Source organism: Dasypus novemcinctus, chromosome 8, assembly GCF_030445035.2.
Source record: "Dasypus novemcinctus isolate mDasNov1 chromosome 8, mDasNov1.1.hap2, whole genome shotgun sequence".
In the NCBI taxonomy this organism is placed as follows: domain Eukaryota; kingdom Metazoa; phylum Chordata; class Mammalia; order Cingulata; family Dasypodidae; genus Dasypus; species Dasypus novemcinctus.
Genome location: NC_080680.1, coordinates 128,705,144 through 128,816,735, shown reverse-complemented (window position 1 = coordinate 128,816,735; position 111,592 = coordinate 128,705,144). Strand labels below are relative to the sequence as shown.

Here is a 111,592-nt window from a genome sequence, read left to right as displayed (position 1 = left end):
AAGATGACACAACAAAGAGAGACACAGATTCTGGGTGCTACTGACAAGAATACAAGTGGACACAGAAGAACACACAGCAAATGGACACAGAGAGCAGACAACTGGGGGGGGCGGGGAAGGGAAGAGAAATAAATTTTTAAAAAATCTTTAAAAAAAACGAATTGTAAATAAAGATGAATTAATTAACTGTCATTGCATAAAAAAGTACCCTGAAACATAGTGGGTTAATGCAACAATTATTTCCTTGCAGTTTCTGTGGGGTAGGCATTCAGGAGCAGCTGTACTGGATAGTTTCTTGACCTCATGAGGTTGAAGTTAAGGTGTCTGCCCGGGCTGCATCATCTGAAGGCTTGACTGGAACTATAGGATCCACTTCCAAGATGGCGCACCGCATGGCTGTTAGCAGGATCCACTTCAAGATGGCTCACTGCATGGGTGTTAGCGGGATCCACTTCCAAGATGGTGCACCACATGGCTGTTAGCGGGATCCACTTCCAAGATGGCGCACCACATGGCTGTTAGCGGGATCCACTTCCAAGATGGCGCACCGCATGGCTGTTAGCAGAAGGCCTCGTTTTCTTTCTCAGTGACCTCCCATAGGGCTGCTTGAGTGTGCTCACAGTATGGCAGCTAGTTTTTCCTAGAGTTAGTGATCCAAGAGAGCCAGCCACAAGGAAGCTGCCTGTCCTTTTTGATCTTGGCTCAGAAGTCACATACCACCAGTTCTTTCATATTCTGTTTGACAGAAGCAAGTCACCAAGTTCAGCACCTACTCAAAAGGAGGGGAAAGAGGCTCCACTTTCCAAGGAGAGAGTAACATATCAAGTAGACAATCCAACACACCAGACATAGTTAAATATGTAGGGAAATCTAAGTAAACGTTGAGTGTTTATAAAATAAGACCCAATTTGTGGGGGAAAACAGACTAGAACTGAAATAATTTTAATAGTGGCACACAGCAGAGAATAATGATTGGAGCTAGGGCATTCTAAAGACCTTTATTTTCACAAGGAGGGAACTATGAGGTTTGGGTTTTATTAACTATGTAGATTAAAAATAACTAGGAGAAAAATAAAAGGAAAATAACAAAAAAAGAAAAAGAACTAGTAAAGTGGAGGATTGTGGGAAGGTGGAGTAGGAAGCTCCAGGAATAGGAATTTCCACAAAAGTCACTACTGAGCCTACAGGAACTGTCTCAATCAACTCTTAGAACCAGGGGTTCAGGAGAACACTGTGCAGCATGCAGGGAGGGCAGGAGGGAGAGGCCGGGAGACTGGAGTAAATAGTGGTGAATTTCACCCTCCCTACAGCAGGGCTCCAGTCCCCACTGCTGCCCACTGGTGCCACGGTGGGATATAAGCGCCTAGTCCTTGAAATTCCTGGGTGGGGGGGGCGTCTTACAGCTGATTGATGCTTCTGATCAACTACTGAAGATCGCTGAGGGCCATTTATGACAATAGCCATTGTTGCTCAGGCAAAAGCAGCAAGAGAGTCTTAGAGAGGCAGTACCTTTTGTTTTTTACCCTTTTTCCTCTTTTCCCCTTTAGAGAAAAATATTTTGGAAAAGTAATAAATAGGACTCCAGTCCTCAATGAGGAAAAAATAAAACAAAAAACCAACAATCCCAAGAGTGGAAAAACTAGATTCCCAGAGCTATGGCAATATGATATTTAGAATGTCTAGTTCTCAACAAAAAAATTAAAAACATACAAAGAAACAGGAAAGAGTGGCCCATTACATAGAACAAAGAATTTGCCAGAAACCATCCTGGGGAAGTTCATACATTAGAACAATTAGTCAGAGATTTAAAACCAACTGTTTTAAATATGTTAACTATACTAAAGGAATCAATATACAAAGAAACAAAGGAAATTAGGAAAATATTGCCGAACAAAACACAGAGATGGAAATTATAAAAATGGAACGAAACAAATTTTGAAGCTGCAAAGTACAGAAAGTGAAATGAAAAAAATCACTAGAAGTCAACAGACATTTTGAACAGACAGAAGAAAGGATTGGAGAATTTGAAGAGAAGACAATTGAAAATATCGGTGTGAGGAGCAGAATGGGAAAACTGAAGAAAACTGAACAAAACCTGAGAGATTTGTGTGGGACACCCTTACACGTACCAATGCATGTATCGCTGGGGCCCCAGGAGGATGAGAGAGAGAATAGGGCAGAAAACCTATTTGAAGAAGAAATGATCAAAAACTTCCCAAATTGATCTAAGACAGGAATATACACATCCAGGAAGCTCAACAAACCTCAAGTCAGACAGACCCCCAAGAGAGCTACACCAAAACACATTATAGGAAAATTGTCAAAATCCAAGGACAGAGGATGTTGAAAACAGCAAGAGAGAGGCAGCTTGTCATATTCAAGGGACCCCAATAAGGTCAGAAACTGTGGAGGTCAGAAGATGGTGAGATGACACACATCAAGCCCTTAAGAAAAAAACCCAGTCAACTAAGAGTTCTATATCCAGCAAAATGATCCTTCAAAAATGAAAGAGAAATTAAGATATTTCCAAGTAATCAAAAGCTTAAAGAATTCATTACCAGAAGAACTGCCATATAAGAAATGCTAAAGGGCATCCTTCAGGTTGAAATAAAAGGTCACTAGACAGTAACTCAAAGCCATAAAAAGAAATAAAGAACATGGGAAAAGGTAACTACATACATAAATATAAATTCCTGAATTATTGTAGTTTTGGTTTGTAACTGCTTTCCCCCTCCCATATGATTTAAGAGGAAAAGTACAAAATAATAGTTAAAATCGATGTTAGTGGGGATACAATGTAAAAAGATTTAATTTGAGATAATAATAATATTAGATAAAAGCATGGAGATATATAGCTGAAGATAGCTTGTACAATACTGAGACCAGATTAGTGCATGCCAAACTAGGATGTTATTAGTTTAAGATATTCATTGTAATTACAAAAGTAACCACAAAGAAACTACCTTTAAAATTTTGAAAAAAAAAGTAAAGACCAAGAGAATCAAAATGTAAACTACAAAAAAACAACTAAATTTGTTTAAAGGCAGTAATGGAGTAAATGAGAAACATAAAACAGGGAAGCAGACTTGGCCCAGTGGTTAGGGCGTTTGTCTATCACATGGGAGGTCCGCGGTTCAAACCCTGGGCCTCTTTGACCCGTGTGGAGCTGGCCCATGCACAGTGCTGATGTGCGCAGGGAGTGCCCTGCCATGCAGGTGTGTCCCCCGCACAGGGGAGCCCCACATGCAAGGAGTGCGCTCCATAAGGAGAGCCACCCAGCGCGAAAGAAAGTGCAGCCTGCACAGGAATGGCGCTGCACACATGGAGAGCTGACACAGCAAGATGACGCAACAAAAAGAAACACAGATTCCTGTGCCACTGACAACAACAGAAGCGGACAAAGAAGATGCAGCAAGCAGCAAATAGACACAGAGAACAGACAACTGGGGTGCGGGGGGGTGGGGGGGTGGGGGGGTGGGGAGAGAGGGGAGGGAAATAAATAAATTCTTAGAAAAAGAAAAAGAGAAACATAAAACATACAAGGCAAACAAAAAAAGCTAAAAAAGCTAAATGGTAGAAGTCAATCCTTCCTTCTCAGTTATTAACTTAAATGTCAGTGGATTAAACTCAAATAAAAGATTGGCAGATTGGATGAAAAAGCATGATCTGTTTCTATGCTGTCTAGAAGTGACTCACTTTAGGCACAAAGACAAAAAGAAGTTGAAAGTAAAAGGATAGTATAGCAGTTTGGTACTGTTTATGAATTCCAGAAATAGATATTGGATTATGCTTGTAAACTGGTCTGTTCCTCTGGGTTTATTAGATTGTATTAAGTTCAGGGGTTTCACTTTTCCTTGATTGTGTTTAAGGCTTTGATTAGGCCACGTCTGTGGGACTTGGTAGGCATGGACTCACAGAGAAAACTAAATGGTAAAGGATTTAGTTGAAGTTTTGATGCTGGAGCCCCAGGAAGTAAACACACAGAGAAGCAGATATGTGAGGAAAGAGAGAAGGCTCCATTAGACACAGCAGGGGCCCTGGGAAGAGAGATGAGCTATCAGCCTGATAGTCTACAGCTGGCCTTGTGGAGTGAGCAGAGCAGCTGAGCCCAGAGAGAAATGAGCCCCAGGAGAGAGACAAGACTTTTCCAGCCTACAGCTGATATTGGAAGAAGCTGGGACCACAGAGCCTTAAGGGGAGGAGGAAGCCTGAACCTTTGCAGACATGAGCAGCCTTCTTGCCCCAACACGGCCATAGACTTTGATGAGGGAAGTAACTCATGCTTTATGGCCTGGTAACCGTAAGCTTCTACCCCACATAAATACCCTTTATAAAAGCCAACATATTTCTGGTATTTTGCATCAGCACCCCTTTGGCTGACTAATACAGATGGAAAAAGATATTCCATGCAAAATAATCAAAAGAGAGCCATCATAGCTATATTATTGTCAGACAAAAATAGAGTTTAGGCCAAAAAAGACTGCAGAGACAAAGAAGGATATTCTACAGGCATACCGCAGAGATATTGCAGGTTTGGTTCCAGACAACAATAATAAAGTGAATATCACGTAAAGTGAGTAACACAAACTCTATGGTCTCCCAGTGCATATGAAAGTTATGTTTATACTGTACGATAATCAATATATTAAGTGTGTAATAGTACTATGTCTAAAAAGTGTGCATAGCTTAAGTGAGCACATGCTATTGGAAAAATGGCACTGATAGACTAATTTGACACAGGGCTACCACAAACCTTCAATTTGTAAAATATGCAATATCGACAAAGACCAATAAAGCAAAGATCAATGAAACAGGGCATGCCTATATATTGATAAAAGATTCAATCCAGCAAGAGAATAAAATGATTATAAACATATATGCACCTCACATCAAAGTTCCAAAATTTATGAAGCAAAAATAAAATTAAAGGGAAAAAAAGGGTAGTTCTAACAAAAACAGGGGAGCTGTAGCTCAAATGGCTGCAGGCCTGCTTCCCGCGTATGAGGTCCTGGGTTCAATCCCTCGGACCGCCTAAAAAAAAATCATTTACAAAAATCATTTGAGACTTCAATATACCACTCTCAATAATCAATATAACATCAAAGCTGCAGGCCAATAAGGAAATAGAGGATTCAACCAGTACTATCAACCAATCAGACCCAACGGACACTTATAGAACATTCCACCCAACAACAGCAGAACATACATGATACTCAATTCCACATGGAACATTTTACGTATCAGTCCTCAAATCAAATCTTACTAAATCTGAAAATACTGAATGTACTGAACATACCTTCTCATGCCACAGTGGGGGGCAGGCGGTGTGGTGGGTGGGGCTGTGTGTGCTCTAGAGAAACACGCTTTCCTGGGGGTGGGAACCCACTGTGAGCAGGACTTCTGATGAGGTTATTCCAGCTAAGGAGCAGCCTACCTCAGTCAGGATGGTTCTAATCTTATTGCTCGAGTCCTTTTTAAGCAGAATGAAATTCAGACCCACGGAGAGAAAGCCACAGAAGCAGAAGCTGAAAGCCAGCGGGACCTGGAGGAGAAGGGAAAGGCCAGGGAGGCCCCGTGGGCATTGCCATGGGACACAGGGGCCAGGACCAAAGCCGGCCGGCAGCCGGCCCCAAACGCCAGTCTTCACCTCGAGGAAGACGTACGTTGGATTTTTTCCTAGCCTCAAGCCCGGAAAAGTGCTGCTACCCCAGTGCTCCAAGCACTATTTTTTAAGCCAACTCATTGCATAGTATTTGCTTAAACAGCCAAGGAAACTGGAACAGATTTTGGTACCAGGAAAGTTGGATGCTGCTATAGCAGATACCCAAAAAATGTGGAAACAGCTTTGGGATTGGGTAATGGGTAAAGGTGCTGAATAGAAAAGGCCCAGATTGCTTTGCAGAGACTGTTAGTAGAAATATGGAGGGTAAAGGTGCTTCCTCCAGTGAGGCCTGAGGAGGGAATGATGAATGCATTATTGGAAACTGGAGGAAAAGCAATCCTTGTTGTAAAGTAGCAGAGAACTTGGCAAAATTGTGTTCTGATGGATTGAAAGTGGAACTCGGATATTTAGCTGAGTGTGAAAAGTAGAGCCTGGTTTCTCCTTAAAGCTTACAGTAAAATGCAAGAGGAAAGGGATAAGCTGAGAATTGTACTCCTGAGCACAAAGAAACCAGAAATTGATGATTTGGAAACTTCGGAGCCTTCCAGATAGTGTGCTCTGAGATAGGCCAGAAGCAGCTCTGCCAGGGCCCTCCCTGAGCTCCCAGAGAGCGAGTCGCAGAGAACAGGGCTCCACACGAGGGCTTAAATGAACATGGGTCCATCGTTCATCTCAGCGGAGGCCGGGACTGGAGTGCAGTTATGCAAGAATGATTGTGAAAGGGTCTATTGTCTGACGATTTGGGCCTCTGGGAACTACATGTAAAGTCTGCATGTTTTTTTGCAAAATATGTATGAACAGATCCACTGTCAGCCCCCACTAAAAGGGTCAGAGAAGGGGTGAAGAAGGAAGAAGGACTTTGAGGGCAGAACTGGGTATGGACAGAAGAGATCTCGGGCCGAGGAAGCCGCCCACCCCTGTGCATGTGTGGAGGGGGTCAGCCTTGCACCCCATTGTTCAGGAAAGTGTTGCCACCCCAGTGCTCGGAGAGGATGGGGCCTGGTCTCCCTCCCAGTGCTCAGGAGCCTTCACCAGTGTTCAAGGAGAGCAGGCTGCCGAGCGAGCCCTTGGAAAGGGTGGGCTGCCACTCCAGCAGGCCGGGGGACCGTGGCTCCACAGACAGTGCTCATTCCTGGAAATCTAGTGGAGGGGGCGCTGCTGGGTTTCAGAATTGTTCGGGACCCAGGGCCCCTGTTTACCTTCCAGCTTTTCCCTATGGGAATGGGAATGTCTCTCCTTTGCCTGTCCCTCTGTTGTATTGTACATTGGAAGCAGATGACTTGTTTTCTAGGTTTCACAGATCCACAGGCAGACGGCAGTTATGCCCCAGACAGACCTCACCCCTAACTGTTTTGATGAGACTTTGTACTCAGATTTGTTTCTGAAGTGACTTAAGGCTTTAAATACATGATGCAATACACGTATTTTATTTCTAGAAAGAACATATCTTGGGACGCAGACTTGGCCCAGTGGTCAGGGCGTCTGTCTACCACATGGGAGGTCTGCGGTTCAAACCCCAGGCCTCCTTGACCCGTGTGGAGCTGGCCCATGCGCAGTGCTAATGTGCGCAAGGAGTGCCCTGCCACGCAGGGGTGTCCTCGCGCAGGGGAGCCCCACGTGCAAGGAGTGCGCCCCGTAAGGAGAGCCACCCAGCGCAAAAGAAAGTGCAGCCTGCCCAGGAATGGCGCTGCACACACCGAGAGCTGACGCAGCAAGATGATGCAATCAAAAGAAACAGATTCCCGTGCTGCTGACAACAACAGAAGCAGACAAAAGAACACGCAGCGAATGGACACAGAGAACAGACAACTGGGGCAGGAGGGAGGGGGAAGGGGAGAGAAATAAAAAAGATAAATAAATAAATCTTAAAAAAAAAAAAAGAAAGAAAATATCTTTTTGGGATCCGGAGGGTGAAGCGGTATGTACCCCAGAAAAACACAGTCTTAATCGTAACCCATTCTGGGGGTGTGGCCACTTTAAGTGGGAACTTACTGATGAGCCGGATCAGTATGGCTCTTAATCCTATTACTGGAGTCCTTTATAAGCAGAATGAAGCTCGGACAGAGAAAGAGCGAGGGGAAGGAAGGAGCTGAAATTCAGTAGAACCTGGAAGAGAAGGGAGAGGCCAAGAGAGGCTGCGGGTACACGGCCACGTGACGGAGGAGCCGGGACCAAGGGCCACTCGCAGCCAGCCCAGAACGCCAGGCTTGGGGAAGAAGCATCGCCGTGATGCTGCCATAAACAGGACTTTCTCTTGGCCTGGAAAGAGTGAGCTAACAGATTCCCATTGTTTATGCTGCCCTACTGCGTGGTATTTGTTTTAACATCCAAGGAAATTAAAACAGAAATTAATAAAAGAAGGAAAACTTGGAAAATTTACAAATAGTTGGACATTAAACCTCATTAAATAACCAATGGGTCGAAGAAGAAATCACAGGTGAAATTAGGAAATCTCTCAAGACAAATGAAAACAAAAACACAATGTACCAAAACCTATGGGATGCAGCAAAGGCAGTGCTCAGAGGTAAATTTACAGCTCTAAATGCCTACATTAAAAAAAAAAGATTTTGTGTGATCTATGTATCATTTAAAAATAAGTAAAAAATGTTATAAAAAAAAAAGAAGAAAGCTCACAAATCAATAACCAAACTTCACACCTAAAGAAACTAGAACAGGAAGATAAAACTAAACCCAAAGTTAGTACAATCAAGGAAATAGTAAAGATTAGAGCAGAGATAAATGAAATGGAAAACAGGAAAACAGTAGAGAAAATCAACAAAGCCAAAAGTTGGGTTTTTAAAAAGATTTTTAAAAATCAACTCACTACAGATGCAAGAAAAAGAAGGTCCTCACACTTTCTGTCTGTCTGGTTGTGGCAGCCAGGATTGAATGGGGAAATACAGGAAATTCTAAAAACATGGGGAAGGGGAAATAATCTTTGCAACCTAGGAAAAAACTTGTAAACAGCAAAAAATAAAATGAAACAAACCCAAAAAAACCCCACAACTTTTAGCCAGATTGATAAAGAAAAAGAGAGAGGGGACACTACTAAAATCAGGAATGAGTGTAGGGACTTTACTACTGGTCTTACAAAACCAGAAAGGATTATAAGAGGGTGTAATGAGCAGTCATGTGCCAACAAATTTGAAAACCTGGATGAAGTGGCCAAATTCCTAGAAACATAACACATTACCTAATCCAATTCAAGAGGAAATAGAAAATCTCAACAGAGCTATACAAGTAAAGAGATTGAATCAGCAATCAAAAACCTCCCAGCAGGGGGGTGGGATGTGGGGCATATGGGAACCTCATATTTTTTAATGGAACATTTTTTGTGGTCTATGTGTAAGAAAATTCTCTGGGCCAGAGTTGGAAGCAGGCTTTATTGTAGGAAAACCTGCCGGGCGGTACTCTCCTCTCAGGTAACAAGAGGAGGTCGCGCTTTACAGGCCGTGGGGAGTTTTTGGCAGGGCGGGTGGGCTTAGCCGGCGTGGCCTGGTAGGGCTCATACAAGCGGGCGCAGACAGAAGCAGAAGTCTGTGGTCATCATGCAGAAGCAGGAGTTTCGGATGGCTGCCAGCCAGGCTTCCTTTTATCTGGCTTGGCGGGCTGGTGCGTGTGGGGGAAGAGGGGAGGGGGTAGGGTGAGGTTATACACTATGTATCTTTAAAAAAAAAAAAGACAATTAAAAAAGAAAATTTGCTACTAAAAAAAAAAACACACAGAAAACCATAGAAAACCAAAAACACATAGAAAACACATAGAAAACCAGGAAAAACTGATGGGAATACACAGACCTCTTTGACATAGCCTATTTGCCATAAATACTTAGATGCACTATTATTTAGATTTTCTTTTATTTCCCAGATTTCTATCTATTTTCCATGTTTATAGTTTACAGTGTTTTTCTCCTTACAAGTTGGTTTACATTTTCTGATTGAACTTTAAAATAAAGAAAACACATATTAGTTTTTAAAAAATTTTTTGAAAGAAAAACAAAAATAAAAACAAAAAAAAAACCTTATTCATATTTGTGTGTGTGTATGTGCACATGTATGTATCAAATGACAAAATATGTGTAATGTACCTGGCACATAGTAAACAATAAATGCTACTTATTATAAAAAAGGAAAACAAAACAAAACAAAATCTCCCAGCAAAGAAAACTCCAGGACCAGATAGCTTCTGTGATGGTTAGTAATGTGTCAATGCAGCCAGGTAATTGTGCCCAGTTGTTGGTCAAGCAAGCACAGGGCCTCTGGCCTGCCCCAGAAGTGTGGACCTCCTCCCAGCACTGAAGCACGTATCAGCCAAACTCCAGCACACGCTACCTAACCTCCACCCCGCCCTAAGAAATCTGCCTTCCAACCCCTGCCTGAAGAGATTGATCCTGTTTTACCAGGTGAAAATGCGAAGAAATGCCCTAAGGTCAGTAGCTTGCAAGGCATTTCTAACCCTTCTCCTTACCTGCCTCCACCACCCCTCCTCTCTTCCAGACCTGTAACAAGACTAAAATCACAACAAGCCCCCAAAGCTCAAGTACAAAGTGTGACCCATGAAGAAGTATGCTGTATTCTAAAAGAACTGCACGATTTTTCCAATTCAGGGGAATATGGTGGGAATGAATACTAAGGGTGTGGGATACTGGTGGAAGGAATATAAAGTTGGATCAGGCTCAATTTATGGATATGGGCCCACTAAGCAGAAATTCTGGACCCAACGCTGTAGCTCGAGGGGTGAGAAAGGGCTCTAACAGTTTGTATTGGTGGCTGATTGAAACATGGGCCAAAAGCTGGCCTAGCATGTCTGAGGTTGAGATGCCTGATTTGCCCTGGTACACAGCAGAAGAGGGAATTCAAAGGTTTGGGGAGATTGGAATGCTAGAACGGATTTACCATCCGAGAGCTGCCAACCCACCCAGGAATGTCCAGAGGACTCACCTTTAAGCAGGACTGCGAGGAATAAATTTGTGAGGCTAACTCCATCTTGCCTCAAGAGCTCTGTGGTTGCTCCTTTCTGTAGTCCAGATATCACTGTAGGGACGGCTGTGATGGAATTAGACACATTAAACATTGTGGGGAGGGTTGTTGGGTCCCGGCTGGTACAAGTCAAGTACAGGCAGTTAATCGCCAAGGGCAAGATGGGTGTGCTGCCGCAAAGAAAGGCAGATTTAAAGCAGCACTCAAAACAGTCTGAGTCGCCTAGAGTTATGGTATTCACCAACAGATCATGGGGTACCTAGAAGTGAAATAGACGGGCAGTCTACTAAATTCCTTCTGGAATTGTATGAGTAGAAGGGTTGTAGGTCAAGTGGACAAAACCTAACTTGGAATTACAGATACGGAGAATCATGGCCTCTTAGTCAATTCCCAGCCCTGAGGCGGTTTACAGACCCTGAGCCCCTTCAACGAGGAGGAGGCCAGGGCCCCTTGGGAAGGATCCTGTTAAACTGCCAAAAACGTATCCTGTTAGTCTGCCTCCCAGCTTTCCCCAAAGAGACTTCCGGCCTTTTACCCGACTAACTGTGCATTGGGGAAAAGGCAATTGAGGCAAGCTAGTAAAGTAAGGAATCAATAGACAGATCTGGAACCTGGCAAGAAGCCCAGTGGCCAACGGTATCCCCAAGATGCTGCTGGAAGAACTTGTAAGAACTCCCATTCAGAACGAGATTTCCTCCGTAATCAAGAAATCCCGGGTATTCTCCAGGGGCCTTATCATTGGGCCCTCCAGGGGATTGATGGGTGGGGTAATCAATCAAAACAGCCAACAGCTGAGACTCCTCCCCTGCCATTAGCAAAGAGGTAGAGTAATTAATGGTTTAAAAAGCAAGTGCAGGGAAGTGGATGTGGCTCAATGGCTAGAGCGTCCGTCTACCACATGGGAGGTCCAGGGTTCAAACCCAGGGCCTCCTGACCCGTGTGGAGCTGGCCCACGCGCAGTGCTGATGCACGCAAGGGAGTGCTGTGCCATGCAGGAGTGTCCCCTGCATAGGGGAGCCCCACGCACAAGGAGTGCACCCCACAAAGAGAGCTGCCCTGTGTGAAAATAGCGCAGCCAGCCCAGGAGTGGCACCACACACATAGAGAGGTGACATAGCAAGGTGATGCAACAAAAAAGAGACGCAGTTTCCCGGTGCTGCTGACAATAAAGGCAGACCCAGAAGAACACACAGAGAATCAATACAGAGCAGAAAATGGGGGGGGGGGGGGGCGGCAAGGGGAGAGAAATAAATAAATCTTTAGGAAAAAAAAAGCAAGTGCAGACCCAGGTCAGCTAACAGGGAAGGGAAGAGGCCAACCACCACACCAGGGAACCAAGAGTGCCGACAAGGGAAGCAGACTTGGCACAGTGGTTAGGGCGTCCGTCTACCACATGGGAGATCTGAGGTTCAAACCCCGGGCCTCCTTGACTCGTGTGGAGCTGGCTCAGGCGCAGTGCTGATGCCCACAAGGGGTGCTGTGCCACACAGGGGTGTCCCCACATGGGAGAGCCCCACGCGCAAGGAGTGCGCCCCATAAGGAGAGCCGCCCAGCGCAAAAGAAAGTGCAGCCTGCCCAGGAATGGTGCCGCACACACGGAGAGCTGACACAGCAAGATGAGCAACAAAAAGAGACAACTGCTGCTGACAATAACAGAAGTGGACAAAGAAAGAGACTCAGCAAAGAGACACAGAGAAAGAACAGACAACTGGGGGTGGGGGGAGAGGAGAGAAATAAATAAAATAAATAAATCTTAAAAAAAAAAAAAAGAGTGCCTACAATTGCAAGCAGGAGAATTACATCACACCAGCCATTAAGCCCCCTCTCGATATAGAGGTGGAGTGGACATAACCATTCCAGGGTCCACAGGATGGAGGAATAAAATATGGATTAGAGTGGACTTACTGATATTCTACTCTGGAACTATTGTGACTAGTAAGGGAAGAAATCATATCATTGATGTGGAGAAAGTGACCACGGTAGCTGCTGAGGGCAGGGAGAGGGAAGAAGAGATGTGGTGGGGGGGCATTCTTGGGACTAGGAGTTGTCCTGAATGATACTGCAGGGACAGATGCTGGACATTATACATCCTGCAATAACCCACTGCATGGACTGGGGAGAGCGTAAACTACAATGTAAACTATAATCCATGCGGTGCAGCAGTGCTCCAAAATGTATTCACCAAATGCAGCGAATGTGCCACACTGATGAAAGAGGTTGTTGGTGAGGGAGGAGTGGGGTGAGGGGGTATGGGGAGTATATGGGAACTTCTTATATTTTTTGAATATAACATTTTTTGTGATCTATGCATCTTCAAAAAAATACAATTTAAAAAATTGATGGGGTGGGGGTGGGGAGTGGGGTATATGGGAGCCTCTTATGTTCTATAATGTAACATTTTGTGTGATCTATTAACTTTAAAAAAAGAATTAAAAATTAAAATTTTAAAAATATAGGGAATGTAACATTTATGTAATCTAAAAAAAAAAATAAAATGACAATTATCTTATTAAAAAAAAAAAAAAAAAAGCAAGTGCAAAAGCCAAACCGGCCCCTGCTCCTGCCTTCTTCCCCCACCTCATCCCCAGCCTGGATCAACAGGCACGTAAACCTGGGGATTTGTAATCTGCAATGGGGAACTATAGTTTATAAATCAGTCTCTTTATCACTTTTCAGCCCCTTCCTCTCTACCTGGGACCCTTGATCTGTTATTTTCTCCCATTTCTTTCCATTTCTTAATAAATAAACTGGCTTGCACTTAAAATTCATTTCTTGAAGCTTAGCCAAGAACCTAGAGAAAATCCAACAACAAAGTGATCAAACATTTCAGGAATTATTAGACACTGGCTCAGAAGGGACATTAATTCCAGGGGACCCAGAACCTCCCTGTGGTCCACCAGGCAGAGCAGGGGCTTGTGGAGGTCACGTGATGGATGGAGTTTTATCTCAGATTCATCTCACAGTGGGTCCAATGGGTCCCCGGGCCCATTCTGAGGTCATTTCCCCAGTCCCAGAATGCATAATCGGAATAGACATACTCAGTAGCTGGCAGAATCCCCACCCTGGATCCCTGACTTGTGGGGAGAGGGCTATTAGGGCTGGAAAGGCCAAGTGGAAGCCACTAGACCTGCCCCTGCCTAGCAAACTAGTACATCAAAAGCAATACCGGATTCCTAGAGGGATTGCAGAGATCAGTGCCACCATCAAGGATTTGAAGGAAGCAGGGGGAGGTTCCCACCACATCCCATTCAACTCTCCTCTTTGTCCTGTGCAGAAAACAGATGGATCTTGGAGGATGACAGTAGGTTATTGTAGACTTAACCAGGTGGTGACTCCGATTGCAGCTGCAGTCCCAGATGTGGTATCAATGCTTGAGCAAATCAATGCATTCCCTGGTACCTGGCATGCAGTTATTTAATTGCAGTTTTTTCTCAACTTCCATCAGTAAGGACCACCGGAAACAGTTTGCTTTTAGCTGGCAAGGCCAGCAGTTTACCTTCACTCTCCTGCCATAGGGGTATATTAACTCTCGAGGCCTCTGTCATAAAATCATCCACAGGGACCTTGATCCTTGTTCCCTCCCACAAGACATCACACTGATCCATTATATTGAGGGTATTATGTTGATAGGACCTATGAGCAAGAAGTAGCAAAGACTCTAGACTTATTAGTAAGGCATTTGTATGAGAGAGGATGGGAGATAAATCCAACTAAAATACAAGGTCCTTCCACCTCATGAAATTTCTAGGTGTCCAGTGGCGTGGGGCGTGTCGAGATGTCCCTTCTACAGTGGAGGATAAGCTGTTGCATCTGGCCCCTCCTATGAACAAAAAAGAGGCACAACGCTTAGTTGGTCTCTTTGGATTTTGGAGACAGTACATTCCTCATTTGCGTGTGCTACTCCAGCCCATTTACTGGGTGACTAGAAAAGCCGCTAGTTTTGACTGGGGCCTGGAACAGGAAGAGGCTCTGCGTCAGGTCCAGGCTGCTGTGCAAGCTGCACTACCACTTGGGCCATATGATCCAGCAGATCCAATGGTGCTGGAAGTTTCAGTGGCAAATAGAGATGCTGTCTGGAGCCTTTGGCAGGCCCCTACAGGAGAATCACAATGCAGACCCTTAGGATCTTGGAGCAAAGCCCTGCCCTCCTCTGCAGATAACTACTCTTTTGAGAAACAGTGTTTGGCCTGCTACTGGGCCTTAGTGGAGACTGGACACTTAACCATGCCATCAAGTTACCATGAGACCTGAGTTGCCTGTCATGAGCTGGGTACTGTCTGACCCACCAAACTGTGGGCGGGGATTCGCGCCGCCGGCACGTTTGTTGGTTTCGCTTTCTCTGCCGCCGCAGCGGTGGCTGCTGGAAGCCTTCCCCGCACCGCCTTCGCGAGCCGCGGGCTGTCGACGCACCTCACCAGCCGTGCACCGGGGACTGCTGGCCGGGGCTGCTCGTCAGCGAAGGGGGACCGCGCTAAAACCCACACAAGCCACTGGCCAGGAGAAGTAGACAGCTTTATTGGCAGAAGCAGGGGAGCCAGGGCGCGCGGGCTTACGCGCGATCTGCGAGCGAGTCCGGGGAGGGGGTAGTGGACGGGAGTTATAGAGGGTGAACGCGGAAACGTTATCTGATTGGTTGGGACAGCAATATGTCTATATATGGTAACTATAGATTTACTAGACAAAATGGCGGAAGGAGATGAAATGGCGGTGCGGCGCATGCGCACTGTCCTCGCCCCGTGACTCAGCGCTTTGAAGACCATCCCTGAGTTTACTCGAGGGCATGTGGGGGCTAGAGTTTACTCACAGTCCCGTGTCTTGTAGCGCAAGTCTCATGGCTTGGACGGCTGCACTGTCCAGCCTTCCCTCACCAAACCATAAAGCTGCGTGTGCACAGCAGCACTCCGTCATGAAGTGGAAGTGGCACATACGAGACAGGGCTCGAGCGGGCCCTGAAGGCACGAGTAAGTTACACGAGGAAGTGGCCCAAATGCCCATGGCCACCACCTGCCGTGCTGCCTTCCCTTTCCCAGCCCGCAGCTGTGGCCTCTTGGGGAGTCGCTTACAATCAGTCGACTGAGGAACAGAAAACTCGGGCCTGCACAACACGCAGGTACCACCCGAAAGTGGGCAGCTGCAGCACGGCAGTCCCTTTCTGGGACATTCCTGAAGGACAGTGGTGAGGGCAAATCCCCCCAGTGGGCAGAACTTTGAGCAGTGCACCTGGTTGTCCATTTTGCTTGGAAGAAGAAATGGCCAGAGGTGCAGTTGTACATTGATTCATGGGCTGTTGCCAATGGTTTCACTGGATGGTCAGGGAACTGGAAGGAACATGATTGGAGAATTGGTGACGAAGAGGTCTGGGGGGAAGTGGATGTGGATCAAGTGCTTGGGCTCCCACCTACCACAGGAGAGTTCCCTCGTTCAGTTCCGGACGCCTCCTGGAGAAGACAGCAAGTCGGCACTGCAGGCAGGCACAGCAAACTGACACAAGAGACACAAGAGAAAAAACATAATGAGATTCACAGCAAAGCAGGGAGCAGAGGTGGCTCAAGTGATAGGTGCCTCCTTCCCACATCGGAGGTACAGGGTTCGGTTCCTCGTACCTCCTAAAGAAACAAGGAAGACGAACAGACACAGGAAGTGGAAACAAGGAGGGGGTGGGGGGAAATAAATAAATTAAAATCTTTTTTAAAAAAAGAGGTCTGGGGAAGAGCTATGTGGATAGACCTTTCTGAGTGGGCAAAAAAACATGAAAATATTTGTGTCTCACATGAATGCTCACCAGAGGGTGACTTCAGCAGAGGAAGATTTTAATAATTAAGTGGATAAGATGACCCACTCTGTGGCTAATGCTCAGCCTCTTTCCCCACCCACTCCTGTCCTTGCCCAATGGGCTCATGAACAAAGTGGCCATGGAGGCAGGGATGGAGGTTGTGCATGGCCTCAGCAACACGGGCTTCTTACCAAGGCTGACTTGGCTACAGCCACAGCTGAGTGCCCAGCCTGCCAGCAGCAGAGACCCACACTCAGCCCCCGCTATGGCACATTCCTCCAGGTGGCCAGGCTGACACCTAGTGGCAGGTTGACTACACTGGACCACTTCCACCATGGAAGGGGCAGCGATTTGTTTTAACTGGAATAGACACATACACTGGATACGGGTTTGCATTTCCTGCATGCAATGCTTCTTCCAGAACTACCATCTGTGGACTTACCGAATGTCTTACCACAGCATTCCACACAGCACTGCTTCTGGTCAAGGAAGCCACTTCACAGCAAATGATGAGCGGGAGCAGGCACACGCCCATGGAGTTCCCTGGCCTCACATGCTCCCCATCGCCCTGAGCAGCTGGGTTGATAGAACGGTGGAATGGCCTTTTGAAGACTCAATTACGGTGCTAAGTAGGTGGCAATACCTTGCCGGGCTGGGGCAGTGTTCTCCAGGAGGCTGTGTAAGCTCTAAATCAGCATCCACTCCATGGTGCTATTTCTCCCATAACCAGGATTCACAGGTCCAGGAATCAAGGGGTGGAAATGGGAGTGGCCCACTCACTGTTACCCCTAGTGACCCACTAGGAAAAGTTTTGCTTCCCATCCCTGCAACCCCAAGCTCTGCTGGTCTACAGGTTTTAGTCCCAAAAGGAGGAGCTGTCATCTGGGAACACAACAGTGATTCCATTGAACTGGAAGTTAAAACTGCCACCTGGCCATTTTGGACTTCTCATGCCTCTGAATCAATAGTCAAAGAAGGGAAATACTGTCCTGGCCGGGGTGACTGATCCTGACTATGAAGGGGAAAGAGGACTGCACCTACACAATGGGGGTAAAGAAGAGTTTGCCTGGAATACAGGAGATCCCCTAGGGCATCTCTTTTTATTACCATGCCCTGTGATTAAAGTCAATGGAAAATTGCAATAGCCCAATCCAAGAAGGACCAACAATGGCCCAGAATTTCCAGGAATGAAAGTTTGGATCACCCCACCAGGCAAGAACAATGGCCAGCTGAAGTGCCTGCTGAGGGTAATGGGAACATGGAATGGGGAGTGGAAGAAGGTAGTGAAAAATATGCACTTTGGTCATGTGACCAGTTACAGAAACGAGGACTGTAATGATAACGAAACTTTCTTCCTTCTTTTGTTATGAGTAAGATTGTGTATATGCATAAATTGCATATCTTTGTTTTCTTCCCTAACCCTTTCCCTTATCATATGATAAGCTGTTTTAGTTTCATGTCCTAATATTTAAGGATGTCAAGTTTAAGAGTGAATATTGGGAAGCAGATGCGGCTCCAGTGATTGGGATCCCGCCTACCACATCCAAGATCACAGGTTCAGTTCCCATTGTCTCCTAAAGAGAAAAAGAGCAGACACAGAGGGTGCACAAAGAGCAGAGAAAAGACAGTGAGCACAAACAATTGGGGGGGGGAATACATAAAATAAACCTTTTTAAAAAACAAAAGCGAGTAAGTGAATATTACCTAAGGATTTGCACCCTATTCTGTAGGGAATTAATGTGTTTCTGGTTGTATGCAGGACTGTTGAATATTCTTAGGCAGAAATATATATATATATATGCATGTTTGTTATTGTTTTTACTTAGAGACTAAGTATGGTTTAGGGTAATGTGTATGGTTGCCAAGTTGACAAGGGGTGGATGTTAGGCTAATGTTTCAACTCAGCCAGGTAATGGTGCTCAATTGTTTGGTCAAACAAGCACTGAACTAATTATAATACAAGGACATTTATGGACTTTACTCGGCAATGAGTTTATAGCATAGATGGCAGATTACATCTACAATCAACCAGGGAGATTGCCGCCGTCAGCAGTGAGTGATGTTTTATCCAATCAGTCAAATGCCTTAAAAGGGGAAGCGATTTCAGCATTCAGAGAAAATTTCCCAGCTCATCTTTAGAGAGCAAATGTCTCCTAGAACTCATCAAGAGCCTTCACTGGACTTTGGAGCCCCTGGTTTGCAGCCTGCCTGCAGAACCTGGACTTGCGCATCCCCACAGTCATGTGAGAGAATTTTATAAAATCTCACACTGTTTACAGATATCTCCTGTTGATTCTGTTTCCCCGGAGAACCCTGACTAATACAGCTGCACTGATGAATTCTACCAAACATTTAAAGAAGATTTAAGGGAAGCAGATTTGGCTCAACTGGTAGAGTGTCCACCTACCATATAAGAGATCCAGGGTTCAAACCCAGGGCCTCCTGGCCTGTATGGTAAGCTGGCCCACACGCCGTGATGATGCATGCAAGGAGTGCCATGCAGGGGTGTCCCTGCGTAGGGGAGCCTCATGTGCAAGACGTGCTCCCCTTAAGGAGAGAAGCCCTGTGTGAAAAAAGTACAGCCTGCGCAAGAGTGGTGCCGCACACACGAAGAGCTGACGCAGCAAGATGACGCAACAAAAAGAGACACACATTCCCGGTGTGACTGACAAGAATTCAAGTGGACACAGAAGAACACACAGGAAACAGACACAGAGAGCAGACAATGGGGGGAAGAGGAGAGAAATAAAAAATAAATCTAAAAAAAAAAAGGAAGAAGATTTAACACCAATATTTCTCAAACTTCTCAAACTCTTTCAAAACACAGGCATATGTCTATGAGGCCAGCATTATCCTTATGCCAAATATAGATAATGACAGCACAAGAAAAGAGACTTACAGACTAATATCCCTTACGTATATACATGCAAAAACCCTCGAAAAAATACTGGTAAACTGAATCCAAGTGTGTGTGTGTGTACATGTATAAATATAAAGATTTATTTTATTTATTTCTCCCCACCCCATCGTTGTTTGCACTTGCTGTGTCTATTCACCTTCCTTGCCTCTTTAGGAGGCACTGGGAGCTGAAGCCCAGACCTCCGAGGTGGGAGGGAGGAACCTAATTGCTTAAGTCATCTCTGTTCCCTGCTTCATTGAGTCTCTCATCATGTTTTTTCTTCTTGTGTCTCTTGTTGTGTCACCTTGTTGCGTCAGCTCGCCGCGTCTGCTTGTCACACCAGCTCACTGTCTTGCTTGTCTGTTTTGGAGGCACTAGGAACCTCTGCTCCCTGCTTTATTGTGTCTCTAATCATGTTTTTCTTCTTGTGCCTCTTGTTGCATCATCTTGTGTCAGCTTGCCACACCTGCCCATTGCACCAGCTCGCTGTCTTCTTCAGGAGGCACCAGGAACCAAACCACGGATCTCCCGTGTGGTAGGCAGGAGCTCAATTGCCTGTGCCACATCCTCTTCCCCCAAGAGTATGTTAAAAGCATTATACACCATGACCAAGTGGGATTTATTTCAGGAATGCAAGGACGTTTCAACATAAGAAAATCAGTCTATGTATACAGCACATTATTAGAAAGAAATTTTAAAAATCACTACATGATCATCTCATGATGTAGAAAAGGGGTTTTATCATTCTTTCATGACAAAAACACTCAGAAAATTAGGAATAGAAGGGATTTTTCTCAACATGATTAAAGGCACTTATGAAAAACATGCGGAAAATAGCATACTTACTGGTAAAAGACCGAAAGCTATCCCCCTAAGATCAGGAACAATACAAGGATGCCTGCTGTCACCACTGTTATTCAGCATTTTACTGGAACTTCTAGCCCAATCAGGCTAGAGAAAGAAAGAAAAGGCATCTAAATTGGAAAGGAAAAGATCAAATTATCCTTACTATAGATTACATGACCCTATATATACAAAATCCCAATGAATCCACAAGAGAGCTAGCCAAATTAATGCACAAATTCAGTAAAGTTGCAGGATACAGGTAAACATGCTGAAAGTTAGTTGGGTTTCTAGACACCGGTAATGAACAATTGGAAGGAGAAATCAAGGAGGGGGGAATCCCATTGGCAATAGCATGTAGAAGAATAGAATACCTAGGAGTAAATTTACCCAAGACGGTGAACGACTTGGACACTGAAAACTACAAAACGCGTCTGAAAAACATTTAAGACCCATAAAGATGGAAAGACAACCCGTGTGCGTGAATTGGAAGATTTAATATTAAGATGATGATACTGCCTAAAGAGACCCCCAAATTCACTGCAATCCCCAGCAGAACGCCCAGCCTTTTCTGTAAAGTGGAAAGCCTGATCCTGAAATGCATGTGGAATTGGAAGGGAGGCCTGAGGAGCCAAAACAAACTTGACAAGGAACACAGCTGGAGGCTCACGCTGCTTGATTTCAAAACTTACTACAAAGCTACTTACTTAAAACAGTGTGGTGCAAGCATAAGGATAGACACACAGACAAATGGACTAGAACCAAGAGTCCAGGGAAAAGTCCACACATCTATGGCCAGTTTATTTTTTATTTTTTAATTTTTTTCATTGTTTTTCTTTTTATTCGACTATACGCCAACAAAATTATGGAATGCTTCACGAATTTGCGAGTCATCCTTGCACAGGGACCACGCTAATCTTCCCTATATTGTTTCAATTTTGGTGTATGTGCTGTGGAAGCGAGCACTGTGACCAGTTTCTTTGTTTGTTTGTTTGTTTTTTAGGCAAGGGAGTGAAGAGTTTAAGAAAGAAGAAAACTGGAAATGAGATAAATACACAACCCGAGAAATGGATTGCGGGCGTGCTACTGGGTAAGACACACACAGCCAGTTTATTTTTGACAAGGTGCCAACTCCAAACTATGGAAAAAGAACTTTCTCTTCAAAAAATGGTGCTCGGACATCTGGAAATCTACAAAATATGCAAAAGAATTAATTTGGACTCCTTCTTCTCACCACACATAAAAATTAATTCAAAATGGATCAACAAAATAAATATAAGAGCCAATACTATTAAAACCCTTACAAGGGAAGCGGATGTGGCTCAACTGATAGAGCGTCCACCTACCACATAGGAGGTCTAGGGTTCAAACCCAGGGCCTCTTGGTCCATGTGGTGAGCTGGTCCATGCCCAGTGCTGATGCATGCACAGAGTGCACCCAGCAAGGAGAGCTGTCCCATGCGAAAAAAGTGCAGCCTGCCCAGGAGTGGTGCCACACACACTGAGAGCCAACGCAGCAAGACGACGCAACAAAAAGAGACACAGATTCCCGCTGCCACCAAGAATGCAAGTGGACACAGAAGAACACACAGCGAATGGACACAGAGAGTAGACAACGGGGGGGGGGGGTTGGGGGGGAAAGGAGAGAGAAATAAATAAAAAAAAGAAAGAAAGAAAATGAAAAGGCAACCTACAGAATGGAAGAAAATATTCAGAAACCAAATATCTGAAAGGTTTTAATATCTAGGATATATAAAGAACTCTAACAACCCAACAAACAAAAAACAAACAAACAAAACTTTAAAAATGGGCCAAGGCTTTGAATAGTTATTTTTCCAAAGAAGACATAAATGACCAAAAGCATATGAAAAGATGCTCAACACATCATTGGTTGTTAGAGAAATGCAAATTGAAGCTGAATGGGATATCACTTTATAACTATTTGGATGGCTACTATTAAAAAAACAACAGAAAATAACAATTATTGGCAAGGCTGTGGAGAATAAAGAACCTTAGTACTTGTTGGTGGGAATGTAAAATGGTACAACCACTATAGAAAACAGTTTGGCAGCTCCTCAGGAAATTAAAGACTTACCATAGGATCTGGCAATTCCATACCCAAAGGAACGAAAGCAGAAAGGTGGACGATTATCTGCTCACCATCGTTCATCCCAGCATTAGTCCCAAGAGCCAAAAGGTGGACGCCATCCAAGTATCCATCAACAGAAGAATGGGTAAAAAATGTGGCTTGTCCATATGATGGGATATTGCTCAGACATAAAGAGAAGTGAGGGAGGTGGATGTGGCTCAAGTGAGGAGAGGGGAGGGGGAAGGGAGGGGAAGGGAGGGGCGGGGAGGAAGGGAGATAAAAAGAGAAGTGAAGTGCTGGAATATGCTCCAACACGGATGAACCTTGGAGGTATGAAGTTGAATGAAGTAAGCCAGACATGAAAGAACAAATATTGTACGATTTCTCTTATATGAAATTAGAATAAGCAATTCATAGAGCCAGAGAGAAGAATAGTGGTTAATGGGGTTGGGGCAGGGGAAATGCAGATTTATTGCCTAATGGGTATGAGTTTCAGTTTGGGATGATGAAAATTGTCTGGAAATAGACTGTGGTGAAAGTTGCACAGTCTTTTCAGTACATTTAATGTCACAGAAATGTCCACTTAAAAGTGGTTGAAATAATTTTTATATTACATATGTTTTAGCATAATTAAAATTTATTTAAAAATTGTAAAACTTGGAAAGCCAAGTAAAGTTACCACAACAGTCCTATCAGAATGCCTAAAATGAAAAATTAAAAAAAAAAAAGTGATAAAACCAAATGCTGGGGTGTGGAGAAACTGGAACCCTTGCACATCGTCGGTGGAAACAGTGCAGCAATTCCGTAAAATCGTGTGGCAATTCCTTTCAAAACCGAAAACTACCTTCCCACACAACCTAGCGATTGCAGCCTTGGGCATTTATCCTAGAGAAATTAAGGTTTGTTTCCATGTAGGAATATGCACACAATGTTCAGAGGAGTTTTGTCGGTAGTAGCCCCAAACTGGAAACTATCAAATATCCTTCCATGGGTGACTGGTCACACCAACGGGTCCAGCCACACCGTGGAATCCTGCTTAGCAACGGCGACCTGCATAAAGCTCCAGGAAAGTACGCGGAGTGGTAAAAGCTAATACCAAGGGCTACAGCGTGCAGGATTCCATCTATGTAACATTTGTAAAACACGCAATTGTGGTGGGGTCAGGGGACGGGGAGGGGGTGAGTGCGGCCCTGAGGGGCAGCGTGAGGAGCTGGGTTGCCGTGGTGCTTCCACAAGGCTAGTCGGGTGGAAAGCTGCACTGACCTGCACACACAGGCAAACTGGTGCCTAGAAAACTGGTGAAATAGAAATAAGCTCTATGAATTGTACCAGTGCCAGCTTCTCGGTTTTGCTATTGTGTTATTAAGATTGGGGAAGATGGGGTGTCCCTCTAAAATTCTCTGCAAGCTTCTGAGAGTCTATAATTATTTCAAAATAAAAAGTTATTTTAAATGAGGTAAAACAAATATTTTTTAAAAATACATATGTGTCAAAACTCTAAAGAGAGGGAAGCAGATGTGGCTCGAGTGCTTGGGCTCCTGTCTACCATATAGGAGGCTCAGGGTTTGACTCCCAGGGCCTCGTGGTGAAGGCGAGCTGGCCAGCGCAGGAAGCGGGCCCAATCAGAGAGCTGGCCCGCATGGAGAGCAGGTGCAAGTGCAGTGCTGGCCCGCACAAGAATGCTTGCCCACATGGAAAGGTGGTGTACAAGATGACGCAGCAAAAAGAGACACAGAGGAGAGTTAATAAAAGACGCAGCAGACCAGGGAGCTGAGGTGGTGCAAGAGATTGAGCACCTCTCTCCCAACCCAGGAAGTCCCAGGATCAGGTCCCAGAGCCATTTAAAGAGAAGACAAGCAGACACAGAAGAACACACAGCAAATGGACACAGAAAGCAGACAGCAAGTGTGAAAACAACAAGGGGGGGTGGTAAATAAATCTTTAAAAAACTCTAAAGAGAAATTGGCATTCAGCATCACTTAATAACTGATAAGATGTTGCAGATTAGAACACATTATTAGTAAGCTTGACCTAATGGACAGATATGGGCCAAAAGACAGATATGAAGCGGTGCACTCACTAATCAAAGTGCACACATTCCTTTCAAAGACATGTGGAACCTTTATAACCATTTGCCACTACTTAGTAGGCCATAAAGCCAGTCCAACATCAAAAGACTGCCCTCGGGCAGAATGCTTTATCCAACCACAATGCAGGTAAGTTAGAAATCAACATCAAAAAGAGAGTTAGAAAGACCAGGCTTTCAAACATTAAAGCACACGCTTGTAAAACAACTCATATGTCAAATAAGAACTCATAATGGAAATTAAATAGATACTTACCCAACTGAAAACAAAAAGAACATGCATTAAGTCAGAGATTAGAAGTATATGTATTTAACAATTTACATTACGAAAGAAGACAGATACAAAAGTAATGAACTAAGCAATGAACCTAAGAAGTATAAAATAGCAGAATAAATGCAAGTAATATGAAAGGACTCATATTAAAATATATCTATTGAGCATATACTATGTATAGCCAAACAGACCAACAAACCCCTCTTCACATAAAGCTACATTCTAGAAAGAATAATAAAGATTAAAGAACATCAATATAAAGAAAAACTTGTTTGAGCAAACTAATGAAGTACACAAACTTCTGACTGGAATAGGCAAGGAAAAAAAAACACCAATAAATTATACTAGGAATAAAAAAGAGGAAAATAACCACAGATGCTGCAGACATTAAACAGATACTAAAAGCACTTTATAAACAAAATTATGTGAATCCATTTGAAGTGGATAGATTCCTAAAAATACAAACCTGACTTAGGAAGAGACAGAAACCTTACACAGTCCTATAAGCATAAAAAAAATGTAAACAGTATTTTAAAATCTTGCCACAAGGGAAACACCAGGCCTCAATGCTTTTACAGGCAAGTTCTGCCATACATTCAGGAACAAATACTCCCAATGCCACAGAAGTTATTTCTAGATAAAAATTTTATGAGACTAGCTATCAAAACCAAAGAGGGAAATGGAGGATTGTGGGAGAATGGTGGTGTAGAGGGTTCCAGAAATTAGTCCCTCCAGCAAATCAACTATTGAGAGAAGCAGACGTGGCTCAGGTGATAGGGCCTCCACCTACCATATGGGAGGACCTGGGTTCAATCCCTGGGGCCTCCTGTGAAAAAGAAGAGAAAGCATGCCTGTGCGGCAGGCCAGTGCTTGCGTGGCGAGCCCAGTGCCCACACAGCGAGCTGCGTACCCCCGTGATGCCTGCATGGCAAACCGAGTGCCCACATGAGTGCCCGTGCGGTGAGCCAGTGCCCGCGTGGTAAGCCAAGTGCCCACGTGAGTGCCTTCGTGGCAGGCTGAGTGCCCCATGGTGAGCCAAGTGACCGTGTGAATGCCTGTGTGGGCCAGGGTCCAAGCAGTGAGCCAGCGCCCATGCGGCAAGATGAGTGCCCGCGCGGTGAGCCAGTGCCCATGCAAGTGAGTCACACAGCAAGATGATGATGCAACAAAAAGAGGCAAAGGGGAGAGTCAAGGTGAAGCGCAGCAGAGACCAGGAACTGAGGTGGCGCAATAGACAGGGAACCTCTCTCCACACCAGAAGTCCCCAGGATCGAATTTCTCCCCAGCTCTTCCTAGAGGAGAAAGATGAGAAGAGAAGACAAAAAGAGAAATAGATACAGAAGATCACACAGCGAATGGACACAGACAGCAAAAACAGCAGGGCAGAGGAGGGGGAGGGGAGGGAGAGGGGGGAAAACAACTCTTGAACTGGCAGGAACTGTCTGAACCAACTCTTTTGCAACTGTGGAGTCTAGAGAAACACTGTGCAGCATCAAGGTAAGATCTGGGTGAAGAAGCTGGTAAACTGAAGTAAACCAGGGAATTTCAACCTCCAGGGCAGGGCCACGGTCCCCCATCCCAACCACATGGCTGGCAGCAGCGCGGGCTCCAGCCGAATCCTGGAGCAGCGTGCGGGGCCAGCCTGGGCTGGAAGGACCTAGCCGTCCAACGGCCGGGGGGTGCGGTCTGGCCAGTCCTCCCTGCGTTTGATCAGCTGCTTCAGGCGGCTGGGAGGCCAGCTCTGAGAGTGGCCCTCGCTCCAGTCCCCACCAGGCAAAAGCAGCAGAGGACTCTTTAAAAGCCAGTGCCTTTTTTCATTTCTTTTTTCTCCTCCATTCCTTTTGGAAGCAAAAATAGTTTAGAAAAATCACAAATAGACGGGCCTATCCCACAACAACAACAGCAACCCCTGAGGAGAGGGAGAACTGGATTTCCAGAGTTTTAGCAATTTAATATTTACAACGTCCAGTTCGCAACAAAAAAATTACAAAACACACAAAGAAATGTGAAAGTATGGCCCATTCACGGGGGAAAAAAAGAACTTGCCAGAAACCATCCCTGAGGAAGCTCATATATTGGAATGATCGGGCAGACTTGAAATCAACTGTCTTAAATATGTTCAATGACTTAAAGGACTCCATATATAAAGAATGAAAAGGAAATTAGGAAAATACTATAAAAAAAAAGATAGAAATTATAAAAAGGAACCATATAGAAATTTTGGAGCTGCAAAGTACAGTAATTGAATTGAAAGACCCACTAGATGGATTCCAACAACAAATGGGGACAGAAGAAAGGACAGGCAAATTTGAATACAAGACCAATGAAATGATGCATGGCAGTGAATGAAAGCCCATAATTATAAAAAAAGGAAAAGGAAAAAAGAAATGATGCAGGATGGGAAGTGAAGGAAAAAAAATGAACAAAATTGAACAGCTCCTGAGGGACCTGTGGGATACCACAAGTGTGCCAACATATGCATTACTGGAGCCACAGAAGGACAAGAGAAAGGGTCAGAAAAAGTGTTTGAAGAAATAATGGCTGAAAACTTCCCAAATCTGATGAATGACATGAATAGACACATCCAGGAAGCTCAACAAACTCCAAGCAGGACAGACTCTAAGAGAGCTACACCAAGACACATTATAGCAAACTGTCAAAACCCTATGACAAAGAGAGGGTTTTGAAAGTGAGAGAAGCAACTTGTCACATACAAGGAATCCCCAGCAAGATTTCTTACCAGTTTACAAACATAATCCACTATCTATTTTTGGAATTCATAAAAATATCAAACTGCTACAATGGGTAAAGGTAACTACATAGGTAAATATAAAATCCTGAACTATTGTACTTTTGGATAGTAACTGCTTTCCTCCCCCCACGTGACTTAATAGGCAAATGTGTAAAATAACATTTTAAGTCTGTTAATGGGTATATACTGTATAAAGATATAATCTGAACCAATAGCAATAAAAAGGGGGAGGGATGGAGATATATAGAAGTAGAGAGTTTGAATACTACTGAAACTAGATTGGAATTAGGTTGTCAATCTAGATTGGAACTAGGTTATTAGTTTAAGACTATATATTTGATATGGTTTATGTTTTAGCTTGCTAAAAGCAATATACCAGAAATGGGTTGGCTTTTACAATTAGGATTTATTAACTGAAAAGCTTACAGTTTTGAGGCTGTGAAAATGTTCAGATCAAGGCATCAGGTGGCACTCTCATCCAAAGACCAGCTGCCAACACTCCTGGACTCCTCTGTCACATGGCCAAGCACATGGCAGCATCTTCTTGTTTATAGCTGCCTGGTTTCCATGGCTTCCTCTCTCAGCTTCCATGGGCTTCTCTGTCTCTCTCCCTATTCATCCTGTTTGTAAAGGACTCAAGTAAAGAGATCAGGACCCACCCTGGGTCACACTTTACTGAAGTAATCTATTTTAAAAGCTCTTAACTGAAGTGACCTAATCAAAGGGTCCCACCTACAGTAGGTTCATACCCACAGGAGTGGATTAACTCTAAGGACACTATCTTTTCTGGGGTCCATAAAAGCTCAAAACTGCCGCAGTTTAATATCCAGAATATAGAGAGAACTCCAAAAATTCAATAATCTAAAGACAACACAATTAAAAAATATGTCAAGGATTTGAGTAGACATATCTCAAAAGAAGATACTCAAATGGCCAATAACTATATGAAAACATGCTCAAGATCATTAACCTTAGAAAAATGCAAATTAAAAGTACAATGAGATATCGCTTCACACCCATTGGGATGACTATTACAGAAATGAAAAGTAACAAGTGTTGGTGAGAACACAGAGAAATAGGAACTCTCATACTTTGCTGGCAAGAATGTAAAATGGTGCAGCTACTACTATGGAAAACAGTTTGGCAATTCTTCAGAAAGTTAAACAGAATTACCCAACAATCCAGCAATTCCACTCCTGGGTATAAGCCCAAAATAATTGAAAAGCAGGGACTCAGACAGATATTTGTTCACCAATGTTCATTGCAGCATCATTCACAATAGCCAAAAGGTAGAAGTATCCATCAACAGATTAACTGATAGGGGAAATGTCGTCTGTCCTCACAGTGGAATATTATTCAGCCATAAAAATGAGTGCCAGTACATGCTGTACAACAGGGATGAACTGTGAAGACATCAGGTTGAGTGAAAGCAGCCAGACACAAAAGGACAAATGTTACATGATTTCTCTTACATGAAATACCTAGAATAAGCAAGTTCATAGAGATAGAAAGCAGAATAGTGATTTCCAGGAGTGAGGGGAAGAGGGCAATGGGCAGGTTATTGGTAAACGAGTATGAGTTTGGGTTTGGGATGATGAAAACAGCCTGGGAATAGGTAGTGTTGAAAGTTACACAGTATTGTCAAAGTACTTTATGTCAAAGAATGACCCACTTAAAATGGTAAAAACGATTTTTGTGTTATGTTCATTTAACCACAGTTAAAAATTAATTAATTAATAAACAAATGGAGACATTACAAGAAAGGAAAAATAGTGGTGAATCCTATTCCAGCTATGTATAAAATAAGATAATACAATGCATTCAACTTGGGGTTATTCCTAGGGATTGCTTAATATATATTTTTAAAGATTTATTTATTTATTCCCCCCCATTGTCTGCTCTCTGTATACATTTGCTGTGTTCTTCTGTGTCTGCTTGTATTCTCATCAGGGGGCGTGGGGGATCTGTGTCTCTTTTTGCTGTGTCATCTTGCTGCGTCAGCTCTCTGTGTGTGTGGCACCACTCCTGGGCAGGCTGTAATTTCATGCGGGGTGGCTCTCCTTGCGCAGGGCCACTCCTTGCACAGGGGACACCCTTACGGAGGGGCATCCCTGAGTGGGCCGGCACTCCTTGTGTGCAGCAGCACTGCGCGTGGGCCAGCACACCCCACGAGCCAGGAGGCCCTGGGTACTGAACCCTTGGACCTCTTATATGGTAGGCAGACACTCTATCTGTTGAGCCACATCCCCTTCCCATGCTTAGTATTTTAAAATTTATTATAATTCCTCACCTTAATAGAAAGATCATATGGTTATCTCAAGTGATGCAGAAAACTAGTCATGCTGTTTTTTTTTTTTAATAATTTTTGAAACTAGGAATTTGCAATAAAACTTTCAGCAAACAGTAGTTTTAATGGCCAAATGTAAAGGCATTATCTTTTATGACCAGGAATGAAACTGTAATGTAACCTAGTCAATTCTATTAAAAATTTAGGGAAACGGACTTGGTCCAGTGGTTAGGGCGTCCGTCTACCACATGGGAGGTCCGCAGTTCAAACCCCGGGCCTCCTTGACCCGTGTGGAGCTGGCCCATGCGCAGTGCTGATGCGCACAAGGAGTGCCCTCCCACGCAGGGGTGTCCCCCGCGTAGGGGAGCCCCACGCTCAAGGAGTGCGCCCCATAAGGAGAGCTGCCCAGCGCAAAAGAAAGTGGAGCCTGCCCAGGAATGGCGCTGCCCACACTTCCCGTGCCACTGACGACAACAGAAGCGTACAAAGAAAGAAGATGCAGCAAATAGACACAGAGAACAGACAACTGGGGGAGGGGGGGAAATAAATAAATAAATAAATCTAAAAAAAAAAAACCCTTTAAAAAAATTTAACTGATCATGTATTAGAATTATTAAGGGATAATTACAAAGGTAAGATAAAATACATTGACTTCTATGTATCAGCAAAAAGTCTTTAGAAAATTATTTTAAAACAATAAAATTATAATGTTACCAAGGACTAAATCTAACAAAAAATGTTCAAAATCTGCAAGGAGAACATTATAAGATAAAATTTTTGAAAGACCTAAAAGAAAGTCTAGTAAATGAAAAAATTAATCATGTTTTTGGATAAAAGACTCAATATTTTAATGATGTTACTTTTCCTCAATTAACGTAGAGATTCAATGCAATTCCAATAAAAGTCCTGTTAGGGCTTTCCCAGGAACCTGACAAATTGTTTTGTTGGATGAGCAAAGGGCACAGAATAGCCTAGAAACTTGAGGAAAAGTGGGGTGAGTGGGCCCTCGTTCCTGCAGCCTCTCTGGGGATGGGCATCACGGGGCATGTGAGTGCCAGCTGCTGCCTGATGCACACCACACAGCGCCCTGTCTGTGGAGTTGGGACCCACGACACCCCAAGGCAGGCGCAGGTGCTGGGGCCGTGGCTCCACCTTTGGGGACATGACCTGGATCCTCGCCTCACGTGCTACACTAAAGCCACTTCCAGGTAGAGCAAAGGCTCGCACACAGCAAAACCATACAACTCTTAGAGAACAAAAGCAGGAAAGACTGCTCATACAAGGCCCAAAGAGCAAGGGTGTGGTGCATTTGGACTGATGAAGAAATTCCATTGTTCACCTGCAAAGGGTCAAGCTATATGTACAGATCCCCCACAAAGCAAAAAGGAAAAGATGAGCAATCCATGGAAAATGGACTAATGACTGGGGCAAATGCTTCATGGAGGAGGTAGCCCTTTTGCGTACAAGAAGGTGCTCAACCTCTTTTGTAATTGAGGAAATGCAAACCAAAATCTCAAAGACGTACCTTAACACTCTCCCCAGATTCTCGAAGGTCAAAATCGCACAACACCAAACGCTGGCAAGGATGTGGAGTCATCGGACTCCATGCACATGGGCTAGAGTCTGGAAAACAAGTTGGCATTTGCCAGGAAGGCACACGACAGCCCAGCAATTCCACTCCCAGGAAGATGCCCAAAGGCTTGCAAGTGCTGATGTACGCGGGAGCAGACTTAGGAAAAGCCCAAAGCCAGCAAGTCCCAAAAGCCTGCAGTGTGGAATGGGAAGGGCTGGCGCCTCCACCCAGCGAGGGCAACGCAGCAGTGAGACTCGGCGCCCCACTGCAAACGTCAACACGGATCAGTCTCGAAAAGGCCAGGTGAGTGAAAGAAGCAAGGCATGGAGCCACGTCAGTGTCTAGAAAGGACAGCCAAAACCACAACATATATTACTTAGAGATGTTGACAGGTGGTAAAACCATAAAGAAACGTGAGTGGGAACCAGCGCCAAGTTCCGGGGGCGGGGGGAGCGGACACCTCTGGGGGCGCACAGGGCGGGGCGCCGAGGGGTCAGCGCTGTACTAGACATAGTCCCTTCATAAGCTACACGGGTGTGCACGTGTGCTCCCATCTCCGCACCTCACCGACAGGTCCAAGGTGCGCTACCCGCTCTGTGAACGCCCTAGCCCTCTGCAGCGGCTGGGTGCCCTCCCCACGCGCCCTCCCAGGGCCAGTGCCCACCCCCTCGCCGCTCGCTGTGCATGCGCAGAGCCCCGCGGCGCAGCACGTCTGTTGAAGGGCTAGGTGAGCACATGACGACGGCGGTGAGGCTGGACGGCCTTTTCCGATTAAGGCGTTTCCGCCACAGGACACTGTGGCTTCCGTTGGGGACACTGAGGCAGGGGCAGCCACGGCCTCAGTAGGACTCAGTGAACCCGGGAGGGCGGCGCCGCATGTGCTCCAAGAATCCCCGGACTGGCCCCGTTCCTGCTGCGCATTCCTCCGCCAGGGCCAGGGCCAAGGCCAAGGCCAGCGCTGCACATCTGGAGCCCCGCCCTGGCGAGGGTCCCCAAGGCCCCGGGCTGCGCCGCTCGGAGCCCCTCCCACCCCACGGCTCAGGCCCATCCGGCCCCCTCTCGGGGCCCCCCAGCCTGCCTTCCCAGGGCCAAGAAGGGGAGGGCCCACCCCTGCGCCCCCGGGCGTGGCGGGCACCCCCTGCCCCCAGTCTGGGCTGTTGTCCTGGCAAGGATAGACCAGAACTCGAGGGAGCCAGGCGCGGGGCGGGTGGCGGTGCCGGCAGCTCTGTCAGGCGGGCGCCTGCAGGCCCCGTCCCTTCCTCCGCAGGCCCCATGACGCGCCTTTTTTTCTCCTCCGGGTTTTCGGGGTGGAAGAAAGGGCCGCGGCGGGGCCAGCCGGAGCTGTGCCTGGGGTCGCGGGGCCACACCCAGGGCGTCTGTGCTGGGCCGGGTCAGCCTGGGCTTCCAGCAGGCCCAGGACCCCCGGGGCTCCCGCCCCTCCCGACCCGGCCCTCGACGAAGAAAGGCCCCTTTGCTAGGCCAGGGACACCAGGCCTCGGTCCGGGCACCCAGCCCGGCCCTATTGTCCCCGCAGCTCCCGCCAGCCAGGGCGTGGCCTGCTCCCATCAAAGGCCCCCCTTTTTGGCTCCCCCCCAACTCCCTGGTGGTCTTGCCACATGGCCCCTGTGACTGAATGGCTAGGATTCTTTGCGCTGGAATTCCCATGCCCAGGGGACAAAGAGGGGTGGCCCTGGGCCAGGGGAGAGGGGTGATGGCAGCCCAGTGTCCCTAGCCACGCTGGCATGCGAGGTGCGGTCACAGCAGAGACGCACTGCCAGACGGAGGGAGGGGGGTGGGTCGGGCAGGGGCTTCTAGAGACCTGTGTGTCCACTGGTACCCTAAGCCTGGTTTGGGGAGCCCTTGCCCTTCTCACCCTCTGGCTCTCTGTTGGGGAAGCCCCCCTTCCCAGACCAGCTGCCCCTCCCCCCCTGGACTCAGTGGGACCATGGGCCCCCCATGCCTCCCTGTCACCTCAAGGGGGGGGAAGGGGCTGTCTGGGGCAGGGGGAGAGACCTGAGGGCTGCCAGGCAGGAGGAGAGCATCTCAGGGGCCGGTTCAATGCCCCTCGCCCCACAAGTAGGTGTGCAGCCTTTCTCTCCTCAAGGAAACTCCAAGGCCAGACTTGCGCCCCCAGCCTGGGCCCACGATCCAGAAGCATCAGGCCAGAAGGCAGCGAGGCCCCCACTCCGGCCAGACCTGCGCCGAGCCCGCCGCTGCCCCACGTGCCAGGCCTCTCGCGCCAAAAGGCGCGTCACAGCTCCCCTGGAGAGGGTGGGGTCCCCACCGGGGCGCTCTCGGGCAGACGCTGGCAGGCGAACATTCGGGGTCACAGGGGACAGGCTGTGGGGCTGGCGGGCCGGAAGGAGCAGGGTGGGCGACGGCCGCGGGGCGCCCGGGCGCGGGGAGGGCTGGCGCGGGTGACTCAGCCGGGACGCGTCTCTCACCTGCGCTCGCGGGCACGAGGCCCCGGCGGGGGCGGGGCTTCCCGGGGCGGGGCTTCCCGGGGCGGGGCCCGGTGGGCGGGGCCCGGTGGGCGGGGCCGGTCCTCCGCCCCGCCCCGGGAGCCTAACCCCCGCCGCGCGGAGCGGCCGCCCCCGCCTCTCGGCTCGTCGCCGCCCGCGCGCCCGCCCATGGCCAGGAAGGTGCCGCCGCTGCTGCCGCCGCTGCTGCTGGCCGCGGCGGGCCTCGCCGGCCTCCTGCTGCTCTGCATCCCCACCCGCGACGTCCGGGAGCCCCCTGCTCTCAAGGTACGCGCCCGGGCTCCCGGGCCCGCGGCGCACGTCCGGGGCGCAGCGCTCCGCTCCCGGGCCGCGGCGTTTCCGGGGACGCGCCGCTGGAGCCAAAGTCCGGGAACTCCTCGCCGCCGCAGAGCCTGTCCCGGGCGCGGCCGAGGCGCTGCCTGCCCGCTCCCCGATGCAGCCCTCGGCCGCCGTGGCACCCCCGCGCCCCAGCCTCGCTGCGCGGCGCCGCCAGGGATTCCCCGGCCGCCTCCGTCCCGCGCCGGAGCCCGGCAGCCGGGAGCTCGCCCCATCGGCTCGGGGCTCGGCCCAGATGGGGACCGATAGGCGCGCGGGCCCAGGGAGCCCTCCCCGCCCCCGTAGTCCCGACAGCGCGGGCGCTGCCCGTGGGTGGGTGCCTGGCGGGTGCAGCTGGGCCCGGGCTTCGGGGGGTTGGGGTGGGGGGCCAGGCCGGCCCCACCCCCAAGCCCTCCGCCTGCTGTCTGCGCTGGCTCCCCTCACCCTCCGTTGGGTGGTGCGCGCCGGTCTTGGGGCTTTGAAGGCGCGGGAGCCTCAACCCCTCAGCGTCGGGTGGAAGTGGAGGGGTGAAGTGGCGCATTCTGCAGCCAGAGCTCCACCAGTGCAGGGGGACGGGTCCCGGAGCTCCGAGGGCGCAGGGTCTCCCTGCCTGGGGAAGGAGGACCGCGGCGGCCCCCCCTCCGGGCTGAAGTCCGAGCGCCGTGCGCGGGAGGGCGGTCTCCAGCCGCCTGGGATGGAATCCAGGCCCTTGGGGCCGTTCTGGAGAGCCGCACTGAGCAGTTGCATGCGGAGCCTGCCCAGTCCTGCAGAAGGCCGGGCGCCAGCCCCACCCGGGGGCTCCCAGCCCTGCTGAGACGAGGGGGGTGGGGGGAGGCAGTCTTCAGCCGGGGCCAGCGGAGTGGTGACCCTGGCGACTTCTTCCCCTGGGGCCCTTGCTTCCGTACCCGCATCCTCCAGTTGAACTGAGGACAAAGCAGATGGGGCAGTGGGGGGGGGGGGGGGCGGGGAGGACGAGTGGCTGGGCTTCCTCTCCCAAGTTTGGGGACCTCGGGCCCCCCAGTGGCTGGGGCAGGGGTCCAAGTGGTCCTGGGACCCTCTGACTTCACCACTCCCCTGTCTGCCCTTCCAGGAAAGCCAGCGACCAAGTGGGCACAGCCGGTCCTGCAGGGGCCCTGGGCGGTAGTCACAGACAGCCCTCCCTCCCCACTTTGCACCGAGCTCTGTCACTGGGTGGGGGTGGGGGTGGGGGGTCCTTGGCCTCCTCTGAGCCTGGGCTTGCCCCCTGCAGAGTGGGAATTCCAGCCTGATGCTTCCACCCTCCCCCAGGATGGTGGGGGGTGGCACGCTGGGGGAGCCCCAGGGCAAGGCCTCGAGGGCACCCCAGCTCAGGGGCTGACCCAGCCCCACCCCATCCCCAGTACGGAATTGTCCTGGATGCCGGCTCTTCACACACATCCATGTTTGTCTACAAGTGGCCTGCAGACAAGGAGAATGACACAGGCATCGTGGGCCAGCACAGCTCCTGTGACGTGCGTGGTGAGGGTCTCCCCCCGCAGCCCTCCCCGCCTGAGAGGGCTGTAGCCTCTCCCCGTCCGGGCTGCGAGGCGGGGGCTACCCCACGGCAGCCAGAAGAGGGGCCGGGTCCTCGGGGCCTGGGAAGGGCTGTGGGCAGGGTGCTCTCTAGAAAGGAAACCCAGGTCGTGGGTGGAAGGTTTGGGGTCCTCCTAATAGAGCGGGAGCCGCCCCGAGGGTTTAGGCAGGCCTCGGGCAGGGAGGCTCAGCCGGCTGACAATGGCCAAGCCGCTTTGTCCTGGCAGCTGGGCCCACACCCACCAGGCAGGGGTGGCCTCATACACTCTGGGTGGCCCCTGGGTCCCTTTGTCTCTGAACTGGGCGTCTCCGACAGCCTGAGCTGGGAAGGTGTGCCTTAAGCAGCCCCCAGGTTGGGGAGTCCAAGACCCTGCCTGCTGGGCCACCCACCAGGCAGGGGCCATCTCCCTGCCCCCCCCCAGGTGGGGGCATCTCCAGCTATGCAGACAACCCCCCCGGGGCTGGCCAGAGTCTCGTGGAATGCCTGGACCAGGCACTTCAGGACGTGCCCCAGGAGAGGCACGCGGCGACACCCCTGTACCTGGGAGCCACGGCGGGCATGCGGCTGCTCAAGTGAGTGGGCTCCCCCCAGGCAGGGGTGGCCTGGGGGGCACCCCACAGCCAGACACTCTGCCCGGGGAGGCTGGCTCCTGAGTCCTCCTCTCCCACAGCCTGACCAGTCCAGAAGCCTCGGCCAAAGTGCTTGGGGCCGTGGCGCAGACGCTGACCCAGTACCCCTTTGACTTCCGGGGCGCCCGCATCCTCTCGGGCCAGGACGAGGGTGTGTTTGGCTGGGTGACCGCCAACTACCTGCTGGAGAACTTCATCAAGGTGGGCCAGGGCGGCTGGCCCTGTGTGCCCCGGGCCGCGGGTGCCCGCCTGCCGGCTGACCCCCAGCCTCCACTCTCCACAGTACAGCTGGGAGGGCCGCTGGTTCCGGCCAAGGAAGGGGACACTAGGGGCCCTGGACCTGGGGGGCGCCTCCACACAAATCACCTTCGAGACGGCCAGCCCAGCCGAGGACCCGGACAGCGAGGTGCAGCTGCTGCTCTACGGCCAGCACTACCGCGTCTACACCCACAGCTTCCTCTGCTACGGCCGCGACCAGGTCCTCTGGAGGCTGCTGGCCAGTGCGCTCCAGGTACCCCGCCACCCACAACCTGCCCCGCACGTGCGCTGTCGCTTCCCGAGGGGAGGGGTGAGGGGAGATGGGGCCCCGGGGCCACACGGAGAAGGGCTCCTCGAGGCTGCTGGTGGAAGGACAAGTGGAGGGAAACTGGGCTCCTGGCCGGGGGAAAGGAGGGCCGGGGAGACCCCTCTCAGAGCCCTGAATGCCTGGCCAAAGGCAGGCCTTGTCCAGCAGGCAATGGGGACCCAGAGATGGCCAGCGGGATTGGTGGGCGATTCATCAGGCCGATCCTCGGGGGAGGCCGTCCGAGGGTCCCGGGTGGGGGTGACGGACAGTGTGTGGCATGGGGTGGTGCCACCTGCATCCCTGCCCTTCCCCCAGACCCACGGCTTCCACCCCTGCTGGCCGAGGGGCTACTCCACCCGAGTGCTGCTCCAGGACATGTATGACTCGCCGTGCACCGCGGCCCAGCGGCTCCCGGCCTTCAACAGAAGCTCCAGGGTCCACTTGTCGGGCAGCAGTGACCCTGCCCTCTGCCGTGACCTGGTCGCAGGCCTCTTCAATTTCTCCTCCTGCCCCTTCTCCCGCTGCTCCTTCGATGGGGTCTTCCAGCCCCCCGTGACCGGGAACTTCATTGTGAGTCCGGGTGGCTGGGCGAGGGTGCAGGGAGGCCAGGGCCCCTGGGCACTGGGCTCGGGACGGTGACCGCGGCTGCCTCGCAGGCCTTCTCCGCCTTCTTCTACACGGTGGACTTCCTGAGGACCACGATGGACCTGCCTGTGACCACCCTGCAGCAGCTGGAGGCAGCTACCGTGACCGTCTGCAACCAGACGTGGGATGAGGTGAGGCCCTGCCACCCACCCATGCGGGGCGGGGGGACATGGCCATGCCTCCCAGGACACGCATTAGCCCTACAAGGACAGAGGGACCCAGGCCTTTGAGAGAGCCCGCGGCAGCTGGGTGACGGCCTTAAGCAGCTTCTCTGAGTGGCCGGGTTCCGGCGGGGAGGCTGGGAGCGCCTGACCAGAGAATCAGACAAGATGGGGTGGCGCAAGCTTCTCTGAGGTCTGAGCCGAGAACCAAAATCTGGGGAGCATGGGAGAACCGTCCAGGCAATGAGACGAGGCCTGTGGCGGCAGGGAACGTGGCCGGACAGGGCAGTGGCTGGCACAGAGCATGCGGGAGAAGGGTATGGGTGGCCCAGCAGGAGGTGGAAGAGTCGCTGAGACCTGGCAGGGTTTGGGTGGGGAGGACTTGAAGGTAAGGCCCAGGTTTCCAGGTCTGCCGCTGTGGGGCACCAGTGCCACCTAAGTGGGGCGTGAAGAGAAGGTTTGTTCTGGGCACACTGCCTGCGATGCCGGCACGAGTCCCTGGGGCAGCCCGTCCCAGCGGAAGCAAGATGCGGGCCCCTGGAGGGACTGCGGTGGTGACAGAGGCCTCCGTCCATTCTCTCCTTGGACGGTTGTCCTCGACGTGGGGGGAGGCGACAGGGACGCGGCCCCACTCTCTCTGGCCCCACCCCAGCTGCAGGCCCGGGCGCCGTGGGAGGGGACCCGCCTAGCCGACTACTGCGCCGGGGCCACGTTTGTGCAGCAGCTGCTGAGCCGCGGCTACGGCTTCGACGAGCGCGCCTTCAGCGGCGTGGCCTTCCAGAAAAAGGTGGGAGGGGGCGGGGCCTGCCGCGGAGGGGCGGGGCCTGTCGCGGAGGGGCGGGGCCTGCCGCGGAGGGGCGGGGCCTGGCCGCGGGGCGGGGCCTGCCGCGGAGGGGCGGGGCCTGGGCGCGGCGGGCGCGGCGGCCGAACCGCGTGGAGGCCTGAGCCTGAGCCGCGGCCCCCGCCCCTCGCCCGCAGGCCGGGGACACGTCGGTGGGCTGGGCGCTCGGCTACATGCTGAACTTGACCAACCTGATCCCCGCCGACCCGCCGGGGCTGCGCAAGAGCACGGACTTCGGGCCCTGGGTGGTGCTGCTCGCGCTCTTCGCCGCGCTGCTCCTGGCCGCGTGCGGCCTGCTGTGCCGCGCGTGCTGCGCCGAGCCGCGGAGCGCCCTCTAGCGGCGCGGCGGGCGCAGCGGCCCTGCCCCGTGCCCGCCCACCCCGCGCCGTCTCGCCCCCAACGTGGCCCCCCGAGGACGCAGACAGCGACCCCGGCTCCCGCGCCCACTCCTCCGCGTCCTCAGCCTGGAGCTCCGGGCCGGGGCTCGAGGGACCGTCAGGGTCCTCGGAGGCACCTGCCCTCCCAGGAGTCCAGCCTGTACTGGGGGAAGGGCCAGAGCCCAGGGGCTGGCAGCCGGCCCAGCGCCTACTCGCTAAAATGTTGAAATGGGGGTGGGGGACGACACCTTAGTGGCTGAGTGCCCGCTTCCCATGTACTAGGTCCCGGGTTCAATCTCCAGTATCCCCTTAAAAAAAAAGTTGAAATAAAAGTTTTTCTTAGAACAGTGGGGAGTTCTCGGGGTGGGGCCCGCTCCCTCCGCTCGGCTGCGCTGGCCGCGCGGGCTGGCCCCGGGCCCCACCGACTTGGCTGCAGTGTGGACACGTCTCCTCCTGCTCCTTTCCGTCTGGGAGGAGACCCGGGCCGGTGCAACCCCCTCCCGTGCCCCCTCGGTAGGGGCCCCCACTGCCGGCGGCGGGGAGGAGGCCCTGAATCGCTTGCGTCTCCTCTCGTCGCCAGAGCCCCTCCCCGGATTAGCACCGCGGACCTCAGCCAGGCTGGAGCTGGGTGGGAGTAGTGGGCAAGGCGGCAGCTTGGGGTGCAGCCAGTGCAGGGAGAGATTGAGGCGAGCGCTCAACTGTGGGGGCGGGGAGGCGGCGAGTCCGTCTCCCTGGGGCGGGGGGCGGGGGGCGGGGGTGACAGGGCCAGCAGGGCGTAACCTGGGCGGGAGCCACTGGAACCCCGCGCCTCTCCCTCCTGCGTGCGGGGTTGCCGGCATCCGCCGCTCCCACGGGCCCCCGCGGATCACGCCGCTCCCGCAGCACCCGCCCCAGCACTGTTTTCTCCCGGGTGGGAAGCCGCGGTCTTGGCCGCTGCCCGCCCCTCACCCCCTTTTCTGGGAAATGAGCTCAGAAACTGTTTTCTGGCTGGTTCGTGCCCTATGGGAGAGGGGGCCGGTCCTTGTTCTGTCCCCCGCCCCCGCCCCCGTCGTCGTTTGAGCCATTTCGCAGACCTGAAGGCCGCCAATCTCAGCTTGGGATTTCCTGAGGCCCCCACGGCCCGGGCGGGGGTCTCGTCCTTGTCCTCTGAGGGGCGTGGGCCGGAGGGTGGCGCGTTCTCGGGAGGTACAAGGTGGGGGCCCAGCGCGTGAAGGGCGCTCGCTATCGCTTTTCAGGGTCCCGGAATGACCACCTTGGACAGCTCCCAGCTGGCTCTCCCCAGCCGCTCCCGGTCACTCTTGCCCCCTGGTGGCCTCGCTGAGAGCCGCCTCCCCGATCCAGCCCGAGTGACCAGCGGCCGCAGCCCTGGCGGTGTGTTTGCTCTCCTCCGGCTCTCTGCGCCCCGGCGCCCCTTTGGGCACACCTGTCTGTGAGCGCCCTCGCCACTCCTCTGTACCAGCAGGGAGTGAGGGGTGGTAGCTGGGGGAGGGGACGAGGGAGGAGCGCATCTCCGGGAAACCCTCCGCGGTCGGTCCCAAACCGAGTTTGTGGGGAGCAGAGGAGGGCCCGGGCTACACTGGCTGTAGGGGCGAAGCACCCCGAGGACTGGGAAAGCTGGGAGGGGAGCGGGAACCGAGCTGGGGGGAGGGGAGGGGGGCGGGGGCGCCGTCTGGAGGCGCCGTCCCGCCCCCGCGGTGGAGCGCGCAGGCTCAGTCCCCGCGCGCGCGCACCGGGCCGCCGCGTCTCCATCCCGGATCCTTTGCCGCAGCGTCAGCGCCGCCGCCGCCTCCCTTCCTTCTGTTCTCCTCGGCCTCCGCCTCCCCTGCCGCCTCCGCCCCTCCGCCTCCTCCGCAGACGCGGCGCCGGATCCCGCGCCGAGCCCCGGGCGGCGCGGTGCCATGCTGCCCCGGCGGCGGCGCTGAAGGATGGCGACGCCCGTGCCTCCGCCCTGCCCGCGGCACCTGCAGCTGCTGCGGCTCCTGCTCTCGGGCCTCGTCCTCGGCGCGGCCCTGCGCGGAGCCGCCGCCGGCCGCCCGGGTGAGCCAGGGCGCTGCGCGCGGGGCGGGGGCAGGGGCCGCCCGGGCCGTTGCCTCCTTCCCCGCTGGCCCCGCCGCGGCCCCGGGGAGAATAAACAGGCCCGGGCGGCGCGGGGCATCCCGGCGGGCGCGCGGCGCCCTCGGCTGGCCCAGGCCCCTCCCGCGTTCCGGGCAGCGAACCTGAACTTCGTGCGCTCCTCGGCGCGGCCGCGGGTGGGCTCCGGCCTGTGCGCGCTCTGCGGCCCGGGCCTGTCCTGGGTGCCCGCCCGGGCATGCGGTCTCGGTGCCGGGCCACCCGGCCCCGCCCTGGGGCTCTGCTGGGCACCCCTTGCTTCTCGCGTTGTCTCGTGGTGGGTCGGAAGCCTGCGCAGGCTTAGGGTCCCGCTTCGCCCTCCGTGGGCGAGGGCGCTCTTCTCGCGGCAGAACTTCCCCGCACCCCCTGCCTGTGCAGGGGCACCTGCCAGCCTGTGGGGTCGGGACGAGAACTGGGACCCCAGGTTCCCAAAGGGCCGCCCCCCCGGCTTCACAGGTGGGCACTGCCGCTTGGGGCCCAGCAGGGCTCTGGAACTGGGATGCAATGGGCCCCCTCCCGTCAGAGCACGGCTGGGAGGCTTTGCACCCAGCACGAGGGTGGGCCTGGGGTCGCGGAGCCCAGCATGGGAACGCCCACCGTTGGATGGCGCCTGCTGAGTTCAGGCCCTTTGTGGGCTTGTCCAGCTCTCCTGGTAGCCCTGTAGCATGGGTGCTATGGTCAGCCCATTCTACTGGCCTGGGGGAGTCAGTGTGTGGCACGGCTGGGTGCCAGATCGGGCAGACTGGTCTTGCGTGTGGCAGAGGGCAGGCTTCCTCCTGCCCGGGGTGTCCCTGGGTGGGGGGCTGGCACACCACGGAGGCTCCCGAGTACAGCTGGCAGTGATGGTGGGGCCTGCAGGGTGAGGTCTGCTGAGCCCCAAGGCCAGCCCCCGCAGCTCTCTATGCACCCCATTGGGAGGGGCCCTCAGGGTGCCCAGTTGTGGGGCGGGGTGCCGGCCACTCTCCTGTTCCTGGGACCGCCCCCCCCTGCGGCTGGCCTTCCCTGGATAAGGAGGCAGCAGCCCCATCCTCTGGGGCTGGGGCTCTAGAATGGGGGAGGCGGTAGGCAGGACCCTGGAACCCAGACCCCAGAGCAGGCTTTGCCCCCCCCCCCCCGCCTTCGGCCTGGCGGGTGTAGGGACTGCCTGGCTCTCCGTGCACCTGGCCCATGGGTGGGGTCCCCGTGGACCTGCCGACTCAGGCTTAATGTTTAACCAACCCCAGCGCCCGACTTCAGGCCGCCCATAGGGACCTGCTGATCTCAGCTGGGGTGGCCCAGCCCCTGCCCCCCCAGACTGTAGCCACTGGGGCAGCTGGAACTTCCTGGGCAGGGATGCGGCCCGAAGACAGGTTCCTGGACACTGAGTGTCCAGTCGCCAAGGAAACAGAGAGGCCAGCCAAGGATTGGAGAAAGTTGACCTTTCCAGCCCCAGACCGGGTCACCCCGGACCCAGGGGCCCTGCCTGGGGGAGAGTGGAGGCAGTGGGGGCCAGGAAACCTGGCCGTGTGGTGAGCTCGGGGTCCCACTCAGCCAGACGGTCTCCCCCCAGCTGGATGGGGTCCCCCGGCCCCGTGTGTCCCTGTGGCTCTGCTGGCCCTGGCTGGCCCCCGTGACTGGGGCTCTGGAAGCTGGGGAGGGGCCCAGGCCTCGGGACGTTCCCTGCCTTTGAGGCCATTCACCTTCTGCATCTCAGAGGGGAAAATGAGGTAGAGTGGGCCACTGCCACCCATCCCCCGGCCTCAGGAGGGGTTCCTGCCCCTTCGGGGAGCCTGAGAGGTCGCTATCTGGGGGCCCAGTGCTTGCCTGCACCAGCAGGACTCTGCAGTCTGGTCTCAAAGTGGGAAGAATGAAGTGTGGTCAGGACCAGGGGTGGGGGGTGCGGCACTGCCCTGGCCAGGCTTCCAAGGCACCGGGGAGCCGCTCAGCCCCTGACGGCACAAGCGTGGCCGCCAGCCTCTGCTGGGGTGGCTGTGGAGTGACTGGAGCAGGTGGCACCAGCCGACCCCGGCCCCAGGAAACTCCTGGCCCCGGGGCGAGTGCAGTTAGACCCGGACACTGCTCTGCGCTCTCCCAGGTGCGGCTCCAGGGCTGTCGGGTGGCGCAATGGGATTTGGGGGGCATCCTGGCCTGGCGGGAGGGGTGGGTGGCCAGTGTTCCTCGCTGCCCCTGAGCCAGAGGAAGTGACTGGGGCTCACTCTGGGGCCTGTGCTCAGACTTGGGAGGCACAGGTCCCGATGGGAAGAGCTCAGCGTCCCCCACGGGCAGGGGGCAGTTTCCCGTGCCTGGCTAGATCAGGTCCAGTGGGTGACCTCGGAGAGGGGGCGGGGTGGTTCCAAGAAGTCTCGGGATTGTTTATCTTCCTGGTTCCGGTGCTGCCACCGGGAGGAAGGGCTGCTCAGAACAATGGCCGGAGCCGGAGCCGAGGGGAGGCCCGGGTGGGTGGCCACACCGCTGACCGCCTGCCCTCTGCTTCCCTCCCAGATGCCGCCGCCTGCCCCGGGAGCCTGGACTGTGCCCTGAGGAGGCGGGCACGATGCCTCCCCGGCATGCACGTCTGCGGGCCCTGCCTCCAGCCCTTCCAGGAGGATGCTCAAGGCCTCTGCGTGCCCAGGACGCGCCGGCCCCCGGGTATGGCCTCGCTCCCCGCCCCACGCGAGACAAGTCCCCCAGCTGAGCTTCCTCCGTGGCAGGCAGAGGGGGCTGCCCTCAGCTCCAGGCCGTGAGAGTGGCCTCCAGGTCCCCTGTGCTTCGGGGGTGCTTGGGCCCAAGGCGGGGGACCCTCTCATCTCACCCTCTGAATGGCCTCATGAGCCTTTTCCAGACCATACCTGTCCAGAGCCTGCAATTAGCCAGTGGCCTGGGGCCATGGGCTCAGGTCCCCCTGCTTTTCCTGCCGTGCCAAGGGACTGCAGGTGTGATCAGGGCTCGGCAAAGGGGTGCCGGGGGCGGGTGGAGGAGGCGGCATCCAAGCATGGCCCTGGCAGTGAGGGCAGAGGGGCTGGAAACAGGCAGGCCCTGCCCTGGAGAGGTCCTGCCTGCCGCTCCTGTGCTGGGTGGGGGTGTCTGCCTGAGCTGCGGAGCCCACGGCGGGGGTGAGTGGCAGTCCAGCCACCAGGCCCACCCCTGGCACCCCCTCTCCACTGATGATGGGGGGGGCAGAAACTGGGTGCTTGTGCTTACTGTGGTCTCTTCCTACTCCTTGGGGAATCCCTGTCCCCCTCTTGGCCGGGGACGATGCTGCTTTGGGGCGGGAAGGGCTGCTATCCCAGTGCTCAGCCCAGGCCTTGCTGGGAACGGTCCCACTGCTTTCGGGGTGATGCGTGGTAAGGGGCACCCCTGCCTCCTGTCAGCCTTGTGCATCGTGCCCCTCTTGCCCCTGCCCCCACTTTTCCTGGGAAGTGTTGACACTGCTCACAGGAAAGCTTCCTCCGCTGTCACCATGGCAACTTGGGATGGAGGGGGGCCTGCAGGTACAGGTGCCTGGGAGCAGCCTGGAGGCAGACGCTCCACCCCCGGCCTGGGAGCCGCTCCCGGAGGAGCACCCTTCCTACTGGGAGGCTGCCTGCTGCCAGGCTGCTGGCAGGTCCCCAGCCTGACGGCGGCTCCCCTCCCTAGAGAGGGGCCCACCCCAGCCCAGGCTGGAAGATGAGATCGACCTCTTGGCCCAGGAGCTAGCCCGGCAGGAGGCCAGACGCTCAGGGACCCCACGGCAGCGGCTTCCGGAGCCTGGTGAGGCCCCTGCCCCCCACAGCACCCCTCAGCTTTGGCCCACCCCAGCTCGGGTCTTCTGTACTAACCTGCCCTCGCTCTGCCGCAGCCACCCATGGGCCCGACGTGGGCCTCCCCTCCCCTCCGGGAGCCCCCGCACCCACGCCCCGCGCCTCCTTGGGCTCCCCCATGTCGTCCAGGCCTGTGCAGATGTCCCCGCTGGAGCCCCGAGGCGCGCGCGGCGAAGGCCTGGCCCTCGGTAGGTCGGGGTGTGGGGCGGCAGGGCGGCTGGGGATGCGCCCGGGGGGCGGGTCCTCACGGCAGCCTCCCCCGCAGTGCTGATCGCCGCCTGCTCCGTGGCCGGTGCGGCCGCCCTCGCCGTGGCCGCCCTCTGCTGGTGCAGGTGAGCGCGGCGGAGGCGGGCGGCGCGGGCCGGGCGGGCAGGGACCGCGCGCGGAGGCCACAGGCTCTGTCCCCCGCAGGCTGCAGCGACAGATCCGCCTGGCCCAGAAGGCCGACTATGCGGCCCCGCAGGCGCCCGCCTCCCCCGCGCCGCCCCGGATCTCGGTGCGTGGCCTCGGCCGGGATCCCCGCGGGCTGGCCCCTGCCCCCGCTGCATGGCCGGTCCTCGCCCCCGCAGACCCCGGCCCCGCCCCCGGTGACTGGGCCCGCCCACTGACCCGCCCCCGGCGACTGGCCCTGCCCCGCTGCAAGGCCCGTCCTCACCCCCGCAGGCCCCGCCCCCGCCGGCTGGCCCCGTCCTGCTGGCCCCGCCCCACCGACCCGCCTGCTGATCCGCTCCCGGCTGGCCCCGCCCACCAGCTGGCCCCCGCCCCTCCGCCCCGCTGGCCCCGCCCCAGCGGCTGGTCCCGCCCACTGCCCCGCCCCCGCCGGCTGGCCCCGCCCCACCGGCCCGCCTGCTGATCCGCTCCCGGCTGGCCCCGCCCACCAGCTGGCCCCCGCCCCTCCGCCCCGCTGGCCCCGCCCCAGCGGCTGGTCCCGCCCACTGCCCCGCCCCCGCCGGCTGGCCCCGCCCCACCGACCCGCCTGCTGGTCCGCTCCCGGCTGGCCCCGCCCACCAGCTGGCCCCCCTCCGCCCCGCTGGCCCCGCCCCAGCTGCTGGTCCCGCCCACTGCCCCTCCCCCGCCGGCTGGCCCCGCCCCACCGACCCGCCTGCTGGTCCGCTCCCGGCTGGCCCCGCCCCCGCTGGCCCCGCCCCAGCGGCTGGTCCCGCCCACTGCCCCGCCCCCGCCGGCTGGCCCCGCCCCACCGACCCGCCTGCTGGTCCGCTCCCGGCTGGCCCCGCCCACCAGCTGGCCCCCCCTCCGCCCCGCTGGCCCCGCCCCAGCTGTTGGTCCCGCCCACTGCCCCGCCCCCACTGGCTGGCCCCGCCCCACCGACCCGCCTGCTGGTCCGCTCCCGGCTGGCCCCGCCCACCAGCTGGCCCCCCCTCCGCCCCGCTGGCCCCGCCCCAGCTGTTGGTCCCGCCCACTGCCCCACCCCCGCTGGCTGGCCCCGCCCCACCGACCGCCTGCTGGTCCGCTCCCGGCTGGCCCCGCCCCCGCTGGCCCCGCCCCAGCGGCTGGTCCCGCCCACTGCCCCACCCCACCGAGCCGGCTGGTCCCGCCCACTGACCCGCCCCTGCCTGCTGGCCCCGCCCGCTGACCCGCCCCCTGCGTGGCCCCGCCCCCGCCCGCAGCCTGCGGACCAGCGGCTGGCGCACAGCGCGGAGATGTACCACTACCAGCACCAGAGGCAGCAGATGCTCTGCCTGGAGCGGTGAGTGCCCCCGCCGGGACGGGGCGCGCGACCGGGGGATCCGGCTCCGGCGTCCCCACCCCGGGGCTCCCGGGCCCGCCCGGAGGGTGCGGGGCGGACCCAGGCACCCGGCCCCTCTCTACCCGCCCCCGCCGCAGGCATAAAGAGCCGCCCGCGGAGCTGGACTCGGCCTCCTCGGACGAGGAGAACGAGGACGGCGACTTCACGGTGTACGAGTGCCCCGGCCTGGCCCCGGTGAGCGGCGCCGCGGGGGGAGGCTGCGGCTCGCGGGCCGTCGGGGGCTCCCGCCTCGCGCCTGCGCGCCTGACGCCCCGCCTCCGCAGACCGGGGAGATGGAGGTGCGGAACCCCCTGTTTGACGACTCCACGCTGCCGGCGCCCCCGCTGCAGTGAGCCGGCCCGGCGCCCACCGGCCCGCGGACCTGGGGGCGGGGCCCGTGCGGAGCGCGCGGACGGCTCGGCGAGCTGCGGGCTGCGGGCGGGGGCGGCGCGCCCCGGGCCCCTCCCCTGCTGCCGGGGTGGTCTTGTTCCCCGCTTGCGCCTCTCCAGTTGGGGTCAGACCCCAAACTGGAGGGGGCAGGTGGGCCCTGGAGACCAGGCAGGGGTGGGGAAGCTTGGAGACGAGCCAATTAAAGTACACATCAAACCTGCTGCCTGCGTGGGTGATCTGCAGGCCGGCACCCCGGGGCCCTGCTGGGGAGGGCTCTCTGTTGGAGCGGCGATGAGAGGCCGCGTTCTGTCACAGACCCCTGGGACCTGTCCCTCACCCCTTGCCTCTGAGACCAGACCCCAGCCCCACCCAGACCTCACTGCGGGGAGAGGGGAGTACAGGTAGGGCCACGCCAGCTCCCCAGCAGCTCCAACACCTGGGAGACCCGGTCCTCGTCTCTGTGAAGAGAAAGCTGGGCTGGGCGGCATGTGGGCAGGTGGCCCAGGGTGGGGGCGCAGGTGTCGATCGTGGACCCTTTTTGTGCAACGGGGCAGGGAGCCAGGGCATGTCAGGCAGAGGCCCCCGGTGGGGAGACAGGGTGGGCTGGGTGAGGGGCGTGAGATGGTGGGGGCCCTTGAATGCCGGGAACTCACACTTGCCCCACCCCACGGCGGGGGGCAGCAGTGTGGGAGGTCCTTTGGCTTTGGGCACCCAGCAGCCGGGGCTTTGAGAGGGGCAGCGGTGTGGGGTCCAGGGATGGCATTGGGCTGGAGGGAGTGGTCCAGAATGGGGTGGGAGGAAGGGATTGAGGTCAGAAGCCCCTCAGGGCCCACTGAGTGGCTCTGGAGCTCCTGGATGGATGGGGGGCAGGACAGGTGGGTCTGAGACAGGCAGGTAGGTCCCTCGGGAGAGGGTGGGTGGGGCTTGTAGTTTGTCCTAAGCAATCTGCTTTGGGGGCAGAGCCCACTTGGGCGGGGGGTTCAGCTGCAGCCTCAGTTTCCCTTCTGGGCACTGTGTGGGAGGCAGGAGACAGGTGCATGGAGCAGGTGCCCCGTGAGGGCCGGATGGCCATGGCGGCCTCCCTCCAGGGCTCCAGCCCAGCGGCTCCCAAGGAGCTTCAGGGTCAGTCCCCTTCCCCCCCCGGCCCCCCAGCACTGGCTCCAGAATGGGGTGGGGCAGGCAGGGTTCTCTCCAAAAGACCCAAGTTCACGCCTGGCCCCAGTCCGTGTCCGCCGAGTCCTGGCCAGTCAACAGTGGTCCTGCCCCTGCACGGGCTACACATGGGCCACTGCCCCCTGCACAGGCTACCCCAGCCGCGCAGCCACCGGAGCCAAAATGCACGTTTCTCCCCGAGGCCGCCTCTGTGGAAGGCTGGTGGGTGGCCTGGAGAGACCCTGGACCAGGATCCTGGCCCCCGCCAAGGCGCCGGGATGGAGAAAGCCCAGATCCTGCCAGGCCCCCCTTCCTTGCCCTTCCCAGTGCCACTGCCAGGGCCCACCCAGAGTGTCTGTCTTCTCTGCCTTCTCGGGGATCCCCAACCTGTCCCCTGCTCCCCACTCCCCAAGGCTCTGGCCAGGAGAGCCTCCCCTCCCAGCAGAGCTGCAATGAGGTGAGCCAGGCAGGCAGGGGCCAGGAGGCTGGGGTCCTCCAAGCAGGGGACCCCAGCGCTGCTTGTCAGCCTGACCCTGCCCACCGGGTCCCCAGCTATTCTGGCTTCAGATGGTCCCAGGCCAGTTCAGGCAAAGCCAGCCCTTGCTTTAGCCCAAACTCCTTGAGTCCAGACAGCGGGCAGCATGCCCTTCCTCCCACAGACCCCAGGGTGGAGGGGCTCCACAGGCACCAACTCGTGGGGAGGCTCGCCCAGCCCTGGCCCCTGCGGCCCCAGGGCCCCGCCCGGGAGGCCCACCCTCCTCCACCCGGTGTCCCGGAGAGGAAGCCCAGGGCTGGACGGGTTTCAGCACCCATCTCCCTGGGGGGCGGGGCCCAGTTTGGATGGTCGAGGTGAGCTGCCCCCAGTCCAGCATGGACCCTGCGTGTAAGATCTCTCGGCACACACGTGGGCCAAGACCCTCAGAAGTGACAGCCCCCAGCCGTGGCCCGGGAGGTGACCTCCTGCCAGCTTGGATCCCGAGCCCCCAGCGGTGTCACCTGTCTCCAGCCTGGTAGCACAGAGGAGCAGGCTTCGGCGCAGGCTGTCAGGGCAGCGAGCCCTGGGCGTGGCACGTGGGTCCCCGGAGCTGGCGCTGGACACGGGCACGGGTGTCCCCCGCCATCCAGGGCGGGCAGGGAGGAGAGTGGAGGGTTGCGCCGGGCCGGCCTGCTAGACACGCCTGGTTCCACAAGTCGCGAGACCACCGCCTCCTGCCCCCTCGGCCGAGCGCCCCACCCGGAGGCCCGCGGCCACCTGCCAGCCTCCGAGGCCCCGGAAGGCGAGGCTGGCGCGTGGCCTGAACCCAGAGCCCCACCCCATGCTGAGCACCGAGAGGGCTCCCAGCGGCCTTTGCTCCCTTCCTCCACCCGGGATCCGGTGGCTCCGGGAACGGCCGCCAGGGGACGCTCACGCCGCGCCTCTGCCACCTGCCCGCTCAGGCCAGGCCCTCGCCCGCCCCTGCCCCCAGGTGCTGCCGGGCGGGGGGCCGGGCTCCTGCTCTTGCGGTGCTTGCAGGCTGCTCAACCCGGTCTGGGGGCGTGTGCCCCCCACGAGTCAGGACGGGGGAGGCGCATGGCAGGATGAGGCCCCGACTTTCGCTTCTGACTCATCCTTCTCGCCCCGTTTCTTTCCTCTGAGAACCTTTCGTTCTGACCCACAACTGGGCCAAGCCCCCTCGCCCCTCGCTCCCCGGCTGGCAGCTTCCCGCACCGCAAGCGTGTCGTGAGGGGCATGCAACGAGGGGGAGCAATCTCGGGGAGGGGGGGCACGCGCCTCCGAGCCCTGAATCCACCCAGGAAGGGGGCAGGCTGTGGGCGCCGCGGGGGGCCCTGCCCGCCTGGCAGCACAAACAGGAAGGCTGGCAGCTTCTGGCAGGCAGCGCCAGGTCCCCGGAGGGCCACGGAGGATCACGTCCTTCCTGCGGGGCCCTGCCCCGCCCGCTGTGCCCACCACAGGGAGGAGAACGGGGGAGAGACCCAGGGCAGGGCGTGGCTGCTCTGGGGCTGCCCTGCTGGGAAGAGGTGCCAGCGGTGGGGCCGAAGGCCAGGTGCTGACCGCGGCCGGCTTCCTGCGCGTCGGGTGGCCCTGGCAGGGCAGGGGCCCAGTGGCGGCTGTGGGGGCAAGGCCTGGCACCCCGAAGGATCCCAGCGGTTCCCCCACCAGATACTGCACAAGCTCCCACCACAGCCCGGGCAGGGCGCGGGAGCCTTGGGTCCACACTGCCTCCCCTCTCCTGGGCTTCCCTCTTCCTGTCGCCCCCATGGCAGCTGCGGCCCAGCCCCAGACCCCACCCCTGGCGCAGCAGGAGCTGGGGGGCCAAGGAGGGGCGGGGCCAGCCAGGCTCTCTAGATGGGCGGGGGCTGGGCCTGGCCATCGTTTCCGGGGCCTCTGGACATGGAGCAAGAGGACAGGGACCCAGCGTGGAGGAGGCCGGCGCTGAGGGCCGTCACCTGCCCTGGGCTGTTCGGTGCGTGGCCCCAGAGGCCGCCCCCCATCTGCAGCCCACGTGGCCACAGCAAAAGGGGAAGGAACTGGCTGTTGAGGCTGGAGGGGCCCGGGAGGCCCAAGGAGGGGCAGGGGCATCTGGACCCGAGCCTGCTCCTTCCTGGAGCGGGTGCCAGCCCCCTGCCCGCCTGCGTCAGGGACACAGGGACGCCTTCCCTTTCCAGCCTGGAAAGCCCCCCGCCCTGCCCCCCGCCCGGCTGCGGCCCAGAGGAAGTAGGGCCCTGTCCGTCCCCAGGCCCTGCTGTAGGCCGCTCTTCCCGGCTGCCCGGGACCCTTGCCCGCCCTTTGCGCGGGTCCTCCGCGGGCACAGAAGGGGCACGTGCGGACCCCCCGCCCGCCTGCCCCCGGGGTCATGGGCCTGCACCTGCTGGGGACGGCCATGCCCGTGGCTCCGGCAGAACCCCTCTCTGGGATCTGCACTCTGGGGACAAGGCGGTTTCTAGAGGTGGCAGGGGTGGGGCAGGTGGCCCCGTTAGAAGCAGGAGAAACCTCAGCGGCCTGCAAACTGCCATACGCGGCGCATCTGGGAGACGCGGGGCTCGGGCCCCTCGGCGGAGCAGATGGGCGGTGAGTGGGGAAGTGGGATGCCCCGGTGGGGAGGCCGGCCTGCTCTGCGCGGGGGGCCCCAGCCTCGGCGGCGGGTGGGGGCCCTCTGGGTCCAGCTCTGGGTGCCCCCGTGGCCCTCCCCAAAGCCTCCCAGGCTGCTCCTCCTCTCCGGCCATCCCTGGCCCTGCTGGTCACCTCCGAGGCACTCCACGGGGGGGGGCGGTCATCGCACTGGGCCCCCGCTTGGCCCCTCTCCAACCTCAGGGCTGTCCGTAACCGCCCCCCGTCCCCCAGCAGCCAGAGCACTGGAGAGGGAGGGGCTTGGGCCGGGGCTGAAGGGCAGGTCTCCGGGCGCTGGGCGTGGCGGGCGGGCGCCCTTGCCCCAATTTTGGGCGGCTGAGAGCGCCTGTGGGCGTGCTGTGATTTCAGGGCGGCCCTGCCCAGGGTGGCGGCTGTGATTTTGGGAGCCCAGATTTTTGGGTGACTGATTCCAGGAACCGCGGCCAGGGCGGAGGTGCATGGAGCATGCCGGTGAGCCTCCCCTCGGGGGAAAGCTGGGCGCGGGGCGGGCGAGGAGGCGGGGGGACGAGTGGGCGCCCCGAGCCTGCCAGGGTGACGCCGCCTCTCTTCCCCCAGGGTGCGGCCCCGCCCGGAGGCACTGGGCCTCCTGGCCGTGCTGGGGCCTGGCCGGGGCGGCCCTGCTGGCGGCCCCGTGGCTCCTGCAGCTGCCCGGACTGCCCCCCGGGGGGGCCCCGGCGCCCCAGCCTGCGCTCACCATCCTCGTCTGGCACTGGCCCTTCACTGGCCGGCCCCCGGCGCTGCCCGGCGACACCTGCGCCCGCTATGGCGCAGCCCACTGCCGCCTGAGCACCAACCGCAGCCTGCTGGCCAGCGCCGACGTCGTGGTCTTCCACCACCGCGAGCTGCAGACACGGCAGGTGCGCCTGCCCCTGGCTGAGCGGCCGCGGGGCCAGCCGTGGGTGTGGACCTCCATGGAGTCGCCCAGCCACACCCGCGGCCTCGGCCGCCTCCGCGGCGTCTTCAACTGGGTGCTGAGCTACCGCCGCGACTCGGACATCTTCGTGCCCTACGGCCGCCTGGAGCCCCACACGGGGCCCCCGCCGCCGCCGCCACCCGCCAAGAGCGGCCTGGCCGCCTGGGTGGTCAGCAACTTCCAGGAGCGGCAGAGGCGGGCGCGGCTGTACCGGCAGCTGGCCCCACATCTGCGGGTCGATGTGTTCGGCCGCGCCGTGAGGCGGCCCCTCTGCGCCACCTGCCTGCTGCCCACCGTGGCCCGCTACCGCTTCTACCTGTCCTTCGAGAACTCCCAGCACCGCGACTACATCACCGAAAAGTTCTGGCACAACGCGCTGGCGGCTGGCACCGTGCCCGTGGCGCTGGGGCCCCCGCGCGCCACCTACGAGGCCTTCGCGCCGCCCGACGCCTTCGTGCACGTGGACGACTTCGGCTCGGCCCGCCAGCTGGCCGCCTACCTGGCCGGCATGAACGAGAGCTGCTACGGACGCTTCTTCGCCTGGCGGGACCGGCTCCGCGTGCGGCTCCTGGACGACTGGCGGGAGCGCTTCTGCGCCATCTGCGCCCGCTACCCCCACCTGCCGCGCGGCCAGGTCTACGAGGACCTGGAGGGCTGGTTCCAGGCCTGAGCTCTGGCTGCGTGAGGCCGCTGGGAGGGGGCGCCAGCGGTGGAGGGGCTGGATGTCAAAATAAAACCACCGGTATCCGGCCCCACGGGATAACCATCAGGCGGGGGGCAGAGGCCAGGAAGAGGAGTGAGGCCAAGCCGGGGGGGCTGCCTGGAGCGGAGGTGGGTGGGTGGGTGCGTTTAGAGAAGGAGGTGCGAGCGGGGGGAGGGCCACATCTCCCAAATCCCGGGCAGTTGCCATCGACAAAACCAGTTTGTGCTGGACTTTCTGTGACCTGTAGGCCGGGGAGGGGGCTTCGAGCAAGTAAAGAACCAAACGAGGCCGCTGCGTGTGAGGTCTGTGTGGAGGGGTGGGGCCCACACACCTGCGCCCCTCTCGTGCCCCCAGCTGTCCGGGTGTGGCCGCGCAGGCCTCCCTGCTCCTCGGGGGCCCATGCCTGTCCCTGCTGCGGGACCTCTCCCTCCTGGCGCCTCACCCCCCACTTCCCTCCGCCACCGCTGAGATGCGCCCTACCGATGGCCTTCTCTGACCCCCAAGTCCGAGGCGGGTGGAGAGCCAGGGCCCGGGCAGAGGCCTGGATGTCACTGTCGGGGTGCAGGGGTGCTTGGGCCAGGGCAGGTTCTGCCTTGGGGTTTGCAGTTCCCTTGGGCTCCTGGTGGGCAGTGGGGGGGGGCCGGGGGCAGTGGTGCAGGTCGAGAGGTGGGGCGGGCGGCCCCTCTGCCTGGAGGGGTGGAGGGGGCAGGGGCTGCACGCTCAGGGCCCCGAGAGGCCAAGCCCCCGGGGCAGGGCTTGGAGCTGACGGGCCGGCCGAGGGCAGCCGGTGCCCCAGATAGGGCGCGGGGCAGTGGAGGCAGGAAGCCGGGGCTCGGTGCCACCAGCCCCCTCAGCAGCGGCGTGTGGGAAAGCCTGCCAGTCATTTCCTGCCCTGGCCCGGGCCCCGGGTGCTGACCCAGGAGGAAGTGTCCCAAGGCTGAAGGCGGGGTGGGGCTCGTGTCTCCCGCCCACTTTCCAGGGCCGCCCCTCGGGAAGGAGTTGGGGAGCCCTGGGGGGTTGCTGTCCCCGAAGTCTTTCATTCGCCCTCTATGTGTGACCCGGACACTGGACACAGCGCGACCCCACTCCCTCCCATTCCGGCCTCCAAGCTAGGGGCCTGCCTGCCCTCCGGTGCCCTCTGCTGGCCACACAGGAAATCGCCCCGGCCCCCTGCAGGCCCAGCCTGGGGGGGTCTGTCCCACCTGTCCCTGCGTTCCAGCCCCAAACCGAGTCTGCGGAATTCGGAATCCACTCACCCCCTAACCCCCGGTGCAGAGACCAGACGCCCTCGGGCAGGAGAAAACAGGCCCCAGGTAGGGGCCACCTTGGGGCCCCGTGACCCTACCTGGGGAGCCCCCTCCCCCCACCTCAAAGCTGGCCAGGCCCGCCCTGCCAGCCCCCGGGGTCAGCGAGGGGCTCACTCACAAGGAAACTCTCGGGGTCAGGGAGGAGGAGACCCCCTTCCACGCAGCCCACTATGGCCTCGGTGGACGGCACGAGTCAGGACCAGCCCCGGTGGGATGGGAACGTTGACCCCCGATGCCCGGGAGGGCAGCCAAGCTGCGCAGGGGCTCCCCGGCCGGGCTGCGGCCCCTGGTTTGCACTTCTGGAGGAGGGCCGGCAGAGGGGGCGACCTGGGGGGCTGAGCCTCCCCCAGCATCCCTTCCAGCTCAGGAGCACAAGGGGGCCCAGGGGCCAAGGGCCGCGCAGGGCGTGTCTGCAGGAGGATGCAACTGGGGGTGGCCGGGCGCAGCCGGGGGCCACGGGGGGGAAGGGCCCAGTGCCCATTGGTCACCTGGCCCTGGAGGCTGGGCAGGGGCTTGGGTTGGATGTGGGTGCTGAGGGGCCTTAGAGACAGGGCTGGCCAGGGGACCGCCCGCGGGCTGGGGAGGGGGCGCAGGGCCTGCGGGGGGCGGGGGGGGGGGGGGGGGATGGTCACAGGTCCTGCCCGTCCTCGGGAGCGCGGCCGGGGGCGGGGGGGTCTCCCGGTCCGGGGTCCCGGGCTCCTCCCGAGCGCGGCCGGCAGGGGTCGCGGGCGCGCGCGGGGTCGCGGGCGGCGGGCGCGCGCGGCGCCTTTAAGCGGGGGCGGCGCGGGCGGGGGCGCGCGGGTCGCTGTCGCCGTCGCCGCCGGGGCGGAGCCAGCGCGGAGCCGGTCCCGGGCGCGGGCGATGCCGAGCGGGGCGGCGGGCGGCGGGGCGCGGCGCGGCCATGGGCTTCCTGCACCAGCTGCAGCTGCTGCTCTGGAAGAACGTGACGCTGAAGCGCCGGAGCCCGGTGAGGGGCGCGCGGCCTGCGGGCGCGGGGGCGCGGGGGGCGCGGGGGCGCCGGGCGCGGGAGGCCGCGCCGCAGGCCGGAGCCCCCGCCCGCCCGCTGGCGCAGCAGCCCCGCCCGCCGCCCGCCGCCCGCCTGGGGGGCTCGCCGCGCCCCCGGCCCCCGCGCCCGCCGCCCTCGCGGCTCGGGGGCTGAGTCACGGGCCGGCGCCCCGCGCGGCCGGCTGCGGGTCGGGGGCAGGCGCCCAGCCCTCGGGGCGCGGAGACACCACGGCTTCCAGGGGGGAGGCGGGCCCGGGGCTGGGGTCCCTTTCGGATCCGGGGCACCGTGGGCCCCAAGCCCAGCCCCCTTGAGCCGCGTCCCTTCCCGCCCTCCATGGCCCGTCCGCCCTTGGGGAGGCACCTGACACGGCGCTTGGTCTCGGCACCCCCACTCCCCGCCCTGGCACCTCCACCGGCCCGTGCTGCGTTTTTTTTTTTTGCTACCAGGAATGTCCTTGCTGTTCCTGCTTGGCCAGCGGCCTCCTGCACCCCTTTGTCCTTTGGAGCCCAGGCTCGGCTGCTTGGGGCTGTGCTCCACGCCTGGGCAGCCACCGGGCCTGAGGGCATAGCGGCCTCAGGGACAGGTGCCCTGGGCGGGAGCGGGGCTGGGGCGGGACGGCCCCTCCCGCCTCCTGCCCTGCGGGTCTGCCCAGGTCACCCAGAGGCCTGGCCAGCTCAGGTGTCTCAGCGCACCCCTGGGATTTTCCAGGGCGGGGCCCAGAGCAGCTCGGGTTCCCATGGCCTGGCCCTGGGCCCTTGAGGGGGGTGGGGGAGCCTGAGGAGGAGGCGTCCTTTTGCCCAGCCTGGGACCCTGGGGTTCAGTGCCCCATGCCCCTGGGCAGCTCCTGCTCGGCCTCCCTTGCCCCTGTCCGCTCCTCCTTGAGCTGGCCTTTGAGGTGCCCACTGGGAGCCCCAGGGCTGCGGCCGGGGGGGGGGGGGTGGCGCCGTCCTCCCCGCGGCCTCCCAGGGCTCCCCCGGGCACCTGGCCCTGGCGGTGAGCCAGGGTTGGGGCAGCTTCCTCCATCGGGCACACAGACAGGGCAGCCCTGGTGCAGCCCCCCAGCTCCAGGCCTGGGGTCCCTGGGGGTGGCAGGGTGGAGGTGGCAGAGGCAGGGCTGGGACGGGGCATCATCAGAATTTGCCCCAGGGGTCTTGGCAGGAGGGGCTTCCCCCAAGGGCTGGGAGCAGAGTGGGAGTGGTGGAACTGGTGGGGACCTCGGGGTCCTCTCGGCCAGGGCCCTGCGGGCAGGTGGGCGCTGCCAGGGGGCAGCGTGGGCCTCCGTGGGGCAGGGACTTCTCCGGGCAGCTGGGGTCTTGTGGGCTTGCTCCGAGGGTCTGGGCTGCCTGGGAGCTGGAGCACACGCCCACCCGCCCCAACCCCGCTTTCCCCGGGAAGGGCCTGGGGCTTCGGAGCTGGACTCCGGAGGCTGGACTCGGGTGACCAGAGGCGTCCCGCGTGGCCTGGGGGTGGGGGCGTGGTGGAAAGGCAAGGACGGGGAGCGCCAGCCCACAGCGGGCCAGGGACCTCCACACACAGCCCGCTCCCCCTTCCCAAGCTCGGTGCCCGCGTCCTCGTCTGTGAGTGTGGCCACCACCTCTTCATTAGCTGGATGCGGGGCAAACCCGGCGCCAGAGGAGCCGGAGGGTGGAGGCGGGGGGAGGCGGCACCCCCTGCCTCCAGTTACTGTGGCAACTCGGCCCTCACGTCTCACCTGTTCCCCCCGACCCCCGATGGGGCAGGTGCCCCGAGGAGGGGGGCCTCAGCTGCGTGGGGGCAGCTGGGCAGCTCCAGAGGGGGGAGGGCGGGCCCCTGGCAGGTGCCTAGGTGGGGCTGAGCCCACACGGCCCGCCCGCCACCCGAGGCCCCTCGCGGTCGCCCCCAGCAGGCCTCTTCCCCTCCTCCCGGCAGCTCGTGCGCGGCCGTTGCTATAGCGATGGGGGAGGCGGCCGGGCCTGTTGCTGCAGCCACGGCAGCGAGGTGCCCGGTGGCAGGTGGCGCGGGCAGGGCTGGCACCATGGCCGTGACCCCTGCCTCGGGTGCCGCCGGGTGCGCACCCAGCCGCCCCTGCCTGGGGGCGCGGTGGGGCCTGCGGTGCCTCTTGGCGGGCAGGCGGGCACGCCCCGGGCTCGGGCCTGGCTGGCAAGGGCCGGGGGCCGGCACAGGCTGGGACGGGCGTGGGGCGCGGAGACACACAGCCCGGAGTGTTCCAGACCACAGAGCGCTATTGTCAGTGACAGTAAACACAGCGGCCTCCCCACCGGGCGGGCAGGGGCTCGGCCTGCGCCGGGCGGGGGCGCCGCTGGGGAGCACCCAACTCTGGCTCCCAGTGCGGTGGGGCTGAAGGGAGCCTGGCGCCCACAGAGGATCCACGTGGCCCCGCTGGGCGGGTGCAAGGGTCAAGGGTGCCCGGGGGAGGGGGAGGCGGCCCTGGCCAAGTGCTCCGTTGGTCTGGTGAAAACGGAGGCCACAGGCTCAGGCCCAGGCCTCCACCAGCCCTGCCCGCGTGGCGCGGGGGGAGCCGCGGTGGTCCCGGGAAAGCTGAGCCCAGGCTGGGCCCGAGCAGGAGCTGGGACTCGAGACCCAGGAGCCCCCCTGAGTGTCCCGGGCAGAAGGAGGTGCCTCTCCCGCAGGGTTGTCGGGACCTCCTCTCACCAGCCACCCCGCGTGGGGGCTGGACAGCGCCGCAGACATGGCGAGGAGGAGGGCCGGCCCTGGGGGAGTGTCGGAGGGGCCAGCCGGTCCTGCCCAGGCAGCCCTGTCAGGTGGGGAGGGGGAAGATGAGTTGGGCAGAAACAGGTCAGAGTGGACCGCTGGCTGGCTGATTTGTCCCTGCTGGCCCTAGCGGTCCTCACGGGGCGAGGTGCCCCGAAGTGAGACTTTGCCGAGCCCGCCTCGGCGAGGCATGGACCCCGGGGGCGCCCCGGGAGGCCCAGCTGGGGGGCGGGGCTCACGCGGCCTCCCTTTCCAGTGGGTCTTGGCCTTCGAGCTCTTCATCCCGCTCGTGCTCTTCTTCATCCTGCTGGGGCTGCGGCAGAAGAAGCCGACCATCTCGGTGAAGGAAGGTGAGCCGCCCCCGCACGCGCGCCCCCGTGCGCACGGCAGCACGCACGCCCCGCGGGAGCGCGCGCAGGGCCGGCTGGCGGGGCCGGGGGCGGCGGGCCGGCCGCGCGGCGCCAGCCCTCACCGGCCTCCTCTGTTCTGTCTCGACCCCCCACGCATGGCCTCCCACCCTCTCACGCCACGCCGCCGCATGCAGTCTGTAAGTGAGAGCCACCTGTCCACCTCGCCCCGGCGGCTGCGGCGGGATGGCCCATGGTCTGCTGTGGCTTGAGCAACTCTCTCTGCTTGCATTAACAGCCCCTCCCAGGTCCGGCCGGGCCCCACAGGGCAGTGAAGGGCCAGGCGGCTGGGCCACGCCTGGTGCCCGGGCCAGGCTGTCTGGGTGTCTCTCTGTGGGGTCTCCAGGCCGTCTCCCCTGGGTGGAGAGCACCTGGGCTAGCCTGGGCTGGAGCTGGGCTAGCCTGGGCTGTGGCTGGGCTAGCCTGGACTGGGGCTGGCTTGATGAGCCTACAGCTGGGCTAGCCTGGGCTGGGGCTGGGCTAGCCTGGACTGGGAAGCCTGGACTAGGTCTGGGTTTGACTGGGCGGGGGCTGGTCTAGCCTGGCTTCTTTCCCCTCCTGCCCCTGGGAGCTCCTGCACCCACTCTGCTAACCAGCTGGCCAGAGAGGTTAGAGGTCACTGCCCAGTGGGGGCCGCACGTGCCCCCCCTGGCCCTGGGAAGTGCCACAACTGAATTCTCAGGGCAGGGTGGGGGGAGGGGCCAGGGCCTCGTGGCCTTAGCCTGGCCGAGGAGAGAGGGCTACCCTGGGAGTTATGGGGGTGGGGTGGTGAGTGGCCCTTTGACCTCTGACCTGCCATGGTCATTTGCACTGGAACTCTCGGTCCCTAACACAGCTGGGGCTGGATGCTCTGCCCTGCCCGCCGTCTTCTGCCGAAGGCTGCTTCCCCTTCCTGACTTTCTCCCAATTTCTCCTCTCCGCCCGTCTCCCCCCCTACATGAACCCCCCCCCCTCACTGCCCTGTCCCGCCAGCCTTCTACACTGCAGCGCCCCTCACGTCCGCTGGCATCCTGCCCGTCATGCAGTCGCTGTGCCCCGACGGCCAGAGGGACGAGTTCGGCTTCCTGCAGTACTCCAACTCCACGTGCGTGCCCCCCACTGGGGGAGGGACCCCGGGAGCCCCTCCCCCTACCTGTCCTCCGGCCCGGCTCCTGGGGTGACGGCTTCGTGGCGCGCAGGGTCACGCAGCTCCTGGAGCGCCTGGACCGTGTGGTGGAGGAGAGCAACCTGTTCGACCCAGCCCGGCCCAGCCTGGGCGCGGAGCTCGAGGCCCTGCGCCAGCACCTGGACGCCCTAAGCTCAGGCCCGGGTGCCTGGGAGAGCCGCTCCCGTGGCTCCACAGGTGTGTCCTGGAGGGGGCAGGTGTGCCCTGGGGAGGGTGGGGTGGGGCTGGGGCCTGGTCTCTGGCATGGGGCTGGGACCCCGCCCTGGCGTTGCCACTGCCTGCCAGAGACCTGCTGCCACCCGCGGGTCTCCCTGTCACACCTTTGGGCTCACGTGCACGTGGTGCAGGCCCCGGCCCAGCCACCCACCCTGCTTCCTGCGTCGCAGCGCGAGAAGCTGGCCCTGAGCCAGTGGGGCCCCCAGCTCGGCAGGGCCCCCAGCCCATCCTTCTACCTTGCAGTGGCTACTTTCTCCCTGGACTCTGTGGCCAGGGACCCGCGGGAGCTCCGGCGCTTCCTGACGCAGAACCTGTCCCTGCCTAATGGCACTGCCCAGGCCCTCCTGGCTGCCCAGGTGGTCCCTGCCGAGGTGAGGGGCCTTGCCCCACGGCAGGTCTGGTCACTCTGCCTCGCCCTCCTGTAGCCCCTGGAGGTGGGCGTGGGGGGATGCAAATGATTGGAGCCAAACTCCAGGGTGCTGGGGAGGACCCCCCGGCCTGAGCCCTGCCCCCTCCCCAGGTCTATCGCCTGCTCTTTGGGCCATCACCTACCCTGCATGTGGATTCTGGCCTTCCCAGGAGTCAGGTGCCCTGGGGCCACCAAAGTAGCAACGCTCTGATCCGGATGGAGGTGAGGGGGCTGGTGGGTGGGATGCAGGCACACACCTGCCACTGGGTAGGTGTGCCTGCCCAGGCAGGTGAGGAAGAGGGCGCCTGATCCTATCAAGCTTCTCCTGGGGCAAGGGAGGGTACGGGGGTGGGGGCAAGCAGTACGGCCATGTCGGGGACCCCCATGGTGCAGAGTCCAGCAGTTTCAGGCCTGAGCAGAGTGGGTGGGGCAGGGTGAGGGCCGAGGGCTGTCCTGGTTCGGGACCTTGGCCCCCTTCCTGTGGGGGTGCCTTCCCAGAGTCCTTCCTTGGCCCCAGCTGTCCCCCTGTACCTCCCCCAGGAGCTGCTGCTGGCCCCGGCCCTCCTGGAGCAGCTCACCTGTGCGCCAGGCTCCGGGGAGCTGGGCCGGATCCTCGCAGCGCCCGCAGGTCAGCAGGCCGTGCTGCAGGGCTACCGCGAGGTCGTCTGCAGCGGGCCAGCCGCAGCCCGCGCCCGGCGCTTCTCTGGGCTGGCGGCCGAGCTCCGTGAGCAGCTGGACCTTGCCCAGCTCGCCCAGCAGGTGAAGTGCCTGGTGCTGGGGAATGTGCCACGGTTGCGGTGGACCCCGGGGGCTCTTGCGTCCAGCCGTGGGTGGACGGTGCCTGCTGTGGGGTGTCCAAGGTCATTTCCTCATGCCATGCTCAGACCCCTGCATGTCACCCTCCCTAACGGGTTACTTCCCCTCCCCACCCTGCACCCCTCCCTTGGTCCCCGCCCCCAGCCTGTCCCAGCTGCACGGGGCCCTCCTGCCCTGGGCCCTCCAGCTGCCAGCCTCCATTTCCCATGTACCGTCTCCCCCTCAGCTGGGCCTGGATGCTGCCAACGGCTCAGACCCCCAGCAGCAGCCCCCACCCCCGCGGCAGCTGCAGGCGCTGCTGGAGGACCTGCTGGACGCCCAGAAGGTTCTACGGGACGTGGATGTCCTCTCGGCCCTAGCCTTGCTGCTGCCCCAAGGCGCCTGCGCGCGCCGGCCGCCCGGGTCCCCAGCCAGTGGCCCCGGAGGGGCAGCCAATGGGACCGGGGCCAGATCAGGTCCCAACGCCACGGCCGAGGAGGGCAGCCTGCCCGCGGCCGCCCCCGCTGCCCCGGACGCGCTGCAGGGCCAGTGCTCGGCCTTCGTGCAGCTCTGGGCGGGCCTGCAGCCCATCCTGTGCGGCAACAACCGGTAGGTGGGGCGGGGAGGGGGCGCGCCAGCCGGACGGCCCACTCTGTCCCCCACTCCCAAGCCAGCAGCCCTGCCCGCACTCTGGGTGCCCACTGGGCCCCAAACCCCGCCCGAGGCCCCGCCCACCCCAGGCCCCGCCCACCAGGACCCCGCCCGCCCCCAGGCCCCGCCCGCCCGAGGCCGCGCCTAACCCCTCCGCCCCGCCCTCCGCCCAGCACCCTGGAGCCCGAGGCTCTGCGCAGGGGCAACATGAGCTCCCTGGGCTTCACGAGCAAGGAGCAGCGGAACCTGGGCCTCCTCGTGCACCTCATGACCAGCAACCCCAAGATCCTGTACGCGCCCGCGGGCTCCGAGGCGGACCGCGTCATCCTCAAGGTGCGCCCCTGCGCAGGAGCCGCGGGGCCCCCGCCTGTGAGCCGAAGGGGTCGGGGGATCGCCATGTGTGGGGCGCAGCACGGCCAAGGGGGAGCCCGCCCCGGGGCTGGGGGTTCCTGGCCCGGGCTGCCGTGGATTGCAGAATGCAGTGGAGGCCAGCGGCTGGGTCCGGGCCTGCGCTGGGTGGAGATGGACGCACGTGAGCCCTGCGCTGTGACCAGGTGGCCCGACTGGGCCGAGGACGGGTGTGGGGCTGAGGGACAGCTGGGTGGGTGATGCCCTGGGCTCTCCGGGGGCACCTGCCCTTTCTGGGAGTTGAGTCGGGAGGGGTCAGCTGTGGGTGAGGCTGGGGGCCCTGGGTGCCAAAGGGATGCCTAGGACGGGACAAGCAGCGATGAGGGCTGCGGGCAGGGCCCTTAACGGGTGAGCTGAGATGGGGCGTCGAAGGAGCTCGTGAGGGAGGCTGAGGCTGCGCGGTGTCTGAGGTGGATGGGGACAGCTGTGTGGGCGCTGCAGAAAGGCTGGTGTGTGGGGGGTGCTGCCAGGTCCAGTTGGAAGTTCGGCCGGCAGGAAGAGGCCGTTAGCACCCGTGGCACGGCTGTGGGTGGGGATGGGCTGCGGCACACGCAAGGGGGTGGCGGCCAGCCGTGCCTCCCGGCCCCCCTCCCACAGGCCAACGAGACCTTCGCATTTGTGGGCAACGTGACTCACTATGCCCGGGTCTGGCTGAACATTTCGGCCGAGATCCGTGGTTTCCTGCAGCAGGGCAGGCTGCAGCGGCACCTACAGTGGCTGCAGCAGGTGCGGGGAGGGGAGCTGGGGGAGGCGGTGGGAGGGGCGGGGTGGCTGGAGCAGGCCGCCTTCTGAGCCGGATCCTCACCGCCCCAGTATGTGGAGGAGCTGCGGCTGCACCCCGAAGCGCTGAACGTCTCGCTGGAGGAGCTGCCCCCTGCCCTACGCCAGGACAACTTCTCCCTGCCCAACGGCTCGGCCCTCCTGCAGCAGCTGGACACGATCGACAACGCGGCCTGCGGCTGGATCCAGTTCATGTCCAAGGTGGGCGAGGGCGTGCCCGGGCGGTGGGGCTCCGTGCCTGCGCCCAGGCCTGGCTCCGACGGCGTGCTGCCCCCCAGGTGAGCGTGGACATCTTCAAGGGCTTTCCCGACGAGGAGAGCATCGTCAACTACACGCTCAACCAGGCTTACCAGGACAACGTCACCGTGTTTGCCAGTGAGTGCCTGGTGGGCCCCGCCCTGCCCCTGCCCCGGGGTCCCCCGGCCCCCCGCACCATGGCCAAGCCCGCTCTCGCCGGGCCCCGCCCACGCCCCCGCCGCGCACCCCCAGGTGTGATCTTCCAGACGCGCAAGGACGGCTCGCTGCCACCGCACGTGCACTACAAGATCCGCCAGAACTCCAGCTTCACTGAGAAGACCAACGAGATCCGCCGCGCGTATTGGCGGCCCGGGCCCAACACGGGGGGCCGCTTCTACTTCCTCTACGGCTTCGTCTGGATCCAGGGTGAGGGGCGGCCCGGCTGCGCGCAGGGGTGGGGGCGGGGCCGGGGCCAGGGGGCAGCCCTGACTGCGCACCCCCCGCAGACATGATGGAGCGCGCCATCATCAACACCTTCGTGGGGCACGACGTGGTGGAGCCGGGCAGCTACGTGCAGATGTTCCCCTACCCCTGCTACACGCGCGACGAGTGAGTGCGGCGCCGCGGGGCCCCCACGCCCTCAGGCCCTGCCTCCTGCCCCCCATGCCCCCCATGCCCTCAGGCCCTGCCTCCTGCCCCCATGCCCCCCACGCCCTCAGGCCCTGCCTCCTGTCCCCCCATGCCCCCCATACCCTTCAGGACCCTGCCTCCTGCCCCCCATGACCCTCAGTCCCTGCCTCCTGCCCCCCCATGCCCCCACGCCCTCAGGCCCTGCCTCCTGCCCCCCGTGCCTCCTGTCCCCCTCGCCCCTCAGGTCCTGCCTCCTGCCCCCCACGCCCCTCAGGCCCCTGCCTCCTGCCCCCCCACGCCCCTCAGGCCCTGCCTCCTCCCCCCCATGCCCCCACGCCCTCAGGCCCTGCCTCCTGCCCCCCACGCCCCCCACGCCCCTCAGGCCCCTGCCTCCTGCCCCCCACGCCCCCCACGCCCCTCAGGCCCCTGCCTCCTGCCCCCCACGCCCCCCACGCCCCTCAGGCCCCTGCCTCCTGCCCCCCCACACCCCTCAGGCCCTGCCTCCTCCCCCCCATGCCCCCACGCCCTCAGGCCCTGCCTCCTGCCCCCCACGCCCCCCACGCCCCTCAGGCCCCTGCCTCCTGCCCCCCCACGCCCCTCAGGCCCTGCCTCCTCCCCCCCATGCCCCCACGCCCTCAGGCCCTGCCTCCTGCCCCCCACGCCCCCCACGCCCCTCAGGCCCCTGCCTCCTGCCCCCCCACGCCCCTCAGGCCCTGCCTCCTCCCCCCCATGCCCCCACGCCCTCAGGCCCTGCCTCCTGCCCCCCATGTCCCCCTCGCCCCTCAGGTCCTGCCTCCTGCCCCCCACACCCCCCATGCCCCTCAGGCCCCTGTCTCCTGCCCCCCACGCCCCCCACGCCCCTCAGGCCCCTGCCTCACACCCCATGCCCCCCACGCCCCTCAGGCCCCTGCCTCACACCCCATGTCCCCCTCGCCCCTCAGGTCCTGCCTCCTGCCCCCCACACCCCCCATGCCCCTCAGGCCCCTGCCTCACACCCCATGCCCCCCACGCCCCTCAGGCCCCTGCCTCACACCCCATGCCCCCACGCCCCTCAGGCCCCTGCCTCACACCCCATGCCCCCACGCACCTGCCCCCCCAGCTTCCTGTTTGTCATCGAGCACATGATGCCGCTCTGCATGGTCATCTCCTGGGTCTACTCGGTGGCCATGACGATCCAGCACATCGTGGCTGAGAAGGAGCACCGGCTCAAGGAGGTGGGAAGTGGGGGACAGCAGCAGGGCTGCAGGGAGGCGGGGCCCCAGGGGCTGGCAGCTGCCGCCTCCCTGCCAGGCTGGGGCCGGGGGCTGGGGGCGTGCGCCCCGTGCCCACCCAGCCGCCCCCGCGCCCCGCCGCAGGTGATGAAGACCATGGGCCTGGACAACGCCGTGCACTGGGTGGCCTGGTTCATCACCGGCTTCGTGCAGCTGTCCATCTCGGTGACGGCGCTCACCGCCATCCTCAAGTACGGCCAGGTGCTCATGCACAGCCACGTGCTCATCATCTGGCTCTTCCTGGCCGTCTACGCCGTGGCCACCATCATGTTCTGGTGAGCAGGGCCGCGCCCACACCACACGGGCACTCAGCCAAAGAGGCCACGGCCGGCCGCACCCAGGGGGCGGGTGCGGGCATGGGCGGGGGCGTGCCCTGCTGACGGCTGCGGCCCCCAGCTTCCTGGTGTCCGTGCTGTACTCCAAGGCCAAGCTGGCCTCGGCCTGCGGCGGCATCATCTACTTCCTGAGCTACGTGCCCTACATGTACGTGGCCATCCGTGAGGAGGTGGCGCACGACAAGATCACGGCCTTCGAGAAGTGCATCGCGGTGAGGGGCACATACGAGGGCGTGGCCGGGGCTCGCGGGCAGGCGGAGCGTCCCTCCTGCCACCTGCCCACGTCACGCTCTCTCGCAGTCCCTGATGTCCACCACGGCCTTCGGCCTGGGCTCCAAGTACTTCGCCCTGTACGAGGTGGCGGGCGTGGGCATCCAGTGGCACACCTTCAGCCAGTCGCCGGTGGAAGGGGACGACTTCAACCTGCTGCTGGCCGTCACCATGCTGATGGTGGACGCGGCCGTGTACGGTGTGCTCACGTGGTACATCGAGGCCGTGCATCCAGGTACTGGCACCCCCGGCGAGGGGTGGGGCAAGTGGTGTCCCCGGAGCCACACAGGGTGGCGCGCGTGCCCCAGGCCCGGGGTCAGCCTCGCCTGCCTTCCCCGCCCCCAGGGATGTACGGGCTGCCCCGGCCCTGGTACTTCCCGCTGCAGAAATCCTACTGGCTGGGCAGTGGGCGCGCGGAGGCGTGGGAGTGGGGCTGGCCGTGGGGGCACGGGCCCCGCCTCAGCGTCATGGAGGAGGACCAGGCCTGCGCCATGGAGAGCCGGCGCTGCGGTGAGCGGGCCCAGGGCGGAGGGCGGTGGGAGCGGGCGCCCCTCCTCCCCCGCCCCGGCCCGCTGACCCGCGTCCCTGTGCAGAGGAGACGCGCGGCATGGAGGAGGAGCCCACCCACCTGCCGCTGGTGGTGTGCGTGGACAGGCTCACCAAGATCTACAAGAACAGGAAGCTGGCCTTGGACAAGCTGAGCCTGAACCTCTACGAGAACCAGGTGGTCTCCTTCCTGGGCCACAACGGCGCGGGGAAGACCACCACCATGTGAGCGACCGGGGGCGGGGCGGGGCGGGCCGGGCCGGGCGGCCTGGCTGGCAGTGGCAGGAACCGGCTGGCCTCGCCTGCCCAGGTCCATCCTGACCGGCCTGTTCCCGCCCACCTCGGGCTCGGCCACCATCTACGGGCACGACATCCGCACGGAGATGGACGAGATCCGCAAGAACCTCGGCATGTGCCCGCAGCACAACGTGCTCTTCGACCGCCTGACGGTGGAGGAACACCTGTGGTTCTACTCGCGCCTCAAGAGCAGGGCGCAGGAGGAGATCCGCAAGGAGATGGACAAGTGGGCGGGGCCACGGGGTCCGGGGCGGGGCCGCGCAGGGAGCGGGCAAGGGGCGGGGCGGGGCTGTACTGGGAGTGGACAAGTGGGCGGGATGGGGGCGGGGCCATAGGGGAGGCGGGGCTGCGCAGGGAGCGGGCAAGGGGCGGGGCCGGGGGCGCAGACGGCGATCCGCAGGGAGACAGCAAGTGGGCGTTGGGCTGGGGCGGGGCGCGGGCAGATCTGGCACAGAGGAGCAGTGAGGGTCTCCCCCCCGCCCATGCCCAGCCCCACGCCCTGTGGCCCCCTCGCCTCTCCAGGATGATTGAAGACCTGGAGCTTTCCAACAAGCGTCACTCGCTGGTGCAGACGCTGTCCGGGGGCATGAAGCGCAAGCTCTCCGTGGCCATCGCCTTCGTGGGCGGCTCCCGCGCCATCATCCTGGACGAGCCCACGGCCGGCGTGGACCCCTACGCGCGCCGCGCCATCTGGGACCTCATCCTGAAGTACAAGCCTGGTGAGCGGGGCACGGCTGACGCTGGGGCGGCCGAGGGGCGGCCACTGCCTGCCCGGCCCACCCCCTGACCCGACCCGCACGGCGGCAGGCCGCACCATCCTCCTGTCCACCCACCACATGGACGAGGCCGACCTGCTGGGCGATCGCATCGCCATCATCTCCCACGGCAAGCTCAAGTGCTGCGGCTCCCCGCTCTTCCTCAAGGGCGCCTACGGCGACGGCTACCGCCTCACGCTGGTCAAGCGGCCCGCCGAGCCCGGGGGTCCCCAAGGTGTGCGCCGGGGCCGCCCTGTCTGCGGGGAAGGGGCGGGGCCCACCCCCGCCCCAGGGGCCCGGAAGCCCCGTCGGCCCCTGCCCACCCCTTGCCCTCCCCCGGCAGAGCCAGGCCTGGCGTCCAGCCCCCCAGGGCGCGCCCCGCTCAGCAGCTGCTTGGAGCCCCAGGTGTCGCAGTTCATCCGCAAGCACGTGGCCTCCTGCCTGCTGGTCTCCGACACCAGCACCGAGCTCTCCTATGTCCTGCCCAGCGAGGCTGCCAAAAAGGGGGCCTTCGAGCGCCTCTTCCAGGTGGGCGAGTGGGCAGGGAGGGCGGGCTGGGGGCGTGGGCACCCGCCCGCCACGCCAGGCCTCACCCGGCCCTCCTGTAGCACCTGGAGTGCAGCCTGGAGGGGCTGCACCTGAGCAGCTTCGGGCTGATGGACACAACGCTGGAGGAGGTGTTTCTCAAGGTGTCGGAGGAGGACCAGTCGCCGGAGAACAGCGAGGCGGGTGTGTGGTGGGAGGGCCCCTGCAGCCCCTCGCTAGCCCCCTCCCACAGCTGCACGGGGGCCCGGGGCTTATCGCTCCCACGTCTCTGGGTCTGGGGGCCTGGGTGACCAGGTGGGCTCAGGGATGGACCTGCAGGGCCAGGTGCGCAGGTGGGCTGCCCTGAGCCCTCCTTCCTCCTCGCCGGCCTCTGTGCCCTACAGACACGAAGGAGTCCCGGAAGGACGTGCTCGTGGGGGCCGAAGGGCCTGTGGCCGGCCAGACTCCAGCCGGCAACCTGACCCGGTGCTCAGAGCTGGCCCAGTCGCAAGTGTCCCTGCAGTCGGCGTCCTCAGTGGGTTCTGCCCGGGGCGACGAGGGCACCGGCTACGCCGAGGTGTACGGCGACTACCGCCCGCTCTTTGACAACCCGCAGGACCCCGATAACATCAGCTTGCAAGGTGGGGGCACGGCTGAGCGTGGGGGCACGGGGGTGCGCAGGGCAGCACGGGCCACCGCTCAGCCCGCCTGTCCCTGCACAGAGGCTGAAGCCGAGGCCCTCACGCGGGTCGGCCAGGGCAGCCGCAAGCTGGAAGGCTGGCGGCTCCAGATGCGCCAGCTGCACGGCCTGCTGGTGAAGCGCTTCCACTGCGCGCGCCGCAACTCCAAGGCGCTCTGCTCCCAGATCCTGCTCCCCGCCTTCTTCGTCTGCGTGGCCATGACAGTGGCCCTCTCCGTCCCCGAGATCGGTACGGCCGCTGGTCGGTGGGCTTGGGCCATCGGGGGGCTCTGAGGGTGAGCGGCCAGCCTTGCCCCGGCCCTGCTCCCTAGTGACCTGGGGACACCCTGGTCAGGGCCAGGACCCCAGGCTCAGGCCCTCTGGGTCTTTTTTTTTTTTTTTAAAGATTTATTTATTTCTCTCCCCTTCCCCCACCCCGTCCCAGTTGTCTGTTCTCTGTGTCTACTTGCTGGGTGTTCTTTGTCTGCTTCTGTTGTTGTCAGCAGCATGGGACTCTGTGTTTCTTTTTGTTGTATCATCTTGCTGCGTCAACTCTCTGTGTGTGTGGCGCCACTCCAGGGCGGGCTGGGCTTTTTTTGCACTGGGTGGCTCTCCTTATGGGGTGCACTCCTTACACGTGGGGCTCCCCTACGCGGGGGACACCCCTACGTGGCAGGGCACTCCTTGTACACATCAGCACTGCGCACAGGCCAGCTCCACACGGGTCAAGGAGGTCTGGGGTTTGAACCACGGACCTCCCATGTGGTAGGCGGACGTCCTAACCACTGGGCCAAGTCTGCTTCCCCTCTGGGTCTTGAGAAGAGGGCGCGAGGCCTGGGGGCGCCGGCTGACCCCGCTCAGCCTCCACCCCTTCCCAGGCGACCTGCCCCCTCTGGTCCTCTCGCCGTCCCAGTACCACAACTACACCCAGCCGCGCGGCAACTTCATCCCCTACGCCAACGAGGAGCGGCGGGAGGATCGGTGAGGCCCCAGGCCGGCGTGGGCGGGAGGTGGGCTGGCACCTGCCACCCCCGCTCATGGTCGTTGTCCCCCACCCCCAGCCTGCGGCTGTCGCCCGACGCCACCCCCCAGCAGCTCATGAGCACCTTCCGGCTGCCGTCGGGCGTGGGCGCCACCTGCGTGCTCAAGTCCCCCGCCAACGGCTCTCTGGGGCCCACGCTGAACCTGAGCAGCGGCGAGTCCCGGCTGCTGGCCGCCCGCTTCTTCAACGGCCTGTGCCTGGAGTCCCTCACGCAGGGGCTGCCGCTGTCCAACTTCGTGCCGCCCCCGCCCTCGCCCGCCCCGTCCGACTCCCCGGCCGCGCCCGATGAGGACCCCCTGCAGGCCTGGAACGCCTCGCTGCCGCCCACGGCCCTGTCGTGGACGTCGGCCCCCTCGCTGCCGCGCCTGGTGCGGGAGCCCGTGCGCTGCAGCTGCTCCACGCAGGGCACCGGCTTCTCGTGCCCCAGCGGCGTGGGCGGGCACCCGCCCCAGATGCGCGTCGTCACCGGCGACATCCTGACCGACATCACCGGCCACAACGTGTCTGAGTACCTGCTCTTCACCTCCGACCGCTTCCGGCTGCACCGGTGAGCTGGGGCGGGGCTGCTGCCGAGGGCGGGGCTCCGGTATCGCGCACCCGGCCTCACCGCCCTGCCCGCCCACCTGCCCAGGTATGGCGCCATCACCTTCGGCAACGTGCAGAAGTCCATCCCGGCCTCGTTTGGCGCCCGGGCCCCACCCATGGTGCGGAAGATTGCGGTGCGCAGGGCAGCCCAGGTAAGCGGCGCCGGGGCTGTGGGCTCCGTGCCGGGGCCACCTGCCGCCTGCCGTGCCCCACAGCGGCGCGGGGTCTCCTGTGCCCGCAGGTGTTCTACAACAACAAGGGCTACCACAGCATGCCCACGTACCTCAACAGCCTCAACAACGCCATCCTGCGCGCCAACCTGCCCAAGGCCAGGGGCAACCCCGCGGCCTACGGTGAGCAGGGGCGGGGACAGGCGCGGGGCGGGGTCCAGGGCAGGGGGCAGCCTGAAACTGTCCGCCGCCCGCAGGCATCACCGTCACCAACCACCCCATGAACAAGACGAGCGCCAGCCTGTCCCTGGACTACCTGTACGTGCGGCTGGGGGACACGGGCGGCGGGGGGCGGCCCGGGGCGGCTGTGGCCGGCCGGGCGCAGGGCTGAGGGCTGCCTCGCCCCCAGGCTGCAGGGCACGGACGTGGTCATCGCCATCTTCATCATCGTGGCCATGTCGTTCGTGCCGGCCAGCTTCGTGGTCTTCCTGGTGGCCGAGAAGGCCTCCAAGGCCAAGCACCTGCAGTTCGTCAGCGGCTGCAGCCCCGTCATCTACTGGCTGGCCAACTACGTGTGGGACATGGTGCGCCCCCGCCCGGGCCACGCCCCTGCGCCCGCGCCCCCCGCCCGCGCCCGCCCGCGGCCCCCTGCCCAGCCCGGCCAGCCCCTCCCTCCCGCTCTTGCAGCTCAACTACCTGGTCCCGGCCACCTGCTGCGTCATCATCCTCTTCGTGTTCGACCTGCCGGCCTACACGTCGCCCACCAACTTCCCCGCCGTGCTCTCGCTCTTCCTGCTCTATGGGTACGGCCGGGCGGCGGCGGGGCACGGGGGCGGGCGCGGGGCGGGGGACAGCCAGTGACTGCCGCCCGCCCCCAGGTGGTCCATCACCCCCATCATGTACCCGGCCTCCTTCTGGTTCGACGTCCCCAGCTCGGCCTACGTGTTCCTCATCGTCATCAACCTCTTCATCGGCATCACGGCCACCGTGGCCACCTTCCTGCTGCAGCTCTTCGAGCACGACAAGGTGGCGGGCGGGCGGGGCCCGGCGGGGGCGGGGGCGCAGGGGGCGGGGCGGGGGCGACGGGGCCGTGTCGCCGTGCCGCCCCGCAGGACCTGAAGGTGGTCAACAGCTACCTGAAGAGCTGCTTCCTCATCTTCCCCAACTACAACCTGGGCCACGGGCTCATGGAGATGGCGTACAACGAGTACATCAACGAGTACTACGCCAAGATCGGTGGGCGCGGCGCCCGGGCGGGCCGCGGCGGCGGGGAGGGGGGGGCGTGCAGCGGGGGTTGGGCGGCCGGGCACCCCTGGCCCGGGCCCTGAGCCGGCTGCCGCCCCACAGGCCAGCTGGACAAGATGAAGTCGCCGTTCGAGTGGGACATCGTGACGCGCGGGCTGGTGGCCATGACCGTGGAGGGCTTTGTCGGTTTCTTCCTCACCATCATGTGCCAGTACAACTTCCTGCGGCAGCCACAGTGAGTGGGGCGCGGGGGCGGCGGGAGGGGCAGCGGGGCGCGCAGCCGCGGGGTGCTGCCACCCTGCTCCCCCAGGCGCATGCCGGTGTCCACCAAACCCGTGGAGGATGACGTGGACGTGGCCAGCGAGCGGCAGCGGGTCCTGCGGGGGGATGCGGACAACGACATGGTCAAGATCGAGAATCTGACCAAGGTGGGTTGGCAGGAGGAGGCGGGAGCATGGGGCCCCGGAGGGTGGGGAGCAGGGCCCAGGGCGGGGAACCGGGCCCAGGGGGTGTGGCGTGGGGGGCGGGCCCAGGCGCCCGGCTGCGCGGCTGAGGGGCAGGCGCCCTGGCCCAGGTGTACAAGTCGCGGAAGATCGGCCGCATCCTGGCGGTGGACCGCCTGTGCCTGGGCGTGCGGCCCGGCGAGTGCTTCGGGCTCCTGGGCGTCAACGGGGCGGGCAAGACCAGCACCTTCAAGATGCTGACGGGCGACGAGAGCACGACGGGGGGCGAGGCCTTCATCAACGGGCACAGGTGGGCAGGCGCGTGGGGCGTGGGTGGCTCCGAGGGGCCGCGTCCCCCGCGTGCTGGTGACGGCCGCCGCTCCCCAGCGTGCTCAAGGAGCTGCTCCAGGTGCAGCAGAGCCTCGGCTACTGCCCGCAGTTCGACGCGCTCTTCGACGAGCTCACGGCGCAGGAGCACCTGCAGCTGTACACGCGGCTGCGCGGCATCCCCTGGAAGGACGAGGGGCGGGTGAGGGCCGAGTGCTGGGCAGGGCCAGGCGGGGCCGGGCAGGGCCTGGAGGTTGTGGACCTGGGGCGGGGCCTGGGTGCTGGGTGGGGCATGGGCGGAGCCTGGAGGTTGTGGACCTGGGGTGGGGCCTGGGTGCTGGGCGGGGCCTGGAGGTGTGTGGGCCTGGGGGTGGGGCCTTGGTGCTGGGCGGGGCCTGGGTGTTGGGCGGGGCCTGGAGGTGTGTGGGCCTGGGGGTGGAGCCTTGGTGCTGGGTGGGGCCTGGAAGCATGTGGGCCTGGGGGCGTGGCCTGGGCCCTGGGTGGGGCCTGGAGGTGTGTGGAACTGGGGGCGGGGTCTGGGCACTGGGCGGGGCCTGGGCGGGGCCTGGAGATGCAGGGTCTGGGGCAGTATGAATTTTAAGGGGGGCCTGGGGGGTGTGAGGTCTGGGCGCTGGGCGGGACTTGGAGATGTGTGGGACCTGGGTGCTGGGTGGGGCCTGTGTGGGTGAGGATCTGGGGGCAGGGCCCGGGTGCTGGGCAGGGCCTGGGGCAGCGTGGGATCTGGTGGGGGGTGGGGGCTGGGGCTGGGCGGGGCCTCAGGTGTGTGTGCTATGGGGCCATCGCCTGGTGCTGGATGGGGCCCAGGGAGGCGCCTGGTAGGGCCGGGGTGTGTGGGGGTCTGTGGGCGGGGCCCAGACAGGGCCTGAGCAAAGCCTGGGGGTGTGAGGGTCCTGGGGGTGGGGCCTGGGTGCTGGACTGGGCTTGGCACCTTGACACAATGTGGGATCTGGGGCCTGGGCCTGGGAGCTGCGGCCTGGGCGGGGCCTGGAGGTGTGTGGGATCTGGGGGCGGGGCCTGGGGGCGGGGCCCGGACCCGGAGCCCTCTCTGTCCCGCAGGTGGTGCGGTGGGCGCTGGAGAAGCTGGAGCTGACCAAGTACGCCGACACTCCAGCCGGCACATACAGCGGCGGCAACAAGCGGAAGCTGTCCACGGCCATCGCCCTCATCGGGTACCCTGCCTTCATCTTCCTGGTGAGTCCCCGGGCCGGGGGTGCGAGGCCGGGCGGGGGAGGGGGTGGAGCCGCTAAGGCTGCTGTCCACCGCCAGGACGAGCCCACCACGGGCATGGACCCCAAGGCCCGCCGCTTTCTCTGGAACCTCATCCTCGACCTCATCAAGACCGGGCGCTCCGTGGTGCTGACGTCGCACAGGTGCGGCCGCCCCCACCCCCTTCCCGCGGCGCCCCGGGCCCGCGCGGTGCCAGCCTCTCCCCTCTGCCCGCAGCATGGAGGAGTGCGAGGCGCTGTGCACGCGCCTGGCCATCATGGTCAACGGGCGCCTCCGCTGCCTGGGCAGCATCCAGCACCTGAAGAACAGGTGAGCCCGGGGGCGCCGGGCACGCCGGGCGTGGGGCTGCGGGCTGCCGGGGCTCCCGCCCGGGAGGTTTGGGGATCCCCGGGCATGGACGTGTTCCGCCAGGTTTGGAGACGGCTACATGATCACTGTGCGCACCAAGGGCAGCCAGAACGTGAAGGACGTGGTGCGCTTCTTCAACCGCAACTTCCCGGAGGCGGTGCTCAAGGTGGGCGTGGTGTGGCTGGGTGGAGGCGTGGCCACGGGTGGGGCGGGGCGTGGGGCGGGGCCTGCGAGGCCGTGACCTCCGCGTCCCCGCAGGAGCGGCACCACACCAAGGTGCAGTACCAGCTCAAGTCGGAGCACGTGTCCCTGGCCCAGGTGTTCAGTAAGATGGAGCAGGTGGTGGGCGTGCTGGGCATCGAGGACTACTCGGTCAGCCAGACCACCCTGGACAACGTGAGTGCCACCGGTCTTGGCCCCCACCCCTGCCCGGCCCCGCCCGCCCACCTGGCCGCGCCCTGCCCCTCCCCAGGTGTTCGTGAACTTTGCCAAGAAGCAGAGCGACAACCTGGAGCAGCAGGAGACCGAGCCCCCCTCGGCCCTGCAGTCCCCGCTGGGCCGCCTGCTCAGCCTGTTCCGGCCGCGGCCCACCCCCACGGAGCTCCGCGCCCTCGTGGTGGATGAGCCCGAGGAGCTGGACACGGAGGACGAGGGTCTCATCAGCTTCGAGGAGGAGCGGGTGAGGGGGCTGGCGGGGCGGCCTCGGGGGCTCAGCCTGGGTGGAGGGGCAGCTGGCCATGGCGATGCATCTCGGGGGCAGACAGGGACCCGCACGGAGGCCCCTGGGCACGGGGGCTGGAGTGGAGCTGGGAAGGAAAGCTGGAGACGGGCCGAAGAGACGGACTGTGGCAGCGCCCAGAGCTCCTGGGGAACAGCGGGCGGCACAGGCGGAGCCGGGCAGGGGTACGGGAGCAGAGGGAGGAGCCCGCCGCGGCCCCCCGGCCTGGGCAGAGCGGGCGTGGGGGCCACCAGGCACCGGGTGGGTGTGGGGGGGAGGCCGCCACCCCAGACCGGGCCTGCCTGCCGCCCCCAGGCCCAGCTTTCCTTCAACACGGACACGCTCTGCTGACCGCCGGGAGCTGGTTCAGACGTGGCGGGGGACAGCCGGGTGGTGGCTGAGGCCCCATCCCCAAGCCCTCCGAGCCCACCCCCTGGGTCCTGGAGTGGGGGTCCAGGACCGATGGCTTCAGTCCCTCCTGCGCCCACTACCCCATCCCCAGCCCTGTGATCACTGCGGCCGCCCACCCCCAACTGTGCCAAAGGCTGGCCCGGCCACCGGGCCGCACCCTCACCCCGCTTTGCCTTAAAGCCTTGGGGCGGCCCAGCCCCCCGGCCCTGCTTCTGCCCAGTTCTGCCCACCACCACGGGGTCAGACCTGGGCCCCACCGCCCGTGCTGGGCATCTCCGCCTTCTCCCACCACGGCCGAGCCCGGCCTCCCCGTACGTGGACGCTGGCGGGCTGCCTGGCTGGGCCCGCTGCCGCGGAGCGGAAAGCACAGGTCGTAGTACCTATTTATTTTGCTTTAGGGCAGGCAAGGGCCGGGGCAGACAGAATGGAGGAGCTGGCCCTGCCGACCAGGCCAGGGCCAGCCCTCCCTGTCCGTTCAGCTCCCGTCCACTCTCCCATCCGGCTTAGCCCCTGCTGCCCCCGCTGGGAGCCTGGCCTGTACATAGCGCACAGATGTTTGTTTTAAATAAAAACAACAGCCAAACCTGCCCTAGCTGTGTGTGAGGTAGCCCCACGGGCTGTGCCAAAGCCACCCGGCTTCTGGCTTCACCCCCCGGGCACATCTGGACCAGGGCCCAGGTGCAGGGAGGGGGCAGCTGGGCAGTTGGCAGTGCTGGTGGGTGACCGAGGCCATGGGCCTCTTCCCTCCCCTTCTCCCCACTCCCCACACCTGGGCTCCCTGGGTGCCGGGGTCTCACGCCAATGAGGGTGGGCTTTGGGGCAGGTCTGAGTGGGGTTCACAGCGGGTCTAGCAAGTGGCCAAGGCCCCCAGGAGGCTGGGGTGTGGGCATGGGCGAGGCTGACAAAAGCTGGGCTGGCATGGGCTGGGGTGGTGGCTTCCATCTGGGCCACGCGAGCTTGGGGTCCTGTGGACGTCCGGCTGTGGCCGCCACGTTCTGGGGTTGCTGAGAGGCTGTGCCCAGAGGGCGATGCTGGGGGCCGTTGGGATTCACGCCGTCTCTGGGGCCTGGGGACAGCGGGTGCCCAGTGTGGTGAGAACCACGGGGTTTGAGGTCAGCCTCGCGGGAGAGGCAGGCCCCCCCGGGTGGGGCTCAGGGCTCGGGGACCCAGTCCCACCAGCCCCAAGAGCGAGCCCCGCCAGCAGGAAGACCCCAGGCTCCGGGGGTGCGCAGCCTGGCTGGCGTCCAGGTGGCCCCCTCAGCCGGCCCTGGCAAGGCCCCCGCCCCGCCACGGACCCTGCGAAGAAATGACCAGCTGTGCTAGCTTGAGCCGCTCGACTTCTGATCTGTAACGTGGGAGTCGAAACTGATCCATCACTGCAACTTTTTATTTTAAAGCCTCAGAGAAGCTGCAGGGGCCATACCGTCCACAGCGTGGACCCAGATTCGCCGGCCGCTAAAACCCTCCCTGGTTGCTTTCCCTTGCCCTCTCTCTGCACACCTTTCTTTGTGCTGACCCATTTTAAAGTGAACAGAAAACCGAGGCCCCTCCAGCCGCTCTCCCCCAAGAACAAGGGCTGAGCGAGCACACGCTGTGCCCCGGCACACAGGCCAGGTTTTCTTGCAGTCCCCTCCCCACCCAGGACCCTGTGGCCTCCCCGAAGCCACTGCCTCACTCACCCTGCTGTCCTGCAGGAGGCGTGGGGACGATGGCTCCAGCTGCATCAGGATCGGATGCTGTCCTCGTGGCCAGATGCAGCTTTGGGCCGGGATGCCATGGGGTCCTTCATGGGCATGCCAGGTCACGCGCGGTGCCGGTCGTCCAGTGCTGGCCGTGTTGGGTGGGATTGCGTGGCTCGGGGCGGCGCCAGCTCTGCTCCATGAGGGAGCCTTTCTCCCCTTGGGGCAGCAAGCCGTCTTGGGTGATGCTTTGGCCACGGAATGTTCTGGCACCCAGTGGTTTTGGCCCACAGGTGCCACAGAATGGTGATTCCCAATCATTTAATTCTTTCTGCTTTCATTAGCTGGCATTTTTCTGGCACAAAGAACTGCTCCCCTTTTAAAATGTCACCATGCACTCGTGCTTTCTTCCTTCAATGAATCTTAAAATTCATTAGGTCACTTTCGAGCACTGAAATGGCCCCGGATTTGGCCAACAGAACCCCTGCAAGGTGCCTTTCATGTGCTTGCGACTCGTTCCAACCTTTTTTTTGAGTACTTCCTTATTTCTTGTTACAAGATTTCCGGGCACACTCCACCCTCTCCCCCTGAAATCAGCCACTTCTCTGAGGAGCCCTGTCCCCTCAGCAGGGAGTGGGTACTGGGCCTTGCTCCCAGCGTGCCGGGCTTTCTCTTCGGACCATAGTGGTTACAGTCGTTGATGGGAGGGGTCCGCAGAGAGGGGTCCTTCCGGAGAGAGCATTTCGCCAACACAGCGACAAGCCCTGGCGCCTCGGGCAGAGGCCTGGGGGGGAACAACGAGCAGACACAGAGGCCGAGGGCCCCTCAGGTGGTCTGTGGACCTGGGGGAGGCGAGGCCCCTGCAGGCTGGGCGGGTGCGGGTTGCTGAGGGAGAGGTTTGGCACCAACAGCCATAGCCTCGGCAGGCCACGCGTGCGCTTAAGGTTGGATTTCTTTAAGGCGCTATGAAAATATGGTAGAATGGCTAAAGAGTAAAGTTAAATTTCTGTTTCTCCTGGAGGTAATCACGAGATTTCCTGAGTCCTTTTTTCAGACATATACAAGTGAATATTCAGAGTGATAGTCCACGGGGTGGAACAGTGCCCCCACATCCCTGCCCACCGGGACCGTGGACGTGGCCTTTACTGGAAATAGGATCTTTGCAGATGGGCTTAGCTGAGAGAAGGTCAGGCAGAATGAGGCAGGGCCCCAAGGGCAGCAGGAGTCCTTACAGGGAGGGCACGGGCACGGAAGCACTAGGAGCCTCAGCTTCTCCTGTTTGCCTTCCCCCCACTTGTCTAAGCCACGAGCCTCACAGGCATGCGGACTACCTCTGTCCTCTTTATGGTTGCACCAGGTCTTTCTACCGAGAGATCCCGGCCACCGGGCCTTTGTGCTCTTAGCGCAGGCCACTGAGCAGCACAGTGGCTCTCTTAGCGGGGAGCCTCTAGATCCTGGGCACAGGTGCAGCCTGGGGCCAGGTGCTCCCAGCTCCCCTACGCACATTTCCAGATTTCTGCCAGTTAGACCCATAGAGCCTATCTTCTATTAAAACATCTCCCCATATAGTTTGTTGTTTCGTATTTCCTTTTTTTCTGAAACACCTGCTCATGTCATTTTCAATTTCTTTTACCAAGACTGAGAATTTTTTTTTTAAATTTGTTTTTAAATAAAAAGATATATACACTAAGGACATCTGGTGGGCACGTGCAGGTGCAAGGAGCCCAGGCAGCCTCTGCAGGGTGGCAGTTTGTTTGCCAGGGAGACGGGAAACCAGTGCGGAAGCAAATGAGCGGAAACCGAGGTGCCAGGGACGGCCTTGAAGGGCGCGGGCGAGCGGGACCCCAAACACGTGTGACCATGCGGCGAGGCAGCCTCGGGTCCTCGGTCCGGCGACAGGGGCCCCTGGTCGCAACCGAGGCTTTGGCAAAAAGGCGGGGCGGGCGCGCGCAGGCGTCGGGGAGCCGGGGCCACCGCGGCCGCCCCGTCGGGGCCAGCCTGGGGCGGCGCGAGCGGGCAGCGCCAGGCAGTCCCGCGCTTGGCCGCCAGGTGGCAGCCGAGGCCCGGAGCTGCCCCCGCCCCCAGCACGCGGCGGGCGCCCCAGGAGGGGCGGGTGCCGGGGCGGGTCCGGGTCGAGGGTTCCTCGAGCCCCCGGGGAGGCCCGGGGTCGGGGTGGGAACCGGCTCGCCCGGCTTCCCGACCCTCCGCGCCCTGCTCTGCCCCGCGGGGCCCCTTTCCAATAGGTTAAGTGGAGAAAGGTGAGCCTGTTTCGCGCCTGCGCAGGGGGCGCGGCAGTGCCGGGGTCGCGGGGAAGCGCGGGGGCCAGGCCTCCGTCCCGCCCGCGGGCACGTCTGGAATGTGGCCCAGCCCTGAGCCTCGAGGGCCGGGGAGGGCGGGGACCGGCCTGACGGGGCAGGCCGGCTGCAAGGGCACCCTCCCTTCCCGGGTAATGCCCCGATCCTGCAAATAGGGAAACTGAGGCAGAAGCTCGGTTGGTCGTGCCTTCCCCCTCTCCCAATAAAGGCACCCTGATTTTCTGGGCTGGGGACCCTGAGAGTGGGGGTTCGCTGCAGGGAAGGGCCCTGGGGGCTGCCCCTGACCTCCGGCTGGGCCCCCCAGTCTGCCCCCGCCTCCCGCCTCGCAGTCCACTCCTCCCGGCTCCCTGCGCCCAGGCCCGCCCAGGAGCGCGGCGCGCTCAGCCTGCGCGGGGCTGCCTCGCTCTCCGGTTCCCCCACGTCACGCCCACGGGCCCCGACAGCCGCCGGCGCCCCACGAAGTCCCGCGGCCGGCCCGCGCGGGCCCTCCTCCACCGCCCGCGCCTCCGCACCAGGGGGCCCCAAGGGGCGGGCCCGCGCCCGGGAGGGCGGGGCGGCCAGGCAGCCTTAAAGCGCCCAGGCCCCGCCCAAGCCGGCGCCGCGCTCAGCCTCGCTCAGCCTCGCTCAGCCGGCACCATGGCCGAGACCGCCAAGCTCCAGCTGTTCGTCAAGGTGCTGGCGCGGGTGGGGGCGCGGCGCGCCTCTGCGGGGCCGGGCTTTCTGGGGCGGGATGAGAGGGGTCTCTGGGCAGTAGCCAAGCCCCCGTTCCCCTGCGGTGGGCTCTGGGACCTCCTGCAGGCACCGGAGGCTGAGCAGAGTGGGGGCAGCTTGGGCAAGGAAGCCCCTGGGAGTCAGGCTCCAAGGGAGGGGGCCCCAGCTCAGCTCTGAGGGAAAAGGCCAGGTGGGGAGGCGCCGAGGAAACGGCCTGGGCATTGGGGGTCAGTGTGTGGGGGGAGGCGCTGGCCCAGGCGGCCCCCCTTGGCCCTCAGGTGGGTGCCCAGGTGTGTCGACCTGCCTGTGCGGGGGCTGCCGGTCGCTGGACCCCGCCCGCCCTGATGCGCTGGGGAGCCAGTGCGGTGCCAGCCACGGAGCCCAGTTTCGCGGAGTGAATCACCGAGGAACCAGCTCGCCGGGCCCACCCCGTCGCCGCGGCCTGCCTGCTGGGCCGTGAGCCCAGGCGCCTGGCCTCTGCCCCGGCTCCGAGGGCGGAGGGCCCTGGGCGCGGCCCCGCCCCCCGCAGCGCTGCGCCCCTCCACTGCTCGGCCCATGTCGAGGGCCCTCGCCGCCCTCCTGGGCAGCCCAGGCCGGCCGGGCAGGGGCGAGCTCCTGCTCCATCCGGCGGCCTGACACCGCCTGCCCGCCCACCCCCAGGCCAGCGAGGACGGGGAGAGCGTGGGGCACTGTCCCTCCTGCCAGCGCCTCTTCATGATCCTGCTGCTCAAGGGCGTGCCCTTCACCCTGACCACCGTGGACATGCGGAGGTGAGCCTGGACACCCCCCAACGGCACCCCCGGCCTGTGAGCCCCCCCAGTGCCCCCACCGCTTGCCTCGCACTCACAGGTCCCCCGACGTGCTGAAGGACTTTGCCCCCGGTTCGCAGCTGCCCATCCTGCTGTACCACGGGGAGGCCAAGACGGACACGCTGCAGATAGAAGAGTTCCTGGAGGAGACCCTGGGGCCCCCCGAGTGAGGGTGCAGGGCTCAGGGATGAGTGGGAGCGGGTGCATGGAGGAGGCCCTGACAGGGTGGGCGGCCCCCCAAGAACCTAACAGATGCTCCCCACGCCTGCAGGTTCCCCAGCCTGGCGCCCCGCTACAGGGCGTCCTCAACAGCGGGCAATGACGTCTTCCACCGGTTCTCTGCTTTCATCAAGAACCCGGCGCCCACGCAGGACGATGGTGAGGCAACGGGGTGGGCTGGGAGGGCGCTCCCCGGCGGGTCCTCACCGCAACCCCCCCCACCACAGCCCTGTACCAGCTCCTGCTGCGTGCCCTCGCCAAACTGGACGGCTACCTGCGCACGCCCCTGGAGCACGAGCTGGCGCGGGAACCGCAGCTGCGCGAGTCACGCCGCCGCTTCCTGGACGGCGACCAGCTCACGCTGGCCGACTGCGGCCTGCTGCCCAAGCTGCACATCGTCGATGTGAGTCGGGGGCGCGGGGTGGCGGGCCAGGGACCACGGCGAGGCGGCGTGAGGCCCTGACCCGCGCCCCTTGCCCGCAGACGGTGTGCGCGCAGTTCCGCCAGGCGCCCATCCCTGCCGAGCTGCGCGGCGTGCGCCGCTACCTGGACGGCGCGCTGCAGGAGAAGGAGTTCAAGTACACGTGTCCGCACAGCGCCGAGATCCTGGCGGCCTATCGGCCGGCCGTGCACCCCCGCTAGCCACCCCCCACCTACAGAAGCGCTTCTGCTCCGTGTGCTGTGATCGGGAACAGAGGCCCCGCCGGGATTGCTGCCCTACCCCCACGCTCAGCTCGCAGTGACCTCACAGAAAAAGGACAGGAGAGAGCTGGCCGGGGGCAGCCCACCACCCACGGAGCAAGGCCCAGGCCCCGGCCTCCTGCAGTTGCGCCTGTGACAGGAATCCCAAGGACAGGACTGGGCTCCCAAACCAGTCGGGCCAGGGTGGGGCAGGAGGGCTGAAGAGGGTGGGGAGCCGAGGCGGGGACCTGGAGACCTGGGCACGGGGGCTCAAACATGTAACTGCACGGGACCTACTGTGTGCATCTGAGTGCGTGTGGGGTCTGCGTGCCGTGGCTCTGCCTGGGGGGGGGCGCGGGATGGGGTTTTACCTCCTTGAGCCCCGGCCCTGCGAGCACGGCCCCCTCGGGTCCTGGGCTGGAGGGCAGGGGAGCTGGACGGTCTGGGAAAGCAGACGCATGCCCAGCCAGACCCCGCGGAGTCTCCCCCCAGGGGCAGGGAGCCTGGGGCTGCGCTGCACCCCACCCAGGAGCTCAGGTCCCAGGGGGCCAAGCCCTCCCTCCCCCAGGCCAGCCCTCAGGAACGAGCCTGGTCCAGCCCTGAGTGTGTTTATTTGCCAGGGAGGGGTTTGAGGAGCAGCAGGAGGGGGGCGGGGGTGGGGCCTCGGGGTACCCCCTCCCCTCCCAGGCTCATTCCTGGTGGTGTCACACCTCCTGCACAGCCTTCAGGAGTCCTCGAAGTCCACGCCTCTGGCAGGTTTCTTACTGGGGACAGAGGAGAGGGTGCCCAGTGAGGGCCTGGGGCCTGGGCGTGGGCGGGAGGGTGGGCAGGGCAGTACCTCTTGAAGCCGGGGTTGATGAGCGACTCTCCAGGACACGGCCTCCTGGCTCCGGGTCCAGGGCTGCCTCTTGGAGGATCTGGGTCTGGGGGAAACAGGATGGGAAAGGATTGAGGGTCCTGCCCTGAACCTAGCAGCACCCCCAGTCTCAGCCGCACCTGCACGTGGAAAGCTCCTCTCTGGACCGTGAGGCTCAGGATGGGCTTGTTCTGGGGAAACTGAGTCACGGGCTGGCGTGGGGGGGGGGGGCACCTTACCTGGTAAAAAGAGCTGGGGCCCTGCTGGCCGGGGGCTCTTCCTGGGGCTGGCAGCGGTCTCCATCGTGGCTGGACAAGAAAGCCAGTGGGTGTCCGGCTCGGCACCAGGAAAGGGGGCATGGGCAGGGAGTCCCCGGCTTAGGCGTGGGGTACCCATCCCCACCCTACCTGCCAGCTGCCGCTCCAGCCTGCACACGTGCTCGGCCAGGCCCAGCGTGAGTGCCTGCAACCTAGGGGCTGCCTCTGGACTCGGCACCTTTGAGAGGTCAACGGTCAGGGCCGAGGGACCCCCAGAAAGGGCCAGGGATACTCTGTCCTCCTGAAGCGTCAGGGTCACAGCGTCCTGCTCGCAGGCTGTTCTGGGAAAGGAAGGGTGCTGAGAGCTGTGGCCAGGGCCACCTGCTCCCCCCGCCCCCCCACCCCCATCGTCCAGAGTACGGCCTCACCTGAGCCGGTGGATGATGTCCTCGGCAGCACTCAGGCCAAAATGGGCTTTCTGCAGGGCACAGGGGCTGGTCACCAGCTGCCTGGGACCCTGGACTCACAGGGCACCACCCCCAACCTGCCCGACCTCAGAGCCACTTGGGACCCCTGACGCTGCTGGGGCCTCCAGAGCCTGGAAGAATGTCCAGATGGGAAAGACCCCAGATTTGCCTGATGTGAGCGCCACCTGAACTACAGCTACCGCAGACGGGTGTGGGGGGGGGGGGGAGTCCTGTGCCCAGACCACTCTCGGGAATCCCAGACCCCCTTCTCCCCAAAGGCATGGGCGCTGCGGGATCCCAGGCCCGCCCTGACGTTCCCGCTACCCACAAGGGCCGCAAGGCTGTCCGGCGTGTAGCAGGTGCTCCAAAGCTCCGCGGCGTCGGTCACCCTGGGCAGGAGGGGGCGTCAGGCGCGAGCGGCAGCAGGACCTTCAGGAACCCCGCGTCCCCGCGAGCCGCCCCCGCCACTCACTGGAGGTTGAAGCCGCCCCCGTCCCCGCTGCCCTCCCCCTCGCAGTAGCACACGAAGCGGGGGCGCCCGGGGCCCGCCGGCAGCGTGCAGAGGGGCGGCAGCAGCGGCGGCGGCACCATGGCATCCCGCAGCGGAGGGGCGCGGAGGGGCCTGCGGGAGCCGGGCAGAGGCGGAGCCTGCTGCGGGGCTCCGGGCGCCTGCGCGCGGGCGCTTCCGGAGTCGGGCTTCGGGCGCCTGCGCAGAGAGGAGACTAGCCGCGGGCGGGGCTTCCAGAGCCCAGGGGGGCGGCGCCTTCGGCGGATGGGCGGGTTTGGGCGGGGACTGGCTGTGGGGCGGGGCCTCCGGCGGGGCGGGGCCTAGGCTGGTTTTGGGTCTTCCGGCGCCTGCGCAGGGTGGGGCTCGGGGCTCCCCGGGGCCGGGGTCGCGCCTGGGCGGGGCCTCCGGAGCCGGGAGGGGCGGAACCTGCGCCGATGGGCGGGGCGGGGCTCCCAAACACGAAAAGAAATCGGCAAAACCTAAATATGGGCCGTGTTTACGTGGGTATCTACAAAACGCTGTCCACAGCCCACAGCAATCGGCTTTTCCTAGGTAGTGAGCAATTCTATCAGCGTGGGGTCCGCGTTGGTAGGGGGGCGCGATGTGGGCGGGGCCTCCAGCTCCGAGGAGGTGAGGGGCTGGGGAGGGCGGAGGGAGGACGGGCCAGCGTCCGCCCCACGACACGGAGCCCGCGGAAGGGCAGCCGCAGACAGGAGCGAGCGGACGGGGAGGGAGGAGGGCAGCCCGGAGCTGGGGTCAGAGGTCAGGGGAAGACGGCGTTCCCAGAGCGGGGAGACGGCTGTCCCCCGTGCCCCCACCTCCAGGTGGGGGAGGCTGAGCAGGGGCTGCGCTGGGGCCGTGGTGGGGCAGGAGCTCAGGGGCACCGCGACCTGTGCTGGCCTGGGGGGTGGGAGTCCCACCCGCTCGCCGGAGTCGGGGGGGCCACGTCACCTGCTTCACCAGTGACGGAGTGGCAGTGCCAGCACGACCTGCCGGCGCCTGCGGCTAATCGGGCTTGGAGCAGAGCTGCCAATCCACAGTGTGGGAAATGTGCTTTCTTCGTGCAGGCAGGCAAGTGGCGGCTAATTTGTCATCGCGGCAGTGCTAGGCCCGAAGGGTGTGAAAGGGGGTGCTGGGGAGGCTGAGGGGGGCTCCGGCGGTGAGGAAGCAGAGGCAGGAGCGTTCACGGCCCCTCCTCCAACGGGTGGTAATTCCCCCTGCATGGGCCAGGCTAGTTGTCTACTGCTGCGTCACAGCCACCCCAGATGGGGTGGGGGGTTGGAGCAGGCCCTGCCCCGGTAGCTGACCAGGATCCTCGAGGGCTCTGCCGAGGTGGGGCCGGGCTGGGCCGGGAAGGCCTTCGCCCGTGAGCCTGGACTTCGGAGAAGCACAGGAAACTTGGACACGGTCTGTGAGTAGACGCCAGAGAGGAGCGGGCTCGCCACGCGACGGCGCAGACGGAGCCACGCCTAGCCCGAGACAGAGGCAGCGCACCGGGGCCTGGCGCGACCTTGCCGCGGGCTCCTCACGTCCAGAGCTGAGACAGTAGATTCCGTCGTGCGAGCCGAGTGGACTCGGCGCAGCCCTGGAAGACGCGGGCATGCATCGTCGGCCGTTGATCTTGGTCCCGTTTGGGCTGGGTGCTGGGCTGGCTTGGTGCTGGGCGTGGCCGGCCTGGCTGGGGCGGCCGGTGCCGGCAGGTAGTGCTGACCCGGGGTGGCTGGAATGAGGGGCGGGCATCCCAGGAGAAAACACCAGCTGGAGCCGGGTCGCTGGGTCGCATCTGCTTCTTAGAACAAGTCCCTAAGTCAGCGGCCCGTTTTCAAAAGAAGGGGGTTAGACCCTCCAGGAGGGGTGACCCAAAATGTGTGGTCCACATGAACCTTCTGATCCTTCCCAGCAAAGAGGACGGGGACGTATCCGAAGTGCAGCGGAGATTTCTAAGTTGTAAGGAAGTACTACACACAACTTGACAATAGATTTGCTGATCCTTATGAAATGGATGGTTTTCTGGGAAACCTGAATAGGTGTAGAAGGAACTGGAAAGGGAGTCAAATACTTACTGCCCTGAAGCTTCATTTACAGTAGTATCAAAAATATGATATACTAGGGATAAATCTGCGCTGCAAACTACTGTACACCACAGGAGAAATTAAATAACACCTAAATGAATGGGGAGATAGGCTGCGTTCATGAGTTGGAAAAACTTAGCATTGTTAAGATGCCAGTTCTCCCCCAAAGTGAGCTATAGATTCAGTGAAATTCCCGTGGGGCTTTGTTAATTGACAAACCAGTTCTAAAATTTACATGGAAATGCAAAGGGTGGAAAGAGTTGAAACAACCCTGGAAAAGAGCAACAAAGATGGCCAGGTCACGTTAGCATTTCAAGTTTAGAAAAGTACAGCAGTTAAGCAGAGCAGGTGTAGCTCAGTGGTTAAGCACCTGCTTCACATGTACAGGTGCTGGGTTCAATCCCTGGTACCTGCTTTAAAAAAAAGTACAGCAGTCAGGACAGGGTGATGCTGGCTGAAGACATTCACACGAACCAATGGACCAGAAGAGAGAGTTCAGAGACGGGCCCCACATGAACGGACATCTGGCTTTGGCAAAGGGCGATTCGGCAGGGAAAGCAGGCACAGAGAGCACACAACGAACAGACACAGCGAGTGCAACCACGGGGGTGGGGGAGAAGTAAATAAATCTCTAAACAAACCGAAACAAACACCTTTGCTCCACACCTCACACCACAGGCAAAAATGGACTCAAGTGGGTCACGGGGTCTCCACCAAAAGCACGGTCCATAAAAGAAAAAAATCGATAAATTGGACTTCATCCAAATTAAAAGCTTCTGCTTGTTGACACATGCCTTTAGGAGAATAAAAAGACAAGCCGCTGAGAGAAAAAACAAGGTGGAGAGGGAATATTTGCAGATCACATAGCCGCTAAAGAATTTCCAGAACAGATCAAAACTCAACCATAAGGAAACAAACACCCAGTTAAAATGGACCCAAGGGGAACGGCCATGTCAGCAAAGAGCAGCTATGGATGGCCGATAAGCACTTGAAAACGGCACGGTGTCCCTGGCCATGGGGAGACGCACACCAAACCACAGCAGGATGGCTCTGGGTGGTGGGGACGGGAAGGTCCTGCCAAGTGGAGGCTTAAACCTGAGGCGACGGCAAGACGTCCACGCCCATCGCCACACTGTGACCGTGGACGGGTCCTTCGCCACAGATGAACTCACGGAGGACAGTAAGCGGTGGGCGCGGCAAGAGGAGCCACCAGCGGCAGCGGGAAGGCTCTGAAGCTGGACCCGGATCTGCAGCATGGTGGCGGCTCACAGGCTGTCCTCGAAGAGTCCAGTGGCTCGATGTCAGGGCCGCCAAGGCTCAGGATGGACACTCTCCCCCGGTTTGCGGCTCCTCTGCTTTTCTTTCTCCACCCCCAATTTCTCTTTCCTTTCTTTCCAACAAACGCCATCACAGAAGCAGGAAGGCCACCCTGCGAGCGAGCAGTGGACCTTCTCTATTACACAGCGAGAGAGAAACGGAGTCCAAAGGGACCCAGGAGAGCAGAGGAACCTTCCTGAAGTGTGTGGCATTATCAGGATTCTCTAGAGGCAGAAGCAACAGGAGAGACCTGTCAATAGTGTGAGATTTTACGAGTCTCACGTGACCGTGGGATGCACAAGTCCAGATTCCCAGGCAGGTGCAACCAGGAGCTCCAATGAAAGTCCAGTGAAGGTTCTTGACGAGTTCTGGGAGACGCTGGCTGTCCAAAGACGAGCTGGGGAATTCTCTCTCAATGCTGGAATCACTTCCCTTTTAAGGCATTCAACTGATTTAAGGCATTCACTCATAGCTGACGGCAGCCTCCCTGGTTGGTTATAAATGCGATCAACCAGCCGAGTTGACACATTAGCCTGACCTCACAAGAGCTACCATTTTCTATCCAATTATTATGATCCCTGAAGCAAGACCTTATCCCTGGAGAAGAACCTGCTGTTCTTTACTGAACTACTCGCTACCTGTTAGGGAAAGAGCAGGAGAGGAAACATGTATGTATTTTGAAACACTCATCGAAAGGAAAGACTACAATGAGTCCCCACTTGCACCTATTTGCTTGGCTAGAATTGAACGGTGACACTAGTCCGTGGCGGTGAGGCTGTGGAGGTATTGAGCGCTCACTGCTGTGGCAATGCTACCAAGCACTGTGGAAAACAGCTTGGTGATTTCTTACAAGGTGAAACATAACCTGCCACGTGAGCTGCTTATTCTACTCCTGTGTGTGGAGCCAAGAGAAACGGAACATACAACCACACGGACATACAACCATACAACTGTGTGGACATACAACCATGTGGACATTACAACCACATGGAATACAACCATGTGGACATACAACCACATGGACATACAACCACACAACCCTGTGGACATACAACCACGTGGACATACAACCACATGAAGGCTTGAACAAGGATATGCGCAGCAGCCGTGCTTGTAACCGACAAAAACGGCAAACAACCCGAATGCCCATCAAAGGGGAAGGAAAAGCAGCTTGCGGAGCAGCCGGCGGCGGCTGCCCGGGTGGGGAAGGACCTGCTGCGGTGCTCGCAGCAGCTACTCGGCTGAGTCTTGCTTGTGCTGCTGAAGGAGCCAGACCTCCAGGAAGCATTAAGAGTCTGGTGAGTGCAAACTGACCTGCAGTGACAACGGGCAGATCAGCAGGGCCCTGGGTGTGGGGTGGGGGGTGAGAGTCAGCTTTTGGGGGAGGTGCCTGTGATGCTTCTCAGGTGCGTGGAGGTGCCCACCCTTACCAAGTTGTACTCTAAGTGTGTTCAGTTCGTCTCCCGTCAACTACACCTCAGCAGATGGTTTTAAGAACACCCTGAGAAAAGACGGAAAAGAGCCCAAAGCTGGTACCGCCTCAGCATCGCCGGAAAGCAGAGGCTTCCACAGGAGCCTAGAAGTCGAGGAGCTGCTGGCCTTGCCTTCCGAAGCCAGCTCTCACGGACACCCGAGCCAGACGAGGACGGCACGAGGGCCGAGTGGGGTGACTCGCTCACAGACGTATGAAGGGAGTCGGAGCTACTAAGAGCGTGCCCAGTTCAGAGGAGCACGAGGCGTTCTCGACAGGGTGCGGCCCAGTGCTGGACTTGAGGGCGGTGCCCGGTTCCCGCTCCGCCTGCACCTGCCGGAACGCAGCCAGTCCCACTGCTTTCCCTCCTGCGGCCGCAGCCCTCTCTCAGCACCTCCTGGGTGAGCCGGGCGGGCGTACCCCTGCTTGCTGGGCCCCAGGGGGGGGCCGCCTGCCCACGCCCTCCCCCACTCCTCCCACATGCCTCTCCAGCCGGGCCACCCTCCCAAGGTGAAGGGCAATAAACACCCCATGGTGTTTCACAGTAGGCCAGAAGGCGGTACATGCTCCGGGCTAAAGAAAGTGGAAGGGAGACGAGGAGTGCTGGAGCAGGGTGGGTGGTGGGCTGCGGACCCAGCAGCGTGGAATTTGAGCAGGAGGCCAGAGGGCCGAGGGAGCCAGCTGGGCAGCTGGGAGGACTGTACCAGGCCGTGCTAAGGCCCTGAGGCTGGCGCTCGAGGGGGAAGGAGCGAGTGAGCCAGGAGGTGGGTCAGAGAGGGCCTAGCCCGGCTCCTGGGTGCTCTGGCCCTCTGGGGGCTGGGCGTCATCTGCAGTGAGTTGGGAGCCGCTGGCTTCCGAGTGGAAAACTGGCTAATGGCTGCCCTGGTGTGGCCGGCACAGGGCAGCGCCAAAGGAGACAGCCTGGACTGAACTGCCGGGGCCAGATGCCCCTTCCCAGGCTGCCCCACCCCCAAGGTAGCCCCTCTGAGGGAGTGTGTCCCTGGCCATGGGGCAGCCTGCCCTTTTCCCACTTGGGACCCTTCCAAAAAGGAGTGTGTGTGTGGGGTTGGTGGAGGGCGACCTGCTGGCCCGAGGGCAGGAGAAAGGTGGAAGGGGAGTGGCGTTCCCAGGCCACGGGTCACTTGGACTTAGCCTGGCTCAGGCCCTGGGGGGGTAGGCTGGGCAGAGGTCCCCGTGGCCGCCGTCCCTCTGTTCCTGCAGCCAGTCAGGGCAGCCAGGGGTGGCCGCTGATGCGGGCAGGTGCGAGGGGCGCGCGGAGCCGGAGCGGGGTCTCCGTATCCTGAGACCTCCCTGCCCAGAGGGCCACGGTCAAGGGAGGCAAGTGTGCAGGACCGGGCGGGGGTGTTTTTAATTTAGAGAAGAGTGACCAGCAGGAAAGCCCCCATACCTGTCACCTGGACGGAGCAATTATCCACAATTTGACAATTTCACACCTTGTATTAAGTTTGCTTTATTTTTTACATTTTTGGCGCAGTGACATTTTACCTCCCCCCCCCCCTTCCTCAGATGCGTCTTTAATAAACACATTGCCCTGGGGGATGCAGGGGCAGAACAGGACTTTGTACCCCCACTGCCCCTCTGCCCCCACTCTAGGCAGGGAGGGCCTGGCCCGAGGAGGGGAGCGGGGAGGGCAGGGAAGAGAAGAGGTGGGCCTGGCAGGGGCGCGCAGGCAGGGGACGCAGGCTGGCGACGGCCACTTGAGCCAGGGCACCGCCCCCCACGCCCACCGACCCCGCCCCCAGCCTTCTGGCCCCCTCCCCTCCTGAGACACACACTGGACCGCAGGTGCAGACTTTTGCTGACCGTTTATTGTGCTCGGGGGCTGGGGGTGTGGAGGGGCGCTCTTTGGAGAGGGGTCCGCGGGGCAGGGCCTGGGCCCCCGCGGGCGGCTGCTCCCCCGCCCCGGGTCGCTCACTGCAAAACAAGGCGCGGCGCGTGCGCTCGGCCTCAGCGCCTCCGCGGCAGCCACACCCCCGCCGCGCTCGCAGCCTGCCCCCAGGACCCCCCACGCCGCCCCGCCGCGCCGCCCCGAGGGGCAGGGTCCCGGCAGCCCCCTCACTCACCTGGGAGGCGACGTCAGCACACTGGTCTGCGGGAGAGAGAGGGGCTGAGAGCCGCCCTGGCCCCCTCCACAGCGCCCCTGGCCCCCCGCCCTCCCGGGCTTCCCCATCTAGCCTGGGGTCTCCAGCTCCGGCAGCCCCCAGCCGGGGAGGGGGCAGCACTCACCCGACTTGGGCAGCAGGGCACCCTGGCTGGGGTTCAGGCCCACTTGGGGTGCCATCTGCTGCATCTTCTGGGCACCTTCGGGAAACAGCTCCGGGAGGCGGGCTGAGAGCAGGTGAGAGCAGGTGAGGACAGGTGAGGACAGGTGAGGGCGGGTGGTGACAGAAGATCGTGAGGATGAGGAGGGAGGGGCGTGGGCACGGGCAGGGAGGGTGTGTAAGGGGCTTAAGGGGTGCTGCCTCCAGGGAAGGGGGTGCGTCAGGGCCCCATAGCCACAGAGCTGGGGTTCCCCCCGGCCGGTGCCCCCTGGCCACCCACCGTAGAGCTGCAGCCAGACGTTCTGCACGCCCGCCTTCTCCGTCTCGAAGTACATCACGGCGTAGTGCTTGTAGTCCGTGCTGGCCACGCGGATGTCCACCTGCCCCATGGCTGGGACGAGAGCCCGGGGTGAGCCCCGCCGGCCGGGCGCGCCCAGCCCTCCCCCCACCCCACCTCACCTGCGTTGCTGAACTGCCCGTCCTCGGCGCCCTTGGCGAAGGTCGCGTCCATCTTCTGGCACCCACCGTCAGGCCTGGGGAGCAGGAGCTGGCAGCCCCCCACCCGGCCCCCGCCCACCCCCAGGTCCAGGCCCGCCCTGCTCTTGGACCGCTCAGCCCCCCACCAGGTCACCGCCGGTGTCCGAGGACACAGCCGACCACGGGGTGGTCTCTGCCAGGAGGCAGGCCCTTCACCCTCACGCTGCAGGTGCGGACACTGAGCCCCGGGGAGTGGGCACTTGCTCAGGGGATACTGATACTGATGCAGACACTGGCCCCGAGCCTGTTCTGAGCTGTGGGCCCCTTCCTCCCGGCTGACCTCTGGCCCAGGAGGGGAGGCGCTCGTGGGTCACTTACGTGGGGTACCCAAATTTTAAGGACAGGTCGCCGTTGTCCAAGGGGGTCACGAAGACCACGGGCATCTTCAGGTTGTCCCTGGAGTCCAGGAAGGTCTGGTCGTCCGAGGCCATCCCGACCACGTACCAGGCGCCCTGGAACTGCAGGGAGGGCGGGGGCTGGGACCAGCCTGGCCGTGGGGGGGCGCTGTGCCTGCCCCGGGGAGCCCCATCCTCACCGACGCCCCGGGGAGCAGGGAGGCGGGCTCTGTCTTCTGCACCCCCAGCCCTGAGCTGGTCACAGAGGGGCCGGGGAGGGCTGGGCGAGCCCCTCGGAAAGGCAGCCGGCCGCCGGGGCCCGGGAGGGGGACACGGCAGGGAGAGGCCGCCGGCGAGGGCAGGGGCCGGGCTGGGGCGGCCGGGCCTGGGCGCACCTGGCTGGCGTCGAAGTCGGGCTGGACGGGGACCTCGGCCTGGCCTGGGGCCGCGCAGAGCAGGCCGAGGAGCGAGCCGGTCAGCAGAGCCTGCAGCATGGCGGAGGGCGGCGGCGGCGGCGGCGGCGGCACAGGACGGAGCAGGAGAGCTGGGGTGGCCTGAGCCTCCCGGCCTTTATGCCCCGGAGATGCCTCGGGGCGGCTGGCCGGGTGTCCTGGGAGGGAGCCCGCCGCGATAGCCTCCCGATCGGGTTGCACCCCGCAGCACCCATCAAACCCGCCCCTGCCCCCGTTTCCTCCTGGGGAGGGGGCCAACTGCCCGGCAGTGGTGGGTGGAGCCGCCATGGTTCTCCTGAGCCTCTGGGGCCAGGGGGCAGCCCCTTCCCCCCAGCTGCCCGAAGCCCCTCCCCCCCCGCAAGCACACCCAGAGGCTCAGGCTCGCCTCTGGGCCACCCGACCCTCTGCCTCTGTAGGCCCCGGCCACGCTGTGCCCAGGGGGCCCTGTGGGCAGCAGGTCACTAGGGGCAGGAGGGCCCAGGACGGGGCTGACAGGGCCACGGGGGCTGGGGACGCGGGAGGCGAGGGGAGGGCCCTGTGAGCAGGAAGGGCAGAGGCCCTGGGGGCTGGGGGTGCTTGGTGTCCAGCGGGCACGTGGGGTGGCCTGTCCCCAGCCCACTCTGTCCACTTGTCCCACCGCGGGGACGCAGACACTTCGTTTTGATCTTTTTTTTCCATCCGATCTTCTAAGCGAGGAGGACCCTGTTGGCCCCAGAGCTCCTCATCCTCGCCTCAGACCCAACACCCAAGGCTCCCCGTGGCCCTCCTGGCAGTGGGGGCTGGGCCACACTGCCCCCCACCAGCCCAGAGCAGGCGGCTGGAGCCGCAGCCCCAGCGGTGCAGCTGAGGAGGGGGCTGGGGGAAGCCGACACCAGAGGGCCCTCTGCCCGCCCTGCGGTCACACCTGCTGAGGGGGGGCAAGCGGGGAGTGGGCCAGGTCTCGGGGAGCGGCCGGGGCCACGCGGACAGAGGACCAGCTGGCGACTTGCTTCTGGAGTTTATTTCTCAGATAAAAGCTGGAGGAGGTGGTGGGGGCCGGGGGGGAGGGGCTGGGGTCTTGGGGTTCCTGGAGCAAAGAGCCGAGCAGAACAGGGCGCAGAGGTCCCGAGGGCTGGGGTCACCTGGCCGAGAGAGCAGGACCAGTCCAGAGGGACAGGCAGGCCCCCGGGACCCCAAAGTGCCCAGTGGAGGGGAGGGGGCAGCCGCCCTCCCCCTGGCTCTCTCTCAGCAAATGCCTCCAGCCGCCCCGACCCCCTCCACCCCCTCCCCTCCTCCTACCTCACCCCCACCCCCTTGGGGCTCACTGGCCCCTGCAGGGGAAGCCCCTCCCTTAGGCCAGGCTCTCCCCCACACCCTCGCCCACCCCTGCTCTCACTGCCACCGCCCACCCCTTCAAGCCTCTGGAAGTTGGGGCCCCCTTCCCCCTGCGGGATGGGATTTTCTGACCCCCAGGATGGAGGCCAGGGGACAGCCTTGGGACCCCTGCGTTGCAATCGCCCGTTCTGTGTCCCCCGACCCACCCTGCACCTGCCGCCTGCCTGGTGGGGGGCAGTGTGCGCTGGCGGGTGAGTGCGTGAGGGCTAAGGCGAGGCAGCCCCCCACTCACCTATGTGGACTTCTCCATGCACTTATCTGCCAAGAAAGCAGCCCAGGTGGGCGCGGTCAGCGCCCCGCGCCGAGCCCCACCTGGACTTCCTCCCGGCCCCTAACTGCAAGGAGCCCCCGACCCTGGTGAACCCCAACTGCACAGACACCATCCCTCCCACCCCTCCTGCCCCCATTCCTCTAAACAGAGAGGAGTGCGGCCTTTCTAGCCTCCTGGCCGACCCCCGCCTGAGCCCCCCGTGGGTGTCCCGCAGCACTGGGAGGCCTGAGGCAGAGCCCAGAGCGCAGGCGCGGCCCCCGCACCAAGGGCTGGTTCCGGTTTTGCTGCCCGCCCCCCAGGCTGGGGCTCCCTGTGTCCCTGGGGTGGGCCTGGGGCCACTTGGAGTGCTGGCAGACCTGCGGGGAGGGGAGGGGCCGGAAGGGGCCCTTTCCTGGGGGGGCTGCAGCCAGAGGCCCCGGGGACAGGGACAGCCCGGCTACCCCGGGGCCCACGGGCAGGGCAGGGGGCTGGGGGCCAGGCGCGGCCCCCCCCCCCCCCCGAATCAGCAGGCCCTGTGTCTGCCTCTAATCCCTAATCTCCAAATCCCCCGCGGATTAGCGGAGCTCACCGGTTGGGGGCAGGAAAACAATGGCGTCGTCTGTGAGGCCCAGGGCCCTGGCCAGGGCCGTGAACTTCTCCTTGGCCTCCACGCTGGGCTGCTGGGTCCGGCCTGGGGGGGGGTACAGCTCCGTGGGCGGGAGGCCTCTGCTCCTGACCCTCCTTGGGGCCCCCCCTTGGGATGCCCCTGTGTGGTGGGGCCTCAGCCCTTTGCCTGGGCAAAACTGGAGGGTGAGGTGGGGGACACAGGAGGCTGGTGTGGGCGGTGGGGTGGGGGACACAGACTGTAGAAGGAGAGCAAGCTGGGGGGGCTGGTGAAGGGGACACCTTAGAGGGGGCCAAGCTGGGGGGCTGGTGGGGGGGACACCTTAGAGGGAGGCCACGCTGGGGGCTGGTGGGGGGGACACCTTAGAGGGAGGCGAAGTTGGGGGGCTGGCGAGGGGGGACATGTACTGTAGAGGGAGATCAAGCTGGGGGGCTGGGGGGCACCTTAGAGGGAAGCCACGCTGGTGGGGGAACACCTTAGAGGGGGGCCAAGTTGGGGAGCTGGCGAGGGGGGACATGTACTGTAGAGGGAGAACAAGCTGGGGGGCTGGGGGGCACCTAAGAGGGGGGCCACGCCGGGGGCTGGGCACGTACTGTAGAGGGAGGCCAGGACGAAGTCGCGGCCCGGGCCCTTGGCGCCCGCGGTCAGCAGCAGGGCGTACTGGCTGTAGTTGGTCTCCACCACCGACACGTCATGGGTGCTGCCCCAGTCTGGGAACCCACAAGGCAGCGGTGGCCTGGGGACCCCGCCCGGCAAGCCTCAAGGGGGCCCCCTGCTGCCTCTGCTTTGGGGGAGGGTGCCCAGGCCCTCCCCCGTGGACGGGGCCTTGCGCCCTTGGAGGTGGGGTGCCCACCCCCGCTTCCCACCGGGGCAGCCCGGGAGCCCCCTGGAGCTTTGGTGGGCAGCAAACGCGCAGGCGCAGGCAAGGCCGGTGCTGGCCGCACAGCCACAGCAAGGAGAAAGGCTCCTGACTGGGGGTCAGCGCGGGAGGGTGAGGAGGGCAGGGGTCTGCGCGGAGGCCGGCGGGGGGGCGGTGAGGGGGGCTGCCTGCGCGGCCCAGCACGACCAGCAGAGGGGGCTGCGGGCCGCCCGCCCCGGCACTCACGGGGGCTGGTGTAGCTGTAGCGGCCGGGGGTCCCCGCGGGCTGCAGGAGCATGGTCCTCGTCTCACACTGGTTGTTCCTGGGGGCAGGCCACCCGCGGGTCAGGGGTCGGGGTCGGGGGTCGGGGTCAGGGGGCGTGCCCAGGCCCAGGCCGCGGGGCGGGGCGCCTCGCCGGCAGCCCGCCCCGCGCGCACCTGAGGAAGGTGGAGGTGAGGTTGAGGCCGCCGTCTGCGGTGGGCGCCGCGGCGGACGAGCACATGGAGAGCACCGCCTTCTTCTCCCGGAGCCAGGTCGAGTTGGAGGCCAGGCCGGTGCAGAACCAGCGCCCCAAGAACTGCGGCGAAAGCCTCGCTCAGGCGGGCCAGACCTCCCGCACCCCGCGGTGGGCGCCCCCGCCCCGGCCCCGGGGACGCGCTGGGCTGGGGGCGCGCGGCTGCAGCGGCGCGGGCGGGTCCTCGGCTCCCACGGCCAGTCGCGGGCGCGCGGCCCTGCGCGGCCCCGAGCGCGAGCGCGCGGCCCCCCGCCTGTCGGTGCGGTGCGTGTGCCCGCGAGCATCTGCGTGCGTCCGGGAACCCGCGGGTCGCTGTGCGGTGCGTCACGCCTCCCGGTTGGCTGCGCCTCTTCCGCGTGGCCCTCCGTGTCCGAGCTCCCACCCAGGGCTGTGCGGGACGCCCCGGGCCTCGGAACGCGCGGCCGCCTTTGCTTGGGCCTCGCGCGCTCTTGCCTGCACCGCGCACCTGGGCGTCCGCGCGTGTCTGCGGTGCCTGCGTGCTTGGGCGAGGCCGTCAGGGGACCTTGGAACGCGGTCCCCCGAAGGGCCTCTCCCATCGCCGGGGACGGGCGTCCGCCTTCCCCCTGCCACGCAGACCTCTACCCCGCCCTGCTGGCTCAGCGGCCTGGGGTCCTGGGGCGTGCGCCCGCCCTCCTGCCGTGCGCACCAGCAGGGGGGGCCCCTCACCTTGTCCTGTTGGAAGCCAGGCTGCACGGGGATCTCAGCCCTGGTCTGCAGGACCACAAAAGCCCCCAGCAGGCCCGCCCAGAGCAGGCGCTGCGCCATTCTCCCGAATCCTGCAGGGGCCAGCGGCATGGGCAGGCGAGGGAGGTGAGCAGAGCAGCAGACGGTGCTGGCGAGACCCCTATTTATGGGCCCGGCCTGGCCTCCACCCAGTGCCCAAGGACAGCCCAGTGGAAGCTCGTGATGCTGGAGGGGGAGGGCTGGGGTGGCCGGGCCCAGCTGTGGCCTCGTCCCCCACGGGGCTGCTTATGCAAGCCGCTAGCCGGGGACGGGACCGGGCCCCGCGCGGGGGGGTGGGGGGGGTGAGGCAGCGCTGCTGGCCTGTGCTCCATCCGCCCCACGCCTGACCGAGGCCCACCCACCCAGCTGGCCCTGAGGGGTCCGGTAGGGCCTCCGGTCACCTTTCACCAGAGCCAGGAACCCCAACCCGTCACCCCATCTCACGAGCCCTACCCCCTCTCCCTGCCACGTGCGATGACCCCGGAGGAAACATGGAGCCCCGTGGGTGCCCTCAGGCTCTAGTCCTGGTGGCAAGCTGGGGCCAAGGTAAAGAAACTGGAGCTGCCCCCGCGCCCGAGGGCCAGGCGTGTGGGAGCCGCTCCCCCGAGCCGGGCGCTTGGCCAGCGGCTGGGCACTGGCCTGGGGCCCCGGGCCCTCTTCTCCGGGCCTGGGCGTGGATGCCTGGCTGCCCAAACGGGCCCCTCCTGGAGGTGGCCCAGGTTTGGGGGCCCTGGTTCCCCGGCCTGCCCTGGTGCCCAGCGGGGGGCACGAGGAGAGCTGCCCAGTCTTCCTGAGAGAGCGGCAGAGACACCCCTCTCCGGACACCTCTCTCCGGGCTGCCGGCTGACCGCAAAGGTCTCATGGCCCTGCCGGGGTCCTGCAGGCAGCCCCCTCCCCTGGTCCCAGCGCAGTCCAAGTGGGGAGGCCAGGCCACGGGTGACGGGGCAGGGGCAGCGTCTGGGGAACCCACTTTCTAGCCTCTGACCTCAGGAGCAGGGGGAGAGGCTCCGACACACCGAGCAGGCGAGGCTGCAGCAGACGCCCGTGTGGGACAGGGCCTCGTGGGGGCCGTGGGGGCGCAGGTCCTGGTCAGGCGTCTTCCTCTCCCAGTGACCCCTGCCTGCCAGAACCCCCCGCTGCCCTGGGCGGCCCCAGGCCCCTGCCTCGCCATGCAGCAGCCAGTCAGGGCTTCCTTTCAGGTCGAGCAGCAGAGGGGCTGGGGGGCAGGGGCCGGAGGGCCTGGGGTGGGCTGGCCGGGCCTGCCCTGCAGATAGCGAGCGGGGCCGGCTGCCGCCTGCTCACCACCCCCCACCCCGGGCTCCCCGTGTCCACACCCGGGCCTTGCCGCCCTCGGCCTTGGGGACCTGGCTGGAGAGCCCTGCCCGGCCCTGAGCGCTAGGGCCCCTCCCACAGCGGGGGTGGGTGGGGGTGGGGAGCAGCCCCAGGCGGGGGCCGGGGCCCAGGACAAGGAGAGCCGAGACCCTGGGGGAGGAGGCTCAGGACAGCGAGGCCCCGAGGTGTGGGGGCGCCCAGGACAGGGGAGGAAGGGGTGGGAGGAAGTGACCCGGGTTGTGGCCCTGCCCCCGGACCCCCCTCATCTGGGCTTGCTCAGGTCCCCCTGTTCTGGCCCCAGGCCCGGTGGGTCCCCCTTACCTTGGAGGGGGCCGGGGCAGGGCCCAAGCAGCTCCCGTGGGCTCCTGGCCGCAGTGCCTTGGGCCGCGTGTGCCTCTCCCTCCTGCGACGGGTGGCAGCAGGCCCACAGACCCGTATCCCCTTCTCCCAGACACTCACCCGGGCGGGGGGTGGGGGGGTCGGCCCCACCTGGCCGTGCTCTCTGCCCCGTCCGCCTGGGCGGCCCTGACAGAGGGGTCCTCCTGGAGGACGCTCGGACCCCCGTCCCAGGGAGTCTGCCCCTCTGAGCCCGTCCCTGGTGGTCCCCGCCTGGCCTAGCGCCCCGACCGCCACCGGACTCCACTGGACCCTCCCTCTTTGGGGCTGTCCCTCCCCGCTTTCCTTGCTCACCTCCACATCCACATCCCCTCTTTTCTTGGGGCCCCCTCCCTGATTGTCTCCTGGGTGATGGGCCCTGCGAGTGTCCTGGCCACTCCGTGCCAAGGTCCCCTGGTTCTCAGCCACCCTGACCCCTCTCTGTGCCCCAGAACCCAGAGCTGAGCCCCCAAACTGCAGGAGCTCCAGCCCCCACCGTGCGCCCCGCTGGGTGGGCTGCTGCGCCCCCTCTATTCCTGACCCACCCCCATGCCGTCTTCCCCCTGTGGGACTGGCCAGCCTCCTCCCAGCCCCCGGCCGCCCCCACAACGCCCACCCGCCTCAGCCCGGGGGTCCCTGCCCTCACCACGCGTGGAGCCTGTGCCCCAGGCTGCCGCTTCCTGCAGGAGGGGTCCCTCTGACCTGGAGCCCCCGCCCCTGCTGCCCAGAGGCTGCCTCCAGGAAGCCCTCTGGGGAGCCTGGCTGTGGTTCCGGGCCGGGCCCTGGGACCCCCCCCCATTCCAGGACACGCCCGTCCTCTCCGTCTGGTTTCCAAGGACGGTCCGTGCCCCCTGGTGTCCTGTGCGTGGGCCTGAGGTGAGCAGCGAGGGTGGGTGCAATGAGAATGAATGAATGACGGAAGGAGTGATGAACCGCCCACAGATACGCGGTTTGGTTGCACGCTGGGTGGGCTGCACCCTCCGCCCTGGTCACAGTGGGGGCGCCCCCTGGAGGAGCCGGCGTCCATCTCTAAGTGGCCAAGGACGAACCTCTCCGGGGGGAGCTGGGGTGGGCAGAGCCAGGCCGGCCCCCAGAGACCCCCCACCCTCCCTCGCCAGGCAGTGTCCCAGGGTGGGGTCTGCACTGAGGCCCCTGCGGGAAGCAGGCGCCCGGCTGGGGGCGGCCCTGGGGGGGCCGGCCTCTCTGGGCCTCGTGTCCTCCTCGGCGCAGAGGGCTACCTGCGGGTGCAGGCTGGGAGCAGCAGGTCTGTTCACGTGCCCCTCTGACCCCCGGGCGGGGGCTTCCATCCTGGACCCTTCGCCCCCCCACTCCTCCTCCACCGCCCTCCCTGCGGGGGCTGCCAGGGTCCTTACCTGGCCCCCGGGACCCTGCTCGGGGTGGGGGCGGGGCCCGGGTCTGCCCCAGCAGGGGACCCAAGGGCAGCACGCTGGGCAGGGGGCTGCCAGACTGGGCGGGGACAGCGCAGAGGCAGCAGGTGGGGAGGGGGCCACCTGGGGGCTCCTGATGGCCCCCCCAGGGTGGGGTGATTCATCCTTTGCCCAGTGCAGGAAGTGGGGGTACAGGAGCTCCTGCTGCAGCCTTGGCCAGATGGCCTTGCCCCCTGTGCATGGGGAGGGGAGGCCTGGAGGAGCCAGGGGGTCCTGGGGGGAGGCCTGGGGGGAGGCCCAGGGTGGGGCTGGTGGCTGGGGGGCCAGGAGGGCTACCCCAGGGCCCTACCCCTCTGACAGGGACAGGGCTTCCCTTTGCATACCCCTGTGCCCCCCGCACTCTGGGTGGGCCCTGATGGTGGTCCTTGGACCCTGAGCTGGACAGGAGGCCATCTTGCGAGGGCCCCCTGGGAGCCGCTGCTCGGACGTGGGCCTGGGGGCTGGGCTGGGCACTGGGCCCCCTGCCCCCACCGGCTGAGAGCAGACCCCTCTGCTTCCTGCTGCTCCCAAGGGCAGGGCAGGTGGCAGGAAGCGGACGTTCCTGGCTGGCAAGGACAGGCCTCCCGCTCTGAGCCTGTGGGCCAGAGTCAGGCCTTCCCGGGAGCCCAGGCCGACCAACAGGCTGACCTGGAGGGTGCCTCCCACCCTGGGGAGCGCTCCTGCCCCACCCCTCAGGGCCCCCGCCGTCGGACGCCCAGCTGGTGCCTGGCCACAGACGGGCTGCTCAGCCAGCGGAGGCGGTGCTTGGGCTGCAGAGGGGTGCTCTCACCGCTGGGCCGCCCTGGAGCCCAGTGGGAAGCAGGTGGGGCCAGGGGCTGCAGCTGCCCGGCGGGGGGTGGGAAGGCAGTGCTCCCGCCCTGCTGCTCTGGCCACCTGTTGCTCTGAGTCAAGGACTTGGCTGTCCTCGAGAGGTCATTGAGTCCATCCCCCTGCCTCTGGCCGGGTCGTCTGGTCATGATGCCAGGGGCCCAGAGGCCCAGAGCTGGGTTCCCAGGACTGCCCCGTGAGTCGGCGGCTCCCAGCCTCGTCCTGCAGGAGAGCAGCTCCTCACGGGGCCCTGGCCAGCGCCCTTGGGAGGCAGTGACAGGTCGAAGCCATCGTGCGGGTCCCCCAGAGGTGCTCCGCCAGGAGGGCCGTGGCTGTCCCGGGCCCTGCTGGCCTCTCGCTGGCCTGAGGCTGACCGGGGCCCGCTGGGCTCCGAGGAGGCCCCTGGGGACCACGGCCCCTCTACCCACCTGCTGCTCGGGCGCCAGGCTCCCCTGCCGTCCCCAGCCTCGGCTCTGAGTGGCAGGACCCTGGAGGGAGGGCCTTCGGGGTGTCCTGAGCTGCGGGAGGTGTCGCCTAGGCCCCCTGCAGGCTGGACATTCTCCCCCCGCCTGCCTGCTGCCCGTCGCTGCACAGGCCCGCAGGGGGAGCGGGTGCCCACGGGTGCTGTGGCCCCCGAGGCCCGCGGGGGCCGCGCTGCACCTCCCCCACCTCGTGGCCTCAGGCTTCACCCTCCCTGGGTGGTCCTTCTTGAAAGGGGGCCCTGACTCTGCAGACTGTGGGGCGTGGGAGAAGCTCGTGGACGGGGGCCCCCAAAGAAAACGTGGGCCACACAGAGCTGCTGGACAGAATATTTAGGACTGGGGAGGTCAGGGGGCAGGGGGCAGGGGGCAGGCCCCGGGGCCCAAGCTGGCTGGCTCTGAAGTGGGGCACACTAGGTCTCCCATAACTTCCTCTGACTCCTATGGCCGCGGTGGACAGCTCCCCGGCCTCCTGCGCCCCGGCCAGCTCTGCTGCTCCCTTGCCTCTGTCCCAGGCCACCGGGCCTCCGCCTCGTCCCCCGCCTCGTCCCCCGGCTGCCCCCCTCGCGCCTTCTCCCCCACCCAGCCTGAGGTCGGGCCGCCCAGGAGCAGAGGGAGGCCTGGGCGGGGACTCGGGGGGTCCCAGGTGGACCGCGTGGGGCCCCAGGACGGTCATGACTGTGGGCTGGGCCAGAGGCCGAGGGGGCTGACCGGCCGGCGGGAGCTCGGTGAGGGGGGGCTGGCCGCACCTGGAAGGTCACGGGGCAGCGGGGGCTCCTCGCCTCAGGAGAGGCTGCAGGGAGGGACCTGTGCGAAACCCAGGCTCCCCCCCACGCAACCCCCTTGCTGCCGTGAAGCCCCCTCTCTCCCGGCTGCCGCCCCCATGTTGGCGCCACTGCGCGTCGCCCCTCCCGCTGGGCCTGGAGGGGGCCGCGGGTCCTACCGCGCAGGCGGGGCGGGGACGGCAGAGGGCCTTGTGCCCCGGGAGCCCGCGTGGTCTCGCCGCCCACCCCCTGCCGCCCCGCGGGCCCTGCAGACCCTGGTGACGCCCCCTGGGCGGCTGTGAGAACCGGTCCCCCTACCTGGAGGCCGCGGATGGTCAGCATGAGCCTGGACGGGAACGCGGGGCTCTGGCCCCTGACGCGGCTGGGAACGTTCTAGAGGCCGCGAGGGTCTGTGTCCCCCAGGCACGCCCAAGGTGGCCGGCCCCCGAGGCCCCACAACTGTCCCCGCCCGGCGTCCTGGGCCGGCCTCCGCGCAGGCTCGGCTCTGGCCGCCGAGGAGGCCCTGCGCTGGACGTCGGGGGCCTCTCTGAGGCCGGGGTGGGGAGCTGGGGCAGGGGCTCTTGGCACCTGCCGAGGGGCCTCTGGGTCCCCACAAAGTCCTCCAGGGGGAGGGCGCGGGGCGCACCTGAGCAGGCAGGGGGTGGTGGCCAGACGCTGGAGGCCCTCAAGCTCGGAGGCCGTGGGGAAGGTCGTGACCCACGCCCCCTTCTCCGTCCCGCAGGCCGGAAGGAGGACTCCCCCCGCTGGGGGAGCCGCAGGAGGTGGGGCGGGCACCCCGATCCCACCCCACCCTGGAGCCCCTCCCTCCCAGTCCCACCAGCACCCTGGGATCCCACCCCGACTGGTGGCCCTCTCACGCAGCAGGCGCCCCCCGGGCCACACGGGGTCCACCGCTGGAGCTGGCGGCGGCCAGCAGGGAGGTGGCCCTGAGCCCAGCGGGGACGGCCCCCCGGTGGCTGCCCAGCCCCCCAGCCTCGGTCTCCTCCCCGTGCGGAGGTCCTGAAGCCGTGCCCCCGGCTGAGGGCTGGGGGCGGGGCTCACCTCCGTGGACCCCCAGGCCAGCGCCCCTCCCTTCCTCAGTCCACCCCGCTCGGGGCCCTGCCCTGCGCCCGCCACCCGGCCCCCTTGGTGAGGAGGGCCTGGAGACCACTCTCGGGGGGAAGGCAGGCAGGGCCAAGCACCTGGGCCTGGGTCTGCAGCAAGCCCGGGAGGGTGAGACCCCCCCGGGGGTCTCCAGGCCCCTCCCCTGGTCCAGGCCTGCGCCATGGGCGCCACCTGCAGAAGGGGCTCCTGGACTGGAGCTCCTGGGCCTGAGCCGAGGGTCTGCTGCGCGTCCTGCTGGACTGTGCCGCCCTGGAGCCCGGCCCACCCCTGCCCAGTGCCTCCGGCCTGGGAGCTGGCCAAGCCGTGTCCCGGTCCCTGGGGGCGGGGACGGAAGCGCTCAGGCCGGCGGGACAGGCCAGTGGGACAGGCCCTGCCCAGGCAGGAGCGCTGGGACGCCTGCCCCCTCCTCTGCACCCGTCCACCCACCTGCCGCACGGGGAAGGGTTCGGTGAGGTCCCCGGCCCACCGTGGGGACATGCCCTGGCCCGCGCGCCCCAGGCCCCGGCCCCCCCCTGCACCCTGGCCCTGAAATGGGGGAAACAAGCCTCAGGTGCGGGTTTTTGAAGGGGCGGCCGCAGGTGGCCAGAGCGGGAGCCAAAGAAACTAGGGGCTGAAGACGAAAGAGGGAGAAAACAGTTACGCGCAGAGACAAAAAGGAGAAACGAAGACGTGGCAGGATCAGCAGAGCCCAAACCCGCTCTTGGAGAGGACTAGAAACAGAGAGCCCGAGGCAGGATTTCTCAGGACGGAAAGCTACAAGGCACGGATAAGCCAGAGGAGGGTGAAAACATCCCCACGGGGCGAAACGGGACCTTTCCCGGCAAATTATCATTTACCAAAACAGCCCCAAGAAGCAAAGGAAAGTCTGCGTTAGTCCATAAGCAGTTCAGAAAGAGAATCCGTGGTCGGAAAACCCTCCCATGAAGAAAACACCTGGTGCCAGCGTTCTTGCTCAAGCACGACTGGCACGCAGTGAACTGCACGTATTCAAAGTGCACAGCCTGAAAAGCTTCTTAAAGTGGGCTTTTAACCTTGGGATTGTTTTAGAGTTATGTGAAGATTGTGAAGCCAGCAGAGCGCTCCCTAATACCCCGTGCCGTTTCCCTATGCTTTTTTTAAAAGAGATTTGTTTGCTTTATTTTTTTTTATTTACCCCCCCCACGATGGTCCTCTCGTGTCTGCTCATTGTTTGCTCACCTGCTCCAGGAGGCAGCGGGAGCTGAGCATGGGACCTCGCACACAGGAGGTGAGCAAACAATGAGCAGACAGACGAGAGAACCGTCTGGATGGGCCTTGTGGCATCTGCTCATTTAGGCACCTGCTCGTTTAGACAGCTCCTCATTACAGCAGGTGTGGCGTCTGCTCATCTTCTTTAGGAGGAACCAGAACCTGAACCCAGGACCTCCTGTGTGGTAGGCAGGCACCCAACCAGTTGAGCTACATCCACTTCCCTCCTTATTCTCAACATCTCATGCGAGTGAGGCAGGTGTGTCCCGGCTGAGGAGCCGATGTTGACGCGTTATTAACTCAAGTCCGCACGTTCTTTGCATCGCCTTAGTTTCCACCTTGCGTCCAGGATAAACACGGTGTGTCCCTGAGTCTCCTGGACTGGCCGTTTCCAGACTTCCCGTATTTAGAAGCCCTCATTCGGGGCCTGTCGGATGCTCCTCTGGTTGGACTGGGCCCGTGGGTTGGGGAGGGGGCAGAGAAAGCCCCCCCTCCCCTCCTCCCATCCAGAGACCCCGTGCCCTAGTGTCGCTGCAGCGTTGGCCCTGAGCCGCTGGCCGGTGTCTCCACTGAGAAGCCGCTTTCTTCGCCCTCTCCACCCTGTGCTCTTGAAGGATGCTCTGTGCAGCCCACACCAAGCGTGGGTGTGGGAGCTGGGCCCGTGTAGGAGCCTGGCCGCAGATGGTCTGATTCACATGCGCAGGAGCTGGTCCTCTTCCCCCCTTTGCTTGTCCGTCACTTCTTTACCTCCGGATGGACTCGTGGCTACTTACTTCCTGTGCTGAGTTACACTCCTCACTGCTTTACTAATTTTGTTGCTCAAATGGTTCCAGCATTGGCCACGGGGAGCTCTCTCAGTTGGCACCTGGGTCCCTCTGACGTTCGTACCCCATCTTTGCCTCTGTGCAGGGTTTTTTGCATGAAATTTGAGGTTATTTAAAGATTTATTTTAAGGAAGTGGACTTTGGCCCAGTGGTTAGGGCGTCCGTCTACCACATGGGAGGTCCGTGGTTCAAACCCCGGGCCTCCTTGACCTGTGTGGAGCTGGCCCATGCGCAGTGCTGATGCACGCAAGGAGTGCTGTGCCACGCAGGGGTGTCCCCCACGTAGGGGAGCCCCACGCGCAAGGAGTGCGCCCCGTAAGGAGGGCCGCCCAGTGCAAAAGAAAGTGCAGCCTGCCCAGGAATGGGACCACACACATGGAGAGCTGACACAGCAAGATGGTGCGACAAAAAAAAAAAACAGATTCTCAGTGCCGCTGATAAGGATAGAAGTGGTCACAGAAGAACACACAGCGAATGGATACAGAAGAGCAGACAACTGGGGTGGGGGGCAAGGGAGAGAAATAAATAAATCTTTAAAAAAAAAAGATTTATTTCATTTATCCCCCCTCGTTGTTTGTGCTCGCTGTCTGCCTTCTGTGCCTGTTCATTGTGCTGTGTCTGCTCCACTTCTTTTTAGGAGGCGCTGGGAACTGAGCCCAGGACCTTCCATGTGGGAGGGAGGCGCCCAGTCACTTGAGCCACCTCCACTCTGTACTTGCTGTGTCTCTCATTGTGTTTTCTTGCTGTGTCTCCTCGTTGTGTCATCTTGTTGCATCAGCATGCTGTCTTCTTTAAGCCTGGGGAAGTGAACCCAGGACCTCCAATGTGGTAGGCGGGCACCCAACTGCTTGAGCCACATCCATTTCCCTGAGGTTCGATAAGCTTTGACCTACATAAGCACCTATCAAGACATCACTAAATCGAGAGAGTGAACACATTCATCACCCCTGGAAGATGCCTTGTGTCCCTGCAACTATGGATTAGCTGTTACTACAGACTCATGCACATTTTCTAGTGACTCGTACCATACGTATTGTCTAACTTCTTAGAAATTATTTGGAAATTCATCCACGTTGCTGTGAGTGTCGATAGATGGTTCCTTCTCCTGCTGAGTGGCATCCATCAGTAGCAGTTTGATATGGTTATGAATTCCAAAAATAGGTATTGGATTATGTTTGTAAACTGGTCTGTACCTGGGCATGATTAAATTATGAGTAGGGCTTTGATCAGGCCACGTCAGTAGGGTGTTGAGTCCCTGCCCCTTGGTGGGTTGGGACTCACAGATAAAAGGCATGGCGAAGGACAGAGCTGGAGTTTTGATGTTGGAGTTTTGATTTGGAGTTTGATGCTGGAGTCTTGAGCTGGAGCCCTGGGAAGTAAGCACACAGAGGAAAGAGAAGCCAGCCCCAGGAAGAGAGGACCTGAGCCAGGAGAAGAACACAGAGGAATAGAGACGGCTCCTTAGACACAGCAGAAACCCTGGGGAGAGAGACAGAGCCGATCGCCTGAGAGTCTACAGCTGACATTGTGGAGAAATCAAGGAGCTGAGCCCAGGGAGAAGCAGGCCCTGGGAAGAGAGGAACCCAGGAAGGCTGAACCCGCACAGATATCGGCAGCCATCTTGCTCCAACATGTGAAAATAGATTCTGGTGAGGAAAGTAACTTATGCTTTATGGCCTGGTATCTGTAGGCTCCTACCCCAAATAAATACTCTTTATAAAAACCAACCCATTTCTGGTATTTTGCATCAGCCCCCTTTGGCTGACTAATACGCCATCGTATGGAAATGCCACATTTTGTTTACCTTTCACCTGTTGATGTACATTTGCTGTTTCCAGTTTTTGCCAATTACATTTGTGTACAAGTCTTCGTGTGACGTGGTTCTACTCCTCTTGGGAAATGCCTCATCGTGGGATGGCTGTACATGCGTCACTCTTTAAACACACAGCCCACGCGGTGGTGCCGTGGCCCCCATTGGACAGGTGCAGTCGCTCCACCTTCTCACCTCACGGCCCAGTCAGCCGCTTTAGTTGTCGCCCTACTAAGAGGTGTGCAGTGGTAGCTCGCTGCGGCTTTTTGTTGTTGTTGCTTCTTTTTTAGGAGGCACTGGGGTCTGAACCCAGGACCTCACCCGTGGGGAAGAGGCGCTCGGCTGCCAAGTTCCACCAGCTGCCTCTCGTTGTGGTTCTAGTTTTCATTCCCCTAGTTGGCTACTAATGATGTTGAGCATCCTCTTTTCATACGCCTGTTTGCCATTCATGTATCTTTTTGCTGAAGTGTCTACTCAAATTTTTGATCATTTAAAAAATTAAGTTGTTTCCATATTATTGAGTCTTGAGGATTCCTTATGTATTTTGATACTAGTCCTTTTTCAGATATGTGATTTGCAAATATTTTCTTCCAGTCTGTGGCTTGTCTTCATTCTTTTAACAATTTCTTTTGAAAAGCAAACTTCTTAATTTTGAGAAGGCCCGACTTACCAATTCTTGTCTTTTATGGATCATGAAATTTGGCATGGTATAACCAGTTACTATGGCAACACTTTTGCAGAACCCATCCTTTCTTCACCCAAATGCCTCTGCAACCTTGATGGACGTCAGTTGACCAGAGGCATGGCTTTCCCCTTCTGGACTCGATTCCCTTCCTTGGGTTTGCCCGCACCACTGTCTCCATCACTGTAGCTGTTTATTTATTTATTTATTATTTGTTTATCTCCCCTCTCCCACCCCCCACCCCCATAGTTGTCTGCTCTCTGTGTCCAGTACTGGGCAGCTCTCCTTACGGGTCGCACTCCTTGCGCGTGGGGCTCCCTCACGCGGGGGACACCCCTGCGTGGCATGGCACTCCTTGTGCGCATCAGCACTGTGCATGGGCCAGCTCCACACGGGTCAAGGAGGCCCGGGGTTTGAACCGCAGACCTCCCATGTGGTAGACGGACGCCCTAACCACTGGGCCAAGTCCGCTTCCCTCTGTAGCTGTTTAAAGTCTTGCCATCAGACAATGACGTCCTCCAGCTTTGTTCTTTTCCAGTGCTGTTTTGGCTATTCTGGGTGCTCTGCATTTCCATATAAACTTTAGAGTCATCTTGTCTGTTTCTAGAAAAAAGAAAGCCCAGTGTGATTTTAATTGGGATCATACTGAATCCACAGATCAGTCTGGGGAGAACTGACATTTTTTTTTTTAAATTATTTATTTATTTTTAAAAATTACATTTAAAAAATATGAGGTCCCATTCAACCCCACCGCCCCCACCCCACCACTCCCCTCACAGCAACACTCTCTCCCATCATCATGACACATCCATTGCACCTGGTAAGTACATCTCTGAGCATCACTGCTCCCCTAGTCAACGGTCCACATCATAGCCCACACTCTCCCACGGTGCATCCAGTGGGCCCTGGGGGGATCTACAGTGTCCCGTAATTGTCCGTGAAGCACCACCCAGGATGAGGGCAAGCATGCAAAAGTTTGGCTCTCAGAACTGGCCGCCTCCGAGGTCTGAGGCACGAAATACGCCTCCCCTGGTTGGCCCCTCGGGACGAGGTATGCACCTACGCCTCCCCGCAGGGGAAACTCACGCAAGCCCCCTCACACCACCTCCGTCCGGGCCAATCTCAGGGCCTCCTACCTCGTAAAGACACGCTGCTCTCTTCCGCCTGTCAGCGATCTATCCAGCTCAGCCCTCTCAAATTTACGCTCTCCCTAGTAACTACTGACCAGCCTAGTAGACGAGTTCTGCCTCTATGCCCTTATAAGGTAACAACAGCTAATCTAGCCTATCAGACCCAATCACCCTCCACCAATCCCCTCTCTTCATACTCTATAAAACTGCTTGTACTTCCTCAATAAAGTAGACCTGCGCCATCCGCCTCATCTCCGCAGTTGTCCTTCGAGCCACTGCGCGTCCTCTCACGCCTGCGCCTCCCCACCCCAAGCCCCCTGTCTAGAGAAGCGGGGGCTCCTCACCTCACCAGGACATCTCCTCGTCCCGAAAACGCCTCCACATCTCATCTCTTCCTCCCATTCCCCAAACCCAGCAGCCACCATGGCCACCCTTCCCACACCCATTCCACATTTTCTCTGTGGACATTGGATTGGTTGTGTCCATTGCACATCTGACATTTTAACAACATTGAGCTTTCCAATCCATGAAGATTTCTATCTCACTATTTATTTAGACCTACTTTAAGTTTCCTCAGCATTGTTTCTCAGTTTTCAGTGTACAAATCTTACACATCTTTAGTCAAATTTGTCCCTAAGAAGGTCATATTTTTGATACTATTATAAATGGTGTTTTAAAATTTAAATTCCCAATATTTTGTTGTTAATATATAGGAATAAATAGATTTTTGTATAATAAGCCTGTATCCTGCAACCTTGCTAAACTCACTTATTTGTTCTAGTAGCTTTTTTGTAGATTTTATCAAATTTTGTTCATAGATAAACACGTCATTTGTAAATAGAGAGTTTTACTTCTTCCTTTCCAATAAGAATGCCTTTCACTTATTTTGTTTGCCTTGGTGCGCTGGCTGAACCTCCAGTACACTGCTGAGTGGAAGTGGTGAGAGCAGGCGCCGTGCGTTATTCCTGAACTGGGGAGAAACATCCGATCAGTCTTTACCATTAAGTATGATGCCACCTATTTTTTTTTGTACGTACCCTTAACAAGTAAAATAGTTCCTTTCTTTACTTGTTTGATGTTGGGTTTTGTCAAGTGCTTTTTCTGCATCTGTTGAGGTGATCGTATGCTTGTTTTTCCTTTTTTTAGTTTGCAATCTGGTGAATCACATTGATTGATTTTCAAATGTTAAACCAACCTTGGTTTCTAGGGATAAGCCCCACTCGATTGTGGCATGTTATCCGCCTCATCGATTGTTAGATTCTCTTTGCTGAAATTTTGGTTAGGGCGTTTGCCTCTTTGTCCGTGGGGACATGGGCTGGAGTTTTCTTTTCGGGTTTTAGTGCGGGGACCCGCTGTAGCCCTGCGGGCTTGTCTGCAAGGCTCAGCCCCAGCCCCGACAGGCCCTCCTGCGGCTCCAAGGAGCCGAGGACCCCGGCCCGAAGCTCTGCACGGTCAGGAGAGGATTCCACTGTTGGAGCGGAAAACCCCACTGGCTGTGGCTGAAGAGCGGGGCGCGAGTGTGCTCTCTCAGGCGAGGTCTGGAGGTGGGGCCGGGCGGCGTGGAGGTGGGGCCAGGGCCGTGTTTCCTCCCGGGCTCGAGGCCGCTTCTCCCGCGGCTTCCCCGGGCGTGGCCTCCATCCCCAGGTTCAGGCACAGTCCAGCGCCCGCCGCCCGCTCGGCCAGCGTGGAGGAGCGGGGGCGAGGAGGCGTGCCCCTCCGGGGGTCCTCTGGAAGCGGCCCACCCCGCTCCCACGGAATCGCCTGCCACGAAGCCGGGAGAGGAGCCTTTGTTCTGCGGCGCTAACTTGCCAGCTGAAGTTTGGGTTCTGCCGGCAATCAGGAAGCGGAGGAGGATATGGGGGGAAGCTGCGTCCTTTGCCGGGTTCTCCCTTTTCTCCGCCTAAATACCCGCCCTTCTTCCCACTCACGACACACTCGTCCTTCCCAAGGGCGACTGCACCACCCAGCCCGCCCCTGCCTCCCGCTCAAAGTCCACCTGGGCTTCAGTCCAGAACATAGGAAGAATTCCCATCACTCAGCAAAGACAAACAGCCTAATAAAAATGAGCCGACAGCTTGAACAGACGTTTTTCTGAAGAAGGTATTCGAATAGGCAGTAAGCATATGAAAAGAGGCTCAACATCTTTAGCCATTAAAGAACTGTGAATTTACTTATTTTTTAATTTTTTTTAGTTAGGGTTGGGGAATGAGGGAAAAGCCCAGAGCTTGCTGAGAGATGGGAGAGGAAGATGGAAACACACACCGAGATTGGACGCCGGCTCCTGTGGTAGGAAGAGCAAGCTCCGCCTCGTGTGGTCGCCTTTTAAGCTAGTAATTATCGCTCCCCCTTGCTGATGCTGAGGGGGGCCGCTGTTGTTGGCTACCCCTCCAGGGCTGGGGCCAGCGGGAGGCCTGCTTGGAATATCCGGGGCCAAGGGAAGGTCCCAGAAGGAGAAACTGGGACCTCAAGGGCACACTGGCGGCCTCGTGGGGTCTTGCGGCCAGCTGCCCGGCCGTGCCGCGGCTCGTCTTCCCCGCTAAGCCGCCGCCACTCCCCCTAGAGAGTCCTCGCCCTTATTCTTAAGGGGCTGCTGGGGGCGACGGCCGTCCCTCTGTAGCTTCTTCCTGCTGGTTTTCCGCCACCTGACTGAGCAGAAGCCTCTCTGGGCGTTGTTTTTTTTAAGGCTCTCAGTATTTTGATTCCTGCTGCCTTTTTATTTTAAGCTTTTTTAAAAAACTCCCCCCCTTGCGGCTTGCTCGCTGTCTGCTCTCTGTGACCTTTCGCTGTGCACGCTTCTGTTCTGCTTGTCTCCCTTCGTTGCGTCCTCTTGCTGCGTCGGCTCTCCACAGGTGCAGACCGTCAGCTCTCCGCAGCGCACGGGCGAGCCTGCCTTCACAAGGAGGCCCCAGGACGGGAGCCCGGGGCCTCCCCTGTGGTGGACGGGAGCCCGGGACCTCCCCTGTGGTGGACGGGAGCCCGGGGCCTCCCCTGTGGTGGACGGGAGCCCGGGGCCTCCCCTGTGGTGGACGGGAGCCCCACTGACTGAGCCACAGCCGCTTCCCTCTGGGTAGTCTTTTGAGGTTGATGAAGATGGGCCGACGCTGGGGCTTCTAACCGGCTGAAATCCCCTTGTGACTAATACCTCGTGGTGGGTTGTGGCGACTCAGGCTCCAGCGGGGTCAGGGCACCTCTTGCCCTTCTGTCTCCTGGCTGGCTCGCCAAATGAAGACGGGAAGTGCTAGATTCCTCCAGGCTCTTGGCTATGTTGCTTAAAAGAATCTAAGAACACCAGTTTAGTGAGACCAATAAAAATAATTTATTGGGAAATGGGGGGAAAGAACAGAGTTTGCTGAGAAGTGGGAGAGAAAGACAGAAATCCACGCTGAGATCTGACACGGGCTCGTCCAGGCAGAGCGAGCAGAATGTGAGTGTAAACTACGATGAGATACCACATTACTCATGGGGATGGCTTTTATTTAAAAAAACAAAATTGAAAATAAATAGTATCAATGAGGATGCAGAGAAGTAGGAAAACTTGTACGCTGTTGGGGGGAAATGTCAAATGGCACATGGCCCAGTCGCTCTGGAAAACAGTTTGGCCTTTCCTCAGAA

At 61.5% G+C, this 111,592-nt stretch overlaps 8 protein-coding genes and 1 non-coding gene across 15 annotated transcripts; 5 read left to right on the top strand and 4 right to left on the bottom strand.

Moving 5' to 3' along the window:
- Window positions 1–21,015: 21,015 nt before the first annotated feature.
- LOC111761501 (U6 spliceosomal RNA) lies at window positions 21,016–21,122 on the bottom strand. The gene has a single exon (XR_002794847.1). It is a non-coding gene; the product is annotated as a U6 spliceosomal RNA (small nuclear RNA).
- A 12,703-nt stretch (window positions 21,123–33,825) lies between these two features.
- On the top strand, window positions 33,826–39,126 carry ENTPD2 (ectonucleoside triphosphate diphosphohydrolase 2). The gene is made up of 9 exons (XM_058302759.1): window positions 33,826–33,963; window positions 35,391–35,508; window positions 35,985–36,135; window positions 36,234–36,393; window positions 36,476–36,703; window positions 37,073–37,327; window positions 37,414–37,533; window positions 38,216–38,350; window positions 38,542–39,126. Exons 1-9 carry the CDS (start codon window positions 33,847–33,849, stop codon window positions 38,740–38,742), a joined length of 1,485 nt encoding a protein of 494 aa, XP_058158742.1. The 5' UTR covers window positions 33,826–33,846; the 3' UTR covers window positions 38,743–39,126.
- Window positions 39,127–40,517: 1,391 nt separating this feature from the next.
- Window positions 40,518–47,027, top strand: NPDC1 (neural proliferation, differentiation and control 1). 2 transcript variants are annotated; one of them, XM_058302760.2, is made up of 9 exons: window positions 40,518–40,818; window positions 43,372–43,518; window positions 44,506–44,619; window positions 44,708–44,857; window positions 44,935–45,001; window positions 45,081–45,165; window positions 46,298–46,377; window positions 46,515–46,611; window positions 46,701–47,027. In XM_058302760.2, the coding sequence occupies exons 1-9, from the start codon at window positions 40,707–40,709 to the stop codon at window positions 46,767–46,769; spliced, it is 921 nt and encodes a 306-aa protein (XP_058158743.1). In that variant the 5' UTR covers window positions 40,518–40,706; the 3' UTR covers window positions 46,770–47,027. The 2 variants fall into 2 exon arrangements, with proteins under 2 accessions (XP_058158743.1, XP_058158744.1); XM_058302761.2 differs by lacking the exon at window positions 40,518–40,818 and adding an exon at window positions 42,882–42,964 and having other exon boundaries at window positions 46,701–46,911.
- A 2,803-nt stretch (window positions 47,028–49,830) lies between these two features.
- Window positions 49,831–52,988, top strand: FUT7 (fucosyltransferase 7). Its single transcript, XM_058302758.2, has 3 exons — window positions 49,831–51,028; window positions 51,437–51,538; window positions 51,644–52,988. Exons 2-3 carry the CDS (start codon window positions 51,526–51,528, stop codon window positions 52,669–52,671), a joined length of 1,041 nt encoding a protein of 346 aa, XP_058158741.1. The 5' UTR covers window positions 49,831–51,028; window positions 51,437–51,525; the 3' UTR covers window positions 52,672–52,988.
- A 1,851-nt stretch (window positions 52,989–54,839) lies between these two features.
- On the top strand, window positions 54,840–75,229 carry ABCA2 (ATP binding cassette subfamily A member 2). Of its 5 annotated transcripts, XR_011649531.1 has the most exons (48): window positions 54,856–54,978; window positions 57,986–58,079; window positions 59,109–59,220; window positions 59,315–59,478; window positions 59,761–59,888; window positions 60,038–60,148; window positions 60,467–60,685; window positions 60,969–61,330; window positions 61,546–61,705; window positions 62,378–62,506; window positions 62,594–62,761; window positions 62,839–62,935; window positions 63,050–63,223; window positions 63,304–63,406; window positions 64,527–64,641; window positions 64,783–64,973; window positions 65,095–65,245; window positions 65,334–65,538; window positions 65,649–65,813; window positions 65,897–66,074; window positions 66,160–66,372; window positions 66,669–66,865; window positions 66,954–67,136; window positions 67,245–67,429; window positions 67,510–67,630; window positions 67,831–68,067; window positions 68,149–68,355; window positions 68,984–69,086; window positions 69,167–69,694; window positions 69,779–69,884; window positions 69,974–70,085; window positions 70,160–70,220; window positions 70,312–70,486; window positions 70,590–70,705; window positions 70,781–70,928; window positions 71,015–71,138; window positions 71,250–71,382; window positions 71,458–71,575; window positions 71,722–71,900; window positions 71,978–72,119; window positions 72,995–73,129; window positions 73,205–73,308; window positions 73,382–73,474; window positions 73,577–73,679; window positions 73,772–73,909; window positions 73,986–74,192; window positions 74,547–74,737; window positions 75,104–75,229. XR_011649531.1 is itself a non-coding variant. In XM_058302756.2 (47 exons), the coding sequence occupies exons 1-47, from the start codon at window positions 54,913–54,915 to the stop codon at window positions 74,580–74,582; spliced, it is 7,296 nt and encodes a 2,431-aa protein (XP_058158739.1). In that variant the 5' UTR covers window positions 54,840–54,912; the 3' UTR covers window positions 74,583–75,229. The 5 variants fall into 5 exon arrangements, 3 of the variants coding, with proteins under 3 accessions (XP_058158739.1, XP_071073224.1, XP_058158740.1); XM_058302756.2 differs by having other exon boundaries at window positions 54,840–54,978; window positions 74,547–75,229; XM_058302757.2 differs by lacking the exons at window positions 54,856–54,978; window positions 57,986–58,079 and adding an exon at window positions 58,312–58,384 and having other exon boundaries at window positions 74,547–75,229.
- A 3,975-nt stretch (window positions 75,230–79,204) lies between these two features.
- CLIC3 (chloride intracellular channel 3) lies at window positions 79,205–81,348 on the top strand. The gene is made up of 6 exons (XM_004481979.5): window positions 79,205–79,308; window positions 80,008–80,117; window positions 80,197–80,322; window positions 80,428–80,534; window positions 80,603–80,778; window positions 80,859–81,348. Exons 1-6 carry the CDS (start codon window positions 79,273–79,275, stop codon window positions 81,015–81,017), a joined length of 714 nt encoding a protein of 237 aa, XP_004482036.1. The 5' UTR covers window positions 79,205–79,272; the 3' UTR covers window positions 81,018–81,348.
- Window positions 81,349–81,648: 300 nt separating this feature from the next.
- Window positions 81,649–83,309, bottom strand: PAXX (PAXX non-homologous end joining factor). 2 transcript variants are annotated; one of them, XM_023585598.3, is made up of 7 exons: window positions 83,109–83,309; window positions 82,965–83,025; window positions 82,598–82,647; window positions 82,320–82,510; window positions 82,152–82,220; window positions 81,895–81,979; window positions 81,649–81,816 (listed from the first exon to the last, which is right to left on the bottom strand). In XM_023585598.3, the coding sequence occupies exons 1-7, from the start codon at window positions 83,225–83,227 to the stop codon at window positions 81,666–81,668; spliced, it is 726 nt and encodes a 241-aa protein (XP_023441366.1). In that variant the 5' UTR covers window positions 83,228–83,309; the 3' UTR covers window positions 81,649–81,665. The 2 variants fall into 2 exon arrangements, with proteins under 2 accessions (XP_023441366.1, XP_004482040.1); XM_004481983.5 differs by having other exon boundaries at window positions 81,649–81,820; window positions 83,109–83,307.
- A 6,504-nt stretch (window positions 83,310–89,813) lies between these two features.
- LCNL1 (lipocalin like 1) lies at window positions 89,814–92,626 on the bottom strand. The gene is made up of 7 exons (XM_058302754.2): window positions 91,554–92,626; window positions 91,142–91,281; window positions 90,746–90,819; window positions 90,567–90,677; window positions 90,252–90,353; window positions 90,089–90,114; window positions 89,814–89,939 (listed from the first exon to the last, which is right to left on the bottom strand). The coding sequence occupies exons 1-7, from the start codon at window positions 91,896–91,898 to the stop codon at window positions 89,937–89,939; spliced, it is 801 nt and encodes a 266-aa protein (XP_058158737.1). The 5' UTR covers window positions 91,899–92,626; the 3' UTR covers window positions 89,814–89,936.
- PTGDS (prostaglandin D2 synthase) lies at window positions 92,592–96,092 on the bottom strand. The gene is made up of 7 exons (XM_058302755.2): window positions 95,921–96,092; window positions 95,157–95,296; window positions 94,965–95,041; window positions 94,453–94,569; window positions 93,824–93,925; window positions 93,217–93,242; window positions 92,592–92,731 (listed from the first exon to the last, which is right to left on the bottom strand). The coding sequence occupies exons 1-6, from the start codon at window positions 96,047–96,049 to the stop codon at window positions 93,217–93,219; spliced, it is 591 nt and encodes a 196-aa protein (XP_058158738.1). The 5' UTR covers window positions 96,050–96,092; the 3' UTR covers window positions 92,592–92,731.
- Window positions 96,093–111,592: the final 15,500 nt, after the last annotated feature.

Excerpts from the sequence above, each read along its gene's own strand:
- ENTPD2 (XM_058302759.1), top strand. The coding sequence starts at position 33,847 with ATGGCCAGGAAGGTGCCGCCGCTGCTGCCGCCGCTGCTGCTGGCCGCG. Across the intron at positions 37,328-37,413 it reads CCGTGACCGGGAACTTCATT|GCCTTCTCCGCCTTCTTCTA; the intron begins GTGAGTCCGGGT and ends GCTGCCTCGCAG. Across the intron at positions 37,534-38,215 it reads GCAACCAGACGTGGGATGAG|CTGCAGGCCCGGGCGCCGTG; the intron begins GTGAGGCCCTGC and ends GCCCCACCCCAG.
- NPDC1 (XM_058302760.2), top strand. The coding sequence starts at position 40,707 with ATGGCGACGCCCGTGCCTCCGCCCTGCCCGCGGCACCTGCAGCTGCTG. Across the intron at positions 45,002-45,080 it reads GCCGCCCTCTGCTGGTGCAG|GCTGCAGCGACAGATCCGCC; the intron begins GTGAGCGCGGCG and ends TGTCCCCCGCAG. Across the intron at positions 45,166-46,297 it reads CCGCGCCGCCCCGGATCTCG|CCTGCGGACCAGCGGCTGGC; the intron begins GTGCGTGGCCTC and ends CCCCGCCCGCAG.
- ABCA2 (XM_058302756.2), top strand. The coding sequence starts at position 54,913 with ATGGGCTTCCTGCACCAGCTGCAGCTGCTGCTCTGGAAGAACGTGACG. Across the intron at positions 60,149-60,466 it reads ACGCTCTGATCCGGATGGAG|GAGCTGCTGCTGGCCCCGGC; the intron begins GTGAGGGGGCTG and ends TACCTCCCCCAG. Across the intron at positions 62,936-63,049 it reads CAACGTCACCGTGTTTGCCA|GTGTGATCTTCCAGACGCGC; the intron begins GTGAGTGCCTGG and ends GCGCACCCCCAG.
- CLIC3 (XM_004481979.5), top strand. The coding sequence starts at position 79,273 with ATGGCCGAGACCGCCAAGCTCCAGCTGTTCGTCAAG. Across the intron at positions 79,309-80,007 it reads AGCTCCAGCTGTTCGTCAAG|GCCAGCGAGGACGGGGAGAG; the intron begins GTGCTGGCGCGG and ends GCCCACCCCCAG. Across the intron at positions 80,779-80,858 it reads CCAAGCTGCACATCGTCGAT|ACGGTGTGCGCGCAGTTCCG; the intron begins GTGAGTCGGGGG and ends CCTTGCCCGCAG.
- PAXX (XM_023585598.3), bottom strand. The coding sequence starts at position 83,227 with ATGGTGCCGCCGCCGCTGCTGCCGCCCCTCTGCACGCTGCCGGCGGGC. Across the intron at positions 81,980-82,151 it reads GCCCCAGCTCTTTTTACCAG|ACCCAGATCCTCCAAGAGGC; the intron begins GTAAGGTGCCCC and ends TGTTTCCCCCAG. Across the intron at positions 81,817-81,894 it reads ATCAACCCCGGCTTCAAGAG|AAACCTGCCAGAGGCGTGGA; the intron begins GTACTGCCCTGC and ends GTCCCCAGTAAG.
- LCNL1 (XM_058302754.2), bottom strand. The coding sequence starts at position 91,898 with ATGGCGGCTCCACCCACCACTGCCGGGCAGTTGGCCCCCTCCCCAGGA. Across the intron at positions 90,820-91,141 it reads TTAAAATTTGGGTACCCCAC|GCCTGACGGTGGGTGCCAGA; the intron begins GTAAGTGACCCA and ends CCTGCTCCCCAG. Across the intron at positions 90,115-90,251 it reads TGCCCTGCTGCCCAAGTCGG|ACCAGTGTGCTGACGTCGCC; the intron begins GTGAGTGCTGCC and ends TCTCTCCCGCAG.
- PTGDS (XM_058302755.2), bottom strand. The coding sequence starts at position 96,049 with ATGCCGCTGGCCCCTGCAGGATTCGGGAGAATGGCGCAGCGCCTGCTC. Across the intron at positions 94,570-94,964 it reads CTACAGCTACACCAGCCCCC|ACTGGGGCAGCACCCATGAC; the intron begins GTGAGTGCCGGG and ends GTGGGTTCCCAG. Across the intron at positions 93,243-93,823 it reads TGTTTTCCTGCCCCCAACCG|ATAAGTGCATGGAGAAGTCC; the intron begins GTGAGCTCCGCT and ends CTTTCTTGGCAG.